The sequence below is a fragment of the Bubalus kerabau genome, chromosome 9, assembly GCF_029407905.1.
Source record: "Bubalus kerabau isolate K-KA32 ecotype Philippines breed swamp buffalo chromosome 9, PCC_UOA_SB_1v2, whole genome shotgun sequence".
In the NCBI taxonomy this organism is placed as follows: Eukaryota; Metazoa; Chordata; class Mammalia; order Artiodactyla; family Bovidae; genus Bubalus; species Bubalus kerabau.
The window spans coordinates 96546253-96670765 of NC_073632.1; the positions used below are offsets into that span (position 1 = coordinate 96546253).

The 124513-nt window shown below is 43.3% G+C and overlaps 1 protein-coding gene and 2 long non-coding RNA genes across 5 annotated transcripts; 1 reads left to right on the forward strand and 2 right to left on the reverse strand.

The window, feature by feature from the left end:
* Positions 1–5445: 5445 nt before the first annotated feature.
* AKAP12 (A-kinase anchoring protein 12) lies at positions 5446–115560 on the forward strand. Of its 3 annotated transcripts, none has more exons than XM_055535966.1 (4): positions 5446–5787; positions 67524–67638; positions 108773–113711; positions 114488–115560. In XM_055535966.1, the coding sequence occupies exons 1-3, from the start codon at positions 5626–5628 to the stop codon at positions 113701–113703; spliced, it is 5208 nt and encodes a 1735-aa protein (XP_055391941.1). In that variant the 5' UTR covers positions 5446–5625; the 3' UTR covers positions 113704–113711; positions 114488–115560. The 3 variants fall into 3 exon arrangements, with proteins under 3 accessions (XP_055391941.1, XP_055391943.1, XP_055391942.1); XM_055535968.1 differs by lacking the exons at positions 5446–5787; positions 67524–67638 and adding exons at positions 90069–90341; positions 101143–101289; XM_055535967.1 differs by lacking the exons at positions 5446–5787; positions 67524–67638 and adding an exon at positions 90069–90341.
* LOC129620155 (uncharacterized) lies at positions 25870–39191 on the reverse strand. Its single transcript, XR_008698405.1, has 3 exons — positions 39056–39191; positions 28893–29071; positions 25870–25996 (listed from the first exon to the last, which is right to left on the reverse strand). It is a non-coding gene; the product is annotated as an uncharacterized LOC129620155 (long non-coding RNA).
* On the reverse strand, positions 84813–88189 carry LOC129620154 (uncharacterized). The gene is made up of 3 exons (XR_008698404.1): positions 88061–88189; positions 87719–87960; positions 84813–86116 (listed from the first exon to the last, which is right to left on the reverse strand). It is a non-coding gene; the product is annotated as an uncharacterized LOC129620154 (long non-coding RNA).
* Positions 115561–124513: the final 8953 nt, after the last annotated feature.

Sequence of the window (124513 nt, forward strand, 5' to 3'; positions counted from 1 at the left end):
AATATATTCCTTAAAAGTTAGAATAGTAACAGTTGCCTATACACATAATGTATACCTACAGGAGGTTGGCCTTTAGTGGGGGGTGCCATGCTGTGTGACCTGGGGAGGGAAAGTGTGGAGTCCTAACCCCTGGACCACCAGGGAACTCCCCTGACCTTTAAGCTTAATCTGTATGTTGAACTTTTTCTGTAGTTTCTACATGAGTGTTGGTTTATTAGCTACTCATTAATTGAATATAATTATTAACTTTTCTAGTTTTCTACTTAATAATCAGCAAATGCAGGAGAGTAGGAGTTGGGCTCTTAGATGACTTAGGAATCTTGATGTAAGTAATTGCTTCTGAAAAAATAGACTTTATTTAAGGAAAATAAGTTATAAGTGGTAGTTTCAGGGGAGAAGAGGTGCTAGTGTTATGTGAAATTGTCTGAAGGTTTTGTATGGAGGAAATGATCTGTGGGTTAGACTGTTGGTTTTAAATTCTGTTTTAAACACTCTAGTAATTATTGTGCTTTCAAGGGGCTGGTAGTCAATGTCAACACTTGTGAACTATTGTTTTGGTGTGTGCACAAGATGCCCATCTGTGACTCTAACTTTTATTGGCAAATCTTGCGTGACCTGTCTTTCTGAAGAAGTAAGCATGAGACAAGCATACAAGTTCAGCCTGCTGTAACGGCAACGTGTATTTGTTTTTGAGAAATCTCAAACTGTTTTTATTAACTCTCTCAGGGAAATGACTACCACCAACTGCCCCCATGGGAGGAGATGCACAGGGACACCTGCGTCCTGCTGTTTGGAGGAGACAGGGTTGCTGGAGAGAAAACGAGATATCGAGGCAACTGACAGCCGTGGACTGAGAGGTGCAAACTAGAGACCAGCGGCCTGCCTCTCCACGGCTGCCACTGATGCCACGACCCCATGGACTGCAGCCTACCAGGCTCCTCTGTCCACGGGATTTGCCAGGCAAGAGTACGGGAGTGGGCTGCCATTGCCTTCTCCAGTAATTCTAAAGGCGTCTCCAGAACTCTGGAAAAGAAAACGTTGGTGGCTTGACTTGGAGCCTTGAGTGAGAAGCACAGTAATGCTGTGCTATGGAATATAACGGGCACTCGCTAAATACGTGTTGAAAGAGTGAAGGAGTGAATAAGATTTGAATACTGTTTTGAAGCACTAAGTAGCATGTGCAATAGGTTGGGACATCCCATTGCTGGGGATAATACATAACAAAACCACTCTTCTTTACAAAAATAGCAAAGAGCAAATGTACACTACTATGTACAAAATAGATAGCCAACTAGGACCTACTATATAGCACAGGGAACTAAATTCAGTTTCTTATAATAACCTACAATGGAAAAGAATCAATGAATTACTTTGCTGTACACCTAAAACTAACACAACTTTGTAAATCAACTTGTAAATAAAAATTTTATTACATTTCAATAACATTTTTTCAAAATTGATGAATAAATAAAAAAATAAAATTGATGAAGCATCTAAAAAAATAACAAAGAGTAATTCCCCAGACTCAAGTAATTCCACTGACTCAAGTCTGTGAGTAAAATGGAAAGGATTCTTTGGTCAGTCTTTAAACCAAAGGAACTTAATGTGTGTGTTTGTCTGAAGCTCTAACACTTTGACCACCTGATGTGAAGGGCTGACTCACTGGAAAAGATCCTGGCTGGGAAAGACTGAGGGCAAGAGGAGAAGGGGACAACAGAGGATGAGATGGTTGGATGGCATCACCGACTTAATAGACATGAGTTTGAGCAAGCTCTGGGAGATGGTGAAGGACAGGGAAGCCTGGCGTGCTGCAGTCCATGGGGTCACAAGGAGTTGGACACAACTGAGCGACTGAACAACAACAATTTAATGTGTGTTTGTGTGAATCTACAAAGGAGTCCATTATTCTTAATACATCCTTATCATGGTGCTGTTTCAGGCAGAACAGGAAGTACTAGAACATGCACATTTCTTAAAGTAAAATTTTGCATTTAAAAACTAAGAATCTGAGCACTTCACAGCCTGAAAAATAAACACAAAGCAAACAATTGCTAGCCTAATCAGACATTGGCAGTGTCTTACTTTGCTTGTGGGTTGTACTTGCTGGCTTGAAATCTTTGACCTTGCAATCTCTTCTGAAAATTCAAAGACTAAGTGAGATGTGAAAAGCTTCAAGATTTTCCTAGGAACTGAATAAATATAATCTCACAGAATGGAAAGTCTTGATAGTATTTTTACTACCTAATGATACAGTTTCATATGTGCTGACATTCAGTTCAGTTCAGTTCAGTTCAGTCGCTCAGTCATGTCCAACTCTTTGTGACCCCATGAATCACAGCACGCCAGGCCTCCCTGTCCATCACCAACTCCTGGAGTTCACTCAGACTCACTTCCATCGAGTCGGTGATGCCATTCAGCCATCTCATCCTCTGTCGTCCCCTTCTTCTCCTGCCCCCAATCCCTCCCAGCATCAGAGTCTTTTCCAATGAGTCAATTCTTCGTATGAGGTGGCCAAAGTACTGGAGTTTCAGCTTTAGCATCATTCCTTCCAAAGATATCCCAGGGCTGATCTCTTTCAGAATGGACTGGTTGCATCTCCTTGCAGTCCAAGGGACTCGCAAGTCTTCTCCAATACCACACTTCAAAAGCATCAATTCTTCGGTGCTCAGCTTTCTTCACAGTCCAACTCACATCCATACATGACCACTGGAAAAACCATAGCATTGACTAGACAGACTTTTGTTGGCAAAGTAATGTCTCTGCTTTTCAATATGCTGTCTAGGTTGGTCATAACTTTCCTTCCAAGGAGCAAGTGTCTTTTAATTTCATGGCTGCAGTCACCATTTGCAGTGATTTTAGAGCCCCCAAAAATAAAGTCTGACACTGTTTCCACTGTTTCTCCATCTATTTCCCACGAAGTGATGGGACCAGATGCCATGATCTTCATTTTCTGAATGTTGAGCTTTAAGCCCACTTTTTCACTCTCCACTTTCACTTTCATCAAGAGGCTTGTTAGTTCCTCTTCACTTTCTGCCATAAGGGTGGTGTCGTCTGCATATCTGAGGTTATTGATATTTCTCCCCGCAAACTTGATTCCAGTTTGTGCTTCTTCCAGCCCAGCGTTTCTCATGATGTACTCTGCATAGAAGTTAAATAAGCAGGGTGACAATATACAGCCTTGACGTACTCCTTTTCCTGTTTGGAACCAGTCTGTTGTTCCATGTCCAGTTCTAATTGTTGCTTCCTGACCTGCATATAGGTTTCTCAAGAGGCCAGCCAGGTGGTCTGGTATTCCCATCTCTTTCAGAATTGTCCACAGTTTATTGTGATCCACACAGTCAAAGGCTTTGGCATAGTCAATAAAGCAGAAATAGATGTTTTTCTGGAACTCTCTTGCTTTTTCCATGATCCAGCGGATGTTGGCAATTTGATCTCTGGTTCCTCTGCCTTTTCTAAAACCAGCTTGAACATCTGGAAGTTCACGGTTCACGTATTGCTGAAGCCTGGCTTGGAGAATTTTGAGCATTACTTTACTAGCGTGTGAGATGAGTGCAATTGTGCGGTAGTTGGAGCATTCTTTGGCATTGCCTTTCTTTGGGATTGGAATGAAAACTGACCTTTTCCAGTCCTGAGGCCACTGCTGAGTTTTCCAAATTTGCTGGCATATTGAGTGCAGCACTTTCACAGTGTCATCTTTCAGGATTTGAAATAGCTCAACTGGAATTCCATCACCTCCACTAGCTTTGTGCTGACATTAATCATTCTCAAATAGGTGTTAACAGCATTTTTCCTTCTTAACATCCTAGGTGAGGTCTAAATGCACTTTTCACCCACATCCCTGAGAAGAAGAGAGAGCATGTTTGAAGCTTCCCACAGAAGGGGAGTAACCTGTTGGGGAGTGATTCCAAAAGAAGGAACCTGCTCTTCCGACTACCAGCTGTGAATCTTTGCGGGCCTGATTTAACCCTTCTGGGCCTATTTTCCCTCACTATGTTGGTAACCTGAGAACAGTAGGATCCACACTGTAGCACTGCTCTAAGGATGAAATGCCATTGTACACACAAAGTGCACTCCCAATGTCTGGTACAAAGTACTCCAATGTTTCCTCAATAATTCAAAATTTAAGTCAAAATGGGTGGAATGCTTAAAAATTCGGAAAACCAACCATTTTGGAAATAGACTGCTTCCTAAATGACAGATTCCAGAGAAAGTGGCCGCTATGTACTCCTCTCAGATAAAATGATAAATTCAGAAAAACTGTAAGTTGGATAACTAACTTATGGTTCCCCGGCCGTTTTACTACATGTAATTAATTAGGCACAGATATCCTGGTGCCCAACTGCTGTTTACATCAATTCTCCTGCCACTGAGTCCCAAATCTGGGTATGTATCTAGTACTGGGGCAATATTCCACAAGTTTCTTCATTTATAATGAGATTCTGTGAAAACCGAGGCGCTTAGTTGCGGGTTAAAACTGGGCTCATTTTTTTTTTTCCAGCCCCACTGCCTTCATGCTTACCTCCCGGGTGATTCCCCTAACATTTTCATTTAGTTCAAATATATACCGACTGCCTGCTATATTCATACAACAAGCCTTCTTTTCAGGAGTAGGAAGGAACAGAATGCAAGGCCCTGATGCTGTTATTATGGAAAGACTTTATCTATGGAGAAACACTGACGGCAAATGAACAGATCCGTGTGATCCTGTTTCAGCCGTGCGCAAGCGAGAGGTGGCCTGGACTCCAGCATCATGCTCTTAAGGACAGGCACATTTCCAGTAACAGTCTCACTTCCCCAGTTTCCCCGGGGAAGGAGGGGAGCGGTGTTGCCGATGGCATCGCCTGATATCACTTGTTCTGGGTGATAGGAGAGCGTGGGGCCGCCTGGCCCACCTCATCCGTGGTCTGATCGCATTAACCTCTTGGTTCCCTGCTCCTGCCACGTGAGGTGCCCTAATATGGTCAGACTCCGGCGGAGCCCAGGAGCGCTTGCCTTTCTCCGGCTCCCGGCGAGGAGGCAGGAACGCATGTTCAGAGGCAAGCAGTCCGAAGGAAGGAAAACGGGGATCTAGGTTCGCATCTGGGCCAGTTGAGAGTGGGCTGCAGCAGTAGCCTTGCCTCAGGTCATCCATCATTTAATAACCACCCCCGCCCAGCGACTCCGGTCTCCCCTGGGGGGCTCCCTTTTCTCGTTCTCCCCTCACTTTCGGGGAGGCACCCCTGGGTGGACTCCTAGCTGCAGTCCTGATAGGAATGGGAGGCGCCCTGGGGGTCGAGGTGGGCGGCTCGCCAAGGCTCCGGCTGCTCGTCGGGTCCTAGCAGCCTGGGGGGAGATGCTGCTGCAAGGAGTGTCTGGGGCTGCGCTCATGTGATGAAGCGAGGGAAAAACAAGGGGGAGGAGGAGGAGGCAAAGAGGTGGCTTTTTTTTTTTTTTTTTTTTTTTAAGGAGTTTGCCGCGAGCGCGTCTCCTTCATTCGCTGTCTGGGCGGGTTTGGAGGAGCACGGCGGGAGACTGAGGCGCTCTTGGGACTTTGCGAGTGCACGGCTTCTGGCTCTTCTCCGCGTCCCTGCGATTTGGGGAAGGCGTTCACCAAGCGGCTAGCCACCGGAGAACCGCAGACGAGCCATGGGCGCCGGGAGCTCCACCGAGCAGCGGAGCCCGGAGCAGCCGGAGGCGGGGAGCGCGACGCCCGCCGAGCCGGAGCCCAGCGGCGGCGGCTCTGCGGCGGAGGCGGCGCCCGGCACGCCGGGAGACCCGGCCATCGCCCCTGCGGACCCCGCCACCAAGGTAGGGGCGCTCCGGGCCACCTGCCTGGAGGAGGAGAGGAGGGTGGGGCGGAACGGCGGGGGTCTTTGGGGGGAAGGGGAGGGGGGAGGTCCCCTCGATCTCCGCCTGCAGTAACTTCCCGGCCAGTCCAGCCCATCTGCAAACTCGGGAGCCTGAATCCCTCTTTCTAGGCTTTTCAGGGTTTTAGCGCCGGGGTGGGACCAAAGGATCCGCGAGCGCGGCGAGGGGGGCTCGCATCTTTGTCGTGGGTCTCCAGGGGAGGCGACTGCGCCATCCGCAGTAATAAAATTCGCCCGCTGCCCGCCGCTAACTGAGCCTTTCTCCACGCTCTTCCGGTGGAGGGACCCAACCCGACACCGGCGAGCTGCCTGTGGTGGGGGTGGGGGTGCGGGGGTGTCTGCGGAGCCCTGACCCCCGGCCAAACGTGTCGAGCCCCCCACCCCGTCTCCCTATGTGGAAAGTCAGCTGTTGGGCCGTGACGCGTGTTGCAGCCTGGCGACTCCGCCACCCGTGGGTTCCCCTTAGCGCACTGTCTTTGCTGCCGGTTGTGTCTGGAGCGACCGGGTTTGGTACCCAGTCCTCCTGCGGCAGGCGGCTGAAGCAGACAACACCGCCTTCCCGATGCAGAGAAAGCCTGGGGTGTAGCTCTCTCGCCGCCAAAGAAAACCTGAGCCGACGCGGCGTTTCCAAAAGGAATGACAGGGTTCGCAAACACGGCGGCGTCCTCCTTTTCGCTCAGTTCGCTGGACTCAGTGGGATAAACAAATACTGGAGGAGTAGTTAGAAGTTCTCAAAGGATGCAGTCGAAGGCGTAAGGGAGTAGTCCCTGTCTCTTCCAGTCTATGGAAGCAGTGCTGAACGTCCTAGACATTTTACATTTTATAGTCTTAGGTCTTCGAGGCTGCAATATTTATTCTTGGCAACTGCAGCCGCCAAGATTGTGACTTGTCCAGATCGTTGTTTTTTAGATCTGTTTTCCAGCATGTATGTTCATTGGCCAGGCTTCACCCCACCCGTTTTGTGATACTTTTATGGGAAGATGTGGGTAACCATACTTAATACTTAAAAAAAAAAAAAAAAAAAAGAGAGAGAAACGTGTTAAATTTGAGAATATACAGAGTACTTGAGGACCTTTAAGAGTTATCTCAGGAAGTATAGATACTACAGTGTAAGGGAAAAAAAAAATCTAGGTAAAAATCACAGAATTATGACCTCATCGCCTTGACCTTTTAGCTGTGGTAGTCTAGATTACCTCTAGTCATTAACATACCTCCTTGTAAAACCCATGGTCCCTAGAGCTGTAAATGCTTACAAGTAGCTACTGTGCCTGGAATGCCTAGATTCTCTAAGATATGCTTAAGAAATCTATTACCCTTTTGAGGTCTCAGTTGTGTGTGTGTGTGTGTACACACACATGTTTAGCTGCACCTCGTCTTAACTGCAGCATGTGGGATCTAGTTCCCTAACCAGGGATCAAACCCAGGGCAGCCCGCTCCCACCCCCGCCCCCAATTGGGAGCTCAGTGTCCAGACTTCACTGGACCACCAGGGAAGTGCCTCAGTTATGCTTCAATATTTACTGTATCTCACTTTTTGATGTCAACTACTGTCAAAATGGCTGCATAACCAGTATTTAGAGTCCAGTAATGAAGATAATTTTAAGGCATAATTGCTAAAAGCTTTCAGTTGGGGAACATTTTTTTCTTTGGCTTTTACCAGCCCTTCAGGTCTTCGTAACAGTTCACACTAAGATATGGTACTTATTCTCGTCCCAATAAACTTCTGTGTATTCGTTTAAAATATTGCTTCCTTTCTGTTCTCTTTATCTTCCTTCCATAACATCATCCTTCTTCCTCTTTCCTAGTCACAACCATCTTGAAACAGTGAGATGACCTCCTTTAAAAAATTACTTAAATGACATCCTGAGTATCATTGAACTTTCTGGCAGACTGCCCAGTTATCAATTTGTAGACAAATCAATACACTTACATGTACATGTTAGAAAACGTGTAGTTTTTCATTGCAACTAGCAAAATTTATTACTCAAGTTTTGGAAGACCTAAGTCTTTTCAAAAGGACTCTCTAAGAATGATTCAGCATGTAGCTTTTGTCTCCTTTCTTCACCCTTTTCAACCCTAATTTCAGACCTCCGAGTAATTGCATCTGCCATTCTGGGTTCCCATAGCACCATGGACCCTTCTTGCCAGCAGTTTCCATGTTTGTGAGTTTAGTGACTTGATGAGGAAGTGTTCTCCTGGCTGCTGTGAATGCTCCACAAAGGCAGGGACCATACCTGGGTTTGCTCATAACAGGTGTTGCTCAATGTATGAAATGTGTGGCTGGCATGTAGGATGATCCTGGCACCTTGATTTTGATTGGAGACGGTCAAGTTGGGGAATACCTTGGTCCATCTGCTTTCTTTTTTAAACTTTTAATTTTGTATTGGGGTATAACAGATAAACAACCGTTTACTTTTTCTTTGACTTTGTCATCATGATCTGTCTCACTTGTCAGATAGTGACTCAGTCAACATCAGTTCTGGTTATTCTCAGACCAGGTGAATATCTAGCAGAAAACTAAGATTTGGGAACTCAGCTTTCTTTTTCTTTAGAATGGCTTGTTTACCATTGCATTTCAAATTGCCTTTAATCTCAAGTAGACAAATGCATGATAAATGCAAGTGGCTCAAATGAGACCACTTCATACATTGAATTAGTGATGAATTACATCTTGAGCTTTTTTGATTGAGTCTGTGGACATCTGGGGAGGTTTAGACTAATATATCCCCCTCCCCCTAGCAGAATGCTGATCATTAATTAAAGGCTATTAGCAGATTTCCGCCCCCCACCCACCCCCTGGTAAAACTTGATTACACAAGCCTAACATTTAGATGCACTGAGACAAATCCTGATTTTATCTGTGATGTATTTTAATGGAAATGGAAGCAGTCTTATCTTCCGATCAATCTTTTACAATCTTTATATGTTAATTGTGAGGCAAAATGGCTTGATCGGTTATTTTCCAGGTTAAATTTTGCGAGTTTGCAGGGTACAGGAAGATTAGACCACCTGAACACAGGTGGTAAACAAAGCCTAATGTTATTCCTCAGTTGCCTGCTTTCATTCAGGTAGCAGCATCGGGTGGGGTTGGCCAGTGACGAACTTCCTTTTCTCTGACACATCTTGATTTCTGGAGCCAAGCTCCAGGCTAAATCTGGACAATCACAATCCTCTAAATTAACCCTTCTGTCTTTTCTGTTTAGTGACTTAAAGCTGGAAATGAAACAGTTCTCAGTTCATCAGTGTAAGGCCTACGTCCCTGGGGGTGGGGAGACTGAGACCCTTGTCAGTGCTTCAAGCTGTGGTTCCATTTGGTTTCGAGAGCGGTAACTCAAATAGATGTATGCAAATAGAAGAGTCTATTGTCCTGATGAGTTAAGGATGTCTCTACCTTTTGTGCAATAAACAGACAATTGAGTCGGCCAGCTGCATTTCCTAATTCCCGTCCCAGCCTAGGGTACGTGCTGTTTCCCCCTTGCCCCGTGTTTACTAAAGATGGGACTAGAGATGGCTGTCATGTGATTATGTCATTGGTTTTATGTGGAAAGGGCCAGAATTTAAGATTTCAAAAGAATTATATGTTAACAGAGTGATGTTTTCTGGGTGTGGCTGCCTGTATATGAATTTCCCTCAGATTATAAGAGGTGCTACTTGATGATTAGAACACAGTCTGGAGATTGGAGTTGTGGATGTGAAGATGGTCTGAGAGCCAGTGGGGGGTGCATTGCCTTCCCTTGAATCCATTATAGGCTTTTAGGCTCTTAGATGTGTCAGATCAGCAGATTTCCACTTGAAATACTTCCCTGGGTGAAGGGCAGCCTCCAAATGTGCATCCTCTCTGAATTCACTGTGTGCCCACTAATCTCTGTGCCAGGATCACTTTAGACTACATTAAAAGGATGATTCCAGTTTGGTATCTTATAGGATAATTAATAAAATGGAAAGAAAATGTTCTGTTTTAAAAGGCATTAAGAAATGATTTCATTTTCTGTATCATTTTAACACCTGTTCAGTGTTACAGAATACCAACGAAAGGAAAATCAGCTAAATAGTAATTCTTTATGTTATAGTCATTCAAGAAGTGAGAAATTAGAACTTACAGCACTTAGTGATGTGAGAAAAATACTTTGGTACTTTTAACACAAGAAAACGATAAAACTAAATATCCTTGAAGCTAATTCTTAGTTCTCTCATACCCTAAAAAATTATAATTTAGGAGAAGTTTCATTTTAAAATAATTTAATAGAAAAATATGAAAAAAGCTGGGTTTGGGAGGGAGATGCATTATATCTTATGAATATGAAAGCTTATTTTCAATAAACTATTTTAAAATCTATAATTATAATTATTTGTCTTGTCTGTTTAGATTTTGGGCCATTTTCCTGCAAGTTAGTACCTTATTAAAGAATGTAAGAGCAGGGGTTTATACCTGTGATCCTACCTGTTAGTACATGTAATAAAAGGGTTAAGGTGAAGATATTAATCTGTAATAATTTCAGTTATATATACATTTATATGTCTTATTATGAATAATAAAGTTTATTTATTTAAATCTGACTGTAGGCCTGACAGCATCATTCTTGAATCATAAAGGCTTTATTAAAAGATGATCAAAAGCACTTGCTTACTCTTATTAAAATGATTTATTTATTTATTTGGCTGTGCTATATTTTAGTTGCGGCACTTGGAATCTTAACATCTTCATTTCAGAACAGAGGATCTTTTTGTTTCTAGCTGCCGCGTGCAAACTCTTGTTAGTTTCTGCTTGTGGGATCTAGTTCCCTGATCAGGGATTGAGCCGGTAACCTCTGCGTTGGGAGCCAAAGTCTTAGCTTAGGTTCACCAGGGAAGTCCCTAAAATAATTTTTATTTAAAGTCATTGCAAACAAGATTCATTTAATGTTTGTTTTTCTAAAAATGTTAATGGTTGAGAACTTACAATTTGTAGAGGATGATAAAAAGGAAACGTATCCTATTCCTCCCACCCCTGAAAACAACAGTTTGAAATCAAAGTTGGTTGCTTCTTGCATATTCTTCTAAAACCTTTATGCCTGTGCAAGTATATGAATAAGAATAGCCCTGTCTTTTCCTTTTAACAAATGAGATCCCAACACATAAATTCTGCAACTTTAGGGTTTGGCTGTCTTTTCATATCAGGATATAAAGATCTCCCTTCGTTCTTATTGGCTATATGAATTTCTCATTTATGTATGGATTGAAGTACCACAATGATTTAACCAATCCCCTGTGTGTATATTTAGATTTCCTAGTCTTGTTATACTGAATTGGCACAGGGAATATCCTAATTCAGACATCTTTGTATATGTGCAAATGTATCTCTCAGAGAGATTTCTGAAAGTAGGGTTGCTGGATCATAGGATTTCTATGCATTTTAAATTTTGATAATCCTTGCTAAATTTACTTGCCAAAGAGATTCAGCCACTTTGCATTCCTGCTCTGTGGAGATCGACACTCACTTTCCCATGCCTTTGCCTCAGTGGATAGCAGATTTTCTAGTATTTGCCAATCTGTACCTCAGTTGAACCTTGGATTCCCTCAGTGCATTTTTAGTTATGAAGTTGAGTGCTCTGTCAGGTGTACTGATTGTATGCGTTTCTTCTGTTCAGCACTTCATCAGGAACTCGACTGGCTTTCAGAACATTATAGGCTATAGTTTGTTTACCTGTTGAGTTCTCAGTTACTTAGTTGTGTCTGACTCTTTGTGGCCCCAAGAACTGTGGCCCATGAGGCTCCTCCATCCATAGGATTTTCCAGGCCGGAATACTAGAGTGGATTGCGATTTCCTTCTCCAGGGGATCTTCGTGACCCAGGGATCGAACCTGCATTGGCAGGCGGATTCTTTACCACTGAGCCACCTGGGAACATAGTTAATTTTAAAAGACTTTCCCCTCCCAGAAATTAATCAGAATTGGGAAATAACAAGCTTAGAATAAAAACAAGGCTGAGGTATTGTTCCCTTTTCTTCCCAAATTAGTAAACTGGCTTTAATTTTATTTGCTTGGATCGACTTTGCAATGACCTACTTCTTTAGCTATCAATTTAAAAATTTCTCCTCTGGGAACAATCTAAAATCATCCAGTTGCCAAAAATTTCTTCATACATCTGATCCATGAAATGTTGGAATCAGGAATTGTGGGCAGTAGAAATTCACTTCCTGGGAAAACAGTAGTCCCCTCCCCTGGGCGCCGTTCTCAGTTCTCATAACAAATGACAGCCTGGCTCTGTTAACGGGAATAAATATGTTTTCCCAGAAAGACGTAGGTGTTCAAAGCACTGGAAACTACAGCGTCTTTCCCGGACACTTAGGCTTCTCTTAATGCAAGTATTCATTCAAGATCAAAGGGTTTTGTCTTCCCTGCAGTTTCTTCATGATGTTGTGTAAATGAGAGAAGCCAAATTTTAGGAAGGGGAGATTACTATAAATCAGTGGCCCATCTGCTGTTTGTTATATGCAGGCATGCAAATTGTGGGCATCTGGAGAGACTACATTTTCTGTGGTTCCCAAACCTGGTTGTGTAGTTGAATCACCTGGGGAGCTTTTTAAAGACCCCACCCAGCCCCCTTCTAGATGATTCTATCAGAATCCCAGGCCATTCCAGCATCTGAGATTCTGTAGCCTTGATGCTCATCCGGGATCCTGATTTGTCTGGTGTGGTCACCGTTGTCTGGAAGTGGATTACGGGGTGTTGGAGCTGAGGGAGGCAATGGAGAGGTGGCGGCAGCACCCACTGAGCGATGCTGGCACTCATGTGGGTGGCAGAGAGGCTTCCAGAAGAGCAAGGGGGAGAAAATAAAGGGAAACCTCTCCCCGACATAGTTTTACTCCTTTATTCTGCTGTCTTGAGACTATACATGCTGCTAATATTAACAGTATTGTTCTTAATGGAATGTACTCTTCAAGGTAAATAGGTATGGAATCCAATGTTCTGTTCTTTTCTCTGAGCCAGGATCTACTTGTCAACATTAACTTTTTTGTTCCCCCCGATGCCTCTTAACCGTCGTCCCTCATTTATCATGTTGGAAACGTCACTTGAGTTGGTAGGCAGTAGCTGTTGACTTCATTTATGGCCTTTGGCTGCTCTGAATGTCGGGTGAAGAGATCTTAACACCTAACCAAGTCGTTGAGGATGAGCCCAGAAGAGGGCTGTCTGGCTTTCCACACCGCGTAGTTGCCGTTCTGTCTTGATTTCATTAACATTTCTCTGCTGGCTCCTGTATTCCTGGAACTGGGGATACAAAGAAGAGAGAAATCCAAGATCTTGGTGCTTAAAAAAGAGTCAAAGTGCTCCCTTTCATGTATTTGTCTCTTCGCTCCATTAAAAGGGATTATAATTTTCTGTCTAGAGGAAGAGGTCTAAATTCATTTTCCATACAGGTCACTGTTCTCCAGTACCATTGATTAAATAGTCTCAAGTTTCCATATTCACATATATGTTTATTGATTTTCTTTTACTTTAAAATGTTTTCTACTCGTTTATTTGTACACATTGTTAAAAGCATTAAGACAGTAGCTAAAAATCTAATCGATTCTAATGGCAGATCCATGGTTTGAAATATTTTTATATTTTACATCTTCAGGCACTGTTAGGGCTTGCCCTGGTCTCATGGCTATGGTAAGTTTAGTGAAAAGGAAAGTGTTAGTTGCTCAGTTGTGTCTAACTCTTTGTGACCTCATGGTATGTAGCTTTCCAGGCTCCTCTGTCCATGGGATTTCCCAGGAAAGAATACTGGAGTGGGTTGTCGTTCCCTTCTGAAGGGGATTTTCCCAACCCAGGGATCAAACCCAGGTCTCCCGCATTGCAGGCAGATTCTTTATTGTGTGAGCCACCAGAGAATAAATACATAAATACTAAAAAGTGGGGAGCCTGTGTTATCTTCAGAAGTGAATTTATTTTCTTGGTATATAATAATATTATTCATTGAAAATAATCACTCAAATATTTCCTAACCACTTACGCTATGAAAGGCCCTGGTTCTAGATGCTTCAGGAGGTAAATAACACAGCATTATCCTTGAGCACCTCATGATCTAGGTGAGGTAAGGGGTCCCCAACCTTTTGGGCACCAGGGACTGGTTTCATGAAGACAGTTTTTCCACCGACCGGGGGTGGGAGATGGGGATGGTTTGGGGTGACTCGAGTATATTACAATTTAGTGTGCGCTTTATTTCTAACCTAATGCCATCACTGATGTGACAGCAGATACCAGTCCGGGGCCTGGAGGCTGGGGACTCCAGCTTTAGAGGAAAGATTCAATAACAAAGATTCAAATAAGTTGGGCAGGCAACAGAAGAACTGCCATTAGTTGGTACATGTCTGTTCAGTGAATTGTCTGGATAGCCGATGTGCAAAGAAAAGACGATTTCGCCAAGTGTCACAAGCAGATAAAGGCCATATTAGCCAGGAGGCCGGGAGGCACAGGGCATATGAAGGAGCTGAATGTTTGTAAGAGGATAATGGGAAGAATTGAAGGCAATTATGGTAAGAGCTCGGAGAAGGCAATGGCACCCCACTCCAGTACTCTTGCCTGGAAAATCCCATGGACGGAGGAGCCTGGTAGGCTGCAGTCCATGGGGTCTCGAAGAGTAGGACACGACTGAGCAACTTCCCTTTCACTTTTCACTTTCATGCATTGGAGAAAGAAATGGCAACCCACTCCAGTGTTCTTGCCTGGAGAATCCCAGGGACGGGGGAGCCTGGTGGGCTGCCGTCAATGGGGTCGCACAGGGTCGGACACGACTGAAGTGACTTAGCAGCAGCAGCAGCAGCATGGTAAGAGCTGCACAGGCTGCAGAGCGCCGTCCAAGTGGAGGCTTCTGATAAAAAGAAAGCCATGAGGCAGACCCTTTCACACTCAGCAGAGAGGACACCCCTAGGAGCGTAGGGGGCAGATATTAACCTGAGCGATGGGATGGGTACAGAGTGTAGGCTCAGCACAGGGGCAGCCAAAAACAGCTGAGACTTCAAGGCTTGGAATATGGAGTGCACCAGTTTCTCCAGTAGACAAGGATGTTCCCCTCCTGATGTCGGTTTCAGTTGTTTATTGCTGTAGCCAACCGTGCCAAACAACGACTTACACCAGGTGTATCTTTAGAAGAGAGAACGTCACTTGACAGTTATAGCCCCTTTTTTTCCTAATGTAAGGAAGAAATTTGCATCAGAGTCTAGGAAAACGACAGAGTGCATCCATGAGATCAATAGTGCGTCTCTGAGTAGTGACCTGCGTTAGCCCAGATCACAGGCACTGTGAGTAATCCAGATTGGCGGAGTGGGGAGCCCCCAGGGAAGGTTAATATCACAGGATAAGAGCTGATGGCACCAGAGGAGCTGAGAGTGGTAGCTGGGGAGAAGGTGGAACCAGTGAATGATAATCAAGGAGAAGACTAGACAAAACAGATGGCATTGAGTCAAATAGCCATTGGGTCACTGCTTCATCAGGCGACAGTGACTAGTTTATCCCCGCATCTGAGTCCACCTAAAATGAAAGAGGCTGATGGTGGACTAGCATCTCTTCCATTTGTAGGCAAAGAATCTAGGTGGCTTGGGGAATGTTTATCTTCACTTTCAAAGAAGACATTTCTTCTTCGCAATTTTTTCCACCTCCAGCGTATGCCCTCTGGTGTGTCATTCGGAGGACGATTTATGGTTTGCTATTTTTCTTCATGTCTGAGCGTATGATTTCTTATTGAATCAAGCCATTACATAAGGCTCTGGGTTTTGTCTGCCTCGTGATCAATTTTCTGTCCTTACTCCTGATATTGACCATCCTTATTGAAGACATGTTTCATTACATCCTTGATAGTTTTACTTGCTCTTTGAAATACGTATTGCTGTGATGCACAGAACAATAACAAAACATAAAACAATGTTGGTGTATGTTATGGTGCTTAGCGTTTTTAAATTTTTTTAAATTTTCAGTTCTGGGTGCTACTTTTTCACTATGGTAACAAACTGCTTGTATAATGCTTCTTAAGGAACATTTGTTTGAAAATATCCTTCACTTGGGTATGTATGTAAAGCAGTCTTATTCCACACCTGTAACCCTGAATGCTATGCAAAGTTCAGCCTTAGATGTGGTTAGATTTGCAATGACTATGTACTGCTATACCAACTGGGTGGAAATGAGGGGATGGAGAAAGGATTGCAATCTACAAGAAATTGCTAAGGATTAGACAGTGTTTCAGTGATGAATTTTTCTTAATTATTTCAGAGACACATCTAACCAATATTTAGACATGAGTTAATGACTCCTGTAGTGTTAATCTAAATATCTGAATGGAAATTTTTGTTCTTGTTCTGCTCTGTTTTATATGAAGTCAGTTACTGAAAAGCAGTGGAAAATGTTACCAGTAAACTTTACTAAATCAGTCCTGATTATCAAGGTTTTTTTTCCCTCCGATCCTGACAAAAGTTAGTATATGAAATTTTAAATAAAAAATGCTTGACAGTCATGAGGGCAAAACTCAAATTAATTTGATTTTATAACTGATTTTTTTTTTAACCTTCAGGAGTTTGTTTCCTTTAAATTCAGTTTGATGGCAGTGTTAGATCTGCCTGTTTTGCTTATAATATAGGAAATTTGTTTTGCCTTGATTAAAATGCAGATTGATTGTTCTTTTGTTATTAATTTTTGCTATTAAAGACACAGTAAGGTCTTTCAAAATGCTCAAAAGGTTTTTGTCCTAAATGGAGCTAAGAGCACCCTCAATGTTATCTAGAATTGCAACAGTGACAGAGGTTTCAAGTCACTTCTGGAACTGTGCCTGATAAACAGTCCTCCAGGACAGACAGGAATTCAAAGAATGCTGAAGTATTCAGGGAAGTAGGTCATGGTTTAAAGCATTACATTTGTCAGAGAAAGTTTCTCAAGCAGTCCCTGTGATCATTGAATCCCTGCTAATTTCTTACTCAGGGTTCTTTAGTCTTAGGCAAATTAGGTGGCTAAATTAACTTGTTAGTCTCTGGAAGGGCTGGACTAAAAGTAACAGATTCCCCACATGCATGTGCTCTCCCAACACCAAAAATAAAGAGCTGGGGCTATAGATGGGCTCAGACAGTAAAGAATCCACCTGCAATATGGGAGACCTGGGTTCGATCCCTGAGTTGGGAAGATCCCTTGGGGAAGGGAACAACTATCCACTCCAGTATTCTTGCCTGGAGACTCTCATGGACAGAGGAGCCTGGTGGAGTCATGGTGTCGCAAAGAGTCAGACATGACTGAGCGACTTTCACAGGGCTATATATGAGCGACCAGAAAATCACAGGAGTGATAAGTGGTTTTTTTTAATTGCACAATCCTGGAGTAAAAATGTTTTGAAAATGCAAAATAAATAATGCAAAAAGTATTTTGCATTTAAATGTTTTAAAGATGCAAAATAAATAAGCAAATATTTATTTTGCATATTTTAAAAATGTTTTAAGAAGCAAATAAATAAATTCCATACAGCCAGATGAAAAAAAAAAGAGTAAATAGGCAGATGATGTGTAAGTATATTTAGGAAAATTGGAGTACCTTTTAAGTGAGCTGGGGGTCTGTCTTTGCCACCAGGATTAAGGACAGTGGGGACCCGCGGATCCCCTATGTGTGGCCATAATGCCCACAGTCTCTTGTGGACTTAAATTTGTGGAAACCGTTTCTTGCCGTGAATTGTAGCTGAGTGCCAGACGAAGAGGCACTAATAAGACAGAGTTCAAAGGCAAGAGAAGGCACATCCTGGGGTACCAAGAAAGGTGGCACAGAGGAAGCTATGGACTGAGTGTGTCCCTGAAGCTCATATGTTGAAACTCTAATCCCCAGTGTGATAGTATTAGGAGATGGAGTCTTCGGGAGGTAATTAGGTCATGAGGGTGGAACCCTCATTAAGGAATTAGTGCCCTTATAAGAAGAGACACCGGAGCCCCTCCCCACTCTCAAGTGGTACCCTCTACAAAGCAGGTAGAGAACTCCTACAAGAGCGAATCAGCCTGCACCTTAATCTTGGACTTCCAGCTTCCAGAACTCTGAGAAATAAATGTTTATCATCTTGGCCACTCAGGTTATGGTAATTTTTCATAGTAATCAAACTAAGACAGGAAATGGAATTTATGGTGAACTGCTGATGAATGGAGATGCTTAGGAGAAGGAGGCAAGGAAATAATTAAATAATTTTAATATAATAAAAGTAATAAAGTAAGGGGGCAAGAAAGAACATCACCATCTTGGAAGAAATACTGAGTGAAAAATAGTCTAGGAGAAGTTGACTTAAAGATTTCTTTTTGGAGGACTCCCCTGGTGGTCCAGTGGTTAAGACTTCACGTTCCAATGCAGAGGGCATCAGGGTTTGATCCTTGATTTGGGAACCAAGATCCCACATGCCATGTGACCCTGAAAACAAAAAATAAAACAGAAGGAAGCAATATTGTAACAAATTCAGTAAAGACTTTAAAATGGTCCACTTCAAAAAGATTTCATTTTTTAACTACAGGACTTTTGCAGAAGCTTTTAATATGTTATTATTAATTATGCCTCTCCTAAAGGGGACATATAATATGCATCTTTACCCAAATGCAATTGGGAAATGTCAGGCTAGTGAAGACACAATTAGAAAACAGTGATTGTGAGAAGCCAGGAGAGGTATCTGTGGCTCCGCTTTGGAGAATTTGAATACTGGCATGTGACTTATGCATTACTTGAAATTGGCAGTGTGAAACCAGTAATTAATTGAGGTCTACATCTCCGTTTGTTCGGATGGAGGTGAGGACTTAACTTTATTTCAAATCTGAGACCTAGAGAATAATTCTGAGATATTAAGGAAATTTGTTCTCTTTTCGGGGAGGGGAACAAGCAGCATGGATTTTCATTTCATTCATATAAAAATTATTTCCTTTTATATCCAATGTTTAAATGAAATAAATGTAGAGAGATTCTTACTCTGATTAAAATGAAAATAAAGGATATATCCCAGCTTTTAAATGTACATTATTTGGAAAATGCCTCAGATTATCCTAAGATGAAATATTTCATATTTTTATGTCCTTATTAAGTTAGGTCTAGAATTCCTGATGTATTTGGTGGGGGTGGCAGGGAAAGAGAAAGAAGTAGAAAATTGAGCAACAGTAGGATCATTGAAAATTTGGAAACTGAATATACTTTGGGTTCACTTCATTTTTCAAATAGTCTAGATAGTTTGCATATTAGATTTAGTTTTTATTTTCAATGTGTGGTGAGTCCAATAACCATCGGCTCAGTTTCTGTGGCACTTAATTAATTACCCATAGGGCTGAACATCCTAGCACAAGCGACATTATGTCCTAAAACTCTCCCTTAACCGTATTTTCTGGGGCCAAAGACAATTGGACTACTGTGGAGTTAAATGCTGTAAATTATTGTGTTCCTCAAACCCTCTCCAGCGCCTGCAGTGAATACTGGAGGTATTGTAACTGTTTGTGAACTTGAACGAAGATCAGGCGAAGGTCAAAACAGAGCCTTCTTGAATGGAGCTACAAATTCTTCTTCTGGCAAATAAGAGTAAAGGGAAATGTCACCCGCTTGTTGCTTTTTATGGTCATGAAGAGGGAAAAAAATCCCCGAAGCCTCTGATTCCTTTGCTATGAGCTGACCAAGCTGGCTTATTTCGGCTTCGGATAAGAAGCTGAGACGCACACTGATTTATTTTTTCCTTGAGTCTGATCAAAGCAAATCAAAGCAAATAACAGCATCCTGGGAGTGTAACGAAATTTTTAAGAAAGTCGCTTCTTTGGAAAACCTAAAAATCAATATTCTTGTAAGATTGCTTCAGGCCATTTAAGTGGGAGCAACTCAATGTAGGCATAAAATGATGATTCCTGCTTCTTAGTAAACATTTACTAATACTGTATTTATTTTAAAAATTAGTTCACATAGAAATATGGTTAATATCCCCATGCAGTGGCTCATTTCTTCAGTGTGACCTTTTGTGCTTATGCTCACACAAAGCGTGAATGTCCTGTGAGTGAAAGGGGAGCCTGGCTGTGTCAGCTTTGTGTCCTCTGCCCATGTTCAAGGGCTCTTCCCACAGTTATTTGACTGTGTGTTTCTGGCTTGATTACAAGGGTGAAAACTGTAGGGGATTAACTAAGGCCTTAAGGATCAGGCATATGTAGAAATATGAAAAAAGTATAGTCCCTTCTCTCACCGTCAGCTCACTGACATTTGTTGGGTTTGAGTACTGTTCGGTATCAGACGGTTTTGGAGGGCACTTGCCCATCTTTTTTCCTATCTTATTTTTCAGTCATAACTTCTATGAGGTAAGTGGTATCATTCTCACTTTAAAAGGGTGCCAACAAAGTAAACATTTATGAAACTTTTGATTCACTAACTCTTAAAAAAAAAAAAAAGATTATTTCTTTGGCTGTTCTAGGTCTTAGTTGCAGCACGCGGGATCTAGTTACCCTGATCAGGGATCGAACCCAGGCCCCCTACACTGGGAGTGCAGCGTCTTAGCCACTGGACCACCAGGGAAGTCCCACAGTTCACTGACTCTTGAGGTCTTCTCCTGGTTTCATCAGCTCCTTGGGTTGAGGCTGGTGGGAACGAAACCACTGTGATGTGAACCTGGCCTTGACTGTGATGCTGAGGAGGAGGCAGCTCCTGATACACTAGACCCTCCTCAGGTCCCGGGACTTTCTGCCTCTCTAGGTGTTTTAGGATGTATCGCTCTATCTGCTGTCAAGTAAATGGCAAACGATCTATCTTTGTGGGCCATCCAGTTATTTCAAAGCCTGTCCTCATTCTTCCCATTCCCTCCAGATGGGAAGATAGCTGATGCCAGCCTGTAAGAGCTCCTTGGGTTTGGAGCCAAGTCACGACCTAAAGAATCATCTCCGCTCATTTTTCTCTTCCATTTGGGTGTAACTGAATGCCAGGCACCTATAACCACCATCTTCTCCCTTCCCATTTTGCTTGGTCATCCTGACCTCCCAGCACATCATCTGTCTGTCCTGCTGTACCCATGTAAACCCTTTTCCGTATCCTCCCTAAGGATCATCCCCTGGCTAATTTGTCCATCCCGATCAGGGCTTTGTCCTGCTGGGATACTGTCCTCTCCTGGGGTTTTAACACCCCATTATATCCACCAAGTGTCAGTCCCACACATGCATCTATCTGTTGGACAAGTTCACCTCAAAAACAGTGTTTTCTTCTGTCCCCTTTGCCTGCCTCTTCTTCCCATAAGGGAACTCTCTCTCTAGTGCCTTCAGCATCTTATAGAACAGTGAATGGTATCACTGTCTTACTGGCTCTTTCCTTTCATTTGCCAGTATCTAGGCCATCTGGGGCTTCCTAGGTGGCTCAGTGGTAAAGAAACTGCCAGCCAATGCAGGAGACCCAGGTTTGATTCCTGGGTGGGGAAGATCCCTTGGAAAAGGAAGTGGCAACCCTCTCCGGTGTTCTTACCTGGGAAATCCCATGGACAGAGGAGCCTGGCAGGGTATAGTCTGTGGGGTCACAAAGAGTTGGGCATGACTGAGCAACTAAACAGCAACAGCAGAGCGTGCAGGCCATCATGAAGTCCCATTGGTTCTAGAGCTGCTTCCTCAGACCTTTGTCTCAGCTTCCCTGGTGGCTCAGACGGTAAAGAATCTGCCTGCTATGCAGGAGACCTGAGTTTGATTTCTGGGTTGGGAAGATCCCCTGGAGGAGGGCATGGCAACCCACTCTAGTATTCTTGCCTGGAGAATCCGCATGGACAGAGGAGCCTCGTGGGCACAGTCCATGGGGTTGCAAAGAGTCAGACATGATTGAGTCTAAGCACAGGCACATGCCATGTACTGCAACGTTAGTCTTCAAACTAGTCTTCCTGCCCCTAGCCATTTTTCTGTGTGTATGACTGCTTTTCGGAGAAGGCAATGGCACCCCACTCCAGTACTCTTGCCTGGAAAATCCCATGGGTGGAGGAGCCTGGTGGGCTGCAGTCCATGGAGTCGCTAAGAGTCGGACACGACTGAGCGACTTCACTTTCACTTTTCACTTTCATGCATTGGAGAAGGCAATGGCAATCTACTCCAGTGTTCTTGCCTGGAGAATCCCAGGGATGGGGGAGCCTGGTGAGCTGCCGTCTATGGGGTCACACAGAGTTGGACACGACTGAAGTGACTTAGCAGCAGCAGTAGCAGTAGATGGTAGAAGTACCTGGAATTCTGTGATCTGGCGGGGCGGGGTGGCTCTACTTGCAGGTGTATTTGTCCTTCCAGACTTTTCCTCTTTGCCCCACTTACACACCCATGTATTTATTATCCTTTATTCCTCACGTTGCATCTTGAGGGTTGGAAAAGATAAAAACCAACAGTTAGCTGCTTTCTGTTGCTCTTTAATATATTTTTCTTTCATTCAGTCAATGAATGTAGCCATACAAGGAAGCTCTTTTCATTGCCTTTGTTTGATTTTAAATATTTTTCCATGAACTGCAATAACGTGGCCTCCGAGAAATGTCTACATAACTGAAGTCAACTTTTGACCACCGTGGGCATCTTAAGATAAACGCAAACTGTGGCATCTTGATCATATTTGTACAGAAACATAGTTTGGGCTATACAGGTATTCCATTAGGTTGGTTTTTATTTTGGGGATTCTATCTCAAGCAGAAACATATCCAGTTGACTTAAAAAGTTCAACCATTTGATTTATTGGCATTTTCTTTTTTTTTTTTAATTTAATTTTATTTTTAAACTTTACATAATTGTATTAGTTTTGCCAAATGTCAAAATGAATCCGCCACAGGTACATATGTGTTCCCCATCCTGAACCCTCCTCCCTCCTCCCTCCCCATTCCATCCCTCTGGGTCGTCCCAGTGCACCAGCCCCAAGCATCCAGTATCGTGCATCGAACCTGGACTGGCAACTCATTTCATACATGATATTTTACATGTTTCAATGCCATTCTCCCAAATCTTCCCACTCTCTCCCTCTCCCACAGAGTCCATAAGACTGTTCTATACATCAATGTCTCTTTTGCTGTCTCGTACACAGGGTTATTGTTACCATCTTTCTAAATTCCATATATATGCGTTAGTATACTGTATTGGTGTTTTTCTTTCTGGCTTCACTCTGTATAATAGGCTCCAGTTTCATCCACCTCATTAGAACTGATTCAAATGTATTCTTTTTAATGGCTGAGTAATACTCCATTGTGTATATGTACCACAGCTTTCTTATCCATTCATCTGCTGATGGACATCTAGGTTGCTTCCATGTCCTGACTGTTATAAACAGTGCTGCGATGAACACTGGGGTACACGTGTCTCTTTCAATTCTGGTTTCCTCGGTGTGTATGCCCAGCAGTGGGATTGCTGGATCATAAGGCAGGTCTATTTCCAGTTTTTTAAGGAATCTCCACACTGTTCTCCATAGTGGCTGTACTAGTTTGCATTCCCACCAACAGTGTAAGAGGGTTCCCTTTTCTCCACACCCTCTCCAGCATTTATTATTTGTAGACTTTTGGATCACATATTGGCATTTTCAACAAGCAAGTATCTGGTATGAATTAAATAAAGATTAGAAATTCTTTGTTTTCCGTTTTCTCTCCCCACCTCCAAAAAAAGAGAAAATCCCTAAAGCATTTTATAATTTCTTTTGGTTGACGCCATTCTTTTTTTTTTTTTTTAATGATTTTATTTATTATTTGGTTTTGGCTGCACTGGACCTCTGTTGCTGTGAGGGGTCTTCTCTAGTTGCGTGCTTCTCATTGCGGTGGCTTCTCTCGTTGCAGAGCGTGGGGCCTAGGGCACTCGGGTCCCAGTAATTGTGGCGCATGGGCTCAGTAGTTGCGGTTTCCAGGCTCTGGAGCACAGGCTCAGTAGTTGTGGTGTATGGACTTAGTTGCTCCAAGGCATGTGGGATCTCCCAGAGCAAGGATCAAAGCCTTGTCTCCTCCATTGGCAGGAAGATTTCTTTATCACTGAACCACCAGGGAAGCCCAAAGCCAGTCTTTATCAGGACTGTTTCTCAGGTGGAAACATCCCACAGGGTGACCTCAGCCCATCCCACAGTTTTTTTTTTTTTTTCTTTTTTTAAGCTGAAAAGACCTTTCACAACTTCAAGTCTAAGGCTTTAACAAGTTTTTTGGGTCACAGTTTCCTTATTCTTCAGAATCTAAACCCATTTTATTTGCCTGAATATAAAAGACAGTTTAAAAATTGTTCGCCTTTAGACTTCCTCTTTATAGGTGAAAAATGTATTCACGTGACTTTTCCAGAGTCTTCTCTTAAATTTTCTCTTTGACTCACATGGCAATCTCTGAGAGTCTGGAAAACTTAATGGCAGGAGAATTACCATTACTTCCTGAACTACTTCACCCCTTACTTCCTGAACTACTTCACCCCTTACTTCCTGGGCTTTCTCTAACTCGGATCTTTTTTAGCTATATCTATGCAAGGCTGGTAATTGGTGCATCTGATCAACACAGACTAAACTCCTGTTGCTATTTCTTCAATCACTTTTGCTCCACGAATTCTTGGGAAACACACAGCATCTTGGTTTCCATTACATCTACATGCTGTCGAATCCTGAAATTATATCTCTTCCAGGGACACCTCTAGTTCATTGTCTTTTATCCCTTCAAGCTGAGCCCACCTACCTCAACTCTGTATCTGCCCTGATGTCTTCCTGGATGGTCCATACAGTCTCCCGCTTAGGACAAGTGGACAGGAGACTGTTCTGGGAGAAAAGCTAGTGGGAGACAGAAGGGACTGAGTGACAGAGAGGAAGGGAACAGAGGACTTGAGCTTGGAGGATGGCCCAACAGCTTAAGGGCGCCAAGAAGGAAGCTCGAGCCAGGAGCAGTCCCGCAAGGAGACTGAAATGAATGGCCGACAAAGCCTATTAGTTTTATAATATACATTTAAAGCAGTTAGCTACTTTTGCTTGCTAATATCATGAAAGAATAAGATCTATGTTTAATGCAAAATTCTAGATGGTTCTTTTGCCAACAAATTTTTCATCAAGATAGCAGGAATCACAAATGCATGTTAAAGATAGATTTTTATATAAATATGTATGTAATATTTCTGGTAAAAGCTATTTCCAATTCAAAAATCTCACTTATTTGGATGATATAGACTCAATTTGAGTAAAGTAAATAGAATTTGTAATAAAAGCTTATGTTTTAAGGACAAAGTTAAATTTATACATGTAAATGAAAGCATTCTTTTCTTTCTGCACCAGTTTTTATTAATATATAATTCGCCTAATATACATTTTACTCATTTAAAGTGTACAGTTAAGGAGACTTCCCTGGTGGTCCAGTGGTTAAGACTCCACCTTCTAATGCAAGGGCATGAGTTCAAGCCCTGGACAGGGAACTAAGATCCCACATGACACAGGATGCAGAACAACAAATGGTGCAAGAAAATTTGAATACTTTTGTGTAAAAAAAAATAGCAATAACAACTGATCACACCTTGCACCATATACAGAAACTAACTCAAAAGGGATCATATATTGTAAAGCAGTTATCCTCCAATTAAAATTAGATAAATTTTAAAAAATGGATCACAGATGTAAATGTAAACCTAAAAAGAATTTTAAAAATAATTAAGTGGTGTCTTTAAAAGAATAATAGTGTTTGTTAAAAATCTATTAGTATATGCATAGCTATATAAAAGCCATTCTTTCTCCTTACCCATTCGTCCCCCTCAGTCAGCCTCCCTTATCATAGGAACCACAGATAATGGTGATTATCCCTGGCCTAGAATGGATTGCTCAACAGTTGTGTGAGAAAAAAAATTGGTGATTGTTAGGGGTCAGCTTGGGTTCGCTTAAAATAAATCTAATAATCAAATTTCTTTTTCTGTTCTTTTTTCATCCTTTCTTGGTCTTTTATTGTTGTTTAGGTTCCTAAACTATAAGATTTGGGGGGGATGGACTGATGGTGGTTCTGGATTTCGCGAGAGATTTGACAAAACTAAGTCATTCAGCCCCTCTCCTTGCAAATGTGGTCTAATCATGCAAACAGTTGAATGAACATAATTGATTGATCCTTCTGGTAAGGGTGGCCTGCTGTTTTATCACATTGCATCAGAACTGAAGGCAGATGTCTCAGGCTGACTGAAGCTAAAAGAGACTAGAAAGCAAATGCTGGATGACGTCTTTTTTTCAAATGCAGGTACGATGGCAGCGTCTGGGGATAAAGAGGAGAGCCAGATTAGCTTGGTGTACCGGAGCAGGCAGACGCACGGCTTCCAGTAGAGACAGGAGGGCACTGGATCTATGAAAGGACAGGGAGGAAGGCCTCTGATAGAATAGAAGAAAAACACCCTGATGAAATGCTTTAAAGTCCATTCCTGTGCTAAAAAAAAAATATATATATATATATATATATATATATATATATATATATAGAACAGTCTGGCAACACATGGAACCACGTGAGTGTTCACATCCCTTGTTCCAGTGCACCTGGTTCTGGAAATTCAGCAAATAAAAATAATACAAAGGAAGGTAAACTGCGTTCCATAAAATGTGTTACAAATGTGTACCTGTGTCTTGTTTGAGATTTTGAAAGACGGGTTAAGTGAATTATGTGTGGTACGTACACCTGATCCTTTGTCTTTGAAGAACACAGGAGAATTTGTAGCAACTTGGGAAAACGGTTATGGTTTCCAAATGTGGAAAACATGCAGAACCTTGTCTAATACAAGTGTTTGTATGTGGCTAAACAATGAAGTGAGTGCAAGAAAATGAAGAGGTGTTAGGATGACTGTCTTAGATCATTTCAATTTCTTTTTATTTGAAGATTTTTTTTTAAGTCTTTTGCTGAATTTCTGAATTTGTTACAATATTGTTTCTACTCTGGTTTTCTGACCTTAGCTCACCTGCACCACCTGCATTGGAAGGCAAAGTCTTAACCCCTGGACGACCAAGGGAGCCTCAAGATGATTTCAACTTTTAAAAACTTTCTTTAATATTTTCCCATTTTAAGCTTATTGAGAAACTTCCAGGTCAACATGGGAGGGAATTTAGGATGAAAGAGAATTAGTTGAAAAACAGAAAGGAAGTAAAACACTAGAGGTTTAATTTATTTTTTGTTAGCTCTTATATAAAATGAGAGCAGGTGGCTCATACTGAATATACTCCACACTGTATTAATAGAAATAGTGTATGTAGTTTGCACTGGTCAGTGTCCATTTGGATTATTGTACAAATTAAATAAAGACTTTAAAAATAGTCTCCAGAGTCCAGATATTGCTGCATTAAAATCAGAAGTGTAGATTTTGGCCCTTAAAAGACTCATGAATATTTTCAGGTCCTGGAGAGAAAGTTATCACAGCAGAACCCACAAAACCCTAATGAACAGAAAGAAGGTGGGGTTTGGAGTTGGGTTATTTTGAGAAGAGTAATGTTCAGAGTGCCAGCTTCATTTCCTGTGCGCTTCATTTTGGAAAGTAAGTGATAGATTTGTAGAACAAAGGGACTGATTTTGTGTCTGTAGCCACTGTAAACCATTTTCGATTCCTGTTATTGGGGTCTATTAAATGTCTGAAATGGGGCTTCCCTTGTGGCTCAGCTGGTAAAGAATCCGCCTGCAATGTAGGAGACCTGGGTTTGATCCCTGGTTTGGGAAGATCCCCTGGAGAAGGTAAAGGCTCCCCACTCCAGTATTCTGGCCTGGAGAATTCCATGGACTGTACAGTCAATGGGGTCTCAAAGAGTCAGACACGACTGAGCGACTTTCACTCACTTACTCAAATGTCTAGAATGCAGCCGTGGAAAGACACATATCTGTTCTCACAGGTTGGCGAGATGAAATGTGCTGTGCTTAGTCGCTCAGTTGTGTCCGACTCTTTGACTGTAGCCCACCAGGCTCCTCTGTCCATCGGGGATTCTCCAGGCAAGAATATTTCAGTGGGTTGCCATGCCCTCCTCCAGGGGATCTTCCCAACCCAGGGATCAGACCCAGGTCTCCCGCATTGCAGGTGGATTCTTTACCAGCTGAGCCACCAGGGAAACCCAAGAATACTGGAGTGGGTAGCCTATCCCTTCTCCCGCAGATCTTCCCAACCCAGGAAATGAACTGGGGTCTCCTGCATTGCAGGCAGATTGAGGTGAAATATACCAATGTTAAATTAATGAGGCTTTTTCACAGGCAAAAATACCAGGGATAATGGCAGGAACGGAGGGAGAGAGGTCCCAGGGAAGGTGCAGGGTGTGGTTTCTTTTTAGTGGCTGTGGAGATAGTTCAAAGGCAAAGTCTCCAGGCTACCAGTTTTTTCCATTGCCAATAGGGAAACACCCATTCTTCGCACCTTTAGGTTTTGCTGATGGAGACAGCTGCCTCCCCAGCTGCTCTGATTCCTGTCCACACTCACTGGGCATCACCTTTCTGCCTGACAGAAGCCACTTAGCCACCCCCCTGCACAAGACCCTCACCATATATATATATATATATATATATATATATATATTTTTTTTTTTTTTTCCTTCTAAGTGAGATCCAGGAACCTTCGTGTGGGACCAAGCTAGTAGTAACTACTAAAGCAATGGGAGGCACTTCCCTGGCAATCCAATGGGTAAGACTCCGAGCTTCCAATGCAGGGGACACAATTCAACCCCTGATTTGAGGACTAAGATCCCACATGTTTCAGCATGGCAAAAAAAAAAAAAAAAGACAAAAAAACAATGGAACATGTTCTCAAAAATACATGAATTTAAAACAAAAATAAAAATTTGGCAGCTGTATATATCTAACTAAATTTAGTGTGAATCTGTCAATATTGATCTTTTCTTTTTAACAAGAGAAGAGAAGATACGGCATCTAATCAAATACTACATTATATGGAAACTTTCAGTTTTGGAACAGACCTGTATTTATAATTTGCAGGATATTTGACCAACTTTCAAACCCTTATTTTAACATTCTTGTTGTTGTTCAGTTGCTCAGTTGTGTCTGACTCTTTTTGACCCTGTGAACCGCAACACACTGGGCTTCCCTGTCCTTCACCAACAACCAGAGCTTGCTCAAACTCATGTTCTTTGAGTTGGTAATGCCATCCAACCATCTCATCCCCTTCTCCTACCTTCAGTCTTTCCCAGCATCAGGGTCTTTTCCAATGGATCTGTTCGCATCAGGTGGCCAAAGTATTGGTGCTTCAGCATCAGTCCTTGCAATGAATATTCAGGGTTGATTTCCTTTAGGATTGACTGGTTGGATCTCCTTGCAGTCCAAGGGACTTTCAAGAGTCTTCTCTAACACTTTCTGTTTTAATATTACAGAAAAAAAAAATTGGAATTTGGGGCATATCAAGGTTTATTTTAATAAGAATGCTGGAAGGAAACTGTTCCCAATACTAGGTATGTGTTACTCGCTCAGTCGTGTCTGACTCTCTATGACCCCATGACTGTGGCCTGCCAGGCTCCTCTGTCCATGGAATTCTCCAGGCAAGAACACTGGTGTGAGTTGCCATTCCCTTCTCCAGGGGATCTTCCCAGCCCAGGGATTAAACCCGGGTCTCCTGCATTGCAGGCAGATTTTTTTACCATGTAAGCCACAAGGGAAGCCCCAATGCTTTCCATACCAATAGGTATGGAAAATACTTAATATCTAATGACTAAATCTCATGGTCAAGATAAAAAATGTTCCATCTTAGGTGAAAAGATTTCTGCAGACATCTGAATATAGAAGCTACACATGGCTTTTAGATTTCACTGTCTTTTTAAAGACAGCTATAGCCTGTCAGTCAGCCCGTTCAAAGATGGATGATAGTATCAAAATGTCACCTGAGTTTTAAGATTTTTTTTTCACGTTTTATATATATCCTTCCTAAAATTTTAAAATTTAGTAAAGAATATCTTTCAATAGCACTTGAGACTCATTTGTTATTGTATTCAGTCTTCCCCTCCAAATTTAGTGGAAAAGGAGCTGATTTCTATTGTAAGAAGTAGCCAAAACATCTGGGGAGGCCTACATAATTAAAAGGATTCCTTTAGGAACCAACACCACTTAAATCTGATTTGTCATGACTTTTACTGTTGCTCAAGAAGCACTGTAGATCTTGTTTGTGATTAACAGGAAATAAACAGATATGTTTACCCCAGGAAAATATCCATGGGTACCTTTCCCTCTGAGTTATTTCCCAATCTCAATTTCTGGAAGAATTTATTAAGATATAATTCACGTACCCTACAATTTATCATTTAAAATGTATAATTCAGTGTTTTTTGTTGTTGTTGTTGTATTGGGTTGGCCAGAAACTTCATTTAGGTTTTTCTGTAATGTCTTATGAACTTTTCAGCCAACCCAATATATTCACTGAGTTGTATACACTTATCATCAAAACAGTCAATTGTAGAACATTTTGACCCCCTAAAGAAACCTCATACCCGTTAGCAATCATTCCCTGTTTTCTTCCCTGCAGTCCCTGGTAACCACTCAGCTCCTTGCTGTCTCTAAAGATTTTCCTATTCTGGACGTGTCATATAAATGGAATCATATAGTATGTGGCCTTTTGTGTCTGACTCTTTTCACTTAGTATAATGTTTGCAAAGTTCTAATTGCCAAATAATATTGTACTGTATGGCTAGATCCCACATTTTAGGGCCTCTCTGGTGACTCAGCAGTAAAGAATCCACCTGTCAACGCAGGAGACGTGGGTTCAGTCTCTGGGTTGGGAAGAACCCCTGGAGGAGGAAGTGGCAACCACTCCAGTGTTCTTGCCTGGGAAACCTATGGACACAGGAGCCTGGAGGGCTATAGTTTGTGGAGTTGCAAAAGACTCGGACACGACTGAGTGACTAAGCAGCAACGACAACCCCACATTTTATTCATCCATGCATTGGTTGGTGGACATTTGGGTTGTTTTTTCCACTCTTTGGCTATTTAAAACTGCTAGGAACATTAGTGTACGAGTTTTTGCCTAGACATATGTTTTTATTTCTCGTGGGTATTTACCTAGGAGTAGAATTGCTAGTCACAGATCACACCTTGTGGCGAAGGGGCTTGCATAATTCAGTGAAACTAGGAGCTGTGCCGTGCAGGGCCACTCATGATGGATGGGTCATAGTGAAGAGTTCTGACAAAACATGGGCTACTGGACTAGGGAATGGCAGCCGGTTCCAGTATTCTTGCCACGAGAACCCTGTGGTGACTCTGTCAACACCAGATGGTCAATACCAAAATTGGATTGATTGTGTTCTTTGCAGCCGAAGATAGACAGGCTCTATACAGTCAGCAAAAACAAGACCTAGAGCTGACTGTGGCTCGGATCATGAGCTCCTTATTGCCTCATTCAGGATTAAATTGAAGAAAGTAGGGAAAACCACTCAGCTACTCAGATATGACCTAAATCAAATCCCTAATGATTATAACAGTGGAGGTGACAAATAGATTCAAGGGATTAGATCTGGTAGACAGAGTGCCTGAAGAATCATGGGCGGAAGTCTGTAACATTGTTCAGGAGGCAGTGATCAAAACCATCTCAAAGGAAAAAAAATGCAAGAAGTGGTTGTCTGAGGAAGCTTTACAAATAGCTGAGGAAAGAAGAGAATCTAAAGGCAAGGGAGAAAGGGAAAGATAATAACCCAGTTGAATGCAGTGTTCCAGAGAACAGCAAGGAGAAATAAGGCGGCCTTCTTAAATGGACAATGCAAAGAAATAGAGGAAAACAATAGAACGAGAAAGACTAGAGATTTCTTCAAGAAAATTGGGGATATCAAGGATATTTTCATGCAAGATGAAGACAATAAAGGACAGAAACAGTAAGGACCTAACAGAATCAGAAAGGATTAAGAAGAGGTGGCAAGAATACACAGAACTATACAAAAAAGATCGTAATGACCTGGATAACTGTTATGGTGTAGTCCTCATCTGGAGCCAGACATCTTGGAGGGTGAAGTCAAGCGGGCCTTAGTAAGCATTACTACAAACAAAACTAGTGGAGACAACGGAATTCCAGCTGAACTGTTTCAAGTCCTAAAATATGATGCTGTAAAAGTGCTGAAGTCAATATATCAGCAAATTTGGAAAACTCTGCAGTGGCCATAGGACTGGAAAAGATCAGTTTTCATTCCAATCCTAAAGAAGGGCAATGCCAAAGAATGTTCAAACTACTGCACAATTGTGCTTATTTCACATGTTAGTAAGGTTATGCTCAAAATCCTTCAAGCTGGGCTTCAGCAGTATATGAACCAAGAACTTACAGATGTACAAGCTGGGTTTAGAAAAGGCAGAGGAATCAGAGATTTGTTGGATCATGGAGAAAGCAAGGGAGTTCCAGAATCTGCTTCATCAACTAGTCAGCCTTTGACTGAGTGGACCACAACAAACTCTGGAAAATTTTTATAAAGAGATGGGAGTACCAGAGCATCTTACCTGTCTCCTGAGAAACCTGTATTCAGGACAAGAAGCAACAATTAGAACCGGATATGGAACAACTGACTGGTTCAAAATTGGCAATGTAGTACAACAAGGCTGAATATTGTCATCCTGCTTATTTAACTTCTTTGCAAAATATGTCATGCAAAATGCCAGGCTGTGTGAAGCTCAAGCTAGAATCAAGATTGCTGGGAGAAACAGGAACAACCTCAGATATGCAGATGATACCACTCTAATAGCAGAAAGTGAAGAAGAACTGAAGAGCCTCTTGAAGAGAGTGAAAGTGGTGAGTGAAAAAGCCGGGTTGAAACTCAACATTCCCATCACTTCATGGCAATTAGAAGGGTGAAAAGTGGACGCAGTGACAGATTTTATTTTCTTGGGCTCCAAAATCACTACAGATGGTGACTTCAGCCATGAAATTATAAAATGCTTGCTCCTTGGAAGGAAAGCTATGACAAACCTAGACAGTGTATTAAAAAGCAGTCATCACTTTGTCGACAAAGGTCCATATAGTCAAAGCTGTGATTTTTCCAGTAGTCATGTAAGTATGAGAGTTGGACCATAAAGAAGGCTGAGCACCAAAGAATTGGTATTTCTGAACTGTGGTGCCCTTGAGAGTCCCTTGGACAGCAAGGAGATCCAAACAGTTGATCCTAAAGGAAATCAACCCTGAATATTCATTGGAAGGACTGATGCTAAAGTTCAATACTTTGGCCACCTAATAGGAAGAACCAACTCACTGTAAAAGACCCTGATACTGGGAAAAATTGAAGGCAAAAGGAGAAGGGGGCAGCACAGGATGAGATGGTTGGAGGGCATCACCAACTTAATGGACATGATTGAGCAAACTGCGATATAGTGAGGAGTTAGGACAGTCTGGCGTGCTTCAGTCCATGGGGTCACAAAGAGTAGGACACGACTTAGTAACTGAACAACCAAGAATTGCTAGGTTATGTGGTTCCAAATAGGAAAAGGAGTACGTCAAGGCTGTATACTGTCACCCTGCTTATTTAACTTTTATGCAGAGTACATCATGAGAAACACTGGGCTGGAAGAAGCACAAGCTGGAATCAAGATTGCTGGGAGAAATATCAATCACCTCAGATATGCAGATGACACCACCCTTATGGCGGAAAGTGAAGAGGAACTAAAAAGCCTCTTGATGAAGGTGAAAGTGGAGAGTGAAAAAGTTGGCTTAAAGCTCAACATTCAGAAAACGAAGATCATGGCATCTGGTCCCATCACTTCATGGGAAATAGATGGGGAAACAGTGGAAACAGTGTCGGACTTTATTTTTTTGGGCTCCAAAATCACTGCAGATGGTGACTGCAGCCATGAAATTAAAAGACGCTTACTCCTTGGAAGGAAAGTTATGACCAACCTAGATAGCATATTGAAAAGCAGAGACATTACTTTGCCAACAAAGGTTCGTCTAGTCAAGGCTATGGTTTTTCCTGTGGTCATGTATGGATGTGAGAGTTGGACTGGGAAGAAAGCTGAGCACCGAAGAATTGATGCTTTTGAAGTGTGATGTTGGAGAAGACTCTTGAGAGTCCCTTGGACTGCAAAGAGATCCAACCAGTCCATTCTGAAGGAGATCAGCCCTGGATGTTCTTTGGAAGGAATGATGCTAAAGCTGGAACTCCAGTACTTTGGCCACCTCATTCGAAGAGTTGACTCATTGGAAAAGACTCTGATGCTGGGAGGGATTGGGGGCAGGAGGAGAGAGGATGAGATGGCTGGATGGCATCACCGACTCGATGAGTTTGAGTGAACTCTGGGAGATGATGATGGACAGGGAAGCCTGGTGTGCTACCATTCATGGGGTCGCAAAGAGTCGTACACGACTGAGCGACTGAACTGCACTGCACCGATGGTAACTCGAGGGGTTTCCCAGGTGGCACTGATGCTAAAGAACTTACCTGCCAGTGCAAGAGACACAGGAGACACGGGTTCGATCCCTGAGTTGGGGGATCCCCATGCTCCCCCTTGGAGGGGACATGGCAACCCACTTGCCATGGAGTATTCTTGCCTGGAGAATCCGATGGACAGAGGAGCCTGGTGGGCTGTAGTCCATAGGGGCGCAAAGAGTCGGACACAGCTGAAACGACTTAGCATGCACGCACGTGTGTTAACTGTTTAATCTTTTGAGGAACTAGCAGACTGTTTTCCATGACAGGTTTTCCTTTCCCATGAGCAGTATAAGAGGGGTCCAGTTTTTCCATATCTCCAGCACTTGTTAACTGCACTCTGATTATAGTCATCATTGTGTGAAGCGGTATGGCATCATGGTTTTGGTTTGCATTTCTCTGATGGCCAGTGATTTTGATCCCTCCCCCTCCCCTTTTTTTAGCAAACTAAAAAGAAAAAAAAAAAAACATCTGGTATTCTTTAAAAAGCCAGGTAAAGCTAAAAATTAAAGATGCCTTCTGAAGTGAGTGTTTGTGACAAGCAGCACAGGGGTTCCAAGGAAACAGTCTGCACTGTACCCCCGTAGCAATTAAAGCATGTGCTCTTCTGGCCTCTGAAAAATGATTCTTACAGTCCCGACTTAATAGATAAGAAATACGGTGTCTAGATGGGGGAGTTGCTGGAATAATGAAATGTTTCCATGGTGAGGAGGTGGTGAGAATTTCTGTTGGTTAAATATGTTTCTCACCAAACACACAGAAGCAGCTTCTTCTGTAAAATTCACCAGTCATCGACATTTGCCAGGTTTGCTTTCCTTCTTTTGTTTGTATCTTGTATGTGTATATTTGTTTGTGTGTGTGTGTGTGTGTATGTGTTGAACTTGTTTAGACATCAAAATGCTTCTAAAGACTTTAGCACTTCTCCTAAGAATACGTTCTTGGATTCTTCTGCTTAATCACAGTATCATTATCACACTTCAGAAATTTAACATAAAATTGGTGATATCATCTAAGATAGAGTCTGGATTCAAACTTATGCTATTTTTTATTTTATACTTGCATTAAAAAAAAAATAGATCCAAGGTCTAATCAAAGGTCCCAAATTACATTCAGTTATGGGCTTCCTTGGTGGCTCAGACAATAAAGAATCTGCAATGCTGGAGATCTGGGTTCGATCCTTGGGTTGGGAAGATCCCCTGGAGGAGGGCATGGCAACCCACTCCAGTATTCTTGCCTGGAGAATCCCCATGGACAGAGGAGCCTGCAGGCTATAGTCCATGGTGTTGCAAAGAGTCGGACGCAACTGAGCTATTAAGCACACCAAGCAGAGCACATGTTTCTTTTAGTCTCTTGAAGTGGAATACTTCTCTCACCTTCTTGTTTTCTGTGTGATTTATTTTTATGATGAGTCCAGGCCAGTTTCTTGCATCGTGGCTTCGTCAGATTAGTTTTTCTGTGATTAGATTCAGGATCAACATCCTTGCACTTGGTCGTTGTTGTTGCACGGGGACTACTCTTACTTGCGGCGTGTGGGCTTCTCTTTGCAGGGGCTTCTCTCGTTGCAGAGCGTGGACTCTCGAGCTCCCCCTTGGTGGTTGTGGTGCATGAGCTTAGCTGCTCTGCAGCGACGTGTGGAATCCTCCTGACCAGGGATCAAACCCGTGTCCCCTGGATTGGCAGGTGGATTCTTAGCCACTGTAGCACCAGGGAAGTTCAGGCTGAACATTCTTAACAAGAATATACCTAGGTGATGTTGAGTACTGACTGTTATATCACACCTGGAGTCATACAACTCCAGGGAGATGCTGAATTCGATGGTTTGATTCAGAATTCCCACCAGATCTCTTCACGAGGAAGGTCTGACTCCCCTGTGGGATAATGTGAGAGTTTGATCCTGATTATTCTGTTCCCAATGTTTTAGAATCCGTTAATGATCTTCGCCTGAATCACCTTCAGGGGGTGCAAAATGGTAAGGTTCTTATCCCTCGTTTTTTCTGCATTTCTCGAGACATCTGGCATTCCTCTGTAGAAAAGAACTTTTCCTTTTTACCCTCTTCTCTCCCTTTGTTTTCCCCTTAAAGTTAAAAGAAAAACTTTGGGGGGTGGGGTGTTCCCTAGTGGTCTAGTGGTTAGGAATCGGTGATTCCACTGCTGTGGTCTAAGTTCAATCCCTGGTCAGGGAACTGAGATCCTGCAAGCTGTGTGGTGTGCCCAAAAAAGAATTTTTCTAACAATAATGTTGTGAGCATATGTCCAATTTTTATTTTAAACTTACCTCAAGGAAAGAGACATCTAGTGGGCCCAATCATACTCTTCTTGGTAGGGACATTTAATAGAACAAGAAAATGGTTAGATAATATTGTTTAGACTGGTTCTATCTCATTCGAGAACAGGATCAAGGTGGTGGTTACCCTCCGTTCCTGATGATTATCTGCATGTGAGTGGTGGTGGTGGAAGGGCAGCAAAGCAGTTGACTAGAGTAATGACTCTTAATTTCATTAAGGTGAATTAGAAATATTTTGTCAGAAATGCTCTTTTTTTTTCCTTTTGCCTGGAGGAAGTTGTGAATAACAAAAAAGTTCCTTGACCAATAAGGGTCTTTACGCATTATAAATATGGAAATTAGAGATTATAGAAAGTAAAAAGTAGCGGGGAGTGGGGGGGAAAGGTGGAAATTCCAAGTTAACACAACTATTACCTCTTTTGTATATTCTTAAAAAAAAGAGGAGTGTTGTGACTTGGTGCCACTTCACATGTTTTTATAGTTTCTAACTTCAAAAGCATTAAAAATGCACACACACAAACTCAGGTTCATAGAGACAAGGGATGAAAACAGAAGTAAAAATCCTAAGCTAGTTCTCATAAACCTGTTTGACCCATAAGTGGTCAACCTGTGGTGCTCATGGAGCCACCCTAATGGCCATTTTGAGCTTGGCAGCAAGAGTACTTAAACCATCATCTTCCCTCTTGAAGATTGCATGTACATTGTCATCTAGAAAAGGGAAAGACCTGTTGACCACTGTGTGCTCCCATGCTCAGTCCCGTCTGACTCTTTGGACTGCAATCCTCCAGGCTCCTCTGTCCATGGGATTTCCCAGGCAAGAATACTGGAGTGGGTTGCCATTTCCTCCTCCAGAGATCTTCCCAACCTAGGAGTCAAACCTAGGAGTCTCTTCTGTCTCCTGCATTGGCAGGCAGATTCTTTAGCACTAGCGCCACCTAGGAAACCCTTGTTGAAGACTGCTGCTGCTAAGTCGCTTCAGTCCGACTCTGTGCAACCCCATAGACGGCAGCCCACCTCCCCCGTCCCTGGGATTCTCCAGGCAAGAACACTGGAGTGGGGTGCCATTTCCTTCTCCAATGCATGAAAGTGAAAAGTGAAAGTGAAAGTGAAGTCGTGTCCGACCCTCAGCGACCCCATGGACTGCAGCCTACCAGGCTCCTCCGTCCATAGGATTTTCCAGGCAAGAGTACTGGAGTGGGGTGCCATTGCGGAATCTACCCTCCCACAAGGTATTACCCCAAACCGCCTAACTCGCTTATAAGAGTCACATTTCCAAGGCTCCGATTTTTGTTAAAGAAGACATTTGAAGAATCAGTAACAATATTTTTCTTTTTTTAAATCAGAATACTTTATACATTTTATATTGATTTAGTACTTTGAATGTTAACAATAAGAAATCTTATACTATGACTCACAGGAAGGAGTAAGATTTTAAAGAATTATTTTCCTGCCATCTGTCTCAAAAAGACCACCTGCATTTTGTTGTCTGTCTGTAAATTGTGCATTTGTGTTTTTCACTCCGATGTGGGATTGCAGAAGGGCTGTTTCTATTCTTTTGTCGAATGACTTTATGTAGGTTAAACCAATAAAATGCCTCATTGACTTGGAAAACCGTTCTAATTGTCTAGACATCTATACAGGTTTTAAGTGTCTAGCATTCATCTTTGCAGGTAGGAAATAGCTAGTAAAGGGCAAAAATTAGATTGGCCATAATTATTAATTGATGACACCCCTGACCATTTTTCTTGGTCTAAGGATTGTCAAATTGATCAGAGTGAAATTTTGTGTATAAATGTCATTAGGGTAGAAACAATTTTCCCTGTAGACCAATGAATCTGCTGGGGTTTTTTAATCTTGTTTTTTTAATCTTCCTGTGTTCCCAGGACACTTTAAAAAAATCTTGCACAGAATTTAAATGTAGCAAAGCTACAGCTGAAAATGTTCATTTTAATAGCATGGTATTCTGATGGTTAGTCATTGTTGCAAAGTCTTGCTAGGGGAGCCAGGAAGGAATTGAAAATGTATATTTCTTCCTGCAAGTGTTTGCTTCAGGTCTGAAGGTGTTGGAGACATTTTCATAGATGCCAAGCCTTGGACTGCGTTTCTGGTTTTGCTTAGAGCGTTGGTGGCACTGAGAGAGGATGGCTAATAAAACGGTTAACTTTGTCAGCAGTCTGGGCAGCTGAAGAGATAGGGTTCCCTCCAGCTCTGAACCTGCCTCCCATCACTTGCATCCTCTCTCCCTGTGGACACAGCTCCCCGGTGCCTCACACAAAGGGAAGCCTGGGAGTGGCTCCTGGAGCACAATACACCCGGAGATCTGAAGATTTGGAGGAACTTCTTTTATTTACTTATGGTTTATTTTCCCTTTCCCCCCTAGGAAGTCGCTGATTATGTTTGATCACAATCCTGTCTTTTAATGAAGGGTTTACATAGGGTTCTGTTGATTTATCTAGTTAGTAAGAATACTAGGGGACCTGTCCTTTGAAAGACTACCCTTTAGGGATCGATATGAAAGGACCACCTTTTTCTCGGTGGTTTTGAGGTGGCATTCCTCTTGTGTGCATTTCTACAGGCACATACTCGACTTAAGCCATTTTAAACAAATCTTGCTCGAAGTCATTTAGTGAAAAAGAAAAACAAGCAAACCTAAAAACAATTACAGGAACTTACAGAATCTGGAAGATAACGGAAGAAAATGCATCCATCCTTTCCTAGGGATCATTACTTCTGCAGCTGCTTCAAGGTGGGTTCTGTGCACTGCGGCTCCAGATTTCCATCGGAGCAAATGTCTGAGCAGTTATTAATCAATCGATGGGGCTGCAAAAACCATTTGTCACTTACAAATGTTACATAGACTGGAGTGCTTCCCTTAGCACTGTGTATGTTGCTAATTTAAGAGAAAGCCTGGATTTTTTTTTTCTTTGCAAATGGAATCCTTCTAATATAACCACACCCAGACAGATAAAGCTCCTTTTCTGCATCTGCTCCTCTTGAGATAGAGTTTTTCAAATGCATAATGAATGGAAAGAAGACCCATGTAATTTCTAAGCATCTGTCGGTTTACAAGAGAACTTTGTAAACTGAAATACTTTGAAAAAATTCCCCATTAGCATTTCTTTAGCTCAGAATTTGATGCTTGATAAATAATAGAACTCAGTAGGTGTTTATTGAATGAATTTAACTCTTAGGTCTTAAAGGTAACCTGTTTCCTGATTAAAACGAGCAGGCTTAACCTGCAACTATACTATTGCCTCCTGTTTAACTATTTTCTTTAGTATAAACTGTATTTTAACAGAGCTATAAATCTTACTTCTTTTTAGTGTTTTGCTTCTGTTCTTTTTGAACTGAGATAAAAGGCATTTTAAATGCTAATAAGAATATATATAGGAACAGATTTTAGGAGTAATGTGAGAATTTTGTAAGAATTTGTTCTTCAACCGTATTGCTTCACCTGGCACTGGTGTTTGTTCCTAAAATTAAATAAAGCATTAATCACTGGAATATATGAGACATGTTAAGCCTTCCCTTTCAGATCCTTAGGGAATAACTAATGGGTGTGTGTGTGTGTGTGTGTGTGTGTGTGTGTGTGTGTGTTTCTAGTAGAGGAGAAGCATTTCTTCTTTCCTACTACTATGAAAGGGGGGTAGTCAACACTGTTCCTCTTCCCTTTCATATTTTATTTGAAATCTACAATGATGAAAACCTGTCACTTCAGATAGCATTTGAAAAGTTCATGAGTTAGTGTTATGTTAATTTCTACATGGAAGGAAATCTTTGAGTCGGCAACGTATGATTGCGGATAGACTCACAATAAGGGAGAATCTAAGTGCTGTTTTTTATTTCAAAGAAGGTCATAAATCGAGTTGGACTCCAGGATTGGGAAAGGTTCGTTCTGTGAACACATTTGTGTTGGAGATTGCTTTTTTTTCTATAACGATGTTATTAGTATTGCAGTGACTGAAGGATAATGTCTAGTTCATAATTTAGCTTGGAACCTTGAGTTTAAAAGGGTCCCTTCATCGAAACAACTTCATTCGTATGTTCTAAAAGTCTTGAAGAAATTTGTAAGCAGTTGTAGTGGATTTGAACTTGAAAACAACAAACCCTGAGTGTCTTACAGCCTACACGCTTCTGTGGTTTAGAGGACCCACAGCCAGAACCTTATTCTAACTCTTGGGAAGACATATTATTGTTTTAAGAGATTGTGTTACTTGGTAATATCTTACAAAAATGTTATCTTTTTAAAAAACTTAAAATAGAGAAAGAGATGAGAACAGTGGCTAGAAGCTGAGAATTTTTTACCATGGTTTCTATTCCTAATGAGGTCTGTGACCTTGGACATAATAGCATTCTTTCAAGGCTGGGTTCTCAGCAGACTGTTCTAGATGGTTTTGAAGATGAACACATCAAGCTCTAAGGTTTCATAATTGTACTCTATGTCTCCCTCCTTCTTTAAAATATTGTAATACTAGATACTTAACAAAATACTCAAAACATCTCTACTTTGGCATATGAATTTTAAATGCATATGTATTTAATTCAATATATTTAATCCATAATTTGTGATTCATAAGCATATGGATTTTTATTGAGCTGCAGTTAGCTTGAAGCACACCCCTTTTGCTTTCACTTATGGAATGCCTTGTGTTTCTATGTCATTAAAAAAAAATACATTGCAATTAACTCATTCTTTTTAATGCCAGTGAACACACTGATTTCCATTCTGCAGGGAGTGTCTTTGTTTCTGTGACCTTTTCCTCTCATTTCCTGAGGGTAAACTTCCAGGTTTCACCACCAGTACAAACAAGTGTTTTGTCATCAAGATACAGATTTGAATCTTCAGTCTGCCATTTACTCCAGATAAGTGGCTTAACTTGTGAGCCTTCCTCTACAAATTAGTGGTTAAGGGTGTGTTTTCATAAGTTATGCTAATTTTGGTGCTACTGGGAACAAATTACGTGTTCAGATTTTATTACTGCATCACTGATATTGCTAGTTTACTTTGACAGGTGAGGGATGGTATCTTAAGTTTGCTTTGGTTTTTGTATTCTTTTACTTTATTAGAGCAGATGAATATATTATCGTGTGTTAATTTCTGCTTTAGTTTCATGTTACAGCATGCTTTGCCCATTTTATCTATTGGGGTCTTTCTAATATGCTTCAAAACTCACCATATTTGTATTCCCATCTGTAGGCAGTCCCTCAGCAAACAGTTTTTTCTGATTTTTTTTTTTTTTTTTTTTAGCGAGTTGAGTTGTCAGAAGTGGCTTCCCTTAGAAGTTTCCTACATGTAGGGGTTGGGTTTCCAAGCCAAGCCCAGAAGCCTGACTTTACCCATTGTATCCTGATGAAACCATAGAATTTTAAATCTTGGATTTTGTGGGTAACGTGTTCTTAGTGAGGTTGGGACACAATTTCCTATGGCTCCTTTTCTCCACATACATTTTGTTTCTTTAACAAACACACAGTGCTTACTGTGTCCCAGGTGTTGTCTCAGGCACTTAACAAATATGAACTCATGTAATCCTTTCAACAGCCTTTTCAGGTATAGGTACTATTAGCTCCATTTTACAGATGAGGAAACTGAGGCGCAGGCTGACCAGTGAAGCAGCTTAACTAAGGTCATCCAGCTCCAGAAGTGGTTCCTGTGTGGAGAGAATGGCCAGAAGAGGGCCAGAATAGACTCTCCAGAGGGAGACGCTCTTTGCTCTGGTCTAATGGTGGTATTTGTTGTTGCTTAGTTGCTGAGTCATGTCCAAGTCTTTTGCGACCCATCAGGCTCCTCTGTCCATGTGATTTCCAGGGAAGAATACTAGAGTGGGTTGCCATTTCCTTCTCCAGGAGATCTTCCCCACCCAGGAATTGAACCCGGGTCTCTTGCATTGGCACGCAAATTACCACTGAGCCACCAGGGAAGCCCTAATGGTGGTATTGAAACCGTGTAACGCAGACTAGGACTTGAACCCATGGTCTTTTAGCCGAGATCACACACTTGGTTTCAGGACTTAATGAAACTCATTTTCTTGATGTCTCATTGCAGAAAGAATTCAATGAGAGACAGTGATAGGTAAGAAGTGGATTTCATTAGAGAGAAACACTCTGCAGACATGAGAGTGTGTAGTCTCAGAAGGCAAGAGTGGCCCTGAAATTTGACATGGTTAGTTTTTATAGGCTGGCTAATTTCATAGGCTAATGAGTGGGAGGATTAGGGGTGGGGATTTCCGGGAATTGGGCCACTGTCCACTTTTTGATATTTGCTGGTGGGCCTCAGAATTGTCATGGTGTTGATGGATGTGTCACTTAGCTTGCTGATGTGTTACAACGAGCATAGTTTGTTGGTGTTTAGTTGTTGTTGTTCATTCGCTAAGTCGTGTCTAACTCCTTGCAACCTCATGGACTGCAGCATGCCAGGCTTCCCTGTCTTTCAACCATCTTCTAGAGTTTGCCCAAACTCATGTCCATTGAGTCAGTGATCCAACCATCTTGTCCTCTGTCGCCCCCTTTTGCCTCCTGCCCTCATTCTTTCCCAGCGTCAAGGTCTTTTCCAATGACCTGGCTCTTCACTTCAGGTGGCCGAAGTATTGGAGCATCAGCATCAGTCCTTCAAATAAATATTCAGGGTTGATTTCCTTTAGGATTGACTGGTTTGATTCCTTTCTGTCCAATGGACTCTCAAGAGTCTTTTCTAGCACCACAGTTTGAAAGCATCAATTGTTCGGTACTCAGCCTTCTTTATAGTCCACCTCTCACAGTAGTCTTCATGACTACTGGAGAAACCATAGCCTTGACTATATGGACCTTTGTTGGCCAAGTGATGTCTCTGCCTTTTTAATACACTGTCTAGGTTTGTCATAACTTTCCTTCCAGGGAGCAAGCTTCTTTTAGTCTCATGGCTGCAGTCACCATCTGCAGTGATTTTGAGGCTCAAGGTCTAGTGGAAGTCTACTTATCTGTCATCTTGGACCTATTTGGTTCTAATCAGTTTCTACTGTGTCCTTGGGCTATGTCATTCTTTTAAAGTTGGTGCCTACCCCCTTCCCTCCTGCTGCAGTATCACTCTGATGTAATTGCTTTTCCCTTTTGCCTCTTGTCTGTTGACTTATCTGTTTCCTCCTATCTATCTCCAGTTTCTGTTCAAGCTAGTCACACTTGAATTCAGTAATTATTTACCTAAAGCATATTCTGTGTAAGGTGTTGGGCGTGTCCCCACCCTCCTAGAGTTTAGATTTTTTATCTTGATTTAGCCCTGAAGCTTCCTACAGCATAGCCTGCATTGTGTAAAAATGCAGAGGTGACTGGTGAAGAACGTTGAAAATTTCTTCCTGATTAGCCCAGGACTGAGCCTTTAAGAACAGGGCTCTGGGAGATCATGGGACGGTGGAAGCTTCTAGTTAAGGAGCCTGGGCCTCGTGTAGTAGATGACGAGGAGTTACAGTTAGGAAGTAAAAGAGCCTGGTGTGGCAAGTTGAGTTAGAGAACTAGCATTATCAGGGAGATCAGCTCTTAGGATATTGCAGTACATCAAATGTTGGTTCAATGAAACGTTGATGCCTGAACTAGGGTAGAAATCAAGGAATGGGTACAGAGACTGCCCTGGTGGTCCAGTGATGAGGACTGTGTGCTTCCACTGTAGTGGCTGTGGGTTCGGTCCCTGGTCAGGGCACTACTAAGACCCCACATGCCACGAAATGCGGCCAAAAAAAAAAGATGGGTATAGACAGGACTAAAGATATAAGGGATGATGGTACTCGATGGAATATTAACGTGGGGACAGACGAGGAGCAGGAAAACCCAAGATGATTTCCAAGTACCTAGGCTCTTGTACCTGGAATGTACACCCCTGTCCTGGAGAGGAATAGTGTCAAGAGAAGACGTGATCAAACAGTCGGCTAGCAAAATAGAGGGAAAGGGTAACAAGAATGGTGATTTGTTTTTTGTAATACTAATAGCTAAGTGAGTGCCTACTGTTGTTCAGACACCGTCCTAGGCAGCTTGTGCAAGTAACCTTGTAAATCCTCTTTCTGCCCATGAGGAAAGAGCCACCATGTAGAGATGAAGGAGCCATGCAGCTCAGGTCTCTTGTCAGGAGTAGACATTGTGGCTCAGATAATGTGTGCGTAAGAGAGAGGGAGAGGGAGAGAGAAATTCAGTGTCAAGACGGAAAGCTCAGGGTTCTAAGTAATGAAAGAGGACCCATCGCTAACATAACCCAGCCTCAGAACTGGGAGGCCTTCTTTTTTCGTTGGCAGGTCCAGTTAGCTTCATGTCCATTATTTCGGGTTGCTCCTTCCTGTCCCCAGGTTCTCCTCCCTGCTCCAGCTCTGCATTGGATGAAGCCGCAGCCTCCCTGCCTCCATTCTTGGCCTCCTTCATTCCACTGTTCACTGGGCAGCCAGGTTGATGGTGCGAGGGGTTTTTAGGTTTATCTGCTTATGGTCCACTTACATCCAGTGAAACCTACAGACCTTAAAGTGTGTAGCCTGAGACCTTCTTACAGAAGGAGCACACGCATGCGAAGAGCTCCCACGTCAGTTTGTAGACCATTCCCAGTGCCCCAGAAAGCTCCGTGTGGTCCCTTGTAGTGATTACTTCATGCTGTGGACAAACTGAGTCTCTTTCAAATTCATGTGTTGAAGCCCTGGCCCCCACCGTGACTGTATTTGGAGAGAAGTACTGGAGAAGAAGCATTAAGGTGAAAGGGAATCATGGAGCAGGGCCTGAAAGGATTTGTGTCCTTATAAGAAGAGACACCAGGGGGTGCTCTCTCTTTGCCATGTGAGTGCAAGGTGAGAAGGCGTCCATCTACAAGCTGAGAAGCAGGCCCTCACCAGAAGCCAAATTGCCTAGAACCTTGATCTCGGACTTCCCAGCCTCCAGAAACACAAAAAATAATTTCCTGTCTTTGTTTTGGCCAAGCCATGCCACTTGTGGGATGTTAGTTCCCCGACCAGGGTTTGAACCCTGGCCCCTCACAGAAGCAGCTAAGTCTGAACTGCTGGACTGCCACAGAATTCCCAGATTTCTGTTATTTAAAACAGAAAATCTGTCTGTGGTCTTTTGTTACAGCAGCTAGAACAGACTGATACAATGAGTTTGGAGTGTGAACTTGGAAGGTCAGTCAAGAGACTGCAATGGAAGAGGTGTGTGTAGTGGTCTTACATTATGAGAATCTGTGACTTTAAGAATACTTACTGTGAACAACAATTTATGAAGCAATGGAACAGGGAGTCTTTTGAGTTCAAGTAAGACTATTCCATCATAAAAACATATTAAAGCAGAATGCTGTCCCCTATCCCCAGAGGCTATAACTAGAGACAGTTTTATAGAATATTTGTTAATCTAATGGATATAAAAACTTTGCACTCTCAAAGCAGTTTTCCCCATTATAGTATGAATGGATACCAAATAATATTTTCCTGTCTTGGCAGTGACTCACATTATTGTTTGCTATTGAACTATTTTCCTCCCCGGGAGGTGGTCGTACCCATCAGAGAAAACTATTCATTTTCTGTGTGCATCATTTTCAAACTACTGATTACTGGAGAGCTTTCAATCCTTAATGGAGAGTTTATGGAAAAGATGAAAAGAAGATTTTTTACAAAACAAAGAATGATGCAGAAGTTAGAGATGAATGAGTATTAAGACAATCAAAAGTTCTTTTTTTACAGTAACCTCTTCAGTCACAGACTACTCTTTTTCAGGGGAAAAATAATAGTTTCCTGCAAAAAGGGAGAGCAGATGATGTAAAGAAAACAGAAAAATATTCATAGTATTATAGTTTACCTTTTGGGTGAGTTGTAAGGGGAAGGGGAAATTGTTTGGACAGTTGATATGATGAAGAACATCAAATATATTTTCCAGTCTCTAAGACAATTTTTGTATGCTTGATATAATGCAAATTGTTTCATGGAAGTTAGCATTTAATCTAAAAAAAGCAATGGGCTTGTGATCATTCGCATGTATAATACGATCATCTTTTGTAAGCTGTAATTTAGAAACAATGAAGGCAATTTTGAGAGAGGGTCACTGATTGGTCACTGTTTAGGCACAGCCCTCTTCCCTGGAGAAGCAAACTTGGTGAAAACCAGCATGGAGTTGAAAGGAGTTTGTTACGTTCCAAATAGTCATCGGGGAAGGCTGGCACCTGTCCGCCCAGCTCTGTGTCCTGCAGCCGAGTAGTTTTTCCCCCACTTGCTCTCAAGTTTCAAGGTCAACGGCAGGGTGGGTGAGCCTTTTCCTAGAAGCCCTCACTGCTTCTTGAGGGCCCCCACCCCTAGTTAGACAGGGTGTTCCTTGCATTCTAAAAACATGAACACAAAGGAGCTTTCCTTCTCTAGTCGCTCAGATGGGAGTTTCACCAGCAGTTAAAGTCCACACTTCTGGAAATCCTTTAGTTTGCTTACAAGTCTTTTGCCAGATGGTTAAAAGAATCAGTCATCTCCACTGAGACGCTCATTTTTATTTATTGAAGTGCTTGTGGAAGAAACACGCCCTTTTCTTTGTCTATTCTATCCAGGTCTCAAAGCAGAGTAATTTTCTTCTCTTGACTGCGAGTCCTGAATAGGAGCCGATTCAAAGAAGGTTAGAGCTAGAGCTCAAAGGAAGTTAGAGCTTTTATTTTATGGAACAAAACAATCAAACAAGAACCGGAACTGCAGCAATTGACACAATGCCACAGCGGTTGGGATGGCTGAGCCAGCCGAGGTGGGGCTAAATATATTTTTAGTTAAAAAAAAAATCGGGGGCATGCTCTTCAAACTGACTTTCAAACGGTAGGCACTAAAATAATAGGTATGTTATTCTGAGTTTGGTGGTTGCAACTTAGAAGTACAGAGATCTGCTGAAGTAGTTAATTCATTTTGTTGTTGTCGTTGTTGGATTTGGGATACACCTGAATTTCCCCTCCCTGTTCCCATCCCCGTTCAGAATGGAGAACAGAAAGAGTTTCTCCCAAATGAAGACCGCCTGCCTCCTGCATCAGATGCCTTGAGGATGTTTATGTGAGGAATGGGGCCCATTCTGTGTTCCCCTGTATTACTTATAAAGCAGAAAAAAATTAAGGTATTAGTGACATTATTACATGTTCTCCGTAATAGCTGGCAGCTCTAAAAGCTATTTTGACAAGTATAACTTATGATTTATAAATTAGGCTAACGGATTCCTTTTTGAAATGGGAATTGCACCTGTGTTAGATCACTTATTCAAGTAGTAATTAAGTACCTACTGCAAGTGCTTTCCCCCTTCAACTTGTATCTTTCTGGATGATTTTTTTTTGTAAACTAGGCATGAGACCTTTTCTTCTCTTCTTCTCTTTGAGTGCAGTTAAAGAGTTTCAAGCTGATATTCTCCACCCTCAATGCTAAGAGAGGGGGTTAGCTTTTTCCTCTGCAGATTCAACATGATCATTTGTTGGACTGTGAATGCATTTTCAATTAGGTGATGGTTTTTTTTTTTTTTTTTTTAGGTGATGGTTTTTATAGAGTGTTTGCTTATATTTTACAGAATATTTGAACCACCTGTGTGTGTCAGAAGCTGAAGTGTGAGGATAAGATGTGGTAGCAAAAACCAACCAAACCAACAAAAAACTCCCTGACATCTCGTAGTTGATGCGGCATTTATAGGTCTTTGGACGGGCTCTGTGCAATGCCCACTTCTTTAGATGTCCTCCCCTTTTCCTTGTGTAGAGTCAGATCCCCTAAGAAAGTTGATGTTACGTTCAGTGTACATAACATATACGTTTATTGAATACTTTGTAAAATATTTATTTATTTGGCTGCATGGGATCTTGGTTGTGTCCTGTGGGATCTTCCATTGTGGTGCACAGACTCTCTAGTTGTGACTCCTGGGCTTCAGTAATTGCAGCACGTAGACTCCAGCGTCCGACAAGGCAATGGCACCCCACTCCAGTACTCTTGCCTGGAAAATCCCATGGACGGAGGAGCCTGGTGGGCTGCAGTCCATGGGGTCGCTGAGGGTAGGACACGACTGAGCGACTTCACTTTCACTTTTCACTTTCATGCACTGGAGAAGGAAATGGCAACCCACTCCAGTGTTCTTGCCTGGAGAATCCCAGGGACGGGGGAGCCTGGTGGAGCCTGGTGGCTGCCGTCTATGGGGTCACACAGAGTCGGACACGACTGCAGCAGCAGCAGCAGACTCCAGAGTGCATAGGCTTACTTGCCCCAAGGCATGTGGGATCTTAGTTTCCTGACCAGGGATCGAACCTGCATCCTTTGCATTGCAAGACAGATTTTTAAGCACTGGACCACCAGGGGAGTCTCTATTGAGTAATTATTAAAAACTGGGAAAATTAAGAAAGAAAGGAAGGGAGAGCTGCCGTTTTGCAGTCTCAGCCTTGTCTCTCAGAATAACTTCCTTAGTACAGACAGGGCCAGCCGAGGTTTTCCTAGAGAAAGGAGATACAAGGGCTGTGGAGTAGCTGCTGCAGCCGGGCCAGTTTTGTAAGTGAGGTTGGAGCTGCCCACTGTCACCTTCCTTCGTGAGCTTTTAGTAGCAGGCTTGACTTAGCTCATTCAAAGCAAAGGCAGAAAGATGCTTCACTTAAGAGACGTTGGTTATGTGACCCAGGTTGTGACTCTTTACTCCTCAGGTAACACAGTGGTTATGTGTTTATGGTCTGCATCAGTTTGCTTTGGTTTGGTTTTAGGATGCTTTCATTCGTCCAGAGGGCATCCTGGGAAGAGGCATATGAACAAGATGGTTTGGAAGCCTACCTGTGAGACTGAAGAAGCATATGGACGAGCCTCAACCTGTTTTTCCAATAGTCACTATTTATTTTTTTTTTAATTAAAATTTTTTAAAAAATTGCAGTGTAGTCAATTTGAAATATTGTGTTACGTTCATGTGTACAGCAAAGTGATTCAGTTATACATATATGTAAAAATTTATTCTTTTTCATCATAGGTTATTAGAAGATACCAGATATAGTTCCCTGTGCTATACAATAGCTATTTGTTTACCTATTTTCTATATAGTAATTTGTATTTGTTAATCCCAAACTCCTAATTTATTCTCCTGTGGTAACCATAAATTTGTCTTCTGTGACACTATTTCTTTTTTGTAAATGAGTTCATTTGTATTATTTTTTTAGCTTCCATATACAAATGATGCTGCTACGTTGCTTCAGTCGTGTCCGACTCTGTGTGACCCCATAGACGGCAGCCCACCAGGTTCCCCCGTCCCTGGGATTCTCCAGGCAAGAACACTGGAGTGGGTTGCCATTTCCTTCTCCAATGAGTGAAAGTGAAAAGTGAAAGTGAAGTCGCTCAGTCGTGTCCGACCCTCAGCGACCCCATGGACTGCAGCCTACCAGGCTCCTCCGTCCATGGGATTTTCTAGGCAGGAGTAGTGGAGTGGGGTGCCATTGCCTTCTCTGATACAAATGATAGCATATGATATTTGTCTTCCTCTAAGTTACTTCACTTAGTATGATAATCTCTAGGTCCATTCATGTTGCTGCAAATAGCATTATTGCATTCTTTTTATGGCTGAATAATATTCCACGCTGGACTGGAAGAAACACAAGCTGGAATCAAGATTGCCGGGAGAAATATCAATAACCTCAGATATGCAGATGACACCACCCTTATGGCAGAAAGTGAAGAGGAACTAAAAAGCCTCTTGATGAAAGTGAAAGTGGAGAGTGAAAAAGTTGGCTTAAAGCTCAACATTCAGAAAACGAAGATCATGGCATCTGGTCCCATCTCTTCATGGGAAATAGATGGGGAAACAGTGGAAACAGTGTCAGACTTTATTTTTTTTGGCTCCAAAATCACCGCAGATGGTGACTGCAGCCATGAAATTAAAAGACGCTTACTCCTTGGAAGGAAAGTTATGACCAACCTAGATAGCATATTGAAAAGCAGAGACATTACTTTGCCAACAAAGGTCTGTCTAGTCAAGGCTATGGTTTTCCTGTGGTCATGTATGGATGTGAGAGTTGGACTGTGAAGAAGGCTGAGTGCCGAAGAATTGATGCTTTTGAACTGTGGTGTTGGAGAAGACTCGTGAGAGTCCCTTGGACTGCAAGGAGATCCAACCAGTCCATTCTGAAGGAGATGAGCCCTGGGATTTCTTTGGAAGGAATGATGCTAAAGCTGAAACTCCAGTACTTTGGCCACCTCATGGGAAGAGTTGACTCATTGGAAAAGACTCTGATGCTGGGAGGGATTGGGGGCAGGAGGAGAAGGGGACGACAGAGGATGAGATGGCTGGATGGTATCACTGACTCGATGGACGTGAGTCTGAGTGAACTCCGGGAGTTGGTGATGGACAGGGAGGCCTGGCGTGCTGCGATTCATGGGGTCGCAAAGAGTTGGACACGACTGAGCGACTGACCTGAACTGAATATTCCACTGTCAGGCTTCCCTGGTGGCTGAGCAGTAAAGAATGCCTGCCAGTGCAAGGGATGAGGGTTTGATCCCTGGGTGGGGAAGATTCCCTGAAGAAGGAAGCGGCAACCCGCTCCAGTATTCTTGCCAGGAGAATCCCATGGACAGAGGAGCCTGACAGCCTACAGTAGTCCATGGGGTCGCAAGAGTCGGATGCTACTTAGCGATTAAACCACCACAACCAGTATTCTTGCCTGGGAAATGCCATGGACAGAGGAGCTTCACAGGCCACAGTCCATGGGGTCACAAAAGAGTCAGACTTGACTTAGAGACTAAACAACAACACCATTCCATTGTATGTATGTACCACATCTTCTTTATCCATTCGTCTGATGGACATCTGGGTTGCTCCCATGTCTTGGCTGTTGTAAAAAGAGCTGCTGTGAGCATTGGAGGGCATGTACCTTAAGAGTTTTCTCCAGATAGATGCCTTGGAGTGGGATTGCTAGATCATGTGTTAATGTTTTTAGTTTTTTTATGAAACCTCCATACAGTTCTCCATAGTGACTGTACCAGTCTAGAGTCACTATTTCTTTATGGAAAAAATTATTTTAGTGCCCAGGAATGCTTTCAGGACCTAGTATTAGGATGGCCCTTCTCCACTGATCCCTGATAGCCTGCTCAGGGTCATCTGGGTGACAAGAACACAAGCAGTGTCTGGGAGGCCACAACGCCACATTGGCTGGACACCTGCAGGAGGGCTGGATGCACCGAGTCTCAGGCTGAAATCATGGAGAAGCAGCACTTCCGCCGTCTTACTTCTTCACCGTGTCCCTAGCTAGGGTTGAGTGCTCCCCAGGGCCGTCTCTGGCCATCCATGTTGGTCCGCGGCACTGAGACCTGAGCGCTCAGTTAGGACTCCTCACCACCTTGTTGCCAAATGCCACCTTCCTCTTTTGCCCTCAGCCATGACTCCAGCCATCACCAGTTTCTTATTTTTGCCTCCCTTCATCCCCTCGGCAAGGAACCTCCTACCTGCTTCCTTAGGAGTTACTCCCAAGGAACTTCCTGGCAGTCCAGTGGCTAAGACTCCTCACTTCCACAGCAGGGCACCCAGGTTCCATCCCTGTTCAGGGAACTAAGATCCCTCACGCCGCGTGGCTCGGCCTGGGATGGGGGTGGTTTGTGTGGGAAGAAGTTACTCCCACTGTGTCCCTTCTACCAACTTAGCTGCCGGGACACTCCCTCCCTGTGCGTGGAAACTTACCTCCTAGAAGCTTACCTGCACTTTGCCTGGTTTTTCTTGTGTGTGTTCTCTCTCTCTCTTTAATACATAATTTCTATTTATTGAAAACTCTCCAAGTTTTTAAAAGAGCTGTTTTCTTTCTTTTCAATTTAATTAGGTAATTTAAAATTGAAGTGTATTCCCTGGCGGCTCAGATGGTAAAGAATCTGCCTGCCATGCGGGAGACCTGGGTTCAGTCTCTGGGTTGGGAAGATCCCTTGGAGGAGGGCATGGGAACCCACTCCAGTATTCTTGCCTGGAGAATTCCGTGGACAAAGGAGCCTAGTGGGCCACAGTCCATTGGGTCACCAAGAGTCAGACATGACTGCATGACTCACACCCGTGCATACACATAGTTGATCTACAGTGTTGTGTTAATTTCTGAGGTACAGCAGAGTGATTCAGTTATACATGCATATGCATATTCTTTTTTATATTCTTTTCCATTGTGGTTTATTACAGGATATTGAATATAGTTCCCTGTGCCATACAGTAGGCTCTTGTTGTTTACCTGTTTTATATATAGTGGTGGTGGTGGTTTAGTTGCTCAGTTGTGTCTGACTCTTGTGACCCTGTGTACAGTAGCCTGCCAGATTCCTCTGGGATTCATGGGATTTCCCATACAAGAATACTGGAGTGAGTTGCCATTTCCTTCCCCAGGGGATCGTCCCAACACAGGGACTGAACTTGTGTCTCCTGCAGTGCAGGTGGATTCTTCACTTTCTGAGCCATAGGCAAACCAATATATAGTAGTGTGTATCTGCTAATCCCAAACTCCTAGATTATCCCTCCCCCCTCCCTGTTTTCCTTTTGAGAGGTGGATTCTAGTCTCTGCAAATGACCCAAAACTGGTGTCTCCATTCACCAGTGATCAGGTTCCTTTGGTCAGTATTATGCTCCTGGGTCCCATTCCCAGAGATTCTGGCCTAACTAGGACAGAATGTGGACACAATGACAACTCTGCCTAGTATTATCCCCATTGTACAGATGAAGAAACCGAGGCTCGGAGGAGGGCAAATGTGCTCAAAATCTCAAGGCTAATAAGCAGCTGATCTGGACTTCGTCCACACCCGTCTGCTGGTAACGCATGCTTTTCGTTTACTGCACTGCACTGTGTGGGTCCAGAGGAGCTTTGAAGCCTTTCTTCCACTTAAGGGTCCTGCCACTACCCGCCTTGTGAATCCGTGGGCCTAGAAAAGGCCTTGTTTTACTCCAGTCAGACTTACTGATAAACACTGGCCGAGCTGCCAGACTGGATCACGTCACTGCTGGTATGCAGCAGGCCATTTGAATTCCGGGGAGTGCAGGGCTCAGCACACACGTCAGAGAAACCCATTTCCATTTATCATTTTAATTCTGCTATCAACCATCCACAGACCCTAAATGGATTCCTCCAAAATGGCATCTTCAAGCCCATTATCAGAGCTAAATGTTTAATAACTTTGTTAAATAATCCATGGCATGGTGTACAAGAAACTTTCGTTTTTGGTGTTTTTTTTTCACATAGGAGGAGGTGTTTCTGGACATCCCTAGGGATGGCTTAACATAGCTCTCAGGGCTGCTGCCTGGCCCCTCCCCTTCCTTCCTTGCTGGGTTCCTTCTTTCCTAAAAGCTCCCGGCAGGAGGGGTTCTGTGCAGGGAAGCCCCCTGCTTAGCAGGCCTGAGAAAGAAGCAGACACGAGTCAGGCAGACAGTTAATCGATGGAAAAGCAGTTTAAAATTCAGCCCAGGAAGCAATAGACACTCTTCGGCAAACGAAGCTCGGCTCTTTGTGGAGTTGGCACATTTTCTTCTCTGGATCTTTTCCAGTGATCGTGCTAGAAATATGTGGAAAAGAAAGTGTGAAGTCGCTCAGTCGTGTCCGACTCTTTGTGACCCCATGGACTGCAGCCTACGAGGCTCCTCCATCCATGGAATTTTCCAGGCAAGAGAACTGGAGTGGGTTGCCGTTTCCTTCTCCAAGAAATATGTGGAGTAGAACATTATAGGATAGCCATTGTTTACTTTTGGGTAAATCCAATTATCTTAGATGGGCCATCTTTGCAAATTAAGTTCATTGTATTAAAAATAAGACAAGCAATGTTGCCTGTTTTTTTATTTTTCAGTCAAATGGATCGCAGACTTAGAACTAAAGTAGCAACAGGATGATCAATAATTTTTAACTGGATTTTTTTTTTTTTTTTTTTTTTTTTTGCTGCACCAAGTCCTTGTTGCAACATGTGGGATCCTTAGTTGTGGCATGTGGGATCTGACCAGGGATCGAACCTGGGCCCTCTGCATTGGGAGAGTGGAGTCTTAGCCACTGGACCACAAGAGAAGTCCCTCCAACTGAATTAAAAAAAAAAAAAATCAGCAATCATTTTAAGCAATGTAATTCGAAAGCAGTATGGCCTTTAAATTTGCATACTGGTTATGTTATTTAATTTTGACAGTGATCTCAATTATGTGTCTGTGTACGTGGTCAGTTTTCAGCCTCACAGAAACAGAAATGAACTCTAAGGATTAAACTTGAAGAACTGTATTCTTTTTTCCCCAGCTTGGCTTAAACCAAGAAAATACAGTCTTACTTCTATCATGTTGGGAATGATACAGTCCATCCTACTTGAGTAAAGGATGGTTGAATCGAAGTGTCCAACTTGGGGGAAAGACTAAGCGTAAACAGCCCAACAATTGAAAAGATTCTCCTGTTAGGACAGGCAACAAGCCCCACACAGGTTACTTACTCCTGAAGTTACAAAACCTGCTGGAGTTCCCTGTTTAACAGAAAAGGGAGCACCTACCATCTGCTGGTTGGTTTTTGGACTGTGGGCCCCAGGGAGATGAAACTATACATTGTATCAAGTTAGACATCGAAAGATACAGACCAGCAAAGCTTCCATTCTGGTGTTATGACAGAGCACCTGTGTCTGAGAAGCTACTTGCTTCCTTCTGAGCTGTTACATCTACAAGATGTACTGGGCAAATCAACTGCCTCCACAAAACCCAAATGCAAAAAAAAGCAAAATATTACTGTGAAGAGAACGATAAAAATGAGAAGCCTGAAAACACTATTGGTGTTTTGAAACATGTCTCACAGTTCTCACACCTAGTTCCTTTGGAGCCTTTGCATCAGTTTCATTCTTGTAGAAGCCACAATCTTAATTCCCACCTAATCCCTGGGCTTCCCAGTTGGCACCAGTGATAAAGAACCTGCCTGCCAGTGCAGGAGACGTAAGAGACGCCGGTTCAATCCCTGGGTTGGGAAGATCCCCTGGAGAAGGAAATGGCAACCCACTCCAGTATTCTTGCCTGGAGAATCCCATGGACTGAGGAGCCCGGCAGGCTACAGTCCATGGGGTCACAAAGATTCGGGCACGACTTAGTGACTAAACAGCACTTTATTGAGAAATGATTGACATGCAGTAAATTGCATATATTTAAAGTATGCAGTTTGATACCTTTTGACATCTATTTACATCTGTCTAATCACCACCACGATCAAGATAGTGAGCATACCGGACTTCCCTGGCGATCCACTGGTTAACACTCTTTGCTCCCAATGAAGGGATCATGGGTTCAATCCCAGGTCGGGGAAGTTCTGCTTGCCTCATGGCATGCCCTGCCCCTCACCAAAAAAAAAAAGGTAGTGATTGTATCAAGCACATCCCCAAACTTCATGCCTGTTTGTAATCTCCTATCTGTTATCTTGATCTTTTTGTTACTATGATCAGTTTTGATTTTCTAGAGATGTATATAAAGGGAATATGCCACATGTATTATTTCTCATTTTTTTCACTCGGCATAATTACCTTGAAGTTAATCCATGTTATTCAGTTTTTAATTTGCATGTACACTTAAAATATGACCCAGAAAATACCCCTAAGTATTTATCCAGCAGGAATGAAAGCATGAATCCAAGCAAAGACTCATACATGAATGTCCATGCAGCTTTCCTTGCAAGCGAATATCCAGTTTTTCCAGGATCATTTGTTGAAAAGACTCTTTCTCCATTAAATTGCCTTTGCTCCCTTGTCAGAGATCAAAATTATATCTGTGTGTGTCAGTTTCTGAGCAGTTTTTTTTCCTAGTTCTATCATTTGGGTTTTTTTTTCTTTATTTGCTTGTTTCTTAAAATTAATCAATTAATTAGTGGTTGTGCTGGGTCTTGTTGCAATGCACGGACTTCTCACTGCGGCAGCGCTTCTTGTTGTGGAGTACAGGCTCATGGGTTCATAATTGTGGCATCTGGGCTTAGTTGTCCAGAGGCAGGTGGAATCTTCCTGGACCAAGGATAGAACCCATGTCCCCTGCATTGGCAGGCAGATTCTTATCCACTGCTTCTCCAGGAAGTCTAGGTGATTTACTCTCTTTCAGTGATCTGTTTGTCTATTCTTTCACCAGTACTACACTGTCTTTTGGTTACTACACTGTCTTCTGATTACTACACTGTCTTCTAATTACTATAGTTGTGTATTAAGTTAGGTAGTGTCAGTCCTCTGACTTTTTTGTCCGCTCAGGTTTCTTTTTGTTTTTAAAGTTGGTATTGAATTTGTTACAATATTGCTTCTCTTGTTTTTACATTCTGGGTTTTTTTTGGGGGGGGGGCTGCGTTTAGGCTTAGGTCATGTGGCATCTTAGCTCCCTGACCAGTGATCAAACTGGCACCCCTTGCATTGACAGGCAGAAGTCCTAACCAGTGGACCGCCATGGAAGTCCCCACTTAGGTTTCTTAACTTTTGTTTATCAAGCATCTCTCTGTCCTAAGTATGATACAGACCTCAATGTTGTGGGGGCGCTAGACATTACCAGGTAGCATTTCACATAATGATTGTGGTCACCCATCTTCATGCAGTGAATTACTATCATTGGTTAACGGTACTTTTTATTTTCTTCATCTCAAGCAGAGAGCTTATAAATTCCCTTTGCTTGAAATCAGCATGGCTGATCTCCTATCTCACCAGATTCAGAGCTCTTTGTTTTCTTTTGCATACTTTCCCAGAGAACCCAGGAGTTTTAATACTTTTTAAAACAACTATAACTTTTTAATGTAGGGGAATGTTTGACTGAAACGTTATTTGTTAAAACATACTGCGTTTTATCTTGGTGTCTTTACTTATGGTGGATGTTAATAGATGTGGTTCTCAAAGGGTTCTGTGAGCAAGTCATTTTAGAAAATACTATAATGATTTCTTTCTTAGAGGTTCAGGATGCGCATTGAAGAGTCTCTAAATTCTAAGTCCCTTCCAAGGGGGACTTAGAATTTAGATCAAACCTGTCAATCCTAAAGGAAATCAACCCTGAATATTCATTGGAAGGACTGATTCTGAAGCTGAAGCTTCAACACTTTGGCCACTTGATGGAAAGAGCCAACTCACTTTTAAAGGCCTGATGCTGGGAAAGATTGAGCGCAAAAGGAGAAGAGGGCAGCAAAGGATGAGATGGTTGGATGGTATCAATGACTCAATGGACATGGAATTTGAGCAAACTCTGGAAGATGGTAAAGTACAGGGGATCCTGGCATCCTGCAGTCCGTGGGGTTGCAAAGAGTTGGACACGACTTAGCAACTGAACAACAACAGATTCTAAGTAAATCTACTTAACTTTATCTAGGTCAGTGTTTCCCAAGCTGATTTGAACCCAGAGCACTTCTAAGAGAAGCCTGGAGCACAGACACTGATACATCTGGTATACTGATATTCTTCAATACCAGTTTGAAAAGTGCTGATCTTTGAGATTTAGAGGCCTAAATTGCAGACACCACTCCTAATAAGTTCACTCCTAATGAGTTCACATGAAGTGTCCAAGTCCCTTGGGATTTAAATAAACAATGTGAGATACATTACTTTCTAAGACATTCAACAATTTGAATATTAGAGTAGAACCATTCAGTTGAATTGAAACTTAATTTTGGAGGCTAAAAGCAAACTAGTGACATTAGCGGATCTCTCCTGTTTTCATTCTTTCTCGTATCCAGGGGTGAGTCTGTGTTATTCCTTTTAAAACTGTGTTATAGAAATCTTCACGAATTTTACTGAAAACTATGAGAAACAGGAAAACTAGTGATTGGTAGGCAGTGCCCAGAAGCTCTCCAGCTGGTGTATGCACGCTTCCCCATGTGGCTCTCATGTGCTGTGCTGATAATGTTCCAGAAACTTTTCATTAATAGGGAGCAGTACAATTTAAAAAGCAAAATAAGATTAATCTTTATATCCTGAATGTGAGAATCTTTTCCACTTGAATTAAATGGAATGAATAAAATTAAACAGCAGCACAACAAGACTACTTAAGCCAATTAGGTCCACACTTAGTGAAATATGGCTTTTTGGCCAATATTTTCACTTCTGGCTGAGGGTTGGGGGACATTGTCGAGTTGAATAGCACCTCGGACTCAGTCGGATTTCTAAGTGAAGACCAGCACGATGGAGGGGGGTAGTGTGCAGGGTCAGACCGCTGGACCACGGTCGTCATTGGGTGGAGCTGGAGGGGAGGGGCCGAATTGATTGGTTGATGGTGATGAGATGCTGGTCTCTTAAGGTCCTTTGAATTAACTCACTCACGTTTAAAGCAATGTTGCCAGCCAGTAAGGGGATATTTTGGTATGCTGGTTTGGTTTTGCTGAATATATGAGTGGAAAAAAAGTAGCATGAAATTTAAAACAAACAGAGGTTTTATTTAAAGATGAGAGGCTTCGGGGCATCAATATTTTAAGAAGTAGGGCGACTGCCACACTGACAGGAGGGTCTGTCCTCCTTCAAGGAGGAAAACAGATCAAAAAGAGATCTTAAAGGCTAGTTTCTTGAAGACAAGGACGTCTCATTTTTAGAGGTCACTGGAAGCACTCCTGACCTGGGGTACACGCTCTTCTCTATTTCATGTGGTTTGAGAGAGCTTTTGGCACAGCGTTTTGACAGAGCCTCTGAAATTTGATAAGTAGTTCATATTCTTTCTTTGAAAAGCTTTGCAAAGTTAAAAGTTCTCCTCATTTTTCTTTCATGGAATGCCTTAAGTATTTTTTTTTTAATTCATAGACTAGAAATATATCTGTGTTACTATTTGAGAATTGCCTTAGCCCTGCTTACTATATGAAGAAAGTGAAAGTGTTAGTTGCTCAGTCATGTCCAACTCTTTGTGATCCCAGGCTCCTCTGTCCATGGAATTTTCCAGACAAGAATACTGGAGTGAGTAGCCATTCCCTTCTCCAGGGGATCTTCCTGACCCAGGGATCTAACCCCAGGTCTCCTACATTGTAGGGATATTCTTTACTATCTAAGCCACCAGGAAAACCCCGCTTACTGTATATCTTGAGCTAATTAGAAATTAAATCCTTGCCAAGGGGTGAAACATTCTACTGTTTAAAAAATTTTAAATTTTCTTGACAGCATTGAAGTTTTCTTGACTATACAGATTTTATCAGCAATATCTCAAAAAACTCTGAGAAACTTCACTAAAGAAAATAAGTTTTTTCTTTTAATTCTGGAAAATTTCAAAATATATACAAAAGTAGAGAATCACAACAAATGCCATGTACCCGTTACCCAACTTCAACTGTAATGAACATTTTGCCAATCTTATTTTGTCTAACTGTATTTATTTATTCTATTTTTTGGCTGAACCTCGTGGCATGCAGGATCTTAGTTTGCTAACCAAGGATCAATCTCACACCCTTCTGTGGTGGAAGCACAGCGTCTTAACCACAGGACCGCCAGGGAAGTCCCCTTGGAGCATTCATTTTAGAAGGGAGATGAGTAGGGGACAAGTCATCCCCATTAGACTGAAGTTATTGAGCAAATGGTAGAGCAAAAATTGCTAAACACTTACATTAATAGTTGACTTATTAGCAACCTAACATGCGGGGTGATGTTCCAGATACTCACTGTGGTGGGTGAAAATGAATTTACATCTCATTTTACAGAAAAAGAGAAGGGCATATGAGAGGCTATATAACATTCCCGAGGCCACAGATCAGGTAAATGGCAGGTGTGTGACCCTCTAGCTAGCTCTCCTAGCTCCTCCTGTTTGCTGACCTGGACTCACCAAGGGTCAGCCTATGACAGTGATGGGACAGTTATAAAAAATCCTAGATTTGAAGCATTTCATCATGCCCAGGAGCACCCAGCCCTTCTCTCTGCTTCTGAACGCACCATGTCATCCAGGGTTGAAGAGTGAATAGGGGTTAGTTTCTATGAAAAGGCTCCTGAAATGATTTTTCACTGTCAAGTTTTTATCTTAAAGCAGGTCTCTTTTCCCATGAAAATTCATGTGACTGGCAGAAATTAGAACTAAAATACTTCACAGTAAAACAAAAATTTTCTTAACTGTCTCCCAGCCATACTAACAATAAGCAAATTAAAACGAAGTAACTTCATGAAGGAAAAGCTTCTTCCCTACCATCTTGTAAAAGTGATCAAAAGAATTAGATTCAGAACACAGAAAACCAGAAAAATAAAGATATAAAAAATTCATAGTTTCGTCCCCAGTGATTATTTGGCACCTGTGATTTGGTAATATTGATATTACCATATGTTTGGCTATTTAGGGGTATGTTCTAGTGTATGTTTGTAATCATATTGAATGTATAATTGTTTAGTTTGCTTTTTCAGTTTAATGTCACAACATAAAATGCAACTCTATTTCATGTGCTTTGTTAATAGCATTTTTAATCCCTGGAAGACATGCTGTAACCACCCCCTCCTCCCATATTTGGGGCACTTAGAAATTGTTTCTGACTCTAAGCTATAATTTTTTTGTTTATCCTCTGACTTTTTTTGTTTTGTTTTTACAGTGACCTTAAGGGTCGTTAGTGTTAGAATCAGACTTAAGTGTTAAGAATTGGACCAATTCTATTAAATTAGTTAAACCATTCCCTCTTCTCTACCTTTCTCTGTTCTAAAGATTTATACCATGTTCAGACCTGAATTTTATAAAACTTTCTGCCTGTAATTGGGTTTTGCAAAGTTTTCTGGTTAGATTCATTCAAAATAGAAATGGTTACTTTTTAAAACGAAAGGTTTTTCCTGTGGTCATGTATGGACGTGAAAGTTGGACTGTGAAGAAGGCTGAGCACCGAAGGATTGATGCTTTTGAACTGTGGTGTTGGAGAAGACTCTTGAGAGTCCCTTGGACTACAAGGAGATCCAACCAGTCCATTCTGAAGGAGATCAGCCCTGGGATTTCTTTGGAGCGAATGATGCTAAAGCTGAAACTCCAGTACTTTGGCCACCTCATGGGAAGAGTTGACTCATTGGAAAAGACTCTGATGCTGGGAGGGATTGGGGGCAGGAGGAGAAGGGGACAACAGTGGATGAGATGGCTGGATGGCATCACTGACTCGATGGACGTGAGTCTGAGTGAACTCCGGGAGTTGGTGATGGACAGGGAGGCCTGGCGTGCTGCGATTCATGGGATCGCAAAGAGTCAGACACGACTGAGCGACTGATCTGATCTGATCTGATCTGATTCTGATAGTGTTCAGTAAATTGCACCTGAATTAGAGGGGAAATTTTCACATAAACATAACCTAGGCTGGTTGGTATTGTCACGGTGGTGACTTATAGTCTGAGCCATTGTTGTTTCCTGACTGCACAGTGTGGCTTGTAGGATTTTAGTTCCCTGACCGGTGATCAAACCCACGTCCTCAGCAGTGACAGCGTGGAGTCTTAACCGCTGGACCACCAGGGAGTTCCCCAGTATTTTCTGTGTAATGGCTTGACCGAAGTCATTAATATGCTAATCACATTTAGAGGTACAATGAACAGAAGAGTTAAAGCTCCATGAGGCCAGTTTGGTCCATTGGCTCAGATGATCTGGAAAGATTTATGAACCCTGGAAAGCTAGGATCATAGTATCCTGATGGCTTTTGAGAACCTGTGGACTTAGGCATGAAAGTATTAATATTTTCACCTTTATAATCATAAAGTGAAGTTAAGGCAACGTCTGTTCCCCTAACTGCTCTCTGAAAAATAAAGCCAGACAACAACAGAAATTCCACAGAGATGGCTATTAATAAAGTTTTAGAATATATTATATTCCAGACTTGGAAAAAATATGCTTGTACAAACATTGGAATAAACACTCTTCCTCTCCTCTGCCCCGCTCCCTCCCTGTTAGTGAGTTATTTTTGTTTTATTTTAAACACTTAAAGGAGTCAAACATTCTTTAGCATCTTGCTTTTCTTTGCTTGAATTGGGGACATCTGCCCCCTTCAGCAGATTTACTACTAAAATTTACCTTATTCCTTTCAACGCTGTTACATGGATATCTGGTATTTTAACTCTTCCTCTCTATCGATGGATTCTTAAAGTTTTGTGCTTTTATAAATTATTGGGTATGTAAAGCCGTATCTATTGGCATGGGATGGTGGAGCCAACGGTTATGCACACTTTAATGTTTTTATAGCTGTTTCCAAATTGTTCTCCAAAGATATTTACTACTTTATTCTCTGTTTTTTTTGTTGTTGTTGTTGTTGCTTTCTTCTGTTTGACCTTTTAAAATTAAGGTTTGCTTTCCAAACACTTTCTATGAGAATTGAAGAAAAAAACACTGAAGAGTTTTCTTTAGAAGTTTTGTCATGGGATTTAAACTCCTCTCCAGTTATCTTTTTTATTCTCATCAGTGTGCATGTGTCCTCCTCATATTGACAAGAGGCTGGCTCTTTCCTGGTGGCAGCCGTGTAACAGTTCTCCTTCTTGGGTTTTTCTGTCATTATTGGGAGCAATTGTACTGCCCACAGCCTGTTCTGCCACGCGGGCTGCAGGACTCTAGCCACTCCCACCTGTGCTGGTCTTCCAGTGAGAACGTGGAGCCACGTGGAGCCGATAGCATCGCTCCTGTGAAGGAAACGGTTCACAGGCTCACCTCCTCTTTCCCAATGTCCTGATAGCTGTCAAAATTTCATCTGTTGTGTTCATGGTTCAGCATGTTCTTTAAAGAGCTTGACACTCCTACTCTGCCAGGGCTTTCAGGGCAAGCTGTGGACCATCCTATGGAGAAAGAAAAAAAAAACCAACGAAGCAGAAACATTGTGTAGCTGTCCTGCCATGCCTTTGCGTGCTGACGCTCAGTTGTGTCCAACTCTTAGTAGCCCCATATACTGGAGCCCCCCAGGCCCCTCTGTCTGGAATTTTCCAGGCAAGAATACTAGAGTGAGTTGCCACTTCCTACTCCAGGGGATCGTCCCAACCCAGGGATCAAACCTGCGTCTCCTGCGTTGGCAGGCAGATTCTTTACTTCTTGAGCTGCCTGGGAAATCCATGCCTTGGCTACCATGTTGAAATTTTCAGTTGTTGTTCTTGGAGGAATGAGAAGGAAAACACTGTTGTTGGAAGCATTTGGGATTTTTTTTTTTCTTTCGAAGCTTGTTTAGTTGTAATGTGGTAATACTTTACGGGAATAAACTCTGGCTGACCCACTCAAGGGATATAAGCTTGAAAACATTTAGGGTTTTGATTTGCTCAAAGGAGGCGTTTACGGTTTTTGAAGCACAAATCCAGTGGGAAAATAAGTTTTCTGGTGCTAGCTGTGTTTTAGTGCAAAGAGCATGCCTTTGAAGTCCAGTTCTCATCTTTTGAGATGTCTTTTGACATTAAGAACTAGGTGGATGGATAAAGCTATGTGAGGAAGCTTCAGAGTGAATGAGTTTGAAAACTTCAATCCCACCCGTTTTTCTCCCTAATTTAAATACCCTTCTCATCTGATCTGGCTCCAGCCCTTCCCATCCTGTGGATCACTGACTTGTGTCTGTATGTCTTTCAGGGTTTTTTCGGGCTTAACTGAAAGCTTTGTCATCTATGTGCATTCGAGTTACAGAGAAAAGAAAGACCAAGGACAAGTCAGTTGTGTGTTTAGTGACAAAGAAATGCCTCTGCAATGTGTGAAGCAGCCAGGTTATAAAAGCATGTATCCTCCATTAAAAAAAATTAATTTTATTTATTTATTTTTGGCTGTGCTGGGTCTTCATGGCTGTGCTGGTTTGTCTGTAGTTGCGGAGAGTGGGGGGCTACTTTCTAGTTTCGGTGTCCCGGCTTCTCACTGCAGTGGCTTCTAGTGTTACGGAGCATGGACCCTAGGGCGCACAGACTTCACTCGTGGCATCCTGTGGGTTCAGTAGTTTTGGCTTCTGGCCTCTAGAGCACAGGCTCAATAGCTGTGGTGCGTGGACTTAGTTGCTCCTTGGCAAGTGGGATCTTCCTGCTTCAGGGATCGAATTCGTGTCTCCTGCATTGGAGGCAGATTCTCATCCACTGAGCCACTAGAGAAGCCTTTCTTTTTTTTTTTTTTTTTTTATTAAAAAAAGCTTGTGTGCATATAAACACTCATAGAAAAGACAGAAGGAACTTAACCGTTAAGGAACCATGTGTTAGATTTCTTGTGATTCAAGGTGATTTTAACATACTGATAACTCTCAGAAATGCCTGAACCCTTCATAATAGTATGAATTATTAGCTGGTTGAGAATGGGAGAAAAAGAAATAAAAAACACTACATATACATATTTTGGATTGCAAAAATGTGAATTACCCATCTGTAAGAGCACATGAGATTCTGTATTATTGTGTGTAGCGCTAGCGTGCCTCAGGCTTGAATGTGCCAGACAACGCCCCCTTGCTGGACCCAAGCTATACATATAAAAAATAAACTCAAAATTCAGGTTTGGTACTATCATTGTTCTAAATTGTCACCAAAGTTGTCAGCAATTTTCTGAGGTAGAGACCGTTGCCGCATGGTCACTGGAAATAAGAAATCCACACAATTTCCTTACTACACTTGATGATAAAGAAGGATGACGGGTGATCTCAAAGATACATTTTATTTTATATCATCTACGGTGCATCATGATATATGTGTAAAATTTCTGAGTAGATGAAATGTGTGCCTATAGAATCTCTCAAGTTTAAAGGTACTCAATTTGGCTCCCTCTGAAGATGTCTTGGATTTGACAATTCACGAAGAATTATGAGAAATCTTTCAGAATCATAGAAACTCTGTAGAACTCTAGACTTTATCATAAACTTGAGTTCTGAATCCTGAACTAGAAGCACAGTTAACCAACTTTTTATCCCTTGAGAGCGAGATATTAGAATAACTGTCTCTTATTCCCCCACTTAGGTTGCCATGTCATGGTGTCTAAATTATTTAAACATTTTTTTGGTCGATCGTGTGCTGTGCTGTGCTGTGCTTAGCCACTCAGTCATGTCCGACTCTTTGAGACCCCATGGACTGACAGAATCCTCTGTCCATAGGATTCTCCAGGCCAGAATACTGGAGTGGGTAGCCAATCCCTTCTCCAGGACATCTTCCCAACCCAGGGATCAAACCCATGTCTCCTGCATTGCAGGCGGATTCTTTACCGGAAGCCCAGTTGTTGACCTTGTAGCCCACAATAATACGCATTTCTTGCTTTCCCCCACTGGCTTTTAATCACATTATTAATGAAATCTATGTCTAACTTGTGCATAGGACCTAGTGAAATTTACTTAAAATACTCTTAAATGCCAACATTTTTGCTGATGAGCATTGTGGAGAGCCCATCCCCACCCCAGTCTCCCGTGCTTTTGTCTTTAAGTTTCATTTAAAACTCCCATCTTTCATGTTTTGGTAAGAGAAGACTTTAAGTGGAAATGTAATCTGAGCATCGTGTCTAATACGTGGACTCAGCATGGGCATTTTGAAGCCAGTGATCCCATCTGTAGTGAGAGCATTAAAGTACAGTGATATTATTTCAGGAGGCAGCTCTCACAGTTGAAGGGCATCTTTGCTGGGAGCAGGGAACAACCAGGTGAAATCAATTTCAGCACTGTGCAAGCCTTCTGGATTGATTGTCTTGAATTGGATCCAGTCCCTTCAAGACTCTGATAGAACTCAGTGATTTGGCCAGGGTACTCCACTGGCCTGTAAACAGCATGAAATGATGCATACAAAGTGGCCAGCTTTGAGATTTCTTTGGAAAAATCTTTAAGGCATTTTGTCATTGTGCATGGTAACAGGTCCTCCAAAAATTTGTTGTTGGAAATTCCCTGGAAGTAGTTGGTGGTGAACCTGGCCTTTGGGCCATGGCTGAGCAGTGAGACCTGTGGTCAGCCAGCCTTCCCTTCTGTAATCACTTTGATCCTCAGTGTCCTCATCTGTAAAATGGAACAGTAGCACCTCCCTAAGTTGTTGTTGTTGTTTGGCTGCCCCTTGACTTATGGGATCTCAGTTCCCTGACCCAGGGATTGAACCCAGACCTTTGGAAGTGAAAGCTCTGAGTCCTAACCACTGGACCACTGGGGAATTTCCCCGAAGTTGGTTTTAAGGCAAATGAAAAATAAAGCATTGTTGAAATTCTTAGGTTCCTAATGGTTATTGTGCAATTTTCATTTGGCTTAAAACTTTATTTTTAAAAAGTATTTATTTGTTTGTTTATTTGGTTAGTTGAAGCACACAGGATCTTCGTTTCATCACACTGGGTCTTTTGTTGTCGTGCATGGGCTATCCATATGGGGGTGATTGCAAGTGAGCATTTTAGTAATATTTTTAAGGACAATGACTCATGAACAGACATGTTTGGTTTCTCTTCTTTGTTCACTAGCCTTTGAACCACAGGGCCTTCTCACTTGTCTCCTCTTTACCTTTTGCTCACATACCCCTTGCTCCGGCATCTTGGAGCTCAGCTTTCCCTTTACTTCCTTTGAGAAGCCTTAACAACCCCCCTGTCCCCAGCCTAGGTCATGGCCTTCTGTTTGTTGTCATTTGCTGTATGTATTCCTCCTGCATGATAGCTTCCATAGCTGTAATTTATTTAAATGTCTGCCCTCTTCCTTGAGAAGGACACCTTGTCACTTAGGTATATTCCAGCCAAATATGCATAACCTGCATCTAATCACAAGGAAACATTTTAAAGTAAAAAATGTTTTTCAGAGGTCTGCCTTCCTTGCCTTCCAGGGCTTCGCTGGTGGCTCAGTGGTTAAGACTCTACCTGCAAAGCAGGAGACCTGGGTTTAATCCCTGAGTCAGGAAGATCTCCTGGAGAAGGAACTGGCAACCCACTCCAGTATTCTTGCCTGGAGAATCCCATGGACGGAGGAGCCTGGTGGGCTACAGTCCATAGGGTCGCAAAGAGTCGGACACGACTAAAGCGACTTAGCATGCACACATGCATGTCTTCCATAGTAGTTTGTAAGCTCAAAGCATCTGGGACCACACCTGCCTTAGTCACTGTGACATCTCAAGTAGGCCTGGAATGATGGGTATGTGTAACTTGCCTATGAGTGGTTTCCAGAAGAATGAATGAATGTATGAATGGTGTGTACCTTTACCCAGATACAAAGCCCTATCTGCTGACTTATAGCTCCCTGTATCTTTTGTAAGATAGCTGGATCATTCCAATGGGCAAAAAGAAAAAGAAAAACTTACATCTTCATTGTCACTAACCCTCCATTTCTCTGCATTTCTCCTCTAGATGATTTATATTCTTGAACTTACAGTTTTGTTTCTAACTTGGTCATGAAGATTGAAATCAAGTTTACATGGTTTTGTCTTCCCCGTAGCTCCTGCAGAAGAATGGCCAGCTGTCCACCGTCAACAGCTTAGCTGAGCAAGGCGAGCTCGGCCTCCAGGAGGAAGCCCTGATTGGCCAAGAGGAGGAAGTGACTGTCACAGATGGTAAGCCGCCTTGCCCGGCTCTGGGTAGAGCCAGGGGATGGAAGGCAAACAACACCAACAGGGAGTCCTCAGAGGACAATTAAAAACAACCTAGGCAGAATTTGCCCTGTCGTGTTACCTGTCATACACTGTTAATATCATACTGATAACAAAAGCAATCCATTGTAGCCCCCATATTTAGGTATAGGAGGTTATAGCAATGCTTATAATGAAATGAAGTCTTTTTTTTTTTTTTTTTTTCATTTTTCTCAGGCATCCTTATCTTGAAACCATGATTTGGTTGTTGTTGTTATTGTTGCCGTGTTCCAACCACTTGCCTGGTGTTGGATTCTTGTTGAAAATGCTGGGGTCTTGGTTTAGGAGTCAGTATTTCTCACTCTAGAGTAGCCTACTGCCCTTGTGAAGATTTTTCTGGTAGTCTATACTGCTTTCTTTTTGTTAATGTATTTAAAGTATTTTATTTTCAGCTGTGCTGGGTCTTTGTTGCTGCCTGGGCTTTTCTCTAGTTTTGGTGAGCAAGGGCCTCTCTCTAGTAGCGGTGCCTGGGCTTCTCATTGCAGTGGTTTTTCTTGTGGCTGAGCACTGCCTCTAGGGCACACAGGCTTCAGTAGTTGTAGTGCGTGGGTTTAGTTGCTCTGTGGCATGTGGGATCTTCTCGAATTGGGGATCAAACCCATTTCTTCTGAATTGGCAGGTGGATTCTTTCTAGTAGTGTGTATTTCAAGAAGACATTTGCTTCTTGGAAGGAGAGCTATGACAAACCTAGACAGCATAGTAAAAAGCAAAGGCATCACTGCAGACAAAGTCCTTATAGTCAAAGCTATGGTTTTTCCAGTAGTCATGTACGGATGGATGTGAGAGTTGGACAAAGAAGGCTGAGCGCCAAAAATTGATACTTTCAAACTGTGGTGCTGGAGAAGACTCTTGAGAGTCCCTTGGACAGCAAGGAGATTGAAGCAGTCAATCTTAAAGGAAATCAACCCTCAATATTCATTGGAAGGTCTGATGCTTGAAGCTGCAATACTTTGGCCCCCTGATGGGAAGAGCTGACTCATTCAAAAAAACCCTCATGCTGGGAAAGATTGAAGGCAAAAGAATAAGGTGGCAGAAGATGAGATGGTTGGATGATGTCACCAACTCAATGGGCATGAACTTGAGCAAACTTTAAGAGATGGTGAGGGAGAGGAAAGCCTGGCGTGTTATAGTTCATGGGGTCACAAAGAGTCGGACACAACTTAACAACTGAACAATAACAACATATTTCAGGGTGCACACCTCTTTGCCCCAACTATAATATACTGCGCATGTTATAACCTTTATCCCAGAAATCATAGAGGGGTGGTTATTGGAAAGCAAATCTGTGAGACCACATTATCACTGGTTTGATTTCAGCCCATGGAGGGGGTGGGGACCATACCTCAGGGTCAGAATCAAGCACCTTGACAAGTCGGGCTCTTGCAAGGGAAGAAGAACTTTCCTTTGTTCTTGTTTCTTGTCTCATCATTTTGTTTAGTCATAAAGGAATGATTTAACAACTCCTGTGGATGTACAGAATGATGGCATATGGTAAACTGATGCTTACATGTAATGTGAAAAAGACAAATGAAGGGAAAAGTCTTGTGAAAGGAGACTGGCCATTGCCTCGGTGAGATGAGGTTCATCTAACATGTGGAACCTGTTTCTCCTTGTGTTCAACGCCCCTGTGGAGCTGCTGCAAGCAGGGAGCTGCTTTTGAAGTTGGTGGGAGTTGTGATCTTTCTCTAGCACCGCAGGCTCCCTATAAAGTTAGAAATACATAGTCTCACACAAGGAGGATCTGCACAGCCTGTGTCAGAGTTTCAAATGATCTCTACAAAATAATTGGAACGGCCCCAACTCAGATTCCAAAGTCCCACGCTCTGTCCTTCCCATGGTTAACCTTTGAAACAAATCAAGCCACAGCCTTTTTGGAGCCTTCCATAGCCAAGTCACTGTGCCCTGTGCTTCAGGAAAGATGGAAAAAGCTAAAATGGCCCATCAGGGGAGACAAGCGAGTACATGGAAGGATCCCTAAGATGAAAATGAGGTTAAGACCAGGCAACATGGTGATTAATGAATCTTGCAAGAGACAAGAGCTCCTTAGAGCTCTCATGAAACCCTTGTTTGAGATCAGGGAGTAGGATGAGGTCTGAGGCCTGAGGGGAGGTTGGGTTTAGATTTGTTGGGACAAGGGCTGCCAGCCAAGGGGTGGGGGTGGGAAATAAAACAGCTGACACTTCACAAGCGTTTACTGTGGGTCCCGGCTCAGTTCAGTTCAGTTGTTCAGTCGAGTCCGACTCCTCGACCCCATGGACTGCAGCATGCCAGGTTTCCCCGTCCTCCAATATCTCTCGGAGTTTGCTTAAACTCATGTCCATCCAACCATCTCATCCTCTTTTGCCCCCTTTTCCTCCTGCCCAGTCTTTCTTAGCATCAAGGTGTTTTCCCATTAGTCAGCTGTTCACGTCAAGTGGCCAAAGTAATGGAGCTTCAGCTTCAGCATCAGACCTTCAGGGTTGATTTCCTTTAGGATCCTGGTCCTGGAGGTGCACTTTTTGTGCAGAATGACCTCTAGCAGTAACGCGATGAGATGGGTCCTGTCTTGATTTAAACCCAGACCAGCAGCTCCCCAAGCACGAGCTGTGCAGGACACATCCACAGGCTTGTCCACTGAGCAAGGGGCAGAATGAAGACGCAGAAGGGAAAAGGGGCTGGGTCAGAGAGCTCTTCTGAAAGCTGAGGGGAGTTTAGAAAGTATTCCGGCAATGCAGATCACTGAAATACGCCTCGAGGGGGCTTTCGATCTGACTGGTGTGGAGTGTTGATAAGAGAAGGGAGAGGCTGCAGCAGATGCCCTTGTTCCCAGAACATCCCAGGTAGCCTGGAATCCTATCTAATCTGTGGCACGTTTACTAGAGATCTGGCTATCTTTCTTCAGTCCAGATGGGATTTCTTTCACTTTTCAGCCCTGTGATTCAGTTCAGTTCAGTCCTTCAGTCATGTCCAACTCTTTGCAACCCCATGGACTGCAGCACACACCAGGCCTCCCTGTCCATCACCAACTCCCAGAGCTTACTCAAACTCACGTCCATTGAGTCGGTGATGCCATCCAACCGTCTCATCCTCTGTCGTCCCCTTCTCCTCCTGCCCTCAATCTTTCCCAGCATCAGGGTCTTTTCAGATGAGTCAGTTCTTTGCATCAGGTGGCCAAAGTATTGGAGTTTCAGCTTCAGCATCAGTCCTTCCAATGAACATTCAGGACGGATTTCCTTTAGGATGGACTGGTTGGATCTCCTTGCAGTCCAAGGTACTCTCAAGAGTCTTCTCCAACATCACAGTTCAAAAGCATCAATTCTTCGGCCCTCAGCCTTCTTTATAGTCCAACTCTCACATCCATACAAGACCACTGAAAAAACCATAGCCTTGTCTAGATGGACCATTGTTGGCAAAGTAATGCCTCTGCTTTTTAATATGCTGTCTAGGTTGGTCGTAACTTTTCTTCCGAGGAGCAAACATTTTTACCGAAAGTGATTCTGTCCCCACTGATTGATTGGAAAAGAGCCTGATGCTGGGAAAAATTGAGGGAAGGAGGAGAAGGGAGCAACAGAGGATGAGATGGTTGGATAGCATCACCTGAGTCAATGGACATGAATTTGAGCAAACTCCAGGAGATAGTGGAGGACAGGGAAGCTTGACGTGCTGCAGTTCATGGGGTTACAAAAAGTCAGATATGCCTGTTCTGCATATCAGCTTACTGCAATGTAAATAAAGACATAATTTGGTATGTAATGCTTAACCGTAGGATTTGGGGTACCTTGGTTTCTGCTCTTGCCCATTTCAGTAAGAAAAGATCTGAGCCATTTTGGTCCCTAGGAGGATTGGCTCACAGTGGCATTTGCTCCTGCCTTAGGTAGACCAATGGACAGGAGAGGAGAAAGCTACAAATGAGGGGCATTTCTCCTAGAAAGGTTTTGATTTAAAGTGACAGACAATATTTGGACACAGCCAGAATGCACAATATTTTCCCACTTTGACTTGCTTGTTTGTTTTCTGAAACCAGGAATACTGGTAATTCAGAACCAAGCCTCTTCCCATAATGAAAATGAAATCCTGTTTCCTTGTAACCTTTCTTTAAATGATAGAAAACGAGATCTGCTTATTAAATATTTTCTAAACTATGCAATAAGGTTCAGATATATGTTTGTGTGTGTGTGTGTGTGTGTATGTGTGTTGAAGGAAGCTTGAAGATTATGTAATTCTGGGGGCTTTCTTTTAGAGAATATACAATTAGCATGAAAACAAATATTTATTAAAAAATTTTTTAAAAAGCAATTTATAGCAAGTTACTTTAGCCTTTGGAAGGAATGATGCTGAAGCTGAAACTCCAGTACTTTGGCCACCTCATGTGAAGAGTTGACTCATTGGAAAAGACTCTGATGCTGGGAGGGATTGGGGGCAGGAGGAGAAGGGGACAACAGAGGATGAGATGGCTGGATGGCATCACCGACTCGATGGACGTGAGTTTGAGTGAACTCTGGGAGATGGTGATGGACAGGGAGGCCTGGCGTGCTGCGATTCATGGGGTCTCAAAGAGTTGGACACGACTGAGCAACTGAACTGAACTGAACTGAACTGAACTTTAGCCTTGGAGTTAGTCCCTTCTGAGTTCTTTTTTAGGCAATTTATCATTCATCACAACTGCTTATATAGAAATACAACTTTTTTCCAACCAGAAAGCTCTATCTAGCCATGCCACACCCAGCATTCATAGGAGCTTCACAAGTGCCATTAGTTTTGTGGAAAATCTTCTGCTGATTTTGTTTTATTTTGCCCTCACCTAGCAGCATGTGGGATCTTAGTTCCCTGACCAGGGATCGAACCCATGCCCCTGCAGTGAAAACACAGAGTCCTAAGTACTGGACCACCAGGGAAGTCCCTGATTCTACTGATTTTAACAAAGAACCCTCCCACCTCAGATTGTCATTTGCTCTATAGTCTATGGCTTATATGGTTTTCTATGAATCTCTATGAGTGCCTGAACAAGAAGGATTTTTTAAAAATTCTATCTTGATCTGGGTCCAACTTTAAATTTCAAGTTTCTACAAATTAAAATTTTAGATTTTCAAGTATCCGTTGACGCAAAGAGCTGACTCATTGGAAAAGACCCTGATGCTGGGAAAGATTGAGGGCAGGAATAGAAGGCAACAACAGAGGAGGAGATGATTGGATGGCATCACCAACTCAATGGACATGAGTTGAGCAAGCTCCGGGAGTTGGTGATGGACAGGGAAGCCTGAGGTGCTGCAGTCCATGGGGTCACCAAGAGTCGGACTGAACTGATACGTTGATCAGATTATTTTCTTTGCAAACAGATGAGGAAAGTCAGTATTGCAAAATCAAAAAACTTAAGACCTCTTTATTTTGATAATCACATACTTGTTAAAGCCTCCAAAACTCATTGCTGTATATGAGCAGTCATGTGACTGTGCTCTGAGACCATCTGAATGTGTCACTTACAAGGCATTTGTTTCTGGGGTTCTTGGAGATTTGTCTTCCTGCAGAGTAGCTACAGCAAATGTGACAAAGCCCGTGGATGTTATGTTTTCTCCATCCTTCCCAGGCCAGATTTGCTTGTGTGAAAGAACACACACACAGTGGTGATCCTCTCCTTGGTTTTTGAATTTTTGTTCACATATCCCTTATACTGTTTGCATACCCTGAGTGCGGGCATTTGCACCAGAAGCGATGGAGCTGCTGTTGGAAGCTCAGCCCTTGCCGTTTGCTCCTCTGGGGTCAACCGCAGGTATCAGCCAGCACCCTGGCGAGCAGGTTTTGCTCTGCTGAACAGCGCGATGAGGAGGTTTCTGCTGGAACCATGCACGTGGAACAAAGCTCTGATCCCTCTGACCTGGGAGTGGTCCTAGAAAATGCCTCCTCACCGCCAAGAAAAATCAACAACCCCCAACCCCCCCATCCCCCCCATCCCCCATCTTGTCATTTAAAGCAAACGTCTTTTTTAAACTTATTTATTTTTGGTTGTGCTGGGTGCTTGTTGCTGCGTGGGCTTGTCTCTAGTTGCAATGAGTGGGGGCCACTCTCTTGTGGTCTGCAGGCTTCTCACTCTGGTGACTTCTTGCGTTGCAGAGCACAGGCTCTAGAGTGTGTGGGTTCAGTGGTTGAGGCTCCCGGGTTCTAGAGCAGGGGCTCAGTAGCTGTGATGCACGGGCTTAGTTGCTCCGTGGCACGTGGGATCTTCCCAGACCAGGGATCGAACCCGTGTCTCTGCATTGACAGGCAGATTCTTTACCACTGAGCCACCAGGGAAGCCCCAAAAGTCTTATTTATTCATCCGCGTCGGGTCTTAGTGGAGGCACGCAAGATCTTTGATCTTCGTTGCGCGCATGTGGAATCTAGTTCCCGGACCAGGAATGGAACCTGGGCTCCCTGAAATGGAAACGTGGAGTCTTAGCCATGGGGCCATCAAGGAAGTCCCAAAGCAGACGTCTTTAAGAGAGTGTGCTCCTTACCTTTCTCAAGGTTCTACTTTCCTACATTCTGATATATTCCCCACAGATATAGTAACAAAAATGGAGGTTATCAACAAGCTGAATTTTCAGCACTGTGAAGAATTTCATGTCTCTGATGGTGCTGATGTCACAGTCCTGGCCAAATAGAATTTGCTGTTTGAATCTTCCAGCTTCTGGTGTTTGGAACCTTTGAGGTAGGGAAAGGCCAGAGGTTATTTCCAAGTGCTCACAACTCTCCCTGTGGAACTTGTTACCTTACAGAAAATCCATTCTTGGGCTACAAGTTGTTGTCTTTGCTTTTTGATCGTTTAATAACTTTATCTGGAGACTGAGTACCCCAAGCAGTGCTCCAGGTCGGTGTTCAAAGATGACCCCCTCGCCCCTGCAAAATACTTGCTTTTCTGTGAGAGGTGGCTTTCCTAGCCAGGAAGAAATGTTCTTATGAGTTAGTCCCTTTTGTTCTTCAGTTTGTGACATGACTGGTACCTTGTTAGTATTCTCATGAAGGCGTACCTGTTGCTCAAATACTACCCTCTTTCCTTTATTTTTCTCTATGTCAGATGTTGTCAACATCTGGCATTCAGTATGCCTGTCTCTACAAAAGAACCGTGAGAACAGAGATTTCTTGGCATGGGGGGTGGGGATGGGATTTGTATGTTTCCATGTTGAGTCCCCTGAGCGTAGAACAATGTCTGACGCCCAGTAAGTGCTCAAAAAAATATTTTTTAAAGATTTTTTTTTAATGGGGGCCATTTTTGAAGTGTTTATTGACTGTTACAATACCGTTTCTGTTTTGATTTCTTGGCTGCAAAGCATGTGGGATCTTAGCTGCCCAATAGGAGATCAAATCCGCACCCCTTGCATTGGAAGACCAAGTCTTAACCACTGGACTGCCAGGGAAGTCCCTCACAAATAGTACTTGGATAAGTGAAAACACAGAGTTTTCAACTTAGAGTTAACAATATTACATTTTCACTCATGTGGGAGAGGAGGATCTGTTTGATTTTTCCCTTTATATCAATTCATTCCCTGCATCCCCAGATGCAGAGCTCTTTAGGTGTATCCAAGGCTCTGTTTCCTGTGTTGCATCAGCACTAACAAAGCTACTTTTCAGTGCTGGGCTCTGAAGGTGCCCACCATTGGTTATCCAGGTGGTGTTGCCTGGAAACATGAAATCAGACCCTGACCTGCCTGCAATTAAATGATAACTCCCAGCGATGCTATCACATATGAGGGCTGGGTAGACAAAGAGAGGGGTCTCCCTTCCAACACTCTGGTATTTCAAATACAGTATTATTGCATGACATTTTCTCAAGCTGTATCCTGTTTTGTAATGTTTTGAAACACTCACAAAATAGGCCTTGAACTTAGGCAAAAGTCTTACAGTCTGCAGTTTCTGGGAACTGGTTTTAATTCAGCCCTCTGCTCCGCAGCAATATTTTTAGCGTGCCTCTCTGAAATTACTTATGTCATTGACAAATTTCTGGTACAAATACTCTGTTGCTTTCATCTTTAAAGAAACACAGATTTATTTTTCAGTAACTAACAACCAAGCTATATAGAGATTTTTTTTCCCTCTCTGAAGTATATTTAAGTCTGCCAGGGCGATGAAACTTTGCTTTCATTGTAACTTGAAAAATTTGGTGTGAGGGGGAGAAAGAATGAATAAGACTTCTGTCCATCCTCCCCTTTATAATCAGTTCAATGCAGGAGAGTAAAGCCCGGGCCAGGCTGCCTTTCTCTTTTTCTGTGACCTTGAGTTGAATACATCCCTTTATCTCATTGAGCATCAGTTTTCATCTGTAAAATGAACATCCTCATCCATCTCTGAAATTCTATGACTGAGTCACGTCAGTAGTGCTGGAAATACAGGCATTAAAATAACCAAATGATGGATGAGCCAGTGAAGATACACAGGTGACTTTGGGCAGGTAGGGATCTACTTGGCATTTTCATTATGCCTTTTTATAAAAACACTTTTATGCTCTTCTTTTCAGTCTGATCTTAAAAGCCATTTTCTAGATTTGAAGTTTTGCTTTTTTATTTTAGTGTTTGTTGGGTTTTTGCGGGGAGGAGGGCATGTGTGACTGAACAACAACATGCAGCGTGTGGAATCTTGGTTCTTTGACCAGGGATCAAACCCGTGACCCCTGCATCGGAAGCGTGGGGTCTAAACCACTGGATTGCCAGAGAAGTCCCTGAAGTTTTACTTTAATGAACAAAAAGTTCAGCTGGGAAAACATTCAAGAAAGTCTCCGTATGTAATTATTAAGGTATGAAAGAAAGATAAGAGCTTCCTAAGTGTGGCCACAAAGTAAGATGGGAAGCATGTAATAGCAGCTGGTTCTGGCCCAGTAAGATGAGTGAAAGCTGTTGATAAAGGCCCCCAAACACTTGTCAGTCAATCTTAAATTACTGCTAAGCTTTACCTACAGATGGCTGCAGTTTTCCAGGGCACCCATGAAGAGGGTGAATGCTCTGTACACCCATGAATAGGATGGATGCTCTGGTCCCGTTGAGGAAGAGCCTAGGTAAGATGGCCTATGGACTTGTCTACATAACCTGCCAAGATTCAGACTTTCCCTTGGCGGGACCATGGCAATAAATGGTTTTTCTAATGGTGATGAAGCCATGAATGGAAACATTAACTTTAGCATTTATTGAATAAAAACCCTTTAGATGTTTTCTCAAAGAAATTCTTAAAACAGCCCCAGTTTCACCTAATATAGCATCCCCCAGATGGTTCTGGCATTGTATGTTCCAAGCACAATATCCCTGTATTATATGAAAGGATGCTTTGAGAATGTACATCCTCTGATCTATATTTGTATGTATCTCTGGAAGAGCTTAAGTTCTACAGCTTTTTAGCCTATCACTTGAGCCTTGTTCTTAAGCATCATACTTTGAATGTTTGTTAACTGCTTTTATAATTAACGAGTAGGTTCAGTGTGATACCTGGAGAAACAAATGACAACCCATTCCAGAATTCTTGCCTGGAGAATTCCATGGACCAAGGAGCCTGATGGGCTACAGTCCATGGGGTCGCAAAGAGTCAGACATGACTGGGTGACTAACTTTCACTTTCACAATGTGATATATCAGGCAGCCCCACCCCACCCCGCCAGTTAACAATGCATGCATTAGTTACTTTTGGTGAAAACTGATACATGCTAGATTGAATTAACTGAATGAACGGTTGCTTTAATGTGTCTTAACATGGACCTGTTTCAGCTGACACCAAAGCATGAGGCAGTTATCCTGCTGTGTTAGTTTGCTGGGGCGCCCAGTATAATACATCACAGAATGGGTGGTTTCAATATCAGACATGTATTTCCTCACAGTCCTGGAGGCTGGGAAGTCAAGACCAAGGTGGCGTCAGGGTTAGTTTTGACCTTGACTTCTCGATGCCGCCTTCTCGCTCTGACCCCGTGGCCTTGCTCATCCCGGGTGTCTCTGTGTGTCCTAATGGCCTCTCATAAGCCACCAGTCAGATTGCATTCGGGTCCACCCTCATTTTAACTTAGTCATCTTTGTGCAAGGTTTCTCTCCAAATAAAGCTACATTTCCATGTGTCAAAAGTTAGGGCTGCATCGTATGAATCTGGAGAGTATGCGGTTGAGCCCATGACACCTGTGTTCATGATTGACAGCCAGAAAGCCGGGTTTGGGACCCAGAAGCCTCGGGGAGAAGGAACTTCGAGGCTGTCTATGCCAGGCTCCTGCTCCCACATAGGAGGCTCTTCTGCTTAAACTCTGAAGGTTTGGGGAGGAAACCCATTATTCCACTGGAGTGAAAATATACCCCCTCCAACTGCCGCCAGCTCCCAGTGCTGCCTTCTGGAACTACAAAGCACCAACTCAGCTCCCTTTTCCACACCGTGGCCCTCTAAGACACGTTTATCGTGTCTTTCATCTTTTCTCCTGCAGGCAGAACGTCCCCAGAGAAAACAAGCTGCCTCACATTCAAAGAAGAGTGCCAGGGCTGATGTATATGTTTCAGATATGGATGTCCTTGATGGATGCTTGCCAAGCATAACTGGGTTTTAATTTCAATATTCCCACTTTTAAAGAGTAGTTTATTTCTCAGACTCTTTACAAACATGAGAACAACTTAGTTTGCTTTAAACCAAGGATTAAGTACTGAAAAAATTGAATGGTGTAGAAAAGTAAATTGATACAGAAGCATAGAAAGGGGGTCCTCTATCAAGGATGTTGCTAGAGGAACTACCATCAGATAGAATGAAGACCATGTCAATGAAAGAAAACATGACAAATGACACGTGACAAATTGTTACTCATCCCTTTTGGTTCTCCACTTACCGTGATGGTAAGCAGACAACCTTACATGATGGAGCAGTTAGAGATACAAATAGGAGAAATCCCACTTTTCAAGTCATTGTTGTTATTATTTAGTTGCTAAGTTATGTCCAACTCTTTGTGACCCGGTGGACTGTACCTGGCCAGATTCCTCTGTCTATGGGGTTTCCCAGGCAAGAATACTGGAGTGGGTTGCCACTTCCTTCTCCAGGGGATTGTTCTGACTCAGGGATCAGACCAGCATCTCCTGCATTGGCAAGCAGATTCTTACCACCGAGCCACCTGGGAAGCCCTCAGTAATTGTTGTAAATAAAGTGGAAGATTTCCCCCACCCCCACCCCCACATCCCAGGCATTGTTAGTTGTAAAAAAGTGGGTGTCAGGACTTCCCTGGCGGACCAGTCCAGTGGCTAAGATTCCATGCTCCCAATGCAGGGGGCCTGGGTTCAATCCCTGGTCAGGGAACTAGATCCCACATGCCTCGATTAAGAGTTCCCGTGAAAGAAAAAGTGAAAGTCGCTCAGTCGTGTCCAACTGTTTGTGACCCCGTGGACTATACACTGCATGAAATTCTCCAGGCGAGAATACTGAAGTGATTAGCCATTCCCTTCTCCAGGGGATCTTCCCAACCCAGCGATCGAACCCAGGTCTCCTGCATTGCAGGTGGATTCTTTACCAACTGAGCCACCAGGGAAGCCCCCCAAAATGTGGAATGCTTCATGAATTTGCATGTCATATGTGCTGCCTAAGCGAGCACAAGAGTTCCCATACCGCAACTTAAAAAAAAAAAAAAAAGATTTGAGTACCTCAAGGAAGATGGAATATCCTGCGTGCCACAACTAAGATCTGGTACAGCCAAATAAATAAATAAAACATAGCTTTAAAAAAAAAATAAAGTGGAAGTGGATGATGTAAAACAGTAATCTCCATCAAAAAGCTTCGTGGCCTCCCTTTGTAAGCTCGGTGTACAGAAATCCGACGATTTCCTCAAGCTCATCATTGGCCCTGAGTGTCTGCCACTTGTGTTAATTTCTGCTCTGTGTTCTGATGCACTAGGATTCTATCATTGTCATGTTGATAAATGTATTATTACCATTGGCACCTGATGCTGTTCTGATCTTAATCCCCTGGGTAGCTCATTGGCTCACAGAGTCCTTTTCGTCCTCTGTCTTGTTAAGATTTTAGAGTGATGAATCTTCATGTGAATCCATTGACTCAACACACTGGGTTCATGTGACCTCTTGGGTCTAGAAACTTCATTCCTGGGAAGCTATATCTTCCCTTTCCCTCTTTTTCTTTGATCACTTTTGGGGATTACTATTCTTCCGATTTTAGGACTTCTAGAATGGTTCTAAGGAAAGCTTTTTTCCCCATGTAGTTTGCATCTCTTTATTCTTGGAAAATGTCCTCAAGATTAGATTTCATCTTTTTTTTTTTAATACTTTTATTTGTTTAGCTGCGTGGGTCTTAGCGGTGGCATGCGGGATCTTTTTCTTCTTTCCCCCCTCAAAATTATTGATTATTTAATACTTTCAAGAAGAGTATAATTTAAAAAAGTACCTTTGAATGATGTTGTTAGGAAGATAGCAAGAGGAATTATTTGCTTAGCACAAAAGGATTTCTTTAAATTAAACTTGATAATGTTCTTTCCATTGCAAGTATTTTTCCCCCAAACTCCCTAACCATCCCTCCTTTACCTCTCCCACTTGGCCTGCCCACCCCCGCCACCATAAGTTCCTTCTCTGTGAGTCTCCTTTTGTTTTTTAAGTAAGTTCATTTGTATCATTTTGGATTCCACATATAAGGGATGTCATATGACATTTCTCCTTGTCTGCCTGACTGCCTCCACTCAGTGTGGCATGCAGGATCTTTATTTGTGGCTTGTGAGATCTAGTTCCCTGATGAGGGATGGAACTTGAGCTCCCTGTATTGGGAGCGAAGAGTCTTAGCCACTGGACCATCAGAGAAGTCCCTAGATTTTATCTTGTTACTATATTTTTAATTTCTAAGAACTGATTTGTGTTCTAAACATTCCATTCTTTTTTTTTTTTTTTGGCCGAGCTGTTCAGCTTGTGAGATCTTAAGTTTCTCAACCAGGGTGACAGAACCTAGGCTGTCTGCAGTGAAAATGTGGAGTCCTCACCGCTGGACTGCCAGGGAATTCCCATGACCTTGGAATTTATGCAATAAATTTTGGTGAGCAGGACTTTGTTTTCTGGAAGAATCAGAAGTAAATTCTGTCATCCGGATTTTATTCTTCATCTAGGCAGTGGATTCTGCCTTGACTTAAAAGATATACTTTTATTAACTGTCACACTCAAGATTTGTAGAAAAGTTGTCTTTACAAGTAAATTGTAATTCATGTGAATACACGTTAAATAAATTTATTACTACTGCAAGTGTAAATTTTTGCTTTGCAAGTATTTTTGAAGCCAGTCTGAATAGTCTAGTTGGTCTTTTTTTTATTATTTTTAATTTATTTTTGGCTGCACTGGGTCTTTGTTGCTTCACATGCACTCGCTCTAGTTTGGTGTGTAGGCTTCTCACTGCAGTGAGTCCTCTTGTTGCAGGGCATGGACTCTAGAATATGGGCTCAGTAGTTGAGCCCTACAGGCTTCGTTGCCTTGCCGCATGTGGGTTCTTCCTGAACCAGAGACTGAACCCATGTCTCCTGCATTGGCAGGTAGATTCTTAACCACTGATCACCAGGCAAGTCCCTAGTTGACCTTTTAAGTTTTATATATATATAAAACTTATATAGTTTCAGACTACCAGGGAAGCCCTGGTAGTTATATAACTATATATATATATATATATGGGCTTCCCTGGGAGTAAAGAATACTCCTGCAATGCAAGAGACCTGGGTTTGATCCCTGGGTTGGGAAGATACCCTGGAGAAGGGAAATGCTACGTACTCCAGTATTCTGGCTTGGAGAATTCCAGGGACAGAGGAGCCTGGCAGGCTACATGGGGTCTCAAAGACTTGGTCATGACTGAGCAATTTTCACTTTCACGTTTCATATATATATATATATATATATATATATATATATATATATATATTTCCTTTTAAACACTTTATTATTGTGTGTGATTACAGTGAAAGTTGGTAGGAAAATAATAGATTTCAATATGTTTGTTTGTTTAAATGTTTAAAGTCACTCAGTCGTGTCTGACTCTTTACAACCCCGTGGACTGTAGCCCACCAGGCTCCTCCATCCATGGGATTCTCCAGGCAAGAATACTGGAGTGGGTTGCCATTTCCTTCTCCAGGGGATCTTCCCAACCCAGGGATCGAACCCAGGTCTCCCACACTACAGCAGACGCTTTAACTTCTGAGCCACCAGGGAAGCCCCCAGATTTCAATATATTAACTCAAATTAAGAAATTGTGAAGGAGACAGCTGCACCAATTAAATCTATCAATGGGAATTTAATTCCTTGCCACTTAGAGGCCACCAGGAACTCGTGTGTGGTCAAACCAAGTTAGGTTTCCTTAGCCTGTTATACTAAGGGAGGAGTCTAGCATGCGTGGCTCAGTAACAGGGAGGTGGGAGGGCTTTATTATAGGATTTGTGCTTATGCGGGTGATTCTGAGAAAACAAAGGAGTCATCACTAGACTGGATGCTGAAGAAGTGAGGGCAGTTCTATGAGAGGACAGCGTGGTGGTTTCTGTTCCGGAGGCAAGGAGATGGAAGCTGGGTGGAACTGTCCTGAAAGAAGCAGGAATTGTCCTTAGGAGACAATTCAGTCCATGGAGACGTTCAGTTATTTTTACAGTTTTAGAAGTTGTGCTCTGGCCATATGAGGCTGTTGAGCACTTGAAATATGGCTGATCCTATTTGAGATGTGTTCTTCATGTGAAATACTCAGTCCAAAAAGGAATGTAAAATATTTTCCTAATATTTTTTCATTTTTAGCACATATTGGCATAACTGGACTAGATAAAATATAGATACAGGGTTAGATTAAATGTATTCAAATGAACCTCAACGGTTTAGTATTATTCATTTTAATGTGACTACTAGAAAATTTAAAGTTGGGAGTTCCCTGGTGGTCCAGTGCTTCAGACTTGGCACTTTCACTGCCGAGGGTGAGGGTTGATCCCTAGTTGGGCAGCTAAGATCCTGCAAGCCACATGGTGCAGTCAACAAGAAAGAAAGACTCCCCCTAAAAAAAAGGAAGTGAGGGAGAGAGAAAGGAAGGAAGGGGAGAAGAAGGAAAAGTGACAGAAGAAGAAAATTTAAAGCCTTGTGTGTGGCTTGCTGGTGGGCTCACATCAGTTTCAGATGAGCAGCTGCAGTCAGTCCGTGGGTAGGTCATTACTGTTAGTTCTCTCTTCTCAGTGCGCTAGCCTCTTCTCTTCAGCTAGCCTCTCCCTCCCACTCCTTTTGAGAAGGACTTTCCAGGCAAATCAAAGATGGTCTCATTCTCCTCTGAAAGATCCAGAGGAACCTCAGGTTAATTACTGTTAGTGCGAGATGATGCTTCTCTTGTCAGGATGCATTTCTGAGAAATTGATGATAAAAGGGCATCCTTGCTTTGTATAGATACACGTATTTTTTCAAAGGATTCTTTTAAAATGAGACTTAAGTATATTTAAAGCGTATTTCTCAACCTTTTCACCACTGCCTTGCCCAGCTAAGTCTTTTTTCCGTAACTCATCCCCCCCCAACATTTTTATAGCAGAGATATACTGTATACCAGTTTATATAATATGGATGCCTCTGTTTGTCTGTCTCTATATATTGTGCTGTGCTTAGTCTCAGCCATGCGACCCCATGGATTGGAGCCCACCAGGCTTCTCTGACCATAGAATTTTTCAGGCAAGAATACTGGTGTGGGTTGCCATTTCATCCTCCAGGGGATCTTCCCGACCCAGGGACTGAACCCTCGTCTTCTGGGTCTCCTGCATTGTAGGCAGATTCTTTACCTACTAAGGCATCAGGGAAGCCGTGTGTGTGTGTGTGTGTGTGTGTATGTGTGTGTGTGTATATATATGTTTAAAATCTGTGCTTCATATGTAAAAGAATAAGGTCAACCATGAATCAATTTTTACCCCATTGAGAAGTGGATAGTTTAGGCATAATAGCTAACATTTATTATGTTTCTCAAATACACTTGGTAGTGCTTAAGATAACATTAGCGCTGCTGCTGCTGCTAAGTCGCTTCAGTCATGTCCGACTCTGTGCGACCCCATAGACAGCAGCCCACCAGGCTCCCCTGTCCCTGGGATTCTCAAGGCAAGAACACTGGAGTGGGTTGCCATTTCCTTCTCCAATGCGTAAGAGTGAAAAGTGAAAGTGAAGTCGCTCAGTCGTGTCCGACTCTCAGCGACCCCATGGACTGTAGCCCACCAGGCTCCTCCATCCATGGGATTTTCCAGGCAAGAGTACTGGAGTGGGGTGCCATTGCCTTCTCCGAACATTAGCGTTAGTGGTGTCTTTATTCTCCCTTCACTTGAAGCCCAGAGAGTTAGAAGAATTCCTTACTCCTGGCCACATTGCTATCAGAAGAACCAGAACTACAACTCCTTTTTAAGACTTTGCAATCTTCTTTGGACCAAACCAAATACGAGTGTTCAGAGTCTTAAGAAGAATAAAGGATTTGAACACAAGGCACTCAGCAGAGAATCTGATTCCTGTGCCAACACCTGACCAGATTTGGTAGTGAAACACCTTTTTGCTTATTTTCTAATTTTTAGAAGATTACACTTTGACGTGAATCTGCTTTCAGCTTGCTAGTTTATGGATTCCATGATTGGGAGTTGAAGATCATGATTTAGACTGCCTTGCATTTTATTTGTTTTATTCTGGGGCAGCGCTGAGTCTTTGTTGCTGCGAGAGGACTTTTCTCTCGTTGTGCCGGCGAGGACTACTCTCTAGTCGCAGTGGCTTGTCTTGTTGTGAACCCATAGACGGCAGCCCACCAGGCTCCCCCGTCCCTGGGATTCTCCAGGCAAGAACACTGGAGTGGGGTGCCATTTCCTTCTCCAATGCATGAAAGTGAAAAGTGAAAGTGGAGTGGCTCAAGTCGTGTCTGACTCTAGCGACCCCATGGACTGCAGCCTACCAGGCTCCTCCGCCCTGGGATTTTCCAGGCAAGAGTACTGGAGTGGGGTGCCATTGCCTTTTCCTTGGTATAGCTAATATTTGTTGAGTTCACATGTTGTAATATTCGACTTGGCAATTCTACTTTTGGTATAGCTAATAAAAGTTGAATTGCCAAGTCGAATATTACAACATGTGAACTCAAAAAGAGGAGAAATAAACTTATTCTATATCACTTTTATTATTTGGATTGAGTTTTTTTTTAATATTTAATTTCCCCCTTTCCTTTTTTTTTTTTTTTTTTTTGATAAATTGTATTGCTAAGTGACTTTTAAATCCCCCTTAGCTTTTCTGTTGTAGTACAATAGTCCCTTTGAGGAACTAGTCTTCAGATTATTTGTCTTGAGGATTTTGAATCAAAATAACCATGTCTACACAAACATGTCCAATTCAACTGGACCATAAAATTCAATTAATTGGTATTTGCCTGTGTTCGTAGCAAAGGAGCAGAGAAGACTTGAAAATACACTGAGCCCAGGAGAACCTGCCCGATGTCATTTAATTCAGTGTATAGTTTCATCTTCTTCATGGTTATTAGTTGGCAGCAACTTCTAATTCAACCCGAGATGATCTTCGAAGCATTTTAAAGGAGCAGCAGTGCATAGAGGCTCCTTTAGATTTCATCTGCCCTTTGCAGCCAGAGGAAAAGCAACCTCATTGGGTTTGGGTTTATTTTCCTCTGAATGTAAAGCTGGGGTGAAAAGAAAAATAAAGGAGGGGTGATGGGGGTTGGGAGTGGATTTGGGGTGAGTCCAAGTCTCCAGTTCCCAATGCTCGATCCCTGGGTCAGGAAGATTCCCCTGGAGGAGGAAATGGCAACCCACTCCTGTGTTCTTGCCTGGAGAATCCCATGGACAGAGGAGCCTGGCAGGCTACAGTCCATGGGGTCGCAGAGTTGGACATGACTGAGTCGACTTAGCATGCACGCACAAGTCCCTAGTTCCCGACGATGCTCACGTGTAGGTTAAATGCCTCCTTGGAGGAAGTTAATGAACCTCGCATCTGCACTGACTCGTGTTTTGGTCTCTGTCCTGATTGCAGCTTTTTGTCCACTTGTCCAGCCTCGTTGGACTTCGAGGCTTCCTGAGTTCTCATCCTGAGTCACTGCTTTGTGATGCGCACGCATCCTACTATTTCTGCTGTTTCCGTCTTTGAGTCCTCTCTACCCTGGGCTTCCAGGCCGGTTTCTCCTTGATGGCCTCTAATCTCTGTCCATTCTCAGAGCCGTTGTTCAGATTCTTCTGTCTTCCTCAGTGTTCCAGACCTTTGACTTCACCTGCTGCATTCCATTCGGATGATCTCAGAGATGTGAGTGCTGCCAACTTTTTGACTCCTTCCTCACCTTGGTCACCATGGTTTCCATTGATGTTATTTCTAGAGCGTCTTTCTCATTGTCGTTACTGCCCAGTTACTTTTTCTAAATCACAGTTCAAACTGTGTGTGGAGCTCTGCTCCAAAGCCTCTGATGGCTCCCTGCAGCCTCCAGAACTCATATGAAGTTCTTTTTTCTTAAAAAAAGAAAAAAAAGGTTTCATGAGATATCATCCACACATCATGCAGGTGACCCATTTAAAGTATACATGTTTTTGGGTTTTAGTATATTCACAGAAATGTACAACCATCAGCACAGTCAATTTTAGGACATTTTTGTTTCATGGCAAAGAACCCCCACACCTGTTAGCAGCCTCTCTCTCCAGCTCTCTGGGTCTGAGTAACTGCTAGTCCATTTTTCTGTCCTTATAGATTTGCCTATTCCCGATATAATTAAATAATATGTCAACACATCAATGTACGAGGGTCCAGTTTCTTTCTTTGTTATCTTGTCAGTCTTTTTGATTATAGCCATTCTAGTGAGTGTGACGGAGAAGGCACTGGCACCCCACTCCAGTATTCTTGCCTGGCAAATCCCATGGATGGAGGAGCCTGGTAGGCTGCAGTCCATGGGGTCTCGAAGAGTTGGACACGACTGAGCAACTTCACTTTCACTTTTCACTTTCACGCATTGGAGAAGGAAATGGCAACCCACTCCAGCGTTCTTGCCTGGAGAATCCCAGGGACAGAGGAGCCTGGTGGGCTGCCATGTATGGGGTCGCACAGAGTCGGACATGACTGAAGCGACTTAGCAGCAGCAGCAGTAGCAGTGAGTGTGAATTGGTATCTCATTGTGGTTTTGTTTGCATTTTCCTAATGGCTCATAACCTTGAGCATCTTTTCACGTGCCCGTTTGTGTTGTCTTCCTTAGAGCAATGTCCATTCAGATCCTTCATCATTTTTAAAATATATTTATTATCTTCGTTGGGGTGCATGGACTTTCCAGTTGTGGTGTGCAGGCTCTCTAGCTGTGGCCCAAGAGTGAGATCTTAGTTCCCTGACCAGGAATTGAACCCAGGCTGTGGCAATAAAAGAACCGAGTCTTAACCACAGGAGCACCAGGGAATCCAGATCATTTTTTTTTTTAAATTGGGTTATTTGTTACACTGTTCTTAAGATGTCATTCAGGTCCCTTCATACTCTGGCCTCCAATGTAATATGTCTTGTCTCATCTCTAGTTATCACTTCTATCCCTTCCTGCTCCCAGTCTCCCTAAGCTGACTCTGAGCCTGTGCCTGCCTGAAGTCACATCAGTCGTGTCTGACTCTGTGCAACCCCAAGGACTGTAGCCCACCAGGCTCCTCTGTCCATGGGATTCTCCAGGCAAGAATACTGGAGTGGGTTGCCATTTCCTTCTCCAATGCGTGAAAGTGAAAAGTGAAAGGGAAGTCGCTCAGTCGTGTCCGACTCTTAGTGACCCCATGGACTGCAGCCTACCAGGCTCCTCCATCCATGGGATTCTCCAGGCAAGAGTACTGGAGTAGGGTGCCATTACCTTCTCTGCCCCAATGCTAGAACTTGGTAAATATTTGTTGAATGAACCAGGAAGTTTGGGGAAAACACTCCCCCCCCCCCCCACAATCATCCACTCATTTAGGATATTGGTAAACGTTTTCCCATCATTTTTGCTTTTTGCTTTGGGTGATGATGTATTCCTCTAAAAATTCTGATGTAATAAAAAGAAGCAAATAAGGAATGGAAGTGATAACCAAAGAAGGTTGCCTGCATTGTACACTTACCTGGGGTCTGATCTTTACTCCATCCAGCTTTTATCCTTATTGATGACTTTTCTCTGTAAATCCAAGACACACAGAGGCTTATCGGGCAGCTGTGCCACACGCCCTGTCCTTGATTACTCTTTGAGGTGGAGATCTAACAAGGACTGTCTGCTAAGAGAGGTGACAGCTTGCCACATGATCTCTTGATTGGCCTCCAGGTTTAAACTGCCTCTTTAAGAATATCAAGTCTGCCGTGTTGGTGTCTTCACCAATGTCATAAAAAGAGAAGAAAAAAAAAAGGTTTAAGCACCAAAGCTGAATAGCAATACATTTACCTTTTTAAATGTTTTAAATAGACCTTACATTTGTGATATTTCTCCATCCTGATGATGTTTCTTCCTGTTGTTAGATGATGATGCCTTCCTGTTGTTAGAATTTGGACTTTTATTTATTTCAAAAAATTATTTTTGGCCATACTGCACAGGTACAGGAGGATCTTAGTTCCCTGACCAGGGATGGAACCCATGCCTCCTGCAGTGGAAGCGCCAGGGGAGTCCCAGAAAGGAGAGGAGCTGGTGGCACAGCCAAGCAAGGTCAGAGTCGACAGATCCACCTAGAAGTTGAACTGTCCTTCAGGTGGCCCCAGGTGATAGTTATCTGCTGCCCCCAGCAGCTGGTGCTGAGAAATGACGCAGCTGAGACCTCAGCTCCCCGGGGAGCCCAGGCTGGTGCACACGTTTTGGAAGCTTGGATGTAGACCACTCATTTCATGAGGCCAGCAAAGCAGCCCGCAGAGCTGGCTTTCTCCCTTATTTTGCACAACTAAGGGACTCTCCAGGGTTGGGGGTGGGGGGGAACGGGGATAGATAGATAGGGGCGGGGAGCAGAAGAATGCAGAGCTGCTCTGACCCCTTGGCTACGAGGACTCTGGAGGGACAATAGGCACCAGCAACATTTCACACGCACCAGGTGGACTGTAATTGAAGCAATTTGTGAACCAAAGTGAAGGCTCCTCTAGGGAAGATAAAGGGTTAGGAGGCTGCTCAGTGGCTCTCTCTGGGATTCAGCTCCCAGGACAAGTCGCATCACTGCTGTTCCCAAGCGGACGTTTGTCTAGGCTGAGTGTTCGCGGAAATATAAGGGGGAAGTCGGATCTAGAGAGAGGCAGAAGACGGTTTTTTCAACGAGGTCTGATCGCCAGCAGCGGTGCCGCCTTAACCTCGCTCAGTGCAGGCCTGATATGGTGCGTGGCGCCCCCTCGCGGCCAGATGGAGCAACGACGTGTCATGCCTGCCTGCCTGCCTGTGCTTTTTGGATTTTTCTTGATAATTCTGTTCCCCTCCTCCCTCCTCTTTTTCTGTAACCACTCTGGTCCACCCAAGTCCCCCACCTTTCTCCCTGGCCCTGGAGCATGGATGAGCAAGATCTTCACTGTACGAAGAAAAAGTAAAACCTACCTTTGGTTTACTTAGAGGGAGAGCCTGTACTAATGAGGTCAGACAGGCAAGACATGAAGTGATAAAGAGGAAAAGGATGAAAAAAAAGGGAAACAAACCCCAGGGGACCTAAACGGACCTGTGCTAACAGAAAATTAACATGGGAAATAATGTCAAAATCGTAAGAACCCTCCAACTTATCACTTATCCTGTGTCTTTATACAGACTAAATCTGAAATTGCATTAAAAAAAAAGATTTTACAAATGTAGGGCTGCTTGACAATTTCTGAGTTTTAAATATCGGCTCTGACTGATTTTCATGCTGTGTGTCAGCTAACTTATGCCATTAAAAAAAAAAGTAGTGTTCAAATATTTAGTTTTTTTTTTTTTAAGTTGCCTTGATTAAGTGTTGAAAACACGTGTTCGCCTTGTAACAGCCCTTCTCAAAGAGTTCAGGAAACAAGACAACTGAGGGTTGCCAACCCCAGATCAGTGCAGTGCGTGTGTGAAGCAGATGGTGAAAATATAAAATACTATAGGTGCTAAAAAAGGGAACAGCATTTTTGCACCTCATCAGCCTCTAAACAAACATAAGGATACAGAACACAGTGTGTGTGTGTTTTTTTTTAATGGCTGTAGAATTTAATGTCTTTTTTAAGTAATATTAAAAAGCTGAGCCACAGAAGTAAATCGGTGCCAGGAATGAAGTAACGGTTTAGATAAAATGCTGCTGACTCTGGTGTTATTCATCCCAGCAACTCTGAAACCCTCCCCGGGTCTCCGCAGAGCCTTACTGACCACGAGCAGAGGCCAACTACGGGGAGGGTTCCTCTCCTTTAAAGCGAAACACATGACTCGCGAGCGCGGTGCCAAGTCCCCGGAGCGCAGGGAGGGCGGGCCAGCCCCCAGCCCCCCGGCCCGCCGGCCCGGATGGGTGGGTGGGTGGAGGGGTGGGTGGGTCCTCGTATAATTAGCCGGGGGAAGGCAGCCTCAGTCCGCTTCTGGCTGCAGCTCCGACGGCACCTCTGGTTTTCCCTGATCTTCCGAGGGTGGCCTGGCGCTCAGCTCTTTGCTGATCCCAGCGTAGGCTGCGGTGGGGGGCCGCTGGCAAGACGGCTCCGGCCACCCGCCCTAGGAGGTCGAGGCTCGCCGCTCTCTCTGCTCGAAGGTGCGCTGTGGGATGATGCTAGGCGTCCTCACGATCACAGGTAATGCGGAGGCTGGGTCTGCTGTATATTCTGCCTCCGTGGCAGGTGGAGGAACCTGCCCTTGGCCTGGGGTGGGGATGAGGGGTGGTGCAGGGCAACTGGCTCGACGCACCCTGATGGACCCCTACTTCTCTCGCTGTGCTGACTTTTTGATCCGAAGAGCATTCTCTCTCTGGCTCAGCAGGGCCACGCAAACCCAGGGCTTTCTTCTTGCCCGTGCAGGAATCTTCCTGATGCCCAGGGGAGACCTGTAATGGTGTGTGTGTGTGTGTGTGTGTGTGAGTGTGAGTGTGTGTGTATGGGATTGTGTGTGTGTGTGATTGTGTGTGTATGGGAGTGTGTGTGTGTGTGTGTGTGTGATTGTGTGTGTATGGGAGTGTGTGTGTGTGTGTGTGTGTATGGGATTGCACCTCTCGCCTTGGTGGAGGGAAAGGACAGCCCCACCCGAACAGAAGATACATGTTGGAGTGGAGTGAATCTGAGCATAGATTGTGACAGCCTAACTGCCCGCTATAGTCATGGAAAAAAAAAATTCTTGTTGAGAAATTGCAGTATTTGGCATTTTGACCTGCTTATTAGAACTTTCAATGAACGATCATTTAGGGGACTACAATGTTAGCTCTGGTTTATGTGGTGGTTTCAATAAAGCCATAGTTACTATAAAATTAGTGACTAACATAAGCTTGCTTTCTAGAAATCTGGCTGTGAATGTGAATGATAATATATCATAGCCATCTCTAGCAAATAAGTTACAGATATCAAACTTTGGAATGTACTCAGGACTCTTCTAACTTGTCATTTGATCTTTTCATGCAATTTATACTGTAGCTTCAGTCCTTAGGAATTTACTTGTTTCCTCCCCCTTTCTGCCTTTTCTCCCCTCATCAAAAATTAAACTCCATCTGCTAATTTAGGTTTATAAGATCAGCTCCTCTCTAAACATTTGAGATCATTGCTCTCCAAATAAATATTTTCTTAAAAGCGCAGTGTAGCATTTCTAAGACTTAAAATTTTTCTCTATGTAATTGCCTCTGCAAAGCCTTCTCCTCCTCTGGAATTTGAAATGAATGTGAAAGTTTAGTGAAACAAAAAATACCTTTCACTTCCTATAGATTAACTTGTTTACTTTGAGATTTCCTTAACATTCCTTCCCCAAGTTAACTCAACTAGCCTTTTTACCCTTTAACTTGTGTGAAAATTTACCTGATGCCTAAAAATCCTTTTTTAAATTATTAGACTATACAACATTTGAAAATAAAAAAATAGAAAATTCATTTTTTTCCAGATCATTAAGTTTTCTGTGAATGAGATATAAAAATGCTCAACCCTGGGTAGGCTGCCTGGGAGTGTGGTTTGTGGGGTGTCACCACCGGAGGTGGCGTTTCTATGATGATGACTTTTTCTGAGTGCCTTTTGTGTGTAGTACCATCTTTATCATTCACTATTTGATGAGTTTATCACATGCTGAGTTTCTTATGGGGAAGAAATGTTGTCCTTTTTGGCAAAAATTGAGTTCACCAACTTGGTATGCTTGTGAAGTGAAAGTCCTTCAGTCTTGTCCGACTCTTTGTGACCCATGGACTGTAGCTCACCAGGCTCCTCTGTCCATGGAATTCTCCAGGCAGGAATACTGGAGTGGGTGATACTTGAGGTGGCTTTAAAAAATTGGTTCAGATAATCCTAATGGAATGCTCCTAATGGAATGCTAAATGTTGGAAGGACTGTCTAATTTTTAGAGCAACTTTAGGTAGCTGGGTTGATTGCTTCCTGAGTTACTTTTATTACAATGTTGATATGAAGGATGTGACAAATTATGGTACTTTTTCCTGGTTAAAACAAAGTATGCAGAAAATATTAAACTCCAAAGCTTTAATCAAAACAAATAACCATTTTATAGTAGAAGTGAAAATTAAAAAGGAATTTTAGCTGTCTTTTTAAAAATAATTTTATTTATTTATTTATTTATTTTTGGCATTGCTGGGTCTTCCTTGCTGTGATGGCTTGGATTTTCTCTAGTTGGGGCGAGTAGGGGCTACTCTCGGGTTGTGGTGTGTGGGCTTTTCAGTTCGGTAGCATCTCTTTTTGTGCGGGTCCCGGGCTCTAGAGCACAGACTCAATAGTTGTGGCACACAGGCTTAGTTGCTCCTTGGCTTGTGGGATCTTCCCGGATCAGGGATGGAACCCATGTCGCCTGCCTTGGCAGGCAGATTCTTTATCACCAAGCCACCAGGGAAGTACCCCCTCCTTTTTTTTTTTCCCTCTTCAAGTTATTTTACCGAAGAAGATTTGCAATCAATATTCTTTAAATAGCTGGTCAGAATCCTGAAAAGCAATGTAGACTTTTAAAATTAGCATTCAGGATTGATTGACTAGCAAAAGGTTTCTTGTCACTTAGGCACTGCTCATTTAAATAATGTAGGAGAAAGTTACTCTTGGCTTCTTTAGTGAGAAGGCCTTAATGTAAGAATGTATTTCAGTTTCACAATTAATAGTATTTGGGCAGGGTTGATGACATTTTTAATAGGAATTGGACAGGTTTGATGACATTTTTGTAGAACGCTTAGGAATGAGTTTTCATTTTGTAAAGGAGGGGAAAGCTGTCACCTAATACTGACCATTATTGTCCCCTCCCCAGACCTTGTGCACCCCTCTCCTGAAATGAATACAACAAACTTTGAAGCAGGAGATGATTGATTATTCACATCACATGCTATTGCCTTTCCTGAAGTCTTTCCCTCACATTGTGTTAGCAGTGGCCTTGGTTTAAAAATGTAGAAAATAGAGGCCTCCCTGGGGGTCAAGTGGTTAAAACTCCTTGCTCCCAATGCAAGGGGCATGGGTTCCAGCCCCGGTCAAGGAACTAAGATCCCACTTGCCATGTGGCATGACCAAGAAAATGAAGTAATTAGCCTCCAATTAAAATAAATAAGTTTATATTAAAAAATACTAGAAAATAAGTAATTGAATGTGATGATGATGAAATAGGTATCATCTTTCTACCCATATATCAGTGATATGGTAGCAAAAAAAAAAAGACTGTTTTGAATTAGGAAAATATCTTTCCTGTTTTCCCTAACTTACACACATTATTGAGACTAAATGGAGAATATCATGAGGAATTAAGGCAACAGTATTCTTGATCTCTAAAGTAGAGTGGGAAGACTCCTCCCCTATCACGCCAGTTCTCGATTATTGATAATGCATATCTTTATGCAAATCATTTTATAGGATTAAAAAAATACCCCCCCCCCCCCCACACACACACACATGGCTGCTTCTCTCTGCCAAGGGGACTTGTGAGACATGAAATTAATTACCTCACAACTCTGGCTCAGTAACTGCCTTGTACCGAGTACCCACTCTAGTGGCTATTATCATTGTTTCCCACAATAATCCTGCAAAAGGTGGTTACCTATAATCCCCTTTTTATCATGAAACCTCATTTTCTCTTGGTGTTCCCAGCTACTACGAAGCACAGCTGTGGAGTCATTTATAAAGGACCTCTTCCTCTCGTAAAGGATGATACTGGTTTTGTGATGCGCACAATTTCACACGCCGGCTCAGATGTAAAAGGGACCAGGGAATGTCAGTATCCAAGCCTGTATGCTCCTGTACTGGCCTTTGCTTCTCTGAGTTTTAAACCCAGTTACACGTCTCCTGGAGGCTTTTGTGGTTGACGAGCATTAGAACAAGGGGAGTTGGTTTGGTGTGTAAGATATAAGGGATGGATTTAGAATGTGGAGAATTCCTGGAGAAATTCCAGGACAATGCTGCAAATCGTGGGGGAAAGCTAACCAGTTCCAGATGTCACAGCAAGCAGTCCTGAAGTGCTCGGGGACTGCACAGAGCTGGTTATACTAAACCAAAAAAAAAAAAAAAAAAAATTTGATGTTATAACTGTATTCGAGATGCACTTTTCCTCTGATAAACACAGTTAAGTTTGGATAAAAACATTAACATTTTGTAATCTATAATATGACATATTCCTTAAAAGTTTTTTTTTCTTCTAAACCTCTGAAGTAAAAGAAAATAAGTCATATTTTCATCACTTAATCACTGAGTATTTGGAAGAGTAAGAAAAGAAAGTCGATCCTGCAGATTTTGGACTCATAATTGGTTCTTGCATTTTCTGGAGATTGGGATGGGAGGTGTCTGTGTGGGGATTAGGGCAGGGGACTGGATCTTTAAACCTTTTGGGATCAGGGACCCTTTGAATCTTGAGAGGTGGGGGATTATATTTTTACAAGAAAAATGTATATTTGCTCATACTCATCATAGACCTCTTGTGAGTGATTTTACAAATTGGGATTGACTGGGTATTTATCAGCAGATAAACAGAGTTTGGTAGAAGATGACACCAGAATAGGAAAAGCTTGGACAATTCTCTGCCAAAGTTGAATTTCTATCCAGGAAATGCTTTCAAATTTGGGTTTCTTTTGACATTACTAAAGATACAACTATTCATATATTTTCAAGTTTATTTCACTTCACTAATGTTCAGTCGCCTTTTCTTTTAAGCCTTGGAAGGGTTTATTAAACTGTTCAAACTATTAAGCAACTCAGATTATTATTGTCACAGATTTGAGGTATTGTCCTAGAAAGTAGTAACTGAGGCTAGTTTATACTTTTAAAAATTAAAATGCAGTGGCAGAAGGGTGCACGACCAGCTGCCACTTTTCTTCTCCATTTCACTTTCCACACTGTTTTCTTTAAGGGGATCTTTCATGCGTCTTAGAAAAACCTAGCAACAAACAAAAAGCTTACTCAAGTCTTTGTTTTGACAAGATAGCTTCAGAAACTGTACCATCACTTCACCTGGGACCTCCCTTTATCCTTCTTGCATCTATAAAGCTATACATTCACCCTAAGGAAGCTTCTCCTAGGCCATATGCAGAGGTGTCTCAGACAGGAAAGAATCTGCCTGCAATGCAGAATATGCAGGTTCGATCCCTGGGTTGGGAAGATCCCCAGGAGAAGGAAATGGCAACCCACTTGCGTACTCTTGCCTGGAGAATCCCATGGACAGAGGAGCCTAGTGAGCTACAGTCTATGGGGTCACAAAGAGTCAGACATGACTGAGCGACTAACACTTTCAAGTGAGTTAAAGCACTTTCTACATAATTTTTTAAATCATCTTTTTCTTTTCCAAGTAATGTTTCCAGGATATTGACACTGTCTCACGAAGACATATGACTAGAATCTTCTCCCAGGAAAGAAGAATAGAAATATTTTATTTTTATGCCAGTGTTTACTTAGAAGCAAGACTTGTATGATGTTGCTTCCCCAAGTGCCTTTAGTGGAAAAACACGTTGACACACACCGTGTAACTGCTAAGACTGTGTTTAGCGTGCTGCTGATCAGTGTGTGGATCAGGAAGGACTGTAGTCTTTCCTCACCCTTTGAAGTGACTGGGGTGGGACCACTGATGAGCAGGACTGCATGAAGATGAAAGTATCTCCCAATCCTGCCTCCCAGAGCCCTTCCCCATTGACACTCGGACCAACTCCTTTCCCCAACCTTTTGACCATCTTTGATGCCCAGTGACAATGTGGAGTTTCTAGGTGAACCGTAGCATCACCGAATATGTGAGCACCTTGTTTGGGTTTTATGGACATTCAAGAGACTTTCAGTATTAATAGCAGCATTCTGCAAAATGGCTGGATAATTCAGCATTCTGCAGGAGGGACAGTTATGCATTGTATCAGAAAGGCTCAGCCTAAAACCAGTTATCCTGTGGAAGGACTTTTTGGGTGCCAAGAAAGTACATTTCCAAATCAGTGGTGCTTATATAATCAAGCTTTTTTGATTTTCCTCTTCCTATACCATTGGACAAATCTAAAGGCAGACCGTAATTCCATAGGGAGCTGATGTCAAATTAGACCAGGGGAGGACTTCCCTGGTGGCCTAGGGATTAAGGATCTGCCTGCCAATGCAGGGGAAACGGCTTCGATCCCTGATCCAGAAAGATCCCATGTGCTGTGGAGCGACTAAGCCCCAGTGCCACAACTACTGAAGCCCGAGCACCTAGAGCTGGGGCTCTGCAACCAGAGAAAGCCAGTGCCCAGTAAGGAAGACCCAGTGCAACCAAAAAATAAATTCGAAAAAATTCGAGCAGAGGAGATTTTGAAGTCATATAACAGTGAATATATTAATGGGGGGGGAAAGGAAATGTGTTAATGAAATGCTTGTTAGTGTGGTCATGAGTAGATTCTGCCATGCTCTGCCCAAATAGGTGGACACTGGGTCTTTCCTGGAAGCTGCCACCGCCGCCCCCCCCACCGCCCCCATCACAATCTGCCTCCTGTCACTTGGCAGCTTCCCTGACTCCCAAGAGCAAAGCTGCTGGCTTGGTCCCTTCTCTCTGCCACCCCACATTTTTGGGCTATTCTTTTACGTGTGTAACAGCCACCTGGTTTGCTGACCAAGCTAAGATCTTGGAACTCACTCAGAACCTGCATGCAGACTAGAGGTGTTTCTCATAGAAACACCTTTGAGGAGCTATCTGCTAACCACGAACTGGAAGGTGGGCGTGACGTTTGACAGTCTCCCAACCTCCACCTTTAGCCTGAACCTGGGAAATGTGAGATGCTGCTGCTGGATACTGTGTAGATTTGGGGGCTGGGAAAGCAGGGAGGGTGAGGAAGGGAGGTCCACACAGGAAGAAAGGCTTGGTCACGTATGATCCTTCAGTTGGTCCAAAATGGGGTAGAAAGATCTAGATCTTTTCATGGTGCAAATAAAAAGAACAGGTAGGGAGCTAATTCAGAATGCCCCTCGAAGTCCTTGTGTCGGGCGTCAAAGAGATAAAAACAGGTGCAATGTGGCATTCGACTTCGCAGAACTTTAAAGAGCAGCTGAACTTGATGTATTGATGGTTTCCATAGCATCTTGGGGTCCTGAAGGTCTATGAGTGTTTCAGGGCTTCCGGTTCTGGAGAGCTGAAGGCTGCTCACACTGCCCTCTTCTGTTCAAAAGCTCCTTCCTGGGTTTGGACAATGACTTTATACACATGAGTGCAATAAGGAAAAATGGAACCAACAGAAATTGTCTAAAAACAAGGAGACATAAAAATGCAACCATTTGAAGACTATTAAATAATTTATCCAGAAGAAGATACAGATATTAATAGCGATTATCACTGGACATTCCCTCGTGGCTCAGATAATGAGCCACCATCCCCTGGTGGTAAAGAATCTGCCTGCAATGTAGGAGACCTGGATTCGATCCCTGGTCAGGAAGATCCCCTGGAGAAGGGAATGGCAACCCACTCCAGTATTCTCACCTAGAGAATTCCATGGCCTCGGGAGCCTGGCAGGCTTCAGCCTGTGGGGTTGTGAAGAGTCAGACACAATTGAGCGACTAACACTTTGAACAGTTACTGCTGGACGTTGTCTTATGGATGTTACTCCCAATTTTCTGTATTTTTAAATCTTCAATAATTTATATAGATGACTGTTGGAATTGGTAAAAAAGTAATTAAAACTTCTGTTCTGAGGAAAACAATAAAGCAAAAAAAAGCCATTCTAATGGCTTTTATTTTATTTTTATTAGAGACAGCCGACTGATGTGTGACCCTCCTAACTAGCCTTTTCAGGGAGTAGTTCAGGGCACCCATGTTATAGGTGAGGACGCTGAGGACAGAAACTTCAAGCATTGTGCCTAAAGACCCAGTGCTAGTAAGTGGTACAGCTGAAATGGGAACACCAGTCTGCTCCAGAACTTCTGGCCTTTGATCTCCTTCCTTTCTACCTGAATTCTGTCTCTTCTTTGAGAGGTGGGAGAAGAATTTGGTGGTCACTTAATCATTGATAAAAATTTGTATTACGGTATATCGCGTGAGGCAAAGAGCCGGGAGTGTGAACCATTACCCTCTCCATTTTTGTTTTTATTAGTCATCTGCACTTGTTTATTCTTCTGAGTGTTTAAAACAACGTAGAGAAAGTAACAATTAAAAATAGTTCAGGGCACGTCATGTACCTTTTACCTAAATTCACCTCTTAACATTTTGTCTCATTTGCTTATTTACTCTTTTCGTCTATGTTGGAAAACAAAATAAGGAAAAAATTGCGTACAGCGGCTTCGCTGGCTCAGTGATAAAGAATCCACCTGCCAACGAAGGCAACACGAGTTCGATCCCTGGTCTGGGAGGATCTCACATGCCTTGGAGCGACTCAGGCTGCAAGCCATAACTATTGAGCCTGTGCTTCGAACAAGAGAAACCACCACAAAGAAAAGCCCTCACAACAACTAGAGAGAGGTTTTCGCAGCAATAAAGATCCAGCAAACCTCCCCCCCCCAAAAAATACAAGGACTTCCCTGGTATTCCAGTGGTTAAGACTCCAAGCTCCCAATGCAGGTGGCCTGGGTTTGATCCCTAGTCAGGGAGCTAGATCCCACACGCCACAACTAAGGATCCCACATGCTGCAACTAAGACCCAGAGCAGCCAGAGAAATATTTTCCTTAAAGCAGCATCCAGGTTCCTGTTAAGTCTTACGTAGGTATGAGATGTGAAGCTTTCTGAACCATTTGAGAGTAAGTTACACACAGCATGGTTCTTCACTCCTAAACGCTTCAGCACGTATCCCCTAAGAATAGAGATATTTCCTGTAGTAACCTTAATACCGTTATCAATGTCAGATATTTGCATTATCACAAGACTTATACAGTCTGCCAATCTTGTCAGTTATTTAATAATGTCCCCTTTAGCATTACAAGAGCCAGCCTCAGGTATGATGTCATCATCTCTTTGGCCTCTTTTAATCTGGAACATTTGTGTAGCCTTTGTCTTTTAGATATTGACATGTTCAAAGCATGTAGTTCTCCCGTTTCTACCACCCACATTTTGTGTGTGTTTTCTGTTAATTGAATTTAGGTTGTGCATCCTTTGCCACACGTGACATTGTGTCTACCTCAGGGTATTGTAGACAGTGTCCATCTGTCCCTCATAGGTTGATGTTAAGTTGTCTGATTTCTCCATCCTTTCAACTATTAGGCATGTAAATATCCTAACTCTCCCCGCCCCCGCCCATTTAGCTCCTGCTGATTCTTCCTTTATCCAGTCTTTACCTTGACAAAGTGACGAAATGATGGTCAGGTGATCTTTAAATTTTTTTTTTTAATTGAAGTAGAGTTGATGTACAAGATGACATAAGTTACAAGCCTGCTCAGGTGATCTTTTGAACCATTATCTGGGTCAGAAGAGTCAGTAGGATACATGTGTTCTTTCTTATTTTAAACCATGACCATAACCATGAAAAAAACTGCTTATTATTCTGAAATAGAATTTGAACTGCTGTCCACATCAGACATACAGCAGTAGTTTCTTTAGATGTTCAGTTCAGTTCAGTTCAGTTCAGTCGCTCAGTTGTGTCCAACTCTTCACAACGCCATGAATCACAGCACGCCAGGCCTCCCTGTCCATCACCAACTCCTGGAGTTCACTCAATCTCAAGTCCATGGAGTCGGTGATGCCATCCAGCCATCTCATCCTCTGTCGTCCCCTTCTCCTCCTGCCCCCAATCCCTTCCAGCATCAGAGTCTTTTCCAATGAGTCAACTCTTTGAATGAGGTGGCCAAAGTATTGGAGTTTCAGCTTTAGCATCAGTCCTTCCAATGAACACCCAGGGCTGATCTCCTTTAAAGTGGACTGGTTGGATCTCCTTGCAGTCCAAGGGACTCTCAAGAGTCTTCTCCAACACCACAGCTCAAAAGCATCAATTCTTCGACGCTCAGCTTTCTTCACAGTCCAACTCTCACATCCATACATGACCACTGGAAAAACCATAGCCTTGACTAGACAGACCTTTGTTGGCATGTCTAAATACTTTTTCTTATCATAAGTGGCATCTATAAATTATAACACTTATAATGACATATGGAGAATAAGAATTTTAATGCTTTGAAAGTTCATGGGGTTTATTTTTCTTTTAGAAAGACTAAATAAATAAATAAAAAACAAACTCTGGGGACTTCCCTAGTGGTCCAGTGGCTAAGACTCCATGTTCCCAATGCAGGGGATTCAGGTTTAATCCTTGGTCAGGGAACTTGATCCCACATGCTGAAACTGAGTTTTCAGGCCAAAACTAAAAATAAAAAAAAAATTAAAGACAAACTTCATTATTTTGTAAAAAATAATAAATAAACAATATTTTATATTATTGTTGTAATATATACAATATATATTTTTTACAATAATATTGTAAAAAATAATAATAATTTCTTAGAGCAGCCTTAGGTTCACAGCAGTGATGAGTGGAAAGTACAGAGGGTATCTGTACACTCCTTATCCCCCACCCAAGCATAGTCCCTCCCGTTATCAACATCCCTCACCAGAGGGGGCATTTGTTACCATCCTTGGCCTGCTTGGCATCATCATAACCCAGAGTCCTTCGTTTACATTAGGTTCTCTCTTGGTGTGTACATTCTGTGGGTTTGAACAAATATATGATAAAGTGCATCTACCATTGGAGTATCATGTAGAATAGTTTCACTGTCCTAAGAAAGTCCTCTGTGCTCTGCCCGTTCATCCCACCCTCCTCCCCACCTCTGGCAGCACTGATCTTTTTATTGTCTCCACAAATGGGCCTTTCCCAGAATGTCACACAGTTGGAATTGTACAGTGTGTAGCTTTTCAGATTGGCTTCTTTCACTTAGTTATATGCACTTATTAAGGTTCCTCCATGTCTTCATTTGCTAGCTCATTTGCTATTCAGCTCGTTAGTGCTGAATAATATTTTATTGCCTGGATATACTAGCTTATTTATCCATTTACTTAATGAAGAACATCTTGGTTGCTTCCAGGTTTTTGCAGTTAGGAATAAAGCTGCTAGAAATGCCCACCGGCAGGTTCTTGTATGAACATGGTTGCAACTCATACCAAATGTGGATATGAGTAAATACCAAGGATATTTGGGTAAAAACCAAGAAGCAGGATTTCTGGATCAAATGGTAAGAGCATGTTTAATTTTTCAAGACACTGCCCCGCTGTCTTCCAAACTGGCTGTACCGTTTTGCATTTCCCACAACCATTTTTGAAGTCAGTTTATTCCCCTGTAAACCAGTTGGTCTTTTCCAATGAGTCGGCTCTTCATATCAGGTGGCCAAAGCATGGAAAAGATTGAGGGCAGGAGGAGAAGGGGGCAGCAGAGGATGAGATGGTTAGATAGCATCACCAACTCAGTGGACATGAATTTGAGCAAACTCCAGGAGATAGTGAAGGACAAGGAAGCCTGGCATGCTGCAGTCCATGGGGTCACCGAGTGGGACACAATTTAGCCACTGAACAAACAAAACCAGTTGGAGGGATCAGGTGACCTCTACCTTTCAGCTCTAAGGCTTTATGATTGGAAATGATAGCTTGGTAATGGGAACCTGCGCGAGGTCCTCACTTTTGATTTTAATACTCAGGAAATTAAAGCACTTACCACCAAAGCAGAGACATTACTCTGCCAACAAAGGCCCATCTTGTCAAGGCTATGGTTTTTCCAGTAGTCATGTATGGATGTGAGAAGTGGACTGTGAAGAAAGCTGAGCGCCGAAGAATTGATGCTTTTGAACTGTGGTGTTGGAGAAGACTCTTGAGAGTCTCTTGGACTGCAAGGAGATCCAACCAGTCTATCCTAAAGGAGATCAGCCCTGGGTGTTCATTGGAAGGACTGATGGCTGCAGCTGAAACTCCAATCCTTTGGCCACCTGATGCGAAGAGCTGACTCATTTTTAAAGACCCTGATGCTGGGAAAGATTGAGGGCGGGAAGAGAAGGGGACAACAGAGGATGAGATGGTTAGATGGCATCACTGACTCAATGGACATGAGTTTGCGTAAACTCTGGGAGTTGGTGATGCACAGGGAGGCCTGGCGTGCTGTGGTCCGTGGGGTCGTGAAGAGTCGGACACGACTGAGCGACTGAACTGAACCACCAAACCAACCCATGAAGGGATGCCTGCCACACCCCAGGCCTCTGTTAGGCAGTGTGGGTTTTGTATCAACTACTGGAAGGCATATAGTATGGATAAGAGAGAGGGGTGGTTCAGGAATGCAGCGGCAGTGAGGTTTGGGCGCCTCTGGCTGGGGAGATCTGGCAGGTTTTCGGTGTGTGCTTGAGTTTGTTTTGAGTGTGTTTAGATTGGAGGAGGGATCCCCGGTGTGGGTGATAGTCGGGGGTTGGGGTGGCCCCTCGCAGGCTGGCGAGGAGGCTGCGTCCTCTGTGACGCACAAGGCGGCCCCCAGGGGGCGCCCTCGTCAGCGGCGCGGCCCGGGGTCGGCCGCCAGTCTCCATCCAGCGATGGGGCAGCCGGGGGCAGACGGCTGGGCCTCCGGGGCCTCTGTCGGCCTGCCCCTGCCTGCCAGCGGCGCGCGCCATGCCCTGGTGGAGCAGCCTCTGCTGTGAGTAGCGCGCGCCCCGCGCCCCCAGTGGCGGTTCGCCCGGCGTCCAGCCGGCGGGATCACGTGGAGCGCCCTGCGACGGGACGGTTAGAGGGGTGTCTGGGTTTCCAGCCTTCCTCTTTGCTTCGATCAAACCGCTGACCCGGGAGCGCGCAGTGGTGGTGGTGGAGGGGGTGGTGTTAGGAAGGGACACCCCAGGATGCCTGCATGCCCAGGGCTACAGGACCATCTTCTCGGCTCCATTGGGTTTGCCGAGGCCCCCGAGGGGCAGGGCTTCCTCTGGGGCCGGTGGAACAGGCGCCCAAACCCTCCGCTCCCACAGCCAGCGTCTAAATTGGAGAGTGAAAAACAATCGCAGCGTGAGGGAGGCCCCGGGCTGCAGGTTGATTCTTGCCAGAAAGGGGCACCTCCCGGAAGACAAGGACAGAGAAGAAATGGTGGTGAAGATTGGGATAAAGACTGTGCGGCGTGGGGTCCCCTGGGAAGGTCTTTGTCTGGGAGGTGGGCGGGAGGCGAAGTAGAAAAGGATACAGGCCTCCTCTCCAAAAAAATCACAAGTTGCCCCCACTGGAGAGCTCGGAGGCAGCTGAGCGAACCTGGGGATGCTGAACAGGATGGAAGGGGCCTTGCTTGCCACTTGGGCTGCCGCACGTGGAGTGATGGCCAAGAAATACCAAACGAGCTTGTGAAAATGGATCTAGGTTTCACTCCCAGTTGAGTGGGCAGCCACGTGGTCACACATGGTTTGAGTCTGGTTCCAGACCTCTGAGTTGCAAGCCTGAGATCAAAGTTGGCTTATTTTTTACTGGAATATAGTTGATTTACAATGTTGTGTTGGTTTCAGGTGTACAGCAAAGCAAATCATTTACACATATATGTATCCAGTGAAAATTTTTTTCAAGTTGGCTAATGTGTTAGAACATAATTGAAGCCTTGGCTGGCAGGCTAGGTAGTTTGGATTATCCTATAGGTCCTGGAATCCTTAGGAAATTTTGAAACCTTACCTTCTTGATGTGATCAGAGCGGGGTAGTTTAGGGAATGGGGCCTCTCTGTAAGGACTGTACAGGTCCAGCTGGGGCAGAAGGCAAGTGGAGTTTGGTTTGTCCAGCCTTGAGCAGAAAGCACAGAGGTACCATCTGGGTCCTCAGGGGCCCTGCCCAATCTGGAAGATTGTTCTGACAATAGTAGTTCCTAGGATCACTTAGGTCAAAAGAGACTGCAGACCAGTTAGGATTTCTAAAAATTTCCTGTGATCCTAAAGACTCTTCTTTTTTACTGGGTTTCAGCCATATATCACTCCAACAAGAACACGTGAATATTGCTAGGCTATACCAGGACCTTCAACAGCGATTTTGTTCTGCCAGTTGGCTGCTGTCCTTCTTTGCCTCCCCAAGTTTTGACTGTAAACATTCCAGTCATCCCAGAGTTTTATAAGAAGTGTTTCGGATTGAAATGCAGATTAGAAGCATGGAGTGGGGAAGTAGGGCAGAAATGATGTGTATAACACCTGCTGTCTCCCACTTTGTTAGTAGTAGTCTCTGCATTTTTTAATGGTTTCTGGAGAGGTTAGTAATAAGTATTTTTACCTCACTCTTGCTGGCAGGAAAGTTATATGTGCATGCGTTGCTAGTAAAATTATAGTAGAATAGAGTTTATTATTGGGGTTTGACTTTTTCCTCCAGTATATTTCCAGTGATACCATCCACCTTTTAAAAAAAGAAGGTCACATCTCTTGTGTTGCATTCAAAGCGTTTGCAGAAAGTTCTCTTGTGAGTATGCTTTTATAATTGGGAAAATTTGTATAGTAGTTCATGGAAATCTACTTAACTTCAAGAATTTTTAGACTTAAGAGCTGGTTTATAATAGGAACAAATGAAAACTTAGAGCGTTTTCTTATTTCAGAAAATTATACATACTTTTAAAAAAATAATGGGGAGAGAGAAGATTCTGACTTAAAAGAATGTCAGGGTTGGGTATGCTGGACAGTCTGTCACGTATGTCTGGATTTTTCTCTCTCTTGGGATATTTGCCTCAATATTTAATGTGGGCTGTAATTTTTCCTTTATTTATAAAATCTAAAGTTGGTCACCAATGTGTATTTCCAAGTGATTTTTTTATCACCCAGGGAGCTTTTCCCCCCAAATTTATTTATGAAAAAAATTTTAAGGTATTATAATTAACATTTACCATCTTGCCTAATCATACCTCCATCCCTCCATCCATTCATGAATCCATCCTTTTTTTAAAAAAATAATTTATTTATTTATTGGGTCTTCTTTGATGCGTGGGCTTTTCTCTAGTTGCAGCAAGTGGGGGCTCTTCTCTAGTTGCGGTGCATGGGCTTCTCATTGCGGTGGCTTCTTTTGTTATGGAGCCTGGGCTCCAGGGCACGCAGGCTTCAGTAGTTGAGGTTCCAGGACTCCACAGTTGCAGCTTCCAGGCTCTAGAGCACAGACTCAATAGTTGAGGCACACGGGCTCAATTGCTCCATGGCCTGTGGGCTGTTCCCGAACCAGGGATCAAACCTGTGTCTCCTGCACTGGCAGGCAGATTCTTTACCCCTGAGCCCCAGGGAAACCCACAGCTTACTTCTTTTTTATGCATTTCAAAGTAAGTTGCAGGTATCAGTAGGCTTCACTCCTGAACACTTCAAGTATGCATGTCATTAACTAGAGTTTAGGATTTGTTTCTTAAAGTGATTCTTTTTCTTAAGAAAAAGAAAAGGAAAAACTACCCTTTAGGAAGAGCACTTGAAATTAATCAAATTCATTTGTCTTCCTAAACGGTCTATCTAAAATGTTCAGTTTGGGGAGTTACCTGGTAGCCTAGAGGTTGGGATTCAGGCTTTCATTGCCTTGGCCTAGGTTCAGTACCTGGTTGGGGAACTGAGATCCTACCTGTGTGGTGCAGCAAAAAGAAAAAAAAAAAAAAATTTAATAGTTAAGATGTTCAGTTCGGTTTTGTTTTTGTTTTTTTGTTTTTTTAATGCTGCTTTAGATTCTGACTGATATCAATGAGAAAAAGTGAGAATTGCCTGATACTCAAAACTCTTACAGAGACAACCGCAGCACTCTGACAAGGCCCCACCCACCCCTGTTGTGCATGGTTAGGGCTAGAGCACCTCCTTGGTATCTCTCCTTCCTCTCAGCAGAAGCAGCAGCCCAGATGATCAGGGCTCCGATCATTATCTGGGACTATCCAAAAAACCTGGTCATGTTAGAAAAGAAAAAGCAAGGGGAAAAAAGAAGGGTAAGGTGTGTGCGGCCGTGTGTGCTTAGTCACAAAGTCGTGTCCTCCCACTCTTTGCAACCCCATGGACTGAAGCCCACCAGGCTTCTCTGTCCATGGAATTTTGCAGGCAAGAATACTGGAATGGGTTGCCACTTCCTTCTCCAGGGGATCTTCCCAACCCAGGGATTGAACCCAGGTCTCCCGCACTGCAGGCAAATTCTTTACCAGCTGAGTTACCCAGGAAGCCCCTAGGGTTTAGCACATATGGCACAGTATAAAGCATGTTCAAACAGGACTCTGGTCCTTACTTGGGTGGTTCTTAGGACAGTTTTTCACTGAACTTTCTAGGCTTCACTTTGAAAATCAAACCCAATAAATACTCCAATGGCAATTTGTAGACATAGGTTAGTAATATTTCACATAAAGAATAAAATTATTTTCATGGAAAAATAAGATGTTGTAAATTGGATGATGGATTTGGAGATGCAAATTGTTCCTGTATTTCCAAAGAATTTCTGTGTTTCAAGTACTTATTGCTATGTTCCAAGCACTGGTATCTAAACTGGTTAAATATATTGTTACAACATTATTAGGACCTTTTTGTGTGTCAATTTTAATTGACGTTCAGTTCAGTTCAGTTGCTCAGCTGTGTCTGACTCTTTGCGACCCCATGGACTGAAGTACACCAGGCTTCCCTGTCCTTCACCATCTCCCAGAGCATGCTCAAACTCATATCCATTGAGTCAGTGATACCATCTAACCATTTCATCCTCTGTTGTCCCCTTCTCCTCCTGCCTTCAATCTTTCCCAGCATCAGGGTCTTTTCCAGTGAGTCAGTTCTTCACATCAGGTGGCCAAAGTATTGGAGCTTCAGCTTCAGCATGAGTCCTTCCAATGAATATTCAGGATGGATTTCCTTTAGGATGGACTGGTTGGATCGCCTTGCAGTCCAAGGGACTGTCAAGAGTCTTCTCCAACACCACAGTTAAAAGCATCAGTTCTTCAGCGCTCATCTTTCTTTATAGTCCAACTCTCACATCCATACGTGACTACTGGAAAAACCATAACTTTGACTAGATAGACCTTTGTTGGCAAAGTAATGTCTCTGCTTTTTAATCTGTAGTCTGGGGTCATAGCTTTTCTTCCAAGGAGCAAGCATCTTTTAATTTCATGGCTGCAGTCACCATCTGCAGTGATTTTGGAGGCCCCCCCCTCCAAAAAAAATAAAGTAGTACTAAGTAGAAAAGCAAACAATAGCAATACTAAGTAGAAAATTTTAAAAATTTGGACAAGTAAAACTAAAGTATATTACATGCTCATCCTCCAGAAGTCATATGTGAACGGTGTGTGTGTGTGTGTGTGAGAGAGAGAGAGAGACAGACAGAGTTTTTAAACCAAAGTGGGGTCGTAGTATATAGACTGTTTGGTAGCCTGTTTTTCTTTTTCAGTAAGAATTTCTACCCTTTCATTTCAGTTCATTTCGGTAAAAATGCATCGCCTCGAATCTCAAATCATTCTCCCAAGAAGATCCAGGAGTGTCACTGAGCTGACTTGCTCTAACAAATATCCAACTGAAGTCCACGCCTGGCATCTCTGGTTGTTAGGTTTCTTAATTTTTTAGATTTAGCACATCCCACCCTTTATTAAATCGCATTGACTAGCTTCTTTAACCCCCAATGTTTTAGAATATAAACCTACAGAAAATATAGAATAAGCACCCCTATACACATGACCAAAGTCACCATTCACTGATGTTTTATCTCATGCTCTTTCTTCCTCTCCTCTTCTCCCAACCCCCTCATTCTCTCTCCTTAGTCTATTTGAAAGTTATTTGTAGACATCCTTTTGTATTTATGTTTGATTTTTGTCTTTTGCAACATTGATATTTCAGTCCAGGCTAGTTATTTTATAGAATGTTCTTCATTGTAGGCTGTTGTCTGACTATTTTCACATGATTTTTTTCTGTTAAACATTTTTGTCAGGAGTACTATGTAGGTGACTTACTGGCCTTCTCAGTGCCTCATATCAGGAAGCATGACAACAGTTTTATCCTTTTATTGGGATGTTAATTCTGATGGCTTGGTTATGGCAGTGCCTGGAAGATTTCTCCATTGTAAAGGAAGTTGTTCCTTTTGAAATGAAGTCACCTGTGTGTTGATACTCTAAAACTGTAGGTGTGCTGACAACCTTTCACCCAAAAGTTTTAGCATCTTTCGATCCTTGACTGAATGAGTTATTAGAATGGTGTTAGTAAATGTGATTTTTTTCCCCGAAGTCTGTTGACGAACAGCCAACTGGGCATACTCAAATAAGGCAAACGCTTAAGCTATAGCCAGTCAAATAATTTCCTTGCTTTGGTTTCAAACTTCATCTGTAAAAATGTTCCCCCTAACTCTTGTCTTTTCTAAAAAACATTTTTTAGTTATTTGGTCGTGCCTGATCTTAGTTGCAGCATGCAAGGTCTTCTTTGGGTCATGCCTGATCTTTTGTTGCAGCTCAGGACCCTCAGTGATGCTGTGGCCTCTTACCTATAACAAATTTTTTTTTTTTTTTTTTTGCTAGTTGAATTTGTTAACTTTCCCTCTAAAAGGAACAGAAAGAGCAGAGTAGTACCTTTGAACCTGAATTTTAAAAGATCATTTGAAAGCTGCCTAATCTGTTGAAATTTACAGATGCTGGTAAGACCATTACCTGATCTTGATCTTGGAATTGCTGGAATGTTATTTACTGGTCATGGTTTTTAAATATTTAATTTTTTTGAATTACAATCATGTCTATCTTTTTCTTCCCCACCACCCCCTCTTTCTGTTAATAGTTGGACAAAGAGAGTCTGAAGATGTGAGTGAAAGGGACTCAGACAAAGAGATGGCTGCTAACTCAGCGGTGGTTCAAGACATCACGAAGGAGGGAAAGGAGGAAATGCCTGAGATGATGGAACCAATCCCTGCCTTGGAAAGCAGCGTGGAAGAGCTGATGCAACCCCCTGAGCCCCAGGCTAACGACGTGGGATTTAAGAAGGTGTTCAAGTTTGTTGGCTTCAAATTCACCGTGAAAAAGGATAAAACCGAGAAGTCAGACAGCGTGCAGCTCCTCACCGTCAAGAAGGATGAAAGTGAAGGGGCAGGAGAGTCCGACGGGGCTGGTGACCACCCGGAGCCCAGCCGTGAGACGGGGGATGCAACACCCAAAGACGGTGAACTGAAACAGTCCACCGAGAAACCCGAAGAGGCGCCCCAACGTGAGCAGAGCTGCACGGAAATCTCCCTTCAGACCGAGTCTGGTCAAGCAGCTGAGGAAGGCAAAGATGAAGGAGAAGAGAAACAAGAGAAAGAAACCGCCAGACCTGCAGACTCCCCGACTAGTCCCGTGGCCAGCGAAACCGCCTCACCCTTTAGAAAATTCTTCACTCAAGGCTGGGCCGGCTGGCGCAAAAAGACCAGCTTCAGGAAGCCCCGGGAGGAGGAGCTGGAGGCTTCCGAGAAGAAAAAGGAACAGGAGCCAGAAAAAGCCGAAGAAAATGAGAAGATGGAAGAGCCCTGCGAGCAGCCACCTGCCCAGGAGGCTCCTGAGAGCACCCAGGATGCCAGGCTGTCGGCCGACTATGAAAAAGTGGAGCTGCCCTCTGAAGACCAAGTGCAGGCACCTCCTGAAGAGAAACCAGCCCCGTTAGCAACCGAAGTGTTTGATGAAAAGGTCGAGATTGTCGCCGAAGTCCATGTTAGCACTGTAGAGAAGGACCAGGAAGAGCCGAAAGCCGAAGCGGAAGAAACAGTGGAGCTCTTGCCGCCCGAAAAGTCGACCGAGACGAGCGCCGACCTTCAGGAAGCCGAGTCGGCCGAGATGCTGAAGACGGAGGAAGATGCGGGCGCCCTGAGCGGGGACCACTCCCAGGCAACCGAGCTCAGCGGGGACCCGAAATCGCCGTCCACGCCCCCCGAGGGCACCGTGAGGGAGGCCGAAATGCTGTCCTCGCAGGAGAGAATTAAGGTGCAGGGAAGCCCTTTGAAGAAACTATTCACGAGCACCGGCTTGAAAAAGCTCTCTGGAAAGAAACAGAAAGGGAAACGAGGTGGCGACGAGGAGTCCGGGGAGCAGCCCTCAGCCTCCTTGGATTCTCCCGACAGTCCAGACGAACCGAAGGGCGTTGAGAGCTCAGCCTCGTCTCCAGAAGAGCCCGAGGAGATCACCTGTCTGGAGAAAGGGGTGGCCGAGGCCCCGGGCCAGGATGGGGAGGCGGAGGAAGGGACCACTTCCGACGGGGAGAAGAAGAGGGAAGGTGGTGTCACCCCCTGGGCATCTTTCAAAAAGATGGTGACGCCCAAGAAACGCGTGCGAAGGCTCTCTGAAAGCGATAAGGAGGACGAGGCAGACAAAGTCAAAAGCGCCACCCTGTCCTCCACGGAGAGCGCGGCCTCCGAAGTGCAGGAAGAGGCCAAAGTGAACGGAGAGGAGCCGAAGCCCGAGGAGCCCAAGCGCAAGGTCGACACCTCCGTGTCCTGGGAAGCGCTGATTTGCGTGGGGTCATCCAAGAAGAGAGCCAGAAAAGCATCCTCTTCCGACGATGAAGCAGGGCCGAAACCTCTTGGAGGGGACAGCCAGAAAGCAGAGGAAGCTGGGAGGGACAAGGAGCCGGGCCCGGAGGCAGCCGCTGCCGGTTCCCAGGACCACGAGCAACCTCCGGGAAGCTCCTCACCCGAGCCGGCCGGCAGCCCATCCGAAGGGGAGGGCGTCTCCACCTGGGAAACCTTTAAAAGACTGGTCACCTCGAGAAAAAAATCGAAATCAAAATTGGAAGAGAGAAGCGAAGACTCTGTAGCTGGGTCTGGCGCAGAACATGCAGCCTCAGAGGCTGAGCCTGGGAAAGAAGAGTCCTGGGTGTCCATCCGGAAGTTTATTCCTGGGCGAAGGAAGAAAAGGCCAGATGGGAAGCAGGAGCCAGCTGCTGTCGAAGAGGCGGGGCCAGCGGAGGCCAACGAGGACGATGCGGACATCCCAGCCGTGGTCCCTCTGTCTGAATACGACGCGGTGGAAAGAGAGAAAACCGAAGCCCAGCAAGCCCCCAAGAGCCAGGAGGGGCCCGAGCAGAAGCAGGTGGATGTCGACGTGTCGGAGGAGCTCAGTAAGAGCCTGGTTCACACCGTGTCGGTGGCTGTCGTGGATGGGACAAGGGCCATTACCAACATCGAAGAAAGGGCGCCCTCCTGGATCTCGGCTTCGGTGACAGAACCGCTGGAACAAGCTGAAGGTGAAGCCACACCACCAAGCGAGGAGGTGCTTGAAAGAGAAGTCGTCGCAGAGGAAACCCCCATCGTTACCAAAGCGCTGCCAGAGAGCCAGGAGGCGAGTGATGACACGATGGCCAGCGAGGTGGAATTAACCTCAGAAGCTGTGACAGCCGCTGAAACCACAGAGGCCTCTGGTGCGGAAGAGACCACCGACATGGTTTCGGCTGTCTCTCAGTTAACCGACTCTCCAGACACCACCGAGGAAGCGACACCAGTGCAAGAGGTGGAGGGAGGCGTGCCTGACGCGGAGGACCAGGCGAGAAAGACCCGAGAGGTGCTGCAGGCTGTTGCAGAAAAAGTTAGAGAAGAGTCACAGCTGCCAGATGACGCCATCCAGACAACCCAGAAAGGACAAGCAAAAATACTGGAGAAAGTGGAAGAGGCCGAGGAGGGTTCTCAGGCCCTAGATCTGAAGGAAGTGATGGATGGAGTATCCAAAGTGCTTGTCCAAGATACTGAAACTGAGACTTTGACACAGGAGAACGTGGTTGCAGAGGCCACCGCAGAAAGCTTGGGAGAAGTTCCTCCAGGCACAGACAGTGCAGAGGCCAGGGAGCTGGTGAGCACTTGTCTTGCTGAAACCGGGACTGGGGTAGAAGCAGAGACTGCCCTAGAGCAGGTTGTTGCTCCTGACTCAACTGAAACCCTCACGGACAGTGAGACCAACGGAAGCACCCCAGTAGCAGATCTTGACGCTTCAAATCTAAGCCAGCCAGACAAGATCATGGATGTCCGTGAATATGGTGAGGTTCCAGCCGGCACTCAGTCCCAGGTTCCCGAAGGCGAGGTGCCTCCTGCACTGAAAGAGCTGCCTGCAGCATCTTCTGATTTTCAGCTGCAGGAGGAAAGGTCTTCAAAGATGGCAGAGGGTCTGGAACACACGGATGAAGAGGAGGGAACAGTGGAGACTGTAGCCATCCTTTCAAAGACTGAGGTGATTCAAGAGACTGGCCAGTGCTCTGATGAGGAAGCCAAAGAAGAACCATCCATGGAAGGACTTGCCTTGTCTGCCGACACAGAAATACCTGAGAAAAAGATAACTGCAGTTGTCCTTGAGGAGGACGTTACTAAGAAAGTTGAATTTCAAGAGAATGATAATATAGAACTCCAGAGTCCTGCTAAGTCTCTTCCAACCCCAGCAGAGAGAGAGATGGTAGTTGAAGGGAAAAGGGAGACAGTGCAAGTGGAGGCAACTGAAGGGAATGAAGAGAAACTTGAGCACGAACCAGCTGTGGCCGTATGTGAAGAGCTCAGTAAGCAACTGGTTCAGACAGTGAATGTCACCATCATCGATGGGGAAAAGGAAGTCGTCAGTTTTGAAGGAAGTTCTCCCCTGCTGGCTTCCGAGGAAGAGGCATGCACGGGAATCTCAGTTCAAAGCTCTGAGGCAGCATTAGCTCTGATAGCTGCAGCCGTGGAGGAGAAGGTCTTAGGAGAAGCTGTCAAGATTGTAGAAACAACCGAGGCTTTGAAATCTGCAGAAGCTCATCTAGTACCGGAAGTAGAGTCCTCAGAAAAAGACAAAGAGTTTCCTGCCCAGCCTGGGGAAGAAGATGTGGCATCCACAGGGACTGAGTCTCAAGCAGAATCAATACCGACAATAGTATCTATTACGCCTGGAAAAGGCATTGACGCTGACCTGGAAGGAGACGAAACCATATCACAGAAACAGGAGTTGGGTGGAGATGGCGAGCAGGTTGGTGGTCAGGAAGGCAGAGAGATCAACACAGGAGAGGAAGACGGCAAGGCGGAAAGTGAGATTTCGAAACTTGAGAAGGAGAGCTGCAGACTTGTACAGAGCGTGATTCAGACAGCCGTTGACCGTTTGGGGAGTACAGAAGAAACGGCCACCGATGTCCAGACCCAGGCTCAACTGGCAGAAGCCGACAGCCAGGAAGCTGGGCAGAAAATGGAGAAAGAAGAAAGCAAACCTCAGGCCTGCCCGGTGGATGAAACACAAGCCGTAGAAGCCAAAGAGGAGTCCCCACTAAGCACCGGGGAACACGCGCATCTCAGTGTTTCCAAAGATGCGAATGAAGCTTCAGAGAAGGTGGCAGCCACTAGCATAGAAGGTTCCAAGGTAGACGACCAGCGGCTTGAAGAGGTAGCTCTCCCATGCCAGAAAAAGAGAGAAATCCTTGAAACAGAGTCTGTGCTGCAAGATGACGGCAGTGCCGGGTTTGGAGAAAGAAAGAAGTCACCATCTGAATCCCGAGAAGATGAAAAAGGTGATGCTGCCGGTGACCCTGGAAACCAAACCTCAACCCCAGAGGATGCTGAGGCCTCGGGAGGCTCAACCAAAGAGTCCCTAGATACAAATGGACCCAAACTGAAAGAGAAGGGAGACAGCCAGGAGGAAAAGGTGCAGAGCGAGTCGGAAAAAGAGATGAAAACACAAACACAGGAGGAGACACAGAACCAAGAGAGAGATCTGGCAAAACCCGAACCCACGGAATCCTAAAACATCACGTGAGTAACTTTTTTTTTTTTTTAAGTAATTTCCCTCTTCACCCCCCGCACCCCCCATTCAGATGGCAGATTTGTTATGAGTTCAGGTAATGAGGATTTTATGCCGAACCTACATCTGGGGAAATAACCATCAACCAGACTAGGAGACCCAGGTTAGTTTCCTTTTTCTCATTGACATACTCATCAGTCTTACTGGTGCCCTAAGAGTAGTGACTTCGTTTTACCGCCAGTATGACTGCTTTCTAAGAAAATAAAGAGGCCTGTGTGTGTGCGCACAAGTGTGCGTTTGTGTATGTGTTTGGCCCGAGGACATAAAAACTATGTTGTGCTCACTCAGCACCATACCAGCTAGTTTGTTGCATTTTTAAAAAAATAACTAGAAGTCCAAAGTAGGTTTATACGCTGCTGCTTGAAATGTAATTTATAGCTCTCTGGGAAAAATATTGATTTCTTCCAACATAGTGACAAGCACTTTAAAAACATTTCCTGTGCATATGAGAGCCTAACTACTGCTGTTTGGGTATGGGTTGGCCAAAAAGTTCGTTTGGGTTTTTCTGGAACATATTATGGAAAAACCCGAACGAACTTTTTGGCCTACTCAGTAGCAAAGGACATTGTATTTGGACCCCTCACCATGTTTGTTTCTTACGGAGTTCAGCCTATGGTTTGCACCAGGGTTCCCACTGGCCTCATCTCTCACAACTCTTAGTGCCATTGCAGAAATGAGAAAGGAAAAGCAGATTTCATTTACTTTTGATCCTAACTTCCTTCCACAGTTACACTTGTGTACTTGGAAGAGCAGAATGTGAAGACAAGTAGGGGAAGAAATCGAATGCTGCTGACGAAACCAGTCTTTCAGAACTTTGGAAGCCGAAGAACAGACATGTCAACTGCTCATTTCCCGAGAACCCCTGACAATCCTGAGGCTTCATCGGGAGCTATAGCCAGATAACATTTCCTCTCGTCAAGACCACACTGACATTTTCCCTCAGTACCATATAATGTTTCTGATTCAAGGTCCTCAATTCTTAGCCCGGAACTGGAGTTGGCAATTCTTGGGTCTGCTTCTCAAACTGGAGTATCGTTCTTTATGTATTTATATGTATGTTTCAAGTAACCCTCCTTCTGTATCTATTGTATATTTTTTTTTTCTTAACGTCTAAGGAAATGTACAGCGTAGTGCAATTCCTTTTGTATCACACATTATATGACGGGGCATGCGGCCACGGTGAAGCCTCGGGAAGCTTTCTGCTGCCGCAGTTACAGCCTTTGAAAACAGCTCTCTAGAAATAACATTCCTGATCAGAAGCTCCACCTCTTTTAAAATTCACTAAGGATTAGGTTACATGTTCAGTATCACTCTGAAATAGGTCCCTTTCCTATTATGCATAGTATGCTAAAAAGAAAAGATTTTTTTTTTTTTTTTTTTGAGGGGTTGTGGGGGAGACATATAGAATGTCCCATTGTTGCTGGGAAATTTTTCTTCCTGGCCCCCGGGTGGAGGTTGGAAGGAAGTTTTTTTCAGGAGCAGATTAAGTTGGAGTCTTTTCTCCTAATTGTTACGGTTGTTTGGACGGATGCGTGTGCTTTCATTTTGAGGCAAAGTAGTGAAATGTTTTCACATTATCAAGAAAAGAATTGACTGCTTTTGAGTCGACCTTACATGCTGGACCCCCATTCACACACAGCACGAAATAAGTCAGAGTCTTTACAAATGGTATTTTGATAGATGCTGGATTGTTATCTGTGCCATATTTGTGCCCACTCTTTTAAGAACAATGTAGCATTATGTTCATTTGGATAAATTGTGATTTGAAAACCTATTTCAATAAAACATTTGCTTCACTTAGATTTGCTGGATTTCTTAGATAATAGGAAGCCTGGGTCCTATGTTTACTGCATCGGAAAAGCAGAGAAGCTAGAACTTTCTAATGTCACTACACAGGGTCACTGCTTTACGTCGGTTTAAGTTTCAGATTAGGGGAAGTCAAGGGCAGAGAGGCTTCCGCTGAAATAAACCAGGAGCTTTTCAGATTGAAGGCACTGAAACAGTGCGACCATCTGCTGGTGCTTCCTGAAAAGGTTGGTTTTCTTTGTTAATATGTGTTAATGACAAATGTCTCTAGAAGGACATTTTAGGAAGGCTTAGCAGTAAGAATGCCTTGCCTAACAGGTGATCTTGGAAAAAATTCTTAAAGTATCAAAATGATTTCTAATTCATGCTAATATACAAAAGATTCTGTCAGACAATTGCTACACACACAGAACCATCCCCTATCTACTGGAGAGTTGCTACTTTTTCATGGGTAGAGAACCAGTCTGGTGTATACACTTCTTCAATTTTACGTAAACTCAGTACTCCAGTTTGAGAACTTAAATTTCAACTGCCGATTAAATAATTTTAAAGCATAACACTCAAGCAAAACTAGAATAGTCCTTTTTTGTTTATTTTTTAGCCGAAAGACAGTTGGCTGTTAAAACTGGAAAGTAGTTTCTCATAAACAAACAAATCTGATTACAATAAAAAAAAAAATTGGCCATATTAGAAACACCCCTCATGCTAAGAGCATATGGCCTTGCAGTTGGAGAACATTTAATATCCTTTTAGGAGTTATTTGCACATTTAATAGCCACTTATGCTTAATTATTAAACTTTAAAATCTCCAAATTAAAAATACCCTCTGATCTGAAGATCTTTTTCCAGCTTGAGACTTAAAAAAAAACTCTAAACGCTGGTGTCAATTTCTGAAGACCAACGGAAATTTGGAGATGACAGCAGTTTTTAAGGAGTTCATTAGACTTATAATTATTGACTGACTTCCTTTCTATGTCAGGAAGAAGGTTTGTGCTGTTTTGAACAGATTAAAGATTTGTGTAGTTTATGGTAATCATTTTGGGGGGTTTAAATTCCATCCTGCCGCTCATCCTATTGGGATTTGGCCTTGGCCAGGTCATTCCAGCCATCACAGCTGGTTTTTCAGTGGCAGTTGCTTGGTGACTGTGCCCTTTTGATGTGCCCTGGGTTACTCCCGTTCAGGTTCTGTACCTGTGTCTGTTAAGCATCATTGTTTTATCAACAGGAGGAATGCTATGAACAGTAGCATGACATACAATTCTGTATTATAATTTTAAAGCTGCTGTTGTGAAGTCCTTAAGCATCAAATGCAAACTGCAGAAGTTGGAGCAAGTGCCTAAACTTTGCTAATTTTTGCATTACTATGGAGCCTTGTACAATAGAAAGGAATGCAAGACTTGTACACTCTTGCCATTTCTTATACTTGAGGAATATAAAATGTTCCCCCTCAGGTTCTTTTGCTAATGGTACACCCGAGTTGCCTCTCTCTGCCACACAGATAACTTTGTTCCGATATTTCCTTTGAGATATTGAAGGGCTGGAAATTTTAGCTTTCAGTATAAACTTCAAGCTTAGCGGTTTTCCTTTAATCTGAGACAATATTTGATTCTTACTTCTGTTTGGGGGGGGGTGCAGATTTTTCATTTATCTAAATAAAATGCAACCTAATTAAATACCATGGATTTTCTTCCTGTAATTTCACCTTAATTCAATTTTGATTGCTCTTTACCGTCGTGAGATTCATCATGCATTTCACTTCTACTTTTAACTATATGTAATCATCCCTTGCGACACTGTCCACAGAGCTTCCTGGGACTGTACGAGTGCACAGAAATCTCTTCAGTGATTCTTAAGCTTTTCGGGTTAGGGACCCCTTTGATTAGACGCTCAGTAAGCCTCTGGCTGACATCCAACCCCACAAATGAGCACAGTTTTACGCAGTTTTTGGATAGCCACACTCTGAAATCCCAACCGGGAACCAGAACCAGAGTTAGAAAACCCTTATCTGACAGCAGAAAAGGAAATGGGCACAGTGCGAGGATTCCCAGGAAGAGGCTGGCACCTCAATGTGACCAGTGTCACAGGGACGAAGGAAAAGGAAGTCGCTTAGTGGTGCCTGACTCTTTAAGACCCCATGGACTGTAGCCCACCAGTCTCCTCTGTCCATGGCAGTCTCCAGGCAAGAATACCGGAGTGGGTTGCCATTTCCTCCTCCAAGGGGTCTTCCCGACCCAGGGATCGAACCTGGGTCTCCCACACTGCAGGCAGATGCTTTACCCTCTGAGCCACCAGAAAGTTCCCTTAGCCATCCATATCCTATTGTTGGTGTCACATGACTGCACCTCTAATGTGATTCTAGGGACCAATCTGCTGGGCAGCCTGGCACAGTTTTTGTACAAATGCAAGTTCCTCCTCACCACCAAGTTCCTTACCATCTCCACCCTATGGTATATCGCTGGAATTAGGTAAATGACTTGGCTCTCCTTTTAGAAATGAGAAAATTGAGATATAGACCACCAGTCATGTGATCACACAGATTGTAGCTAAGGTGACCAGGACTTAGAGATGGCATTGTAGTGAAAATAATATAATCATGACTTTTTTTTTTTAAGTGCTGTCACGGCTTAGAAATCACCCCCCGACACACACACACTTTTTTGATGTTTAAATATTAACAGGCATCTGTATAGTGCATGCCAAGTTGATTCAGTCATGTTTGACTTTGTAACCCCATGGACCGTAGCCCACCAGGCTCCTCTGTCCATGGGATTCTCCAGGCAAGAATACTGGAGTGGGTTGCCATGCCGTCCTCCAGAGGATCTTCCCAACACAGGGACTGAACCTGAGTCTCCTGCACTGCAGGTGGATTCTTTACCTGCTGAGCTACCAGGGAAGCCCCCATCTGTACAGTATCCAAAGCAATCTCGTGCCTTTTTGCATATTCTCCTATTTCTTGTTGACATGAAAAATTTTAACACAAGAGAAGTATTACATCCAACCTTAAGAGAAACTTGCCTATAGATAGTATTCATATTTGGAAACCAGAGTTGGAATAATATTTCCTAAATGACGAAATTAGGACTCAATATGTTATTTTCCAACAACAGGATATGTTTGCTAAGTCCTAGCACTAACTCGCCCCTCTGCTTTTTCTTGTTTGTTCTAAAACTCCCAAATAACCTGATATAATTAACAAGTACAAGAATACTTTACATTAGGTTAACTTAAAAACCACATTGTGTTTGATCCTAATTACGCTTGTTAACCTCAGAAGCTCTCCTAATTCCAGGAAAAGCGGATGAGGTTGTCTTTAGGACTTGAAACCTGGACATAGAGTTCCTTGTAAAGGCTTTATGGAAAGTGTACGGCCGCATTGACCAGTGGACCATTTTAAAGAGTGGGATTTAAACTAAACGGTTACTAGTTTAACAGAGAAGAGATGCTGTCCCAAGGCAGTGTTGGCATTCTGCCCCACTCCCCTGTCGAGTTTTGGTTAGGGTCTTAGGGGTGTGGTTAATGGTTAGGGTGTTAATGAGTTGGGACCAAAGATACTTGTGATCCTGCAAGGCCCAGGACAACCCTTCTTAAAAAGAAGTTTCTACCTAAAATGCCAATGCTTCTAGAGAATTGCTACTCGAGAATTAAAGACCAGAGGTTAGGAGGAGACTAACATGTTACTATGGTAATAGCTATCATCACCACCACCATCATCATCACCAGCTAGCAAGAGATAATTGTTGTTGTTTAGTCACTAAGTCGTGTCCGGCTCTTTGCGAACCCATGGACTGCAGCACGTCAGGCTCCTCTATCTGTGGGATTTCCCAGGCAAGAATACTGGAGTGGGTTGCTGTTACTGGAGTATATTAAAATAGTGACACTTTGGCTTGGAGAGCTAAGAGGGAAATCAAAAGATGGTTAGGAGATGAACTTAACAGGACACAATACCTGATTAACTGTTGTGGGAATACCAGGGCGTGAAGAATGAAGTTTCTGGGGAATTCTCTGGTGGTCCAGTGGTTAGGACTCGGCGCTTTCACTGGCAGAGGTTCAATCCCTGATTGGGGAACTAAGATCCTGCAAGTTGTGCAGCGTGACTAAAAACAAAAACCAACCAAACAAACAAAAAAAAAAACCCACACAAAAACAAAAACCCTTCCATCCCTTCTCCAAATAAAATGACAAGCCTTGGAAAAAAAAAAAAATGAAGTTTCTGCATTGCCAAGCTGGATGTGGAGACATGGGTACGTGAGCGTCCCTGGTGGCTTAGATGGTAAAGAATCTGCCTACAATACAGGAGACTGGGGTTCGATCCCTGGGTCCGGAATATTCCCTGGAGAAGGAAATGGCAACCCACTCCAGTATTCTTGCCTGGAAGATCTCGTGGATAGAGGAGCTGGGTGAGCTACAGTCCATGGGGTCTCAAAGAGTCAGACACGACTGAGCCACTGACACACACTGAAATGGGTAGAGGTGGGCAATGGTATTTGCTTGGAAAACGTTCAATTTGAGAGTCCTGTGAGATTCCCAAGAGAAAATGCAGGATCAGTAGCTGGATATATGGGTCTTAGAAAAAGACAGACATCAACGGCTCTTCTGTCCTCTCAATGCCCTGGAAGAAACAGAAGGGAGAAAATAACCTACACAGATCCCTACGACACTGCTTAAAAATCTCAGGCACAGACTCGGGTGGCAAAGAAAGATGAGGCTTACCCTGTCTCAGCAGTTTCCTCGTTTCAGAATGTATGACTAGGTGCTTTGCAAGGTGCTTGATAAACTAGAAAGCAAAATGCACCATAGTACATTAACATCAGTAATTAGAAGTTTTAATAAAACCACCCACCAGAAGCAACCTGATGCCAGTTGTAATTTGATAGATTCAGAATAATGACGTTGCTGTTTCTGAAATATTAATACCATAAACATCTTTTTTCAGACATGTTCTTTTTGTGCATCATCTGCGTTTCTTATCTTTCCTCCTCTCCCTGTTGCCTTCTCAGTTTCTGCGGTCTGCTAGCCCCTCTCCTAGGGCGGAGGTGGGGGGCATGCACTGTGGGGGAGGGGCTCTGGCTGGAAGGGGGCCAAGCCCGCAAGGCCTCTCCCAGGGCTCCCTAGACCGTGCATCTTCCTGGTGCCCAGTTCTTTCTGGCTGGCTACCTTCGGACCTTTGTCTGTTTCCAGGCATCTTCATCTAAATGGAAAGAAAAAAGGATTATTTTGTCTTTTGCTAATCAAAAAAAAAATCATAGAAATAAATTTAAATGGCTAACAGCAAGGAAGGATTTCCTAGGCAGAGAGATGGTAGCAGAAAGGACCCTGGATGTGGAGACCTGGACTCTGTAATGACCACCATTTGTTTCCTCATCCAGATCTTTGCCTCTCTTAGAGTAAGGAAGATTGTCTAGGTAGCCTCCTCAAAAATTAGTTGGGGTGTTTAATTACTTTGGCTGCATTCTTTTCTGTGCCCAGATTAGAGGCATTCAGAACAAGAACAGAGAGGTTTAGAACAAATCTTGTGCGATTGTTAAGTGCGTCCGACTCTGCAACCCCATGACTGTAGCATGCCTAGAATAAATCTGTGATGTGCTTAAGTGCCCAGTCGTGTCCAACTCTTTGCGATCCCATGGGCTGCAGCACGCCAGGCTTCCTTGCCCTTCACTATCTCCTGGAGTTTGCTCAAACTCAGGTCCACTGAATGCCATCCATCCAGCGCATCCTCTGTCATCCCCTTCTCCTCCTGCGGGGTTCTCCAAATTTTGCTACTAGCCTCATCACCATCATCCTCTTTTGGGAACCTGTTCAATGTGCACAGTCTTGGGCCCCACTCTGAACTGACTGAATCAAATACTCATTGTTGTTGCTGTTGTTCAGCCGCTAACTCATGTCCGACTCTGTGACCCCATGGACTGCAGCCAGGCTCCTCTGTCCTCCACTATCTCCCCGAGTTTGCTCAAATTCATGTCCATTGAGTAGTGATGCTTTCTAACCATCTCATCCTCTGCTGCTCCCTTCTCCTTTGCCTTCAATCTTTCCCAGCATCAGTCTTTTCCCATGAGTTGGCTCTTCACTTCAAGTGGCCAAAGTATTGGAAAGCTTCAACATCAGATACTCTACAGTCTGTTTTATGAAGCCCTCCAGAAGATTCTGATGTGCTGAAGTTTTAGAACCTCTGTGGTAAAGGCAATAAATCAGATTTAAGTTCATCTCCTCAATAGCAGCATGAATAGGTTAACAGGTGAAAAAGTTTTCCCTTTCAGATACTTACCCCTTTCTTGACAACCCTCCCCCCAGTCACTTCTAGTCCACAAAAATGTTTGCACATTTGGGAAGGTAAGAGTTGAGCCACATGGGGGTTTGAATCCTGACTGGGCAACCTCAGAAAAGTTGGTTAACTTCTTTGGGCCTCAATTTCTTTAACTGGAAACACAGCACCTGTGTCTGACAGGACGGCCCGGAGGAGTTACTTTAAACCTGGAGCACCCGGACAACCAATACAGGGTCTTGCCTCTGCGTGCTCAGCCCTGCAGTTTGTAACGCCTTCTTCATGAGGCGCGATCTTCCCAACAATCAGGGAATTTAAGCAGGGCAGGTTTGACTATTTTCCAGACCTGCACAAGTTTGAGTCAAAAATTCATAGCTACTTTTTATGTTTAAAACATTTTGTCTGAGAAGAATGAAACCATGGAACATCATTTCACCCTGGTCCATTTTTTTTTAAATACTATAGATTCTCAGTTTAATTTTTATTTTATTTAGAGAGCTAACAGTTTCATTTAGAGAGTTAACAGTTCAGTGCTATTCTTCCAATTGTGTTTTGGGAGAGCTAGTTCTAGAAGAGGAAGTTTCATCGATCAGTATCTTAAGCTCAATAATTTTTTTTAATCTGCTTAAAGATTTCTAGGTCTGCATCTTTCTTACCTGCAAGTGATATATAGCAATAACTTGTTCTGGACCAAAATGGAGGAATAAAGCAAAGATTGTCATACAAAATGCAGTCAACCTGAAGAACAAGTTAAATTGCATGACAAGAAACTGTACTCCCTGTTCTCATACTTTATCTTAGAATTAATTCCTAGTGGATTAGTAAGAGAGGGCTTCCCCTCCCCCATCACAATTCCCAGCCAAATTTCAGGAGGTACCGTGTACATACCATCCTCTGCAACTATCCTTCTAAGTGCTTATATCTCTTTAAACACAGCAATTTGGTATTTTCCCTGAAATGTGTGACTGAGATCTGACATTCTGAAATTGAAGCGTTCATTTTGGATGTCTCAGCCCTTCCCTTTCTGGCAAGGTAAAGTTAACAAACAAGAATAGTGACCGGTTTTGTGACTTTAACAAGGCTTGAGGTCCACCCTATTCTTCTGTTCCATTCTTCTGTTATTATCCAAGCTACCTTGTTCATTTATTTCTCAGCTTAATTGAAGGATAATTGATAAATACATTTTAATGGAATGCTTTCTTCCCAATTAAGGCCATATTTCCTATGGTAAAATAAAATCCTACAGTTCCTACAAATCTATTTTTTAGCAACATCTGTTGAATGCATCATTTATTGTTTTCCCCAAGAAAGGAAAAGTAATAGACCCTGTGGTGTTAATAAGGGCTCGAGTGTGGGGGAAGTGTCAGTTACTCAGTCCTGTCTGACTCTTTGCAACCCCATGGACTGTAGCCCGCCAGGGCTGGCCATAGGATTTCCCAGGCAAAAATACTGGAGTGGATTGCCATTCCCTGCTCCTGGGGATCCAACCCATGTCTCCTGTGGCTCCTGCGCTGCCAGTGGATTCTTTACTGTCTTGAGCCACCACAGCAGCTCAAATTCATCCTGAAGCTTAAGTGTTCAGATTGCTCATACCTTCAACTGATATGGCCAAAGCTTATTTCAGCTGGTACCGTCAGACTTCCCCAGTGGTCCAGTGGTTACGAATCTGCCTGCCAGTGCAGCAAAATCCTGCTCCAGGAGGATTTCACAAGCTGCGGGACAACTCAGGCTGTGTGTTGCAACTACGGAGCCTGCACACCCTGGAGCCTGTGGTCTGCAACAAAAGAAGCCACTGCAATGAGAAGCCTGTGTACTGCAACTCGAGAGCAGCCTCCCCCCGCCCAAATTAGAGAAATCCTGCCGGCAGCGATGAAGACCCGGTACAGCCAAAAATTAGGTATATGTTTTAAAAACTAAAAAAAAAATTGGTACCATCCAAACTCAGAATCAAGTGTTAGTTTATAACCTCTTGGGATTAAATGGGAACAGAGCATCCCAGGGTAGGATTGGCTTCTTTATCTGTACTCGACTTTTGGTTTAGGGTGGGAATCGGCATTGTCCAGGTCTGCCACATGGAAGAGGCGGCTGCAAGCTGTTAAGAGCGCCTGCACTCCAGCAGGGGAACAGAGTGCCTGCCCTTTTCATCAGGATGCGGGCGCACCTCTCTTTCTTCATGTATCAGATCCTTAGTGATTCCCATGACTTCCTGGTCTTCAAGACCCCCTTCTCTGCCGGAAGGGCTGGGAGGCACACTCTCATTTTCCCTTTCAGATATTCACTGAAGCTAACTTGGCACAAGACTCTCTTTTAAATTGTAAGATGTAAATATATAGCCCTTTTCCAAGGGCTTCCCTGGTGGCTCAGATGGTAAAGAATCTGCTTCCAATTCAGGAGACCCAGGTTCCATCCCTGGGTTAGGAAGATCTCCTGGAGAAGGGAATGGCAACGCACTCCAGTATTCTTGCCTGGAGAATTCCATGGACAGAGGAACCTAATGGGCTACAGTCCATGGGGTTGCAAAGAGTCGGACACAATTAAGTGACTAACACATACACACACAGTCTTATTGAAGGTTTTACTTTCTGTGGTCAACCTTCATCCTAATATATTAAATGGAAAATTCTGGAAACAAACAATTCATATGTTTTAAATTGCAGCCATTCTTGGTGGCATGATGAATTCCTGCAC

Excerpts from the sequence above, each read along its gene's own strand:
- AKAP12 (XM_055535966.1), top strand. The coding sequence starts at position 5,626 with ATGGGCGCCGGGAGCTCCACCGAGCAGCGGAGCCCGGAGCAGCCGGAG. Across the intron at positions 5,788-67,523 it reads CTGCGGACCCCGCCACCAAG|CTCCTGCAGAAGAATGGCCA; the intron begins GTAGGGGCGCTC and ends TCTTCCCCGTAG. Across the intron at positions 67,639-108,772 it reads GGAAGTGACTGTCACAGATG|TTGGACAAAGAGAGTCTGAA; the intron begins GTAAGCCGCCTT and ends TTCTGTTAATAG.